General features: G+C 37.7%; 4 protein-coding genes and 1 long non-coding RNA gene across 10 annotated transcripts; 2 read left to right on the forward strand and 3 right to left on the reverse strand.

The window, feature by feature from the left end:
* Nucleotides 1-3,211: 3,211 nt before the first annotated feature.
* arnt2 (aryl-hydrocarbon receptor nuclear translocator 2) lies at nt 3,212-48,521 on the reverse strand. 2 transcript variants are annotated; one of them, XM_066701516.1, is made up of 20 exons: nt 48,261-48,521; nt 39,810-39,924; nt 36,234-36,281; nt 34,612-34,656; nt 33,141-33,354; nt 32,049-32,262; nt 25,807-25,909; nt 24,407-24,472; nt 24,024-24,109; nt 20,585-20,661; nt 20,000-20,134; nt 18,810-18,884; nt 15,961-16,112; nt 11,974-12,049; nt 11,358-11,478; nt 10,446-10,548; nt 9,899-10,037; nt 9,517-9,682; nt 5,110-5,246; nt 3,212-4,494 (listed from the first exon to the last, which is right to left on the reverse strand). In XM_066701516.1, the coding sequence occupies exons 1-20, from the start codon at nt 48,289-48,291 to the stop codon at nt 4,396-4,398; spliced, it is 2,202 nt and encodes a 733-aa protein (XP_066557613.1). In that variant the 5' UTR covers nt 48,292-48,521; the 3' UTR covers nt 3,212-4,395. The 2 variants fall into 2 exon arrangements, with proteins under 2 accessions (XP_066557613.1, XP_066557614.1); XM_066701517.1 differs by lacking the exon at nt 34,612-34,656 and having other exon boundaries at nt 10,446-10,545.
* Nucleotides 48,488-68,577, forward strand: LOC136748069 (uncharacterized). The gene is made up of 5 exons (XR_010816559.1): nt 48,488-48,558; nt 55,196-55,310; nt 55,511-55,752; nt 55,947-56,064; nt 68,561-68,577. It is a non-coding gene; the product is annotated as an uncharacterized LOC136748069 (long non-coding RNA).
* Nucleotides 68,578-76,764: 8,187 nt separating this feature from the next.
* Nucleotides 76,765-86,687, reverse strand: fah (fumarylacetoacetate hydrolase (fumarylacetoacetase)). Of its 2 annotated transcripts, XM_066701505.1 has the most exons (14): nt 86,498-86,684; nt 85,914-86,024; nt 85,348-85,469; nt 85,160-85,209; nt 84,495-84,585; nt 83,887-83,984; nt 83,708-83,760; nt 83,413-83,512; nt 81,270-81,400; nt 80,524-80,599; nt 79,544-79,590; nt 79,042-79,143; nt 78,031-78,148; nt 76,765-76,999 (listed from the first exon to the last, which is right to left on the reverse strand). In XM_066701505.1, exons 1-14 carry the CDS (start codon nt 86,663-86,665, stop codon nt 76,923-76,925), a joined length of 1,344 nt encoding a protein of 447 aa, XP_066557602.1. In that variant the 5' UTR covers nt 86,666-86,684; the 3' UTR covers nt 76,765-76,922. The 2 variants fall into 2 exon arrangements, with proteins under 2 accessions (XP_066557602.1, XP_066557603.1); XM_066701506.1 differs by lacking the exons at nt 80,524-80,599; nt 81,270-81,400 and having other exon boundaries at nt 86,498-86,687.
* Nucleotides 86,688-87,889: 1,202 nt separating this feature from the next.
* zfand6 (zinc finger, AN1-type domain 6) lies at nt 87,890-102,143 on the reverse strand. 4 transcript variants are annotated; one of them, XM_066701508.1, is made up of 7 exons: nt 102,047-102,143; nt 99,611-99,687; nt 92,469-92,626; nt 92,008-92,122; nt 90,963-91,066; nt 89,261-89,377; nt 87,890-88,861 (listed from the first exon to the last, which is right to left on the reverse strand). In XM_066701508.1, exons 3-7 carry the CDS (start codon nt 92,617-92,619, stop codon nt 88,713-88,715), a joined length of 636 nt encoding a protein of 211 aa, XP_066557605.1. In that variant the 5' UTR covers nt 92,620-92,626; nt 99,611-99,687; nt 102,047-102,143; the 3' UTR covers nt 87,890-88,712. The 4 variants fall into 4 exon arrangements, with proteins under 4 accessions (XP_066557605.1, XP_066557606.1, XP_066557604.1 ...); XM_066701509.1 differs by lacking the exon at nt 102,047-102,143 and adding an exon at nt 100,504-100,644; XM_066701507.1 differs by lacking the exon at nt 102,047-102,143 and adding an exon at nt 100,387-100,469.
* An 882-nt stretch (nt 102,144-103,025) lies between these two features.
* mthfs (5,10-methenyltetrahydrofolate synthetase (5-formyltetrahydrofolate cyclo-ligase)) lies at nt 103,026-111,758 on the forward strand. The gene is made up of 3 exons (XM_066701511.1): nt 103,026-103,461; nt 104,577-104,838; nt 111,515-111,758. Exons 1-3 carry the CDS (start codon nt 103,327-103,329, stop codon nt 111,736-111,738), a joined length of 621 nt encoding a protein of 206 aa, XP_066557608.1. The 5' UTR covers nt 103,026-103,326; the 3' UTR covers nt 111,739-111,758.
* The last annotated feature ends 32,421 nt before the right edge of the window (nt 111,759-144,179 follow it).

The raw sequence follows: 144,179 nt of genomic DNA on the forward strand, positions 1-144,179 counted from the left end.
ACAGAAAGCTGGGGAGCCAGGTTAACCTCACAGTGAGCAACTAAGTGTAAACTACCTCTTTACCTACAGCTTCCTGAAGGACCAAAACAAATTTAGATACATTTTCTTGCATAATTTGAAGTGTACTTTCATTTTAAAATGTACTGAGGGGGATGATTATATATACACCGTTCAACCTTAACATTATGACCACCTGCCTAATATTTTGTAGGTCCCACTTTTGCTGCCAAAACAGCCCTGACCCGTCGAGGCATGGACTCAACTAGACCTCTGAAGGTGTGCTGTGGTATCTGGAACCAAGACGTTAGCAGCAGATCCTTTAAGTCCTGTATGTTGTGAGGTGGGGCCTCCATGGATCGGACTTGTTTGTCCAGCACATCCCACAGATGCTCGATTGGATTGAGATCTGGGGAATTTGGAGGCCAAGTCAACACCTTGAACTCGTGATTCATCAGACCAGGCCACCTTCTTCCATTGCTCTGTGGTCCAGTTCTGATGCTCACGTGCCCATTGTAGGCACTTTCGGCAGTGGACAGGGGTCAGCATGGGCACCCTGACTGGTCTGCGGCTACGCAGCCCCATACGCAACAAACTGCGACGCTCTGTGTGTTCAGACACCTTTCTATCAGAACCAGCATTAACTTTTTCAGCAATTTGAGCTACAGCAGCTCGTCTGTTGGATCAGACCACACGGGCCAGCCTTCGCTCCCCACGTGCATCAATGAGCCTTGGCCGCCCATGACCCTGTCGCCGGTTCACCGCTTTTCCTTCCTTGGACCACTTTTGATAGGTACTGACTACTGCAGACCAGGAACACCCCACAAGAGCTGCAGTTTTGGAGATGCTCTGACCCAGTCGTCTAGCCATCACAATTTGGCCCTTGTCAAAGTCGCTCAGATCCTTACGCTTACGCCCATTTTTCCTGCTTCTAACACATCAACTTTGAGGACAAAATGTTTACTTGCTGCCTAATATATCCCACCCACTGACAGGTGCCATGATAATGAGATTATCAGTGTTATTCACTTCACCTGTCAGTGGTCATAATGTTCTGGCTGATCGGTGTATATATACACTCACCTAAAGGATTATTAGGAACACCTGTTCAATTTCTCATTAATGCAATTATCTAACCAACCAATCACATGACAGTTGCTTCAATGCATTTAGGGGTGTGGTCCTGGTCAAGACAATCTCCTGAACTCCAAACTGAATGTCTGAATGGGAAAGAAAGGTGATTTAAGCAATTTTGAGCGTGGCATGGTTGTTGGTGCCAGACGGGCCGGTCTGAGTATTTCACAATCTGCTCAGTTACTGGGATTTTCACGCACAACCATTTCTAGGGTTTACAAAGAATGGTGTGAAAAGGGAAAAACATCCAGTATGCGGCAGTCCTGTGGGCATCCCACCGGGTACCACTCATCTCCACTACAAATAGGAAAAAGAGGCTACAATTTGCACAAGCTCACCAAAATTGGACAGTTGAAGACTGGAAAAATGTTGCCTGGTCTGATGAGTCTCGATTTCTGTTGAGACATTCAGATGGTAGAGTCAGAATTTGGCATAAACACAATGAGAACATGGATCCATCATGCCTTGTTACCACTGTGCAGGCTGGTGGTGGTGGTGTAATGGTGTGGGGGATGTTTTCTTGGCACACTTTAGGCCCCTTAGTGCCAATTGGGCATCGTTTAAATGCCACGGCCTACCTGAGCATTGTTTCTGACCATGTCCATCCCTTTATGACCACCATGTACCCATCCTCTGATGGCTACTTCCAGCAGGATAATGCACCATGTCACAAAGGTTGAATCATTTCAAATTGGTTTCTTGAACATGACAATGAGTTCACTGTACTAAACTGGCCCCCACAGTTACCAGATCTCAACCCAATAGAGCATCTTTGGGATGTGGTGGAACGGGAGCTTCGTGCCCTGGATGTGCATCCCACAAATCTCCATCAACTGCAAGATGCTATCCTATCAATATGGGCCAACATTTCTAAAGAATGCTTTCAGCACCTTGTTGAATCAATGCCACGTAGAATTAAGGCAGTTCTGAAGGCGAAAGGGGGTCAAACACAGTATTAGTATGGTGTTCCTAATAATCCTTTAGGTGAGTGTATATATAAAAATGTATGAATGGATCTGAGAACAAGAATATATAATTGAGTGAAAATGTTAAAATGGCACTGGACATTGGACACATTACAAGAACAGACCAAAGAATGACAAAGGAAGCTATTAAATGGATTCCAAGAGATGAAAAGACCTAGAAGACGACAACGTAAAATATGGGAAGATGAAATAATAAACTTTGCAGGTGTGACCCGGAAAAGGGCGTAAGACCTTCGTCAAGTAGTGGATCGATGATGATAGAATATCTATCATTGCTTATATCATAACAGGTAATTTAATTATAGGACATTTATATATTAGAAGAATACAGAATATTTCATGCAACATATATAGCAATAGTAATTTAAATAAAACTTGAAGTGACAAATCCAAAAAGATAACAGCATTTTCTTGTTTTCTAAAATGTCCCAAGATTGTACTCACAGGACATTAACTACATATACCGCTCTGGTGGTGACACTTAATGATTAATATGAGGTGGTGTTCTTTTAAGGATGTACTGTTATTTTTTTTTTCATTATGACAGAGCACAAGGGTTAAGTACACCATGAAACATCCCAATAAGAAAACACTTTTTTTTTTTTTTTTTTTTGACAAAACCACCTCTGGGTCATTGGGAATAAAGCCTACGCCCACAATCTTTCATCGGACGTAAAATCCTCCTGACTGCGCTCGGCCCCCTGGGAACTCTGTGATTATGTTCTGTTCAGCACATTTCACATCCACCCTCTGCTTCCTCCTGGAAGAGCATTGTTGTTTATGGCTGTAAAACATGTTCACACAGTCATGAGTGACACGAGTACTTAAAACATTTAATTTTCTCCACAGATACGTGTGCTCCATCTCTCCTTTAATTGAAAGTATAAAGTACACGAACTGTTGAAGAAAATTATATTTGTTTCCCAAGGAAAAACACCTCATTAGTAAGGGCCATGCAGTGTTGAAGCCAATCTCAAATCAGAGAGTGTTGTTTCTGATGCATATCATTGAACCGTCACTACATTCCTTATTATACTCTGTCAACAAATAAACCGTGACAACAGTGTTGCAAATGGTCAATTAAAAGACACGTATAACACAATAAGAATTTATCGGCACAAGCACATTTGTTTATAAAGTTACACAAAAATAATGAATCACATTTACACATTTGTTTTAAAAGTCTAGCCGCAATGTACAATTAACAGACTAAGGACTAGTAGTTAAATATTTACTCACATTGCACACTCTTATGAATATTAATCCTTCACAATGTATAGCAGTGTATGAATAACAAAACAAACAAAAAACGTCACATTTTTTTCAAGTCACATTATTTACAAAAGATAACCAAAACCACGTACATGATTTAGTGATTAGCACTGAAGTATAAAATAATTGAGATTCATGACCCATTTCTCATTCTGAACAGTTGCATTATACAATCTTCCAATGTAAAATATCCCAACTAGAAATTACTATACATTTCCTTTAACAACATTTGAAAAGATCGTGTAACAAAAATGCAATTGTAGCAAGGATACAAGATACATTTTACAGTTAGCTTGTCCACAGCCTGAACTGCATGAAGCTAAATTATATTTCTTTAAAGGCCTGAGGCTGGTGCTGTTAGCAGTATGAAGTGCACTTTCAGCTTTGCATTATACTACTTTCAAAAGTTTAGTTTAATCAGATTCATTTTGTTTTTCTTAACACTGAATCCTTCAATTCTTGAGTTAGTTGACCTAGGTTATACACATTATAGCTGAAATACTTTTTTTCCCCCCCTCAGATGATTTTAATGTAAAGCATTAATGTACATCTGCATAATCAAACCTGCATGAAATAATACAGTTTGGCAAAGGTGTGAAATAAAAAGGGAGTGAGTGCCTGGGAATGCCGTTTTGAATCCCCCTCCAAGGTGATTCCTAAGCAACGCCTTGTTTTTCCTTTTACTGCACGTTAAATATATGAGGTACTGCACACTATAGCAACAGTGCATGATGCAGAGTTCTTCCTGGCTAATACATTGTCATTGGAGTATCCTTGGGAAGTACTTTGTGGTTCAGATATGAAATACAATGAGTATCGGTGGTGGACTAAGGTGAGAAGCTTCTCCTACTGAAATGCCCTAAAGTTCATGCTTGTACACAATGAATGCTTCTTCCCGTTCATCTCTGCATGCCGTAGACCTCTGCTGGACTTAAAGCTCAAGATGAAGAAAGAAATGGGAAATAAGCAAAGGAGATGTTTAAAAGTTTCTCTTCCCTTCCCTGTATTACTCAGAGAAAGGAGGAAACATGCCCAGGTCAGCGAAATCCTCAATATTGTAATTGGCTGTACCCTGCGTAGGATCCCCAGCCATCGGCAACATATCCTGAAACACAGAAAAGGACAGACCTGTTAGGTCACAGGAAAGGAGAAGAACAACTCTTTTAGGTCACAGGAAACCAAATGTTGAAAAATCTGAAACTCTTTTCTTCCTGTTGCAGTGTCATGTACATTTAAGGAATTAACAAACACAGTTGGAAAGTACCCCTGCCTCTCACGGACATGAGACCTTTCCATCTGGGACTCCGGATGAATTTAGCATGCCAGCGTTCTCTCTCTTGTTCCATTTCTTGACAAGGGTAAACTAGCACTACAGTATGCTTCTGGTAGCATTTCCAATGGAATTTAACCCTTTATACTGATTCCAACGTAAATTTCACCTCAGTTTCCTAGAAGTTTCCCGCACTCCCTCCCTCACAAAAAAGCAAATGTTCTTTATGTGGCAGCTTGAGTTTCCGGTTCCGATTTTCTTGTAAATCGTTGGTGGGACCCTTGATAGTGGTGCTTTTGGGAGTGAGATGGGAGTGAGTGATGGCAGTGTAATACTCTACCTGGGAATTGTAATCTGTGACCTCATCCTTTGGCACTGCATAGACACACTCTTTTCTTTGACCTCGTGTGGCCTGCCAGTTATTTACAGGCATGTAGGCAGCGTGCTCACCTGGAACACCTCGGTCTGGCTGGGCTGGGGGTGTGCGTGCTGCTCGCCGCCCTGCTGGTTGTGGTGCTGACTCTGCCACTGGGACCACACTTCTGAGGGCCTGCCCTGGAACTGCCCGCCACTCTGGCCCCCTTCAGCTGCAACATCAATATTGGGATACAGTACACATGAATACATGCTTGAGGAACACATGGTAACATTTTGTTTACAGTGTTTGTATGTGCCATGTAAGATAGTCAGTATAGCATTTAATTTTGAATGCTTATCCCAACTCTTCTAAACATTTTGTACTCAATGAAATATATAAACTTGGGAGGACGTCTGTTTCATGACAGTTTGTTTTAGTTTTTCCCCGAATTGCAGCACACTTCATCCGGAAGATGTGAAAATGGCGTTGTGACAGCCATGAGAAATTAAGGAGAACAATCTTCACTTCCTGGAAATTATCTGGTGGGGAAGTAGAGAGAAGGGAAATTTCACATAGGCTCATAAAGGTATTCCCTGGTTGAATACTGTGATGTAATATGCTCATTCACTGCCAAACTCCACTTCCAGGCCTTGTAATCTTTGATGAAGGACATTTCCTGAAAAAGGAGGCCTGCCAATTCATCAGAATATAAATGTTCAGGCTACCATTTGAACAGTTCTGTGAATTCACATCAAATTATTCATACTTTCAATTAAAAAATATATAGCTCTGCATTTTCAAGCTTGTAAGACACAAACCAAGATCTACATAGTCCTACAATTACTAAAACAGGTAGAATCAACCTGAAATTCTTTCTGTTCAAAGCAATCGGGCAATAGCACCGTCTGCAAATCACTGTTCTTTATGATTTAGTTTAAGTTTTCTATAACCAGTGCCTGAAATAATTTGACGACGCTTCCCATTCGCATGGCCAGAAAACCTGGAGGACGGTTATTTATTCTTTCTGCCCCACAAAACCATAACGTTCATGAAATGAGAGTGTACGTGTTCTTTTTCAGCCTTAGCTCCACTAAAAAAAGAACATCATGATCAGAAAACACACATTTGAATGATGAGGTCTTTGAATTGCTGACAAAATACACCTACACAATACATAACAAATAGGTACATAATAATCATAACAACAATAACACCACCAATCTCCACAATACTGAACAAATCCATCTTCTCCATAACTTATTGATGCAACCAAGTCCTGATTCTAACAGCAGAAATCACTGAACCCTTCAGCAGAGGTGAGAAAATGTGCATATACCACAATTCTATTGACAACAATATGTATGACTTGGGCAGAGGTGGTCTTTACAACAACTTCAAAGTACTCCATATGTTAATTAATATTTTACAACCAATTCATCTAAGTTTTAAACATATTCTTCTGACCAGATATGAAAACCATTGTATATATTCCACTGTTAATGGTGTAAGCTTTACTTTTTCCCCCAGTACTAATGTTGATTGGTGTGACCTTTAATACAGTCTGTGTGTACTGTTAACATGGTGTGAAGTTTTGGGTTTTATATAATTTCGTAGCAGGAGTCAATCACATCAGATGTATCGATATACACAAAGCCTACTCTTTTAATATCGACTGAAAGGTATTCCAAACATTAAGCTACAAACATAAGTAGAAATGCAGATAGTTTAATTTGAGTATGGAATAAAGTAAAAATATTTTCCACAGACATCCTCCACCTATTGATTTAAAAAACAAATAATATTTAACACCAAGCAATAATCTTGTGAGAGACACTAAGTGCAGACCATCTCTGCTGAAAATCCTTTTTATTTTTTACCACATTCAACAGAACAGTAAACTAATTAAAATCTTATATATTTGTTGGAAGCAGAATGAAATCTAAACCCATTTCAGATGAGGATTTTAAATCAGGGTGCAATTAAAATATTGTGGGTTTATTGTGAAGAATGAGTTAATAAACCTCTCCTGGATTAAATAATGCAATCCACGTTTTCACTCACTTGGACAATATATGGAGTCAAAAGGATGACTGCTGGCATAACCATACACGCTATATATTGGTATTCCAAACTCATATTTTATTTTTGATATCACACCAAGATCAGACCCATAATTCACAGAGTATATATCTTTTCACATCTGAACTGCATATGTCTTGAATCCTGCAAAAGCAGATTGAACACAAAAGCACATGGTTATCTGGAGCATTATCACTTTGTAAACCTCAAAGAGATCTGTTTATCCTGGCTTAAAATAGATCTGGTTCCCCCACTTGGGGGCTTGTGGGAAAAGGAGAATGATAAACAAGTTAACAGTGTATTTCTGATTGTCCCCATTTTCACAAGACTGCAGTGTAAATCAGACACTAATGTGATCATCCTATTTTTTTCCCTCCATTTGGTTTTACTTTGCTTAACCAACTATAAAGTTCACTACCCTTCTCCCTTTACCAAAACCTGGGCAATTTCAAACTCCCTACTTGAAAAAGAATAAAAGCAGATTCTACTTTTTAATGGTTTTATTGACAGGTGATCATTCAAGTTAATGGACAAGTTTCCCTTATGGCAGCGTTTTCTGGATTAATGCACCAAGGAAGCCGAAGTTCAAGACAAAGTGGAGTTAATTTCCTGGAACCCAAATGCGAAAATCCCTAGTACAATTTACTCCCTGTAACATCTTAGTTATGCAAATTCCAGCTGGCTGCAGTGTATCAAATTATAAAATAAAAATATAGGTCATACCATATATATATATATATATATATATATATAAATAAATGTATGTGTTTTTAATGGTTATCTGTGAAAGGGACTCTTCTTCAAGCTGTAACAATTTGTACAGACTATACTTTTTACTCTTCCCATAAATCTCAGAAATCCAGCAGCAGGAGGCAATAGGCAATAGTTTGGAATGCCTACAGCAAAACTAGAATTATGGCATCTGTCAAGAGCTTAACCATGCTACATGTTAAAAAAGATTAGTATAGATAATAGCATTTCTATATAGATGTTATGTGTGTGTGATGGTGAAATATACAAGATCTATTTAGCTGTACTGCTGACCTTCGAAGCAGGAGGTAAACTACAGGAGAGAGTCAGCACTGATGCACCACTTCAACTTTTCCTACCAAAGGCTACCAAAGAGAGCAATGCTAACTAAGGAAAAATGTATTACTATATAGACATTTAAAAATAAATCAAATCAATCCATAAAAATAAAAAAATAGATTTGCTTTACAATTTTTATTTAATTATTGTTAAGTGCTGAAAAAAATGATTACATCAAAGAAAAAAAAACAGTTTGGTTAGTGATGCAGCTTTTAAAAATAATAATCTGGTCATGGACAATACATGCTTTCATTTCTCCACCAGCTGGTATAATTCTTGTGGGTTTAGATACATCACTGTCCTAATAGGAATGGAATCTTTTCTGAAAATATATTATAACAACAAACACATTCAAATGAACACAGCAAAAATTACGTTTCGCAGAAGACTCAGTGGTGCTCATGACGGAGTCAAAATGCTCCTGCAACAAAGATGCCTTTTCATTTAGCAAAGCTGGGACTGGCAAGAAACAAAATCTATTCAAATATCCCCAGTACCATTTCAAAACCCATACTGAGACTTAATAACCCAATTTAACTCTTGTGCATTTCATCGTTTTCATTGGAATCACAGCGGTAGTATGCAAACTATACAACGATCTCTGAGGTCAGCAACCTCATGATGATACACGTGTGGAATTAAAATATCCATCACACAAAGACTAAATCTTCCCTGTATTTTCTGCAGTTCAGATCTCTTCAAAGGTTTGATTGTGTAAGTGGACTTTAAGGAAGTTCTGTGTAAAACATTCATAAATCAACTGGTTACCTTTGTAGTGTCTCAGTCAGCATTGTTCCAATGTGTTTCACTCCAACTCAAAATTTCATATCACCAATTAAATATTATGGAAGGTTTTTACCATTGGCAAAATTATGGCAAATGTAAAAATGATTATACAGAATTATTATTAAGGAACTATATCAATGTCAATAATGATACTCTTGTTTACATCCTATGGAAATCTTTTTAATATTATGCAGTTTGGTGCTCAGAAAAATTATGAAATCTTAAACAGAACAGAAACACCCTAAAGTATATAGTGTTGTGAAGAAAATAACATTTAACAGGTGGTGTGATTGATCATCAGTGTAAATACTGACAGTTTGAAATCGCAGGAAAATATCTGACAACTCCAAATCTGTCCCTGAAAGCAATCTAATTTAATCAAATCCCTACAGTTCATGTTTTGTAATGATGGATTTACGTTGGTGTTGTCTTAGACAAGTGTTTTCGAAATTCTTTGGGAGATCAAAACACACACTTAATTCAAGTGCAGGCTAATGCATGATGCATTCCCCGGGGCTTGGGCACGATCATGCAGCACGTCTTACCGAAGGCTGCGCTTCGATTGGCTAGGCCGGAGTAGGCGTTCCCGCTGGGGGAGGAGGTGGCAGGGCTGGAGAGGGGGCTGTAGGAGGAAGGGTCCGCTGGGTAGCTGTGACTTGACCCAATACCAAAAGGAGACGACTGGGCCTTTCCAGACTGTGCAGGGATTTGCTACAACAATGACAACAAAAGGATACTCCAGTAAAATATCAAATACAAAATAAAACAATACTGAGTGTTTAACACATCAGGTACACCAAACATTTTTCTCTGTACTTTATTGCAGATATACAGAAAAAGACCCAAAGAAATCTGTTCTTCTGAAAGTGTTGTGTTCAAAGTATAACAGAACAAAATACAGCCATAAAGCATTTAAAGAGTCTTTACCTGACCAGAGAAGGGAGGTCGACTGCCTGTCCAGGCCACCTGCCCTGGATTGAGCTGACGAGAAATCTGGGCCAAGTTCTGTCCTGCAGAGGAAGATGGCTGAATTTCATTCACACCAGGGACGTGGATCACCGAGGAGCTGAAACACAAACCAGCAACACTCATGACAAAAGAATAGAGAACTTGAAGGTTTGCACAGTGAATAAAGAAATCAAAGCCAACCATTAAACAATAAAAAAACCTCAGTGCACTGAAAAACAGACACAAAAGCAACCTTATTTATTTCTGTAAAATACAACTGTAAATTGTGAATGAATGGTAGTTTACAAATCAGCACCATTTGATTTCTTCATAAATCAATGCATTGTTACTGGTCTGCAACACAGTACTGTTCTGCCATTACTGTTTAGAAATACACATTTTAAATAACACTTTCTACAACAGCTAAACATTTATTTTGTTTAATGTAACAGTTCAGGTAAAAATGTAAATAGGCAATGTTGGTAAATCCGGGACAGAGTCATTGTCACACTGGAAACACCTGTACCTGAAGCTTTTCCCAGTGTGCCCTGGTTGGAAAGGACTGCCCTGAGAGTAGAGCTGCTGGCCTCCTGTTGCTGATGACGAAGCCATCATCTTTTTGTCAGCTGCTATAATATATACGTTTTAATTAACACCCAGCTGTACAAGGACTTAAAAAACAAGTTAATACTGGACTTTTTTCATTTTCAACTTGATTTTGCCAGCAGGGTTTCCTGCAGTGCTATTCAAAATCAGTGGATGCCTGGCCAACAAATGCATGAAGAGAAAACAAACAAAATCTTTTGTTCACTATGGCTAAACCCCCCCTGCTCGACATTCCACAAGGACAACCCCTTTCCACTGTACGATCCACAAGCGCCCGCCCCCCCCACTCGACAATTCCGTAACAGACAACCTTGCCCCTGCAAATGTGTGCAGGAAACCCTAGGCTGAATATCCATTAAAAAATAAATTTTAAAAAAAGGTCAAAAAATAAACAAACCAAAACTGTAATAGTATATAAGGGTGTTATACGTAAGTGTCACAACAGAAAGGTCTGTTGAGTGACAGAAAATCATACTATGCCAGTGGTCTCAAACTCAATCCTTGGAGGGCCTTGTGTATATGCTGGTTTTTGTTCCAACAGACTTAATTAGCTAATTGTTTAATTAGCTAGATGCATTTAATCTTTTGAATTTTTGAATCAAATGCACTTTTAGACCATCAACTGTAAAATACCTCACAATATATTTTTGAAATATGTCAAATTGAAAAATGAATTGGACAAATTAAGTAATTGAGGACTCTGTTGGATAGAAAACCAGCATATACACGACCCTCCAGGAATTGAGTTTGAGACCACTGCTCTATGCCTTTAGGTGTAAATTTCCAAGGAAATAAATACTACAAAAAAAGGTAAAAAAACTGCTGAACTTACTAGCAGATAACCCTGCATACATATCAGCAAAGCGTGGGTCTCTTTCCTGGGAGAACATGGTGTCCGTTTTGTCGATTGATTTGGTTTCATGGACGCCCCCGGCAACATTAGGAACAGGTACCTTTGGAAACCATGGAAACAGAAGAACTTAAGCAACTTTATGCAAATAATTTTGGATTCCTCTGAATCATAATAGGAAATACTGATATCGCACTTTGGGATTGCCAAGCCCTTCCCAATTGGAAGGGGACACACCCCATCCATTTTTGCCAGTAGCAACACCACACAGGTGGAGAACTGAGAAGATATTTAGCCAATTAAACGATTTTGATAGGCCCGATTGAAAAAGTGTGATTGGGAGAAAAGATAAAGATGGCAACTCCTACAGCACATTGCCTCCTTTCGCTGTACTGGGACATTAGTTTTGAGGAATTTCTGGTCCAGAGGGAAGCATGCCCCCTACTGGTCAACCAACACCACTTCCAACACTTAAGAGATCCTTCCATCCAGTCCAACCCTGCTTAGCTTCTGAGATCTAACAAGATCAGGCTTGAAGGAGTTGAGGGTGCTGGTCAAAGGGACTGATCTGACTGGATGATTTCGGATTATGTTTTACCTGGGACAAGTCATAGGAGGGGAGGCCATCCCTTTGGTGTACTTCCAGTTCAGCCTGTTGTTGTTGCTGGAGCTGCCTGCAGACACAGAGCAGACAACAGTTATAGGAGCTCAGCCAAGAGCAACCGAAAACACAATCTTCATGACGAATGGCAATAATGCTTTATTGACTTCCAACTCTATTTCTAGGCAACAGCTGTCCAGTCTAGACATCCATTCATTAATGCAATACATACTTGTACCCTTAACATACTTTTTCTTCTATTTTCTAGTGCTTGGGAACATTTTATCTTTGAACAACAGCAACAAGAATAAAAAAACAACCCCCCTATAATAAACACCACTAAGTATCAAAAATATCCATACATTTTAATTTCACAAAACTTCTAATAATTTCCTATTGACATAACCTTCAAAAAGGCATGTTGTGATTTCCTATAAACGTTCCAGTTTAGAATATCAAAGGATCTAATTTCCTGTTTATGATAAATAGGGTATGTTTTATCTACCAAACAAACAGAGTGGTGTGTTTGTGAGGTGTTAGGTATTGATTCAAATATCTGGATATTGCGGCCTAAGTATGTCTTAGGAGTCAGGAAAATTAACCCAGAGCTCCCACAATATGCCCTATGCTTCATTTACCATAAACAAGCCCACCAGGAGACAGCAATCTTTTGTAAACAGGCTCAGAAACTCATTGTGATCCATCCTCAACAGTTTTTCCAAAGGGGAAAAGCTGAAATGGTTGTTTACATCTTGAAACACTTAAAATCAATAAAAAAATAAATTAAAAAAACCTTAATGACAAACCTTTGCATGAAAGTTAAAGAATGCATTGGCAGCAGTAATTGTCTGACCCCTGTTTGGCACCTCCTTGCCACTTTGGATAAAAATAAGTTTGTCAAATGACTAATGTAAGTAAGTATATTCAATTTAAACTACCAAATCACAAAGGCCACTTCAAAGAAAACTGTCACATAAAATAAAAATTTGAACAGTGGCAATTACTCCAAAACCCCATTGTGTCAAATGCTCACTACAAAACCTTCCAAACATACACACAACGTGAATTTATTGCTATGCACTCTTACTCTGCCAAAGAGACATCAGGAGCAAGTGCAAACAAGGTCATCTGGATCAGAATATGAATGATATGAATAACAGAAATGTCGCTCGTGCTTTAAGGGGAAAGAAGCATTATCATTTGGACATTAAATAAAATTAAATAATGCACAAAAGGTTTCCACAGTAAGAATAATTTAATATCAACCTTTGACCTAAAAACTAATTTTAACAATGAGAGTAATGCAAGAAACCATTTTAGTTTATAAGTATATGTAAATGAGGAACAACTGGGGATTGCTTAGTAGCTGAAGAATTTGGAGCTTATTTGGTGTGAAAATTAAAGCCAGATGTGCCAAGCTGAGGCAGTGTGTTAGCAACTTGGATTCTGTGCTATGTAGGAATGTTTTTAAAGTCACTTCTTTAACTAGGCCAAAAGATTTGACTTTTAACACCTTGGTTTAAGTAATTTAAAACAAGCCAAGGTTAAAGACTAGTTGTCATGCACTGCTATTTTTAGTTTAAACAATCTCCAAAACAATTCATTTTAAGAAGTGTTCTGAATATTTGAGTGTTTTATAAAAAAATACAAATAAAAAGTCCAATTTAACAAATGCAAACAACAGCAAACAATGCTGTCATAAAACACTAACAATTCTCACAAATGGAACAAATGAGAAGCCACTTGAAAACATGAATTTGAAAATAAAACTGGTGTACTATAAAATGTGAATCTGTAAATGTTGTTGAAACCCACATCCATTAATAACTAAAGGAATGTTATTCAAGTCTTAAACTGGAGTCAAAGGAAGAGATGCGTGTACATTATTTCAAAGGTCTACAAATCCACCAAGTTAGGTATTTGCATAATATGCTCAAAAGCTCCTTTTTTTTTTTTTTTTAAGTTAATTGCATGAAAGTGAAAAAGGCAAAATCAGTTTGACATGCACAGCTGAGAACTAATTATCCTTCTCTATGTAAGCATTAAGCACGTGAACCATTTTCAGGAATCTCTACAGGCACTTCACAAAAATAAGGCAAGTTGTCTTAGGGTAATACAAGTAACAACACTAAAGCAATTTAACTTCCATTTTAGCATTCTGATGCCGCTAAATTATATGTATTTGTGGGGTTACTAAAAGATCACAGAAATTATTAAACCAAGGACTTGTTTAGTATTGGACATCATACGGCACACCATAATTGAAAATAAGCATCGGCTCCTGAAACTGATATCTTGGCTAAGAAATGGTTAAATCCTTCAAATACATTTTTTTAAATTTTACAGCAGAGCACATCTTGCATCTACTTGACCTGGTATGAGAATAGATGATGCACACTTCAGATCACAAAAAGTACTGTTAATTAATAAATGTGTCAAACATATTTGTCAATTGCATTTTTGCTTTTTCATTTTATTCTAGAGGGGTTTATTTTTTCTTTCAAGGTCACAGATGTCAAATTCTTTTTGCATGGTTGGGATATTATCACTCTGATTAATAATCCACATGCTGCCCCCTCCCACTCGATCCAGCTGTGATTTACATTCCTCAATTGCTGCAGACTTAACACCCAGCTACATCTCCACAGACGGAAATGTGATGGCAGAAACAAGTCAAAAGTTGTATTCCCATACAGCACCGCCATGCATTGAATTTGAATTTGATAAAGAGCGTTTATAGCACTGCTACAGGTATAGAGTTATAGATGCAGACCTATTGATAGATATGCATAGATATTTATTTTTAGGCTCATGTGGCATTGTTGCCATGCATACAACGTGAATGGCTCTGCTTAAAATAAGTGAAATGTCAGGAATGCAGAAATCCTTCAAGACATGCAATAAGGAAAAGCTTATCCAGTACTGCTTGTCCACTGATGTGTAATTTAACTATACACGCATTTTATGAAATCATGGAATGACAATGCGCTATTTCAATAGCTCTTCAGTCATTTTCATTCATTACCATATTCTACACAGATTTTAAATAAACAAGGAGAATAAAACAAGGAACAGCAGGTTCAGACTAAGTGGAAGAAATGGTACGGTGCACTGTGAAAATGAGGATCAGGGATTCATTAAAAATCAAGATTTCCAAATGGCAGGATATTTTCTTTGGGAGAGCACACATCAATCGGAAGGATCACTACTTCACTGAATGACCTTCTGTGTCACTTTTGTGCATTAGATTGGGCTTAGTTTCCGATGGAACCTCCTAAGGAAGTTTCCTCCCTCCTATATCACTGCCAGAAAAGATGACCAAGAACAACAAAACCACCACTGCCCCCTACTGACAGAAAAACAGCTCTGTCTGAGTTTCAGTGAAGGCATTTTCAGATGACAAAAACACCTGTGCTGATTTGTTAAGCAGGTCATTTTTCGCATAACCTGCATAGTTTTACCATTGCAGTCTTGGTACCTGGAGGACCTAAATTAACGGCATCAGACTTTAAAGAAGATAGACAGCAAACAAATACCAGGCAAGCACCTAAATAACAAAAAAATAATTAAACGTGTCGAAACATTAATTTAAAATTCCTTACACCACAAAATAACTAACTTTGGTTACATTCCAAAGCATTTCAGCTTTAAAATGCCAGGAGTATTACATTAGACTGGTATTAATTACAACAGTTGAAGAAATGTATGTCCGTGTCTGTGTAGATGTTGCTTCTACATTTATGCTAACTTCCCTTTCTCTTTTAGTATATTTAGAATCTGCAAAACCAGAGTATCAGTTTTAAATGTCAACATCTTTCCATCACAGTAGCAGGCTGCAGGCCACTGTGTTCAGATATGCACACTGAGAGCGTGACTTACTCTCCGCCCCCCCCCCCGGCCAATAACAAATGCTTTGACAGGAAGTTATGAGTTCCGAATTCAGGATATGGATTAAAAAAAAAAGGAAGAAAAAGGAAAACATACTTGACATTCGTGTTGGTGCAAATTATGTATTCAATTTCATCAGAATATGGATTCTGGAATGTGAAGCTGCTGGTCCTGATCAGCATCCACTCCCGATTCTTTGTGCGAAATCGATACATCACAGAGAGGACTTGACCTTTCAGTTTGACAACCTAGAGGGAATGGAAATCACAGATGGGAGGGGAGAATGAAGAACCTTTGCTCAGAAAATGAAATTTCACAACCTTTAATTCTTTAAAATAAATAGAGTAAAAGGACACATTCCCTACATATAAATAAACCTAATCCATAGTTATGCAATCATTAAATGTACAGGGTGACAAAGACAAAGCAGAGATGTCAGCCTGGGCAACACAAGGTCATTTAACGGGGCTCCCACTGTTAGTGCAGAACAGTGAAGCAGCAGCAACCTGGCACCCCTTCTCATCATTACTACTCTCTATGTGCACATTCTTTCCATAACATTCGCTCTGTGGTTAATCAAATGCAGTCATTCCTCTTTCTTCTTTTAATTTTAACTTGAAATGGCTGCTAAACAAACAAAATAAATACAATAAAATAATAAAACTTTCCTCTTCCACAAGTAGCAATAAATTCCAAGCCTATTTTTTTTTTTTTTTTTTTAAGATGCCTTTAATAACCTCAAATCTACTTTGATTGGTGTCAAACCTTTTTTTTTTTCCTTCTTCTTCAGATAAAAGCAAAGGTCCAATGTTATGTTTAATTCTGCAAATCTACAGATCTGCGTTAGGAAAAGCCATATCCCCTTGTCAACAGTGTTGACCACCACACCTAAAGGTCAACTCAAAACACAAATACAATATAGAGAGCAGTTTTCTGAGCTTCCTATTGAACAGATGTATGGAGGAGAAGAAAAAAAAAAAAAAAACTGTTCTCTGGAAGTCCAGATAGAGCTGGGGTTATTATTGTTGGCAAAAAAAATGGCGAATCAGTCTTATGTTTCTTTCTTGTCTATCAGCTAAAACTATTTTTCCTAGACGCCAGGTCCTTAAAAGATGGGCAATAGCAATGAAACAGATGACCAATTATTTCAATGCTTCTCCCTTCCTTCAAGCATCAACTTCAGACTGATAACGTCAACAGCTGGGCAGGATAAGAATGTTCTAACAGGAGTGAACAGGAGGTCATCTTCTGCTTTATGCAATAAGGAATCAGATAATTAGATATGAAACACAATCCCCCCCACCCACTCTATCATCTGACAGAGATATTGGTGCAATGAACTGAAAAAACTAAACAAAAACAAAAAGACGACACCAAGAAAAACAGAAAAATATTATAAAGCATATGAGCTCTTCAAAATTAAACTGGGCTCACAAAAAAACAACTGTCTTGTAATAAGAATGATTTTACAAAATAAAAAAAACTTTTTTTTTCCATCAATATTAACCAGCTTGGTTTTTCCAAACACACATATTTGTTTCTTCTTTCCATCGTCAGATAAATAATATGCCAACCAGCCAAATAGCTTATGTGAAACAAATTCTCATATAATGGGGTTTAAAGGTTTGGTAAATACTGCTTTCCAATAAAAGGTTTAGATTAGCAATAGAATGCATTGCTTTTGTGAATCTCATCTACCTTGACAGATGAGATTGTCTTTTTATAGGCTCTTTCATAAGAACAGATGTAGAAGCATGTTTTAAGACCTGGGAATCCATCCCAGGTAAGCTTTGTGAGGTCTCAAGATTTCGACATAGCATTAGTTTGTATGTAGCATTTTTGCTGAATCGCCATAGGCCCTTTAAGAGATTGTATGTAATCCAAACCCAGATGAACATTAGAAGTTGTCATGGCATCTATGCCAAAGAAATACTAGGTTAACAATGGGAACTTTTTTTGTTCATCTTTGGGAGAATGCTTTCTAGGTATTTGTGCCATGCTATTGTATACCAGTAAACCAATTTTTAAATACAAATTTTCAAATTGAACTGAAAATTGTCTACTGATATTTTGAACCCCCTAATTGAAAGAAAAATAAATAATGTAACAATGTTGCATGTGAACTAGTTGTTGCACTCATGACAGCTTGAAGCAGCATTTATTCTTGAAAGCAGACTATTTTTCACTTTGCTTGAAGCATTAGGTTTTTTTTTCACATGTTATGTTTTTAGCCCTGTGGAAAGCAATTCCAAGGCAATCAAATAAAACAGTGCAAGAAAATATCAATACATCTTATTTAATATAAAAAATAAATGGGTAGAGTTGGCTTTTTTAATCTTGCTCTGCGATTAAACCCTGGTGCAGACAGAAATAGAATCAATCACATCTTGACAATAGAAAATGGACAAATGTCCTTGAATTTTTTTTATAGAAAAAAAAAAAAGTTTTTTAATATTGAATCTAGCGTGAATAAATAAGAATGAAGAAATGGCCCGTTGGAGTAGTCCACACAGGGAAAAGGCCCTGGTAAACACACTACAATTTAAGAGATGGTAACAGAGCATGTAATTTCTGATTATATATATATATATATATATATATAAATAAATATATATTCATATATAATAGGTATGTTTAACAGGTATTTTAAATTCAGATGCTTCTTAAAAACTGTGGGTTTAACAGAAGATAAGTAATTTAAGGCATAGCAGAAATGAAAGAAATATCTGAGCCCCTCTAGCACCCTGGACTGAATATGTGAACCACTTTATTAAGATGTACTGAGAGACAGCTGCAAAATAAACACATCTGTACAGCAATAATTGGCTGATTGAGTTTAAAGCACTACTCTGAGCTTCTCCATTGCTGGTCCTTGGCAGCTCTGTGCACAGTGCCTGTATGTTTTGACATGACATCCTCTGCCTGCTCGGCAGCTTGACACGTACCTGCTGAAAACTCTCCCTCAAATGGCTTTGATCCTCTGGATGGCAAAACTCCAAAATGTCTTTTCCCAGCAGATCCTTATGAAAATCAGGGGAAGAAAAAATTATGACGTTGAAAAATAAATATGAAATTGCCTTGACGAAAGCTATGGTACGGTCTTACCCTTACATAAACTCAACATACAGCAAGAATGGGACAGGATTCAAGAGCATGTAAGATCCAAATAGAAAAATATGCTACATGCACCAGTCCTCTTAAAACTGCTCTTCCCCAAGAACTAGATGTATGTCTTCCAACACTGCAAGTGTTTCACAGAGTCGAGCTTTTACATAAGCTCACGTACAGGAAGTGTACAGTATATGCATTCTTAAGTATGTGGATTTTGATCCCAAAACCTTAGGAAATAAGAATATTACATTCTTACTTTTCCTATACTAGTAAATTGATCTTGCCATACTTTAACACACATATGTTGTAACCTGTCAAGTATACCTGTCCCAGAGTATGTAGGTCTCTAGCACTGTACCCCCTGTCATCATTCAAGGCACATTTGTCACAACAATAATACCAACATAATGCTGTCAAAGCATTCTTTTTGAGTTATAAGAAAAATAGGAAGGCAGCGTGTCTTGAGAGCTGCTAGGAACAAATTTGATCATTAAATAACAATACAAAAACAGTCTTCTAGGGAGAATGTTGTAATCTGTATATTTATAATTGATGGGAAAATAGCATACACATGAATTGTGTTATTTTACTAATTTACTTTCCACTGCGAAACCTGGCATGGAGCAGTGTGCATTTCCTTCATCAATATTTCAATGAACGTGTCAGGATTAGAGATTTATTATCCATATTCCACAAGGTGTGAAGTCATAAATTAAACGGAAGGCTGATTGCACATCTAACTGCTGCAACTCACAGCTTGCTTTTGGCAGAGAAAAAGTGGGGGGCAATGAAGCAATTGAAGAGGTTAAAAGAAAATAATAATAAATTATAATACATACATATACATACATACACACACACACAACCTCCAAATTAAAGAAAGTGAGTATTTCAGACAAACAGGTAGGCATTTCACCAGAAAACAACATACTTCAATTATATCATACAGTGCTCAGGCAGAAGAAAACAAAGTTGACATTATTGTAGCCCCTCAAGAATTGTGGTGTTACGGAAATAGACTAACCTGGGGTTGGTACCCAATCACATTGATGCAGCGCGGATCCACAAAAGTGATGATTCCATCTGAGCTGTGACGAGACAGGAACTCAGTGGGAACTGACAGCCCGTTCATGTCCATTGACACTGGTGAGCTGGTGACCTGGAGCACGATACAGGCACATTACAGAGTTCAATCACAAAGTGTGCCATTGCCCTTGGAAGTTTGAAAGTATATTCAAATAGACATAATATTGTGGCAATAAGTTTATTATACTCTAGCTATGCTACAAATATATACAGTTAGGTTTTATAAGATGGAAATGAAGTGTAGACTTTCATCTTTAACGTGAGGGTAGTTACATCCAAATTGGGTGAACGGTGTAGGGATTACACCCATTTTTATATGTGGTTCCCCCAATCTTAGGGGCTCAAAATTATTCGGACAAACTAACAATCATGAACTAAACTGATTTTCAATAATTGGTTGCAAATCATATTTTTTTTCACACAATATAAAAGTGCCCTAAACTTTCTTTGTGGGGAGCTGTGGACAGATGTTCAGATGCGTTAATCCAGTCATGAGATACACCATAAACAAAGCCCCCTATACCTGCAGCCTTCCAATTGCAACCAGGCAGTATTTACTGGTTTGTCCTGCTTCTGTGTCTTCATCAGGAATAGTCATCCCTGAAAATCAGACATGGAAATTCATTTTTTAATTCCTTTCCCCTATCAGCTACAAGTATAGTAAAGTGAGTTGATGCATTAAAGAGGTATTTTACTACACAGAACCTCAATGTGAAATACAAAACCATAAATAATTAAAGATGTCAGAATAACATGCCCTCAATTTATATAGAGTTTGAGAGGTTTCATATTTGAAATTTTGCTTCACATCATTTGAATTGGCAGTCACTCAGTTCAGACAATGGTTTTATCATCTGCCACGTTAACTCAAACTAACAAGTAGATTAAAATTACTTCACTTTATCGCAAAGACTTGCTCCAATTACATTAGCATTTTTATAGGTTTTCACTGTAGATGAAACAGTCAATTGTTGAGCAAAAGGAGCAGAATACATTTAAGGAAGTGGATATTTAACAAAAGGTGAGAAAAGCAATGCAAACTTTTGTTTGCCACATAGCAATAAATAATAATAAAATAAACTGTTCTCATCGGCTTCTTAACTTCAGAAAAGATTTCAGTATCCTACTCTCATTTTTAAAGACTTAAAAGTACAAAAGATGGTTGTCTCCATGTCGCATAATGACTATTCTAATTTGCTGAATGACTCTTCCTGGCACAGTGAATTTCCTATTTATAAATACAATGGAAATGTGATTTACTTCATTTAACTTCAGTCACTAATTTAACTTCACCATTTATTTAAACCATGGGTTGAAAGTAAATGCAGAGCCTTAGGTACCATTACACAAAAGGTTTTAAAATTATTATCAGAGACCTATATAAACTACCGCCAGGGAAATACTGTCCTAGTCTGCACAAACCATTTTAATTATGAAGTCTCTCTTTAAGAAAAGAAAAAAAAAAAAAAAAATTATATATCTCCGAGCAAGCCATTGTGCTCTGATGCCTGCAGAATGGAGCAAGCGGAAAAACACATGTGACATCATCATCTGTCAAAGAATGAATGGATAGAAGAAGGATGCTGCAAACCTGGTTCTGGATGAATAATGCTTGCATAAAGAATGATCTCTCCCTCTAACCTCTGAACACATAAGAACATAAGAACGTAAACAAACGAGAGGAGGACATTTGACCCATCGTGCTCGTTTGGTGTGCATTAATAACTTAGTGATCCAAGGATACTATCCAGTCCGTTTTTAAATGTTCCCAAATGTTCAGCTTCAACCACATCACTGGGGAGTTTGTTCCAGATGGTGACAACTCTCTGTGTGAAGAAGTGTCTCCCGTTTTCCGTCTTGAATGCCTTGAAGCCCAATTTCCATTTGTGTCCCCAGGTCTGTGTGTCCCTGCTGATCTGGAAAAGCTCCTCCGGTTTGATGTGGTCGATGCCTTTCATGACTTTGAAGACTTGAATCAAGTCCGCAGGTAGTCTCCTCTGATCCAGGGTGAAAAGGTTCAGTTCCCTCAGTCTCTCAGTAGGACTTTCCCTTCAGACCTGGAATAAGTCTGGTTGCTCTCCTCTGAACTGCCTCTAGAGCAGCGATATCTTTCTTGAAGTGTGGAGCCCAGAACTGTCCACAGTATCCAGATGAGCTCTAACTAGTGCATTGTACAGTCTGAACATTACTGCCCTTGTTCTCAATTCTACACTTTTGACAATATACCCTAACATCCTGTTTGCCTTTTTTATTGCTTCCCCACACTGTTTGGATGGAGAAAGTGAGGAGTCCACATAGACTCCTAGGTCTTTCTCATGTGTTACTTCATCTAGTTCTATTCCTCCCATTATGTAATTAAAGTGGACATTTTTATTATCTGCATGTAATACCTTGCACTTGTCCACATTGAATTTCATCTGCCAGGTGTCAGCCCACAACTGAATGTTATCCAAGTCCCTTTGAATAGCCTGTGCTGCCGAGAGTGTATCTGCTGAGCCACCTATTTTAGTATCATGTGCAAATTTGACAGTTGATTCAGTAACTATTCAGTGTTTCAGTTCTGTAAATCACAAATTGAATATTGAATACTATTCTGATCTATGCATAAAGACTCATTTCAATATTTTCTGTCTAAAAGAAAAAGTCATGTCCGAGTCTAGCCTCTCTTTTTGCAACAACAATGCAAGGTTACTGTAGCGTAAAATATTTAATTAACCAGCATCTTCCCACTTACTATGCAATATCACCCCTCACAGTTATGTTACAAAAGATCATTTTTAAATTAATTACTTTTTTGTGATTCAGTGTCTCTGCATGCAAAATATCTTGTATTTTACAATATTATGCCGTTATTTCAAACAGCACAGTTTGGATACATTTAGCAATAGATATGCACGGCAATGCTTTTAAAATGTATAAGCACTTAATAGTTGAACCAAAACAAAAAAGAAACTGGCTAATGCCCTTTTCCCCCAACCAAACGATTCATACTCAATTAGGTCTCAACCTTAGGATATCAATTCTAAAATTGATATCTATATCTAGGACTATAATATTAATAGAAACTGACTGTTTTCCAAAATTATCAGTTAGATTTTCCATTGTTATAGTTTTCCAGAATTAAAAAGTTTATTTCTTCCTTATTGACTCATCTTAATATATATGGTTCAATACTATCAAAATAAAATACCATAAGCTTTAATTCATACCTTAAATACACTATCAGTGCTGAAACCAAAGGCAAAAGTAACTACACTGCTCCTTTTAAGCATGGAGGATATAAATGAGGGTCATCTTTTCCCATTAACATTAATGGGAATTAAAAAAGGGATTAATACTGGACATGCCATTAAGATTATATTAAAAACAATCTGAAGAAAATAAAATGCTTCCACACATAGGAAAAACTAAGTAGAAATCGAGAGGGTCTCAATTTCAGTTCTCCTGGAAACAAAGGATAAGGAGAGGATGTGTCACCAGTTAAGATTTTGTGCGAAATCCAATTTGTTACCTAATTGAAACAAATCCAATACACCCACTCGTATTGCAATGCCCTTTGCTTGAATTCCAGTGTGATGCGTTGAAAAAAAAATATTGCACAAGATTTAAAACACCAGAATGTGCTTACTGAGGATACCGGATTGAGAGTGTATACATGTACCATGCTGGTACGTCAATTCAGTTTCATAATGGTACTGTGAAATAAACAGTTTGTGCACCCTGTAGTTCCTAAACAAGCAAACTAAATTCTAACAGCTCTTAAAAACATGATGCCATCTAAGAAATCATTCTATGCAAATGAAAAAGTTTAGACATTATACATACAATGAATTTTAAAGCTTCTAACTGTACCAGGCATAGAAGGTCACATCTTGCTTTGTAGCAAGCTGATGCCACGAAAATACTGGCCTACAGCAGAGATTACAATCTAGACTAGAAAGAACTGAACGTGATGTAAATACCTGCAGGTGGCCAGGCTTTGATGTACCCTGTACAATGGACTACTGAATACTGTGCTTCGCCTTCTTTAGATGGTCCCAAACCATTCCTACAAAGAGCAAATGGAAAACAAATCCCTTTGAGCACCTGCTCCCATTTTAAACAAGCAAATAAGCTTTTTTAGGTAATCAAAAAGAAGTTAATGACAATATATTCATATGCAAGATATTCTAAGAAAAGTGTAATATTTAAATGTCATTAAAATCTAATGAGTAACAGACAAATCTCAAATTGTATAAGAAACGATGGGAGAAAAACAGATCAATATGGAGCTAAAACATCATTGTAAAACTCCTTGTTGTTTTGACAGCTGCAAACTTAAGCACAGGCTTACTACACTGCTTACCTATATCTCTTCCTCATGTTGGACAACCGATTTAATGAGATGTGGTCTAAAGGAGCACTGCCACACCTAAAGAGAAGGGTGGGGGGACACAGAAAAACAGATGCATTTTAGATCTCAGGGGACAATACTGGGCTTTCAGGATGAGAGCCATTAGAATTGTCCAAATGTCTTAAGTTCAAAGCTTGTTCTGGATCTGCTATCATCCCTACAGTGTTAGGGCTACTCCAATTGCTATTTTTCATTTGGCTATCTTTCAGATCGCCAGGATATTTTGCAGCTGCTGATTGACTGCCTGAAAGCATGAGGCCGTCCCTATGTATAATAAGAGAACAGACAAAAATATAACATCACCTGACATTTATTTATTACTCAAAGTTATTTAACTATTTATCAGATGCCTTTATCACTACAAAAGGTGTAGTGAGAAGGCTTCAATGGTGTACAGGTGTAAGAATGACAGTGTACTAGGGTGAATGGTAGAAACAGGATGGGCAAGAGAGTTGAGAGTTGCTATTGGCCATGACCGGACAGGAGTCTGGATTTAAAATGGAGGAGCAAGTGAATATAGGACGTATTCTGTAGAAGTTGTTCATTAAGAAACAGCAAAAATGAGAATCATTTTCACTTTCTGTTTTGATTTGGAGCTCCTTCGAACAGAAAGCTTCAAAAAGAGTACATGTGCTTGGCTGGATTATAAATGAGAATTTCCATGGCTGAAACATCAAAGACAAAAAAGAAAAAAAAAAAAAGCAGAATGCAGTTTGATTATTACGGATTTCTTTAAAAGGTAATTTTCATCGTGACGAATCAGGAAACCATATTGTATTTTATGCAATAGTTTATGTAATGTCAAGCACTCTAAACAATTCCCAAATGTTCAGCTTCAACCACATTGCTGGGGAGTTTGTTCCAGATGGTGACAACTCAACAATTCTAAACAAATCCTTATGGTCACTAGTGCTTTAACACTGATTCAGTACCAGTGTCTTCACCAGCACATGAGCATGAGGACAAATACAAGACTTGAATGAATTCAAGTTCATTCAATACACGAAGACAAGTGACTGTTTCTCAACCAGATAAACATGAATAGATTTCTGAGTTACATTTAAGATTTAATTTTGAATTTGAATTTAAGTTGAACTAATCTCCTTTCAGAGTAATTAACTTTTGTGAACTTTATTTGTAAACAAACGGGGAAAAAAAAAAAAAAACATTTTAGCAGAAGCAGATCTGCTCAGTGTTTTGAATCTTTCCAACTGTTCCTCTAAAATAAAGCTAGCAATCTCTCCATGCCCAAATTCAGGAAAATACCTGTTCAGATTACAATTCATATTAAGCTTCAGTTAAAGACTGGGCCTTAATTCAAGTACCGAAATACAGTACACTGGTTTAGTTACCTCATTCTACAAATAAAGGACCGCCTGGATCCCATGCACATTCTCATAGACGACTGCTGGCCTTCTTTCTTGACTGTACCAGTCTTCAGGTCCAAAATGCGGCCTGTGGGACAAGAGAGAAATCCATGACTGCCTACAGTTTGTTCCGATTACCCTTCAGTGGAAAAAAACATGAAATAATTTAGTTTTGGATGTAATGATAATTAAATTAAAGTGGAAGTTCACAGTTTGAAAAGATGACATTTGATAAATTATGCTGCAAAACTAAAACAAGTAAAATAAGGTCATATTAAGATTTTTGTTCAGTTGCAATTTAAGGCAAATACATTTGAGAAATATATATACGTCGCAGTCCCTTCGTAAGCAGGGTGTGGCTATGAAACAAATACTTTTCAAAAAGAGAAAAGTTTGGCTTATGGAAAAAAAATAACAGCTACCTTGTAATCACATAAGTAAATGGTATTTAGTTTTGAATTTCAGCAAGAATTCCATTTAATTCTTAACATATTTATTAAACAAAGTTCTAAACATAGACAAAGTTGGTAAACATTGTTGGTAAAAATGCTACCATATGCTGTAATGTTACTGAATATGCTTTGTTTTTTGTCCTGGGAAAATTCCAGAGACTGTATAACTTTGAATCTACTATTTTTAAACTCACAACAAAAACATTCCATTTTACCTAATCAACAACTTGTTTGTCATGAAAATGTATTAACAAAAGATCACACAGCCTCAACTCGGAAAGAACAAACACATTTTCACATTTCTGAAAGATTTGCACTTCAGTAAAGCCTCAGAATTCCTAAAGGAAATCACATTTGACGTTTCCCAAGCAAGCATCGTGCACCAGAAAGGATGTGCTTTCAAATGCTGGGAACAGGTTCTCCATGACAATTTAAAGTTTCTGTTCTCCAAGGTATCTCTAGCACTGTGTCACAATTAACAGCACAAATGACCTGCCTGTCAAGAATCTATAAAGCCAATGACCTGCAGATCCACCACCTGTGCTTTGTAAAATTGCAAATGATTACAGGTGCAAAGACAAGATAAACCAGAGCAATGAAAATCTCTGTGTCCTGATAAAACCATTAAGCAAGACATCAATTACAGTGATATGTCTGCACAATCGCTCACATGCCATATTAAGGTATTAGAATCACACACAGTCGGCAGAAATGTGCTTGTTAATGGACTGATGTGACGGCTAAATGTCCTCAGCTGCCAACTTCAGGAAATGAGTGTGTAGGATTTACATCACAGAATTGCCACATTTTGTGAACTGTACAACAATGAGTGTCAGCATTTTAGAAAAATATATAGACAACCTTCCTAACTATAGGTTTAATCACTTGGTCATTCCCACTGCACAAAAGCAACATTAGTCTGCACTTAGTAAAACAATTATTTGAATACGTAGATCTTACTTTGATAAAATACAATATACAATTTGGTCTGTTTGGTCTGTTGTTAGTTTGCACAATAATACAGGAATAAGGTTTCAAAAGAACAAAATACATTGAATGTGCATTGATCACAGGGATTGAATGAAGCCTTTCCCCAGTGCTTAATTATCTCAAAACCTGCTCAGGAGTTGTTCTAAAACTAAACCATCTAATGAAGGCATCATGATATTACAATTGTTATGACCATTCATCTTGTTGATCGATTTCACAATGAAGAACTGTACATGACAGCTGTTTACATGACCGCAGTCCAAAATAAACCCCATAAACAAATGATCACGCAAATAAAACTTCAAAAACAATTTTTTACTGGCTGGACAAATTTCCACAGCTATTCAAAATCCTTCAAAGAGCATGTCCATCTCTCTTTTTAATTGTATTTGTTCTAAAATAAAGGTCCTAACACTGAAAAACTTAATTAAAAAACTTGTAATTAAAGTTAAAAGCTAGTTGGATTATACCAATAGGTTAGCAACACCATGTAGCCACATATTCCTTTCAGGTTAGGGAATACACCAGAGCACAGGATAACTAAATATAAAAATATATAAAAATAATCATTTAAAAAAACATGTGGAAAACAAAGGTAGGAAATACAGTGCAACAGGTATAACCAGGGCAGGAAAAGTGACCTGAATCCTATGCCAGATAGCCAGTGGTATGGAGGAAAAATTGAACAAACAAAAAGGACATGCTGAATTTTTAAATTTAAATTTGAATCATAAAACATCCATATCTTACTGAAGGGATATTTTATTCCAAAATCCACCTCTAAAAAATTGCTGGATTAATGCCACTAGTAGATATTCCACACATATAGTGGACAACATTAATTGAAAAAAATACCGAATCAAAAAATGATATTTCCTTGGAAGATTACGGCATTCCATTTTGAACAGTCAGACAAATTGGTACACTACAAAAACAAAAAATGTTGCACAAACATGGGTATTATGACTATCCCCTAAAAGAGAAGATGTGAAATACAAAGTGAGGGGTGACTGAAGCTTCCCCTTCCTTCCCAGTGTTGCTTACATGACTTAATAAAATAGTTGAAGTATACGCTAAACTGAGGTTAATTTGATTTGTACTCATACCATACAAATTAGGTTTCTAAAATGTTCATAATTGCATACAGTTGCAGCCTTTCTCAATATCTCTCTGAAAAGGGTAAAATCCAGTAAATAGATATTTTCCACTTGCTTGTTTAATGTCAGATGAGTAACGTGTTGTTAGAACAAGCTGGAGTTCTACCTCATTGTTTTAATGGCCACTGATGAGTCCCCGAGTATAATTCCAGTATTCTTCCTCTCCTGCACTGAAAGCTTAGACTGCACTGCATGACAGGTTTGCTTTGGAAGGAATACTACATGGTTCCTACGAAGGCACAGTGGGATAGAGGTGGGAAATAAAAACATGAAATCCTGCCACTTTCTTCTACTGACAGACCAATCAGGAAAATCCTAGTGAGATTATTTTTCAATCAGGAAGGGAAACACTAACAAATGGATTTTTGGAAAAACAAAAAGAAAATGAATAGGGTTCTGAAGACAGGAGATCAAGACAATGAGAGCATCAGATGTAGCTCCAAGTAAAATTGAGGCTTACAGAGGGTAGATTACACCAAAGTAAAAGTACATTGTATTTGGCAAACAAGATATCGGGTCTCTGTCTTTCACATGCATTTCACAAAACCTGAAAAAACAACTGCGTAAGAGAGACATCTGCATATTCAGGGGGTCAGAAAAGGTAAATGTTAAAGTTTCATTCTTATTTATTTTCTTAATTGCACAGGGTAAATGTAAAGGGATCAGAAAATATAAACAAGATGCAAGATATAATCTGTAGAAAGATTGAACCAATTCAATATCTGGCCTATGTCTTAACCTCAGATAAACTTAAAAAATAGGCTGACATGAATAGTCTACAAAGCAATTTGGTGTTAGTTTCTCTCAATATTATACGTACTGATGAAAGAATGTTTTTTAAGTTTGGAAAAAAATAATAATAATAATAATTTAATCAGTTAAAAATATTGGACATTGAAAAATTACCCACAGAGAAATAATTATTTTTTTAAACCCTTCAAGGGGATGATTCACCTCAGTGAAAACAGTCCTACAACAAAGCAGGATGACTAAAGTTAGTTAGCACACACGAAAAACCACATCTTTATTATAAACATAATTACGATTACATTAAATTAACTTGGACAGCATCTGAATTCTGAGTCCAAAATGACATGGTAGTGGTCAACTCTATTTTTGGAGAACAACAGGCAACAGGTCATGCGTTTAGATTCTGAAATGTAGAAAGTAAAAAAAAAAAAAAGTCTATCAAGGTTTTGTTATCAGAATTATCTAATTTACATAAAACATTCAATATTTCTGAAGCATGACAAAGATCAGATCTTGTATCTCTGATGCAGATACACTTGCTGTGAAATTTACAATTAAGGTGGTCTCTGCAAACAGCAAATACAACACAAACACAAATAAATGTAACTATGTTCCCCATACAAACTGCTTCACTTAGGCCTAATATCAAAAACCTATTAATCTCGATTTAATTTATTTATTCACTGACGTTCGTGGATATTAAAACTGAGAACATAGGACATTTTTAACTGCACAAATGAAAAGCTATTCAACATAAGTAAGATGAGAAATTGTACCAATATATTCACTTTGAGATTTACTTTTACATCCTACCGTCTGCAAAGATCTTATTTTTATGTTTACTTCATGTTAATCTTAAAAGCCTGACCACTTGGATCATGTTTTTTCTTATGTTAGGACCACAACAGTTGTAGAAACTGTAGTAGGAGACAAAGCTTAAAACCTAAAAGATCTGATAAACATTCAAGTCTACCAACAGAAACGGATCAGTCATGGACACCACTTGAAGCAGGAATTCTGCGACGTTATTGACATAAGAAAATCAGACGGGGTATAATAAACATGTTCTCAGACGACAACTTAATCTATCTTTATTATTAAAAAAGTCAGAGGATTCATCCAAAGCTTATCATATATGCCATGCATGCATCAATATTTTATCTGGAACTTCCTCAACCGATGAGGTCATTCCATTTTCTTTTCATTGCTACTTTCCGAATTTCAAACAGTAATTCATCGCAGCCGTGTTCATTTTCACGTGTCGCATAAAAATGAAGACACTTAAAGAAAATATATTCTGGTGTTACTTTAAACAGATGACCAAATACGTAATGTCACGCACATTTCTATAAGCATGAACAAAATTAATGAGCTAGTTTTGTTGAGTTTTTGACAGTTGACATTTTTGAGTGCGTATCCTAGTTGTAGTATGTGAAATTAAATCACTGAAGAACCAAGTCTGTCCATTTCAGCAAACACTAACTTATTAAAATGTACTGAACTGCACCTGATCGTGAGACGTTGTTTCTAAATTTAAACCAAGGACACATGAGAATAAAATGAAGGAATATATAAAAGTATATACAGTCATTAGTAGTTGGGTGGAATGCCGGATAAATGAACAGGCACTGTGTAGAACGGTTATCAAAGCATTATGATAGGAAAGGAGATTTTGTGTTATAAGTGTGAAAATAGACAAAAATAAATACCCCATGAGAACTTCAGTATTGTCACAGCACCTTTTAGCATCTCCTCATATCTGTCCGGGCACAATACACCATTAAATCCTAAAATCTATCCCTGCCTGGCACCTACAGACTGCTATACTGCTCAACCCCGCAGCTTTTCCAAAACTAATAAGACTTTTATATTGTGGAGAGTTTCTTTCTACAAATAGATGCTAGGAGAGCTATTGCAAAAGCCAAGGTCTGGCTCTTTCAATCTGTTATTGAACACTTCCAGTTACCCACAGTAACCAAAACCAAGTGCATCAGTGCATGTAGTCCAAACCTTGACAGTAAAGCTTTACACCACCAGGGCAGGATGCATATTAGCAATTCTTGTCAGGTTTGAATTATTTTCACAACAGCCAGAACCCCAACCCTAGCCAACACAAACATTTCAAGCTACAGCCTAAAAAAAATAACTTAAGTTTAATTGGAAATCTGATCCTCACCCTGGCCCAAACTAAAGTCTGACAAGATCGAACTTGGGTCATGTTCATTTTACATATCAAGTATCTGTTTGGAAATAACACAAATCAAATAACCAGATAAATCTAAATCACTACTCAATAGATGCTTAAATTACTCCTCCTAATGATTCTTTCCCAGAGTCGCTCCCAGCAGGATCCTGGACATTAACCTCTCATTCCTGAAGACTACAAGACAAACAGGCTGTATTTTTATTTTTGCTGTGTTTACATTGCCATCTGGTGGTAGCAGAATTAATCTCACCCCACATTGTAAAACATTGATACATTACGTTTTCCAGTTATAAAACAACCGGGGAGAATGTGACTCTATAGCAGAAACTAAAGTTTTTCCACCTTTTCATATCAGTAGTCATATCAGGGTTATTAATCAAAACCACTGATCGGGAGCAAGGATCTACAAACAACATAAAAAGGGCAATGTATTAAGTGAGATGCAGCTGACCGGTGTCACTGACCAACTGTTCAAAGACATCTGTATTCAGAGCAGATCAGAAGTGGAAACCCAAATGTGAATCAGTAAGCAGGAAAAACTCGCAGATGTAGTTTACGAAGTCATATCAAACTCAATGTGCATTTATCTTCACCTCCTTTTTATTAAATCAATATATAATAATTTTCCTTAATGCACAAAACAAACACACAACAGATAGAATATATTCTTACCAGTCATGGAGTTTTCCGAGGTGCTGAGCTGCTCCCTCAGTTTGTCTACGTCGTCTGGGTGCACCTGCTCGAAGAGGGTGCTCCCGAACCACTCCGACTGGGGGTGATTAAGCACCGGAGTGACCGAGTCCGACACGTAAATCACTCTGCCCGTCTCTGCGGCAACCACGAACAGAAAGCCATCTGCCGCCTCTAAGATCAGGTGCTTCAGTTCCTTTGAAAGTCAAAAGCAGCACCGAAAAGGTTAAAGATCAGTGTTTAAAACAACTGGGAGTACATTCCTCTTCACCACCTGAAAGCAAATGTCTTATATTTGTGAACAGTTTTAAACAATCCAAATCAAAGTGTAACAAACATCATGGATAAAAAGGTATGGAAACACAGGTCAGAGGAGGTGGATATAATTAGAATGAGTAAGTAAGGCCATCTAATTACTTTATTTATTTGATTGTATTTTTTTATTTTTTTAATAGTAACATGCAGCAGGAACTCCTAGAAACTAGGTAGCAGGGAAAGATACATAATTTTGTGACCACAAACTTCAATACAACTCCACAGTTTCCAAAGTTTGGCCACAGTGCTTCCTGCGGTAGAACATGTGGCACAGAAGGTTGTTGCTACAATTATTGTAATTGGTATGTACGAGACGGCATGTATCTATCCAGCTTCACTACTGGGACAAAGATCTAAGAAGGGATCAGAGAGACGATAATGCAGGCCATGACTTCTGATGGGGCCAACTGGAGTCCAATATGTCCAACTGTTTTACATTTTAATTTAACCCAAACACACACACCTTAAGCAAAGATGACTCCTTATTTCTTCTTAATAAGTCACCCACATATCCTAAGAATAAGGAAACTGCAAGTGGCACCCTTTTAAATTGAACAAACAGATTTATCACGGAATATCACGGAACAACAAGCTGTGGCAGGAACAAGGGAGGGAAGGACAATAAAGTGATCTCATGGTGTGTGATTGCACTGAAAACTTTATTCACTTATTCTTCCCCCACATGCTGCGTGTAAGGCATGAACAACCTGCCAGGCCACTTCCTCAGATTAAAGAAAAGAAAAAAAAGAAAATGCCAACCTGCTCTGTTAGGAAAGAAGGTTTGTAAGCGCCATCGGTGGATGTGTTTCCTGTCCCCCTCATGGATTTCATGTGGGAAACGGCCATCCGCAGAATCGTGAGCTTATCTGGTTTGCGTGCCAAGGCGCTGCAGGTTGGCACCATGTCAGACAGCTCCGTGATGTACTGTGTCATCTTGTTCCGACGGCGTCTTTCAATCTCGCTGTGATTTTCCCTGGAAATCAAGAGGAAAATGTAAAAATTAGCATACAGACAGGAACATTAAATCATGGCTGACATGACACTAATTGTGTGTCCCAGACAACTACCTCCACCATGAGAAAAACAGAAGCAACAAGAAAACTACTGCACACATTTTTAAAAGTTGTATTTTATGGTATATACTTATATGGTATATAGTATACTTCACTGAATACATTAGCATAGCATGCAACAGACAGTATGTCCAGACATGCTCCAATAGACTTGAAAACATAACAAATACAATATTTTAAACGACTACAAAACAATGTTACCAATATTAAAGTCATCTCAGCCTAAGATAGGCAGCAAACTACTTTAATTATATCCATTGATTTCATTTATTTTTGTAGAAGAATATTTGCACATCAATACAGCACGGGTGAAGGTTTAATATTCTAGTTCTTATTGCTCGTATCCGTTGGATAGTGAGCACTACCGTAGCATAACAGTCACCGGCCTACTCAATAAATCACTCTGGTTGAAGGATTTAGAAATAGATATTTGAAATATCCTGAACATCACACCTGGACAGAAGATAAGAAAGACAATAACTGTTAATATTCTTTAACATATTAGAATTCATGGTGGGGAAAACAGCAGCAATACAGTAAATACTGTGATCTTTGACTCTTTTGATGAACGAAATCAATAAAACCTTCCAAAACATAATCAAGGGGAGAATTACAACGTCGGTTAGTTTCTGTTCTTAATTTGAATTTGCAGCAACCACGAGGTGCCATCAGGTGAACAGAACTCTGTGCAACTCTATACAAACAGCATGAAGTCATGAACCAGTTTGAAAATTCTGGCATTACCAGCATGTACACTGTCAGCATATAGAAGATAAACAGATCCCTTTTTAATTCACACTTGAAAACAGCAGTGTAAATGTTTTCGTTTGTTTTTTATAGAACATTTTGAAGCCACCTCTGTGTGCTGTTAAGGAGGCCCATTAAACTCAGCTTAATTTACTTCAATTTTTGCTGTTGTTGTTTTTGTTGTTGCTGTTGATAAGAACATTTTGTGATTAAAAAAAGCCTGAAGAGGACACTAGTTATGACACTGTGGACAGGGTGATATATGTGATTCATGATAATAATAATAAAAGTAGTAGTAGTGGTGGTGGTGGTGGTGGTGGTAGTAGTAGTAGTAGTTCCCTTTTATTGTTTTAGTACGGTTCAATGTTGAACGGATACAATCCTTTAGAACCTGTGCAGATCAGTCCTACCTTGCAAATCTTTCCTTATCACCAGGAATTTGATCATCATCATACCTAGGAACAAAGAACAATTGTAACTACTGTGTCCTAAGGGACAAACAATAAATTAAAGCACTGTTTAAAAGAATAATCCGCAGCAATTCACTTAAAACACTTGGTACTCAATATAATCAATTAAGGTATTTCTATTCATATGTAAAAGCATACAGATCATGCATTTGTTTTTATAATTCATGTTCATTTATTTTTCTTCTATTTTTACTTCAATGGGCTGCTTAGATTATAAAAAGCATGCACTTAGTCACAAACACATTATAAAGCATCTACACTGAATGCACAGACAGTAGACGTCTCCAAATTATGCCTATTCTAAACATATTCTTCCTGCATTTGTAAACTTCCATTTTTCCCCACTAACTGGACATGACACCATGCATTTAAGGCTGACCTTCCATTCATCCTAAAACCAAGCATGAGACTACTGAGAGTGGATGATCAACACAAAAATAGCAAACATAATTTAAAGTGGCTGTATCCTCTTTCAGGGCAAGATAAAGGGCCTGAGGGCCAAAACAAGGAAAGCGTTTCCGTCCTCTTCCCCTGTGCTACACACATCATGAGTTGAAAACTCAGCTCTGGCCGTCAGGCAGGAGTCCAAATTTAACCCAGGTGTCGCCTTTTGAAGCCCTAAAACAAGCAGCTGAGCAACAGGGGAACTTTCACCGCAGACTGTTAACTGTGGCCCTCTGAGGGGAGGAAAACAATACAAAGTTACCACAGGTGCTACACCGTTCAGAGCAATGCTGCCGTCGAGCTGGCACTTGGGGTTTAAAAAAAAAAACGACTTTTCCCAGACTGTAGACCCACTGCAAATTAATGCATAAACTGGACCAAAGTTACATTCGGGGGGGGGGGTTTGGGTTTGTTTCTCTAATTAATTTTGGGAAGAAAAAATTGTGATGTTTTGCACTTTTCCCCACTAAATGGAAAATGTACAATTGGGAAAGGGCAGATTTCTTGCTCTAGCCCCACTCTATCCAGCAGAGGTCAGTGTGCCTTCCCTCAATATAGTAACTATATTGGATTGTTAATCTAAATATTACACATGATTTACATATTTTCTTTATTATTATTTTAATACAAAGTTGTTTTAAGCCAAAACAAACAAAAGACAAAACAAAAACAAAACAAACAAGGGGATACAGATCCTTTAAAGACAAGAATGAATTAGAGAGGAAAGAACATAAAAAAGATATGGAGAAATGTTTGAAATGACATGTACTGTAAATGACCCTTCATGGGTAAACAACAGACAAAACATAAGAATTTACAATGTGAAACTGCAAAATGCAATAAAAAAATTATCTAAAATAAAAATATATATAATGTTGAAATGGAACCTGTAGGATGTTTCTCATTCTTCAATAAGTATAACCGCGGTCTGAATTACAACCAATTTTACAGTTGATGTCTATGGACCAAAAGCAAGCAATGGGATACCAATGCACTATTTAATATCCCATTGTTATTCTGGACTGTATTCAAAAGCCACTTGACATGTTTACACCTTTACATGTTTCCTACAGGATTCAATTACAGAGAACTGCTACAACAGATTAAAACTAACTCACCTTGAAAATTTGCTTGGGCCTTCTCCATCCTCATCATCAAAGTCCATGCTATAAAGAAACAATCATTAGCAAACGGTTCAAAATCACCAAAGATTTCCCCTGGTTCTGCATTCATGTAGGAAAAGTCAAAAGCCAGGGAATTATTTCAAGCACTTTAATAAGATCTACATTAAGACATTCAAAACTTGAAAACATAAAACATGACAATGATGTGTTTATTACACGTTTGTTGCGTTATTAAAATAAATACATTTTAAATCTTATTGTGTCAAATAAATTATATATTAGATTATAATACACCTGATTATTTCATTAAATCAACAATTCACAGAGTAATCATTATTTCCCAGCAAAATAAAAATCAATCAAGTTGAAGCTCGGTTCAAGAATAAATCAGTAGATGTCCTAGTCTTTTAAATCATAATACTGACGGATACCTCAGAGCTCAGAAATTTGGAACAATCTCCAACCCAGCCTGCACTTTTATAACATCTCAATTGGATTGTCTCTAATGCCGGAGTCAATAATATGCTAGACCGTTATTTTCAAACCTAATGAATAGACTGATCAAACCTGACAACGCCACTTAAAGGGGCATTGATAGAATTTCTGAATCGTCTTGAAACATGCTCTCTTGCTAAGCAATCACATGGAACCTTTAACCCACAAAGGAAAACCTCCTGGTTCTGCCGTTTTAGAAGCCGCTACTATTCTTTCTTTCCCATAAGTGATTTTATAGACCTATATGTGTTTAGTTTTACGTAGGGCGTTTTCACAAAAACAGATTCTGGAATAAATCGGAATCATGGCAGGTTGATCCGTTGAGCAGCATCCAGGAATCCCGTCATCTTCTTCTATTGCTTTTGAGGGAAACATTACAGTCCACGGCTTGTTGATTTACACATCCTGCTGGATCAGAGATCGAGACATGGATATGGCTGGTTTTATAATATGTGGGGGTATGCCCTAAAGATTACTTGCATTCATGTTTTTTTTTTTAACAGGTCCTTATATGCTGAAAATAAGGATCACTATAGCAATCCCAAAGAGCACACATCTAAGCCGATTGCTGGGAAGTGTAGAGGAGAGGCAAATGAAAATCAGATAAGCCCATAAACGAGCTCTTGGGCAGGCTGTGCATCCCTGACATGTGCATTTACTCTCACTTAGCTTTCATGCTTCTTTGCAGAAAACCAGCATTTTGCAGCACCACATAAATTAAGTGGGAAATATCAATTGCAGCAGAAACAGCAGAGCGTCACAGACAACAGAGAGACAGCAGGGTACAAATCAAGTATTAAATTAATGTGAAAATGCAGACCAATAAACTCTGATATTGGAAAAATAAAAATAGCCAAGCTCATGCCACAGTTTACATCATAAATGTCCAATTACTTGGGGCAGGCACACCAGATCGACAATATCTCACTCTCAACAGCTCCAACAATGCTAATTCTGTGTTGAACTGAACTACTCATTGAAATCAGGTTTTATCTTAGATTACATACCATGGTATTAAGATTAAATATATACTTTTTTTTCATGCTACAGCATTGTGCAGACAAATGTGTTGCAGTTGATTTTGTTTATTACATATACACAGATTTAGCTCTGACCTAAAAAATATATAAGAAAAATGTATAACATTTAATACAAATTTGAAATGTGAATGGAATGGATATATGGGCTGCAGTTAAAAGATTAATACATAGTGGCATCACAGCAATGATAATCTGATCCTCAATCTACTTAGTATTCATGAAGACTAATCCCAAAGCCAACCACACATTGAAAAATAAAATGCCAGCAAATTTAATTGGGTTATACATTTAGATCTAAGAAATCATAACTTTGAAGATCACTCCTCAGTCAGCAAAATAACCATCTTTTTTAATGATAAATTAAAAGTAGTGCACATGTAAATATGTGTGTGTTTGTGTGTGTGTACACGTGCGTGTGTCGGGGGGGATATTTTATGTTAGGTGGGAAAAAATGACAGAGAAATTCGGATCTCATTCCTTACATTTTAAATTGAACTAAATTTCTCAATGATGCAAATAAAAGAAACTATTTTTCATTTATTTTAAATCACTTGCTCTGCCAGCCAAATCAAGAGTAAAGAATTAAAGCAGGCTCAAACTACTTTTACAATTCTGTAAAGGAATTTAATCATTCAATCTACCCTACTGCAGATCAACAAAGTTGTGTTTTAGAATAATTACTCAATAATTCTACTTTTACTTTGAAATAGTTGACAGGGTTCAATTTGCATAGGAGGACTATAATGATGGTAAATATTCAGAACATCTGTTTGAGGTATTTAGCTAAGCACTTCTAATTGTACATGAAAATGGAAGTTCAATTACATTGTAATACTATAATCATTGCCATTATGTCCCTTATAAACTCCTATACTAGGACAAAAAAGAGACCTTATGTGAAGGAAAATTGTGTGGAAAAACAAAACAACTGACACTTACTCACACACACATTCTAACTGGCTACTTTATGAAAACAGTCAGTGTTAACAAAGACATACTTAGCAATCACAAGCATCTAACTACACATACTTTTAGCTCATCACACAAAGATGGCCATCTTATCAGGGAGGGGATGCGAGAAGCACACAAGCACACAGGTTGTGTCTATGGCAACACACATCTGCCCAAGTGCTGTGGGAGACCCGAGACATTTCTGTGGGAGAGAGCGGAGGGAGGTGGACTCATGCAACTCCCGTTCTCAGAGGCCAGATCAAATCTTCCTTCGGCTCTGTTCTTTTTAAATGACCATCTTTTTACATCACAATTTTCAGCCACCACTTTTTTCATTTGCTCCTGACACCACCAGCCAGGTAATGTTCACCGAGGTATTTCAGAAAGATTATTGTAAAAAGGTGAGAAATGACTGAACTACTGTATTCAGCATGGTCTTCCTCCATAGGGCAGTGTAGTGGGGCAGACAAAGAACATTCACTTCAAGGATTTTGTGCCTTATTTACCTTTTTCTCTATCAACTCTTAAGAGATAGAAAGCCTTTATTTTATTCTCCTATGACACAAACTAAAAATGCAATGGACAGAGTCTGAAAATTACTAAGTGTCCTTGTCAGTCTTAACCACAATTTTTTTTACACACACAGAATCGTAGGACTTGGTATCTCCTACTACTACAACAACAACAACAACGACGACAACAACAACAAAAATATATGTGGAGAAAACAATAAGTCGTTTTAACGCAAGGAAGTTAAATGTCAGTAGATGATTGTAACTCTCCATCATCTACCATTTTACACCTTCCTCTTGAGAGATATGATTAGATTAGAGACCTATATATATATATATATATATATATATATATATAAAAAAAACAAAAAACAAAAAAATCACTAGAGAATCAATGGCCTACAAATGCTTTGCCAATTTCCCAGGTCTCGCTGAATATGTACCTTATTAGTGCACGCAAGTTTACATGAATTATACATAAGATCAAATACGTTTATATACTGTAACTTGAAAGATGCCAACAAAACCATTTTCCCAAGAAGAACAATCGGAGATCTCGGTGGATTACTCACCCTCCTGATCTTCTCTTCCCTCCCCGGGCTGGCATGGACCCTGCCATCCTGACCTGTCCAGCCCCAACCGGGGCGCCTGGTAGGGCCACGGGCCCAGGAATGTCAGTGCCCATCTCTGCAACAAGAACAAAGCAAAATTACTATCATGCCAGCCAGGTAATATGGATTATGTAATCAATAGGATTATAAATAAACAAACAAATACATTTGTGCTTCCAGTATTTGTTTTATGCCACTTCCATTGCAATGCAACAAAACAAAATAAAAAAAATAATAATCTTGTAGTTGAATTAAAACAATAATGTATATTCTATACATATTTTAAAACAAAGTAACTCTGAAAAGCTTGTCTCCAGAAGTATCATTATTATTTAGTTAGTGACTACCATTACTACTTAATAACCTTGCATAGTACTTATACATTAATATAAAAAATTATATACCAGGCATAAACATAAAAACAAAACAAAAACTCTAAAGCCCGGTGCAGTTGCTTCACATGCAGAGATAAATAAGTAAAAAGACTGCATTTAATTCTGTAATTTCTTCAGTGCTATGAAAACATCTTCAGTATCCTATTCAAAATGCATTCATCAAACCGCTCAAGCTGGCACTCTGGGCATTTATTTTCTGAATCCTTTAGGTGAGTGTGTGTAATATATATATATATACACTCACCTAAAGGATTATTAGGAACACCATACTAATACTGTGTTTGACCCCCTTTCGCCTTCAGAACTGCCTTAATTCTACGTGGCATTGATTCAACAAGGTGCTGAAAGCATTCTTTAGAAATGTTGGCCCATATTGATAGGATAGCATCTTGCAGTTGATGGAGATTCGTGGGATGCACATCCAGGGCACGAAGCTCCCGTTCCACCACATCCCAAAGATGCTCTATTGGGTTGAGATCTGGTGACTGTGGGGGCCAGTTTAGTACAGTGAACTCATTGTCATGTTCAAGAAACCAATTTGAAATGATTCGACCTTTGTGACATGGTGCATTATCCTGCTGGAAGTAGCCATCAGAGGATGGGTACATGGTGGTCATAAAGGGATGGACATGGTCAGAAACAATGCTCAGGTAGGCCGTGGCATTTAAACGATGCCCAATTGGCACTAAGGGGCCTAAAGTGTGCCAAGAAAACATCCCCCACACCATTACACCACCACCACCAGCCTGCACAGTGGTAACAAGGCATGATGGATCCATGTTCTCATTCTGTTTACGCCAAATTCTGACTCTACCATCTGAATGTCTCAACAGAAATCGAGACTCATCAGACCAGGCAACATTTTTCCAGTCTTCAACTGTCCAATTTTGGTGAGCTTGTGCAAATTGTAGCCTCTTTTTCCTATGTGTAGTGGAGATGAGTGGTACCCGGTGGGGTCTTCTGCTGTTGTAGCCCATCCGCCTCAAGGTTGTACGTGTTGTGGCTTCACAAATGCTTTGCTGCATACCTCGGTTGTAACGAGTGGTTATTTCAGTCAAAGTTGCTCTTCTATCAGCTTGAATCAGTCGGCCCATTCTCCTCTGACCTCTAGCATCAACAAGGCATTTTCGCCCACAGGACTGCCGCATACTGGATGTTTTTCCCTTTTCACACCATTCTTTGTAAACCCTAGAAATGGTTGTGCGTGAAAATCCCAGTAACTGAGCAGATTGTGAAATACCCAGACCGGCCCGTCTGGCACCAACAACCATGCCACGCTCAAAATTGCTTAAATCACCTTTCTTTCCCATTCAGACATTCAGTTTGGAGTTCAGGAGATTGTCTTGACCAGGACCACACCCCTAAATGCATTGAAGCAACTGCCATGTGATTGGTTGGTTAGATAATTGCATTAATGAGAAATTGAACAGGTGTTCCTAATAATCCTTTAGGTGAGTGTGTGTGTATATATATATATATATATATATATATATATATATATATATATATATATATATATATATATATTATATATATAATTACACACTGTGCAAAAGTTTTAGGCAGGTGTGAAAAAATGCTGTAAAGTAAGAATGCTTTCAAAAGTATACTATTATTATTATATTTATCAATTAACTAAATGCAAAGTGAGTGAACAGAAGAAAAATCTAAATCAAATCCATATTTGGTGATACCACCCTTTGCCTTCAAAACAGCATCAATTATTCTAGATACACTTGGACACAGTTTGGGATTTTGTAGGCATATAGTCAGGTGTATGATTAAACAATTATACCAAACAGGTGCTAATGATCATCAATTCAATATGTAGGTTGAAACACAATCATTAACTGAAACAGAAACAGACAGGAAGAATAAAACTGGGTGAGGAACAGCCAGACTCAGCTAACAAGGTGAGGTTGCTGAAGACAGTTTACTGTCAAAAGTCATACACCATGGCAAGACTGAACACAGCAACAAGACACAAGGTAGTTATACTCCATCAGCAAGGTCTCTCCCAGGTAGAAATTTCAAGGCAGACAGGGGTTTCCAGATGTGCTGTCCAAGCTCTTTTGAAGAGGCACAAAGAAACGGGCAACGTTGAGGACCGTAGACGCAGTGGTCGTCCAAGGAAACTTACTGCAGCAGATGAAAGACACATCATGCTTCCCTTCGCAATCGGAAGATTTCCAGCAGTGCCATCAGCTCAGAACTGGCAGAAAACAGTGGGACCCTGGTACACCCATCTACTGTCCGGAGAAGTCTGGTCAGAAGTGGCCTTCATGGAAGACTTGTGGCCAAGAAGCCAAGCAACTCAACTATGCACGAAAACACAGGAACTGGGGTGTAGAAAATTGGCAGCAGGTGCTCTGGACCAATGAGTCAAAAGTTGAAATGTTTGGCTATAGCAGAAGGCAGTTTGTTCGCTGAAGGGCTGGAGAGCGGTACATGAATGAGTGTCTGCAGGCAACAGTGAAGCATGGTGGAGGTTCCTTGCAAGTTTGGGGCTGCATTTCTGCAAATGGAGTTGGGGATTTGGTCAGAATGAATGGTCTCCTCAATGCTGAGAAGTACAGGCAGATACTTATCCATCATGCAATACCATCAGGGAGGCATCTGATTGGCCCCGAATTTATCCTGCAGCCTGACAACGACCCCAAACATACAGCGAAAGTCATTAAGAAAGTATCTTCAGTGTAAAGAAGAACAAGGAGTCCTGGAAGTGATGGTATGGCCCCCACAGAGCCCTGATCGAGACAGAAATCGAGTCTGTCTGGGATTACATGAAGAGAGAAGCAACTGAGGCTGCCTAAATCCACAGAAGAACTGTGGTTAGTTCTCCAAGATGTTTGGGCCGACCTACCTGCCGAGTTCCTTCAAAAACTGTGTGCAAGTGTACCTAGAAGAATTGATGCTGTTTTGAAGGCAAAGGGTGGTCACACCAAGTATTGATTTGATGTAGATTTTTCTTCTGTTCACTGACTTTGCATTTAGTTAATTGATAAATATAATCTATTAACATGACTATTTTTGAAAGCACTTCCTTTACAGCATTTTTCACACCTGCCTAAAACTTTTGCACAGTGTGTAATTTATATATATATATATATATATATATATATATATATATATATATATATACACACACATACATACATACATACATACATACAACTGAATTGTGTTGAGTAATAATTTACTGTTACTAAATGAAAGGATACTGTGCGTGTGTATGTATGTATATAGTGTGTGTATATTATATAATATGTAAACAAAGCCTAATTCAATATTTAACATTCTTCTGTACAAACATTCCTGTGGGTTCATTTCACAGAAATGCAACACTGAATTGTTTGTATCTTTTAATGATACTGATTCCTAGGAATTAAAAAAATTACTTCATCATTGTCTTTTTTACAGTAGTCTACAGATATATTCAGGTAGGCTCTTAATACAGTCTAACTATACAGAAAATGTTGGTGTACACATTATATGTTTAGATACAATACATGAGAGAGATTTGATTATATGGCATGATACAATATCAATAGTCACACAGTTCTATACTTTTATCAAACAACAGTGAGTGTACATCTGCAATTGTCTAAATCAACTTCTAATTACACTTCATCAAGGATCTGAAAATGGACATAAAACTTGAAAAAGCCTCAAATCCCTCACATTTACCGAGAGCTATTAGAGATGACATGCCAAGTTATTGCACACATTCCTTGGTCTAAATGACTAGTGGGCGGCTGAACAGCAGTATACGTACCCTCACAAACAACACACATGCTGCGTATACCCTTTACCAGATCCATCACCCATTCCAGGAAGCAAGCCCAGGATCTCGATATGGAAATAAACCCACCAACAGGGGTTGCTGAGTATCTCTATTTGTATTCCACTCAGAATGTGTCACCACTGATCTGTTTACCTTAACTGTGCGCCATGAATCAGAGCCTCCTACCTGCCTTGCATAATAATCATTTTATTTGCAGGACAATTACTGGTGGATAGCGAGCAAAGCCTTTTTACATAGAAGAGAAATATCTCTGATTAATGAGTAATGTAACCTCTGCTCTGCTTTCATTATTTGACTAATAGCTTCAAAGCAGATTGTGGACACATATTTGAATCAGAGGAGAGGTGGTGGTGGGGGCTGCTCTATTTCACTGCAGTTCAGTTAGTGCCAGCATAATTTGTTCCAATATTCCCAAATCAACACTTTCACTGGCATAACTTCACTGTGTACAGGAGTAATCTGCAACTGTACCCTCTGCCCTTACAGTATATTCAAACAAGGAGAGTGGAGAATCAGATGCTCAAATTCCTTCTATTCATTAGGGCGCTCAGAAGGCCACACATTCCAGCTCATGTCTGTTGATATTATGTTGTGGTCTGATTGAAGGTGAAATCCAGTTGTTTAATCTCAGTCTCAATAAAGCGATTTCAAAGTCTTTACTATGGCGAAGCAAAAAGTGACCACAACACAATGCCTTGGGGATTTGTTCAATTGTCACAAAATACAAAGTCTTGTGATTATGTGAAGCCATCTAAAATGTATTACTGAACCATGACATAAAGGCTTAATTAAACAAAATCTTAATTTAAGCACAGTAGTCGGTTGGGAATACATTACCCTTGACAATCATGACACTAAAATACGAATGTTAGATATAAAAACATTACATTAGATATATGTTCAAAATCAGTAAATATATCAAATGGTTGACAGCAACAGAAAAACGTAAAGCAATGCTAGTGATTTGAAATTTCTTGTATGTCAGGGCTATCTTATTGTTTTATATACTGAAGAAAACAAAAGTGTGTTTCATTAGGAGCTAAAGCATCTGCTAGGAACATGTTTCAATATCATGACTATTCAAAAATAAAACTGTTTGGTCCTGCAGTAGGAGTTCTTAATGACAGCCAAACCATATAAAACTGTATGAGATGCAATTGTGTGGAATCAATCAGTACATGGAACAACCTTTAACAATATTCAAACTTTAAAATGAATACTGATAATTTTAACTCACATTTTCAATGATGCACTTAATTACACATACATATTATATATTTTATACACACACACACTATATACATACACTCACCTAAAGGATTATTAGGAACACCTGTTCAATTTCTCATTAATGCAATTATCTAACCAACCAATCACATGGCAGTTGCTTCAATGCATTTAGGGGTGTGGTCCTGGTCAAGACAATCTCCTGAACTCCAAACTGAATGTCTGAATGGGAAAGAAAGGTGATTTAAGCAATTTTGAGCGTGGCATGGTTGTTGGTGCCAGACGGGCCGCTCTGAGTATTTCACAATCTGCTCAGTTACTGGGATTTTCACGCACAACCATTTCTAGGGTTTACAAAGAATGGTGTGAAAAGGGAAAAACATGCAGTATGCGGCAGTCCTGTGGGCGAAAATGCCTTGTTGATGCTAGAGGTCAGAGGAGAATGGGCCGACTGATTCAAGCTGATAGAAGAGCAACTTTGACTGAAATAACCACTCGTTACAACCGAGGTATGCAGCAAAGCATTTTTGAAGCCACAACACGTACAACCTTGAGGCGGATGGGCTACAACAGCAGAAGACCCCACCGGGTACCACTCATCTCCACTACACATAGGAAAAAGAGGCTACAATTTGCACAAGCTCACCAAAATTGGACAGTTGAAGACTGGAAAAATGTTGCCTGGTCTGATGAGTCTCGATTTCTGTTGAGACATTCAGATGATAGAGTCAGAATTTGGCGTAAACAGAATGAGAACATGGATCCATCATGCCTTGTTACCACTGTGCAGGCTGGTGGTGGTGGTGTAATGGTGTGGGGGATGTTTTCTTGGCACACTTTAGGCCCCTTAGTGCCAATTGGGCATCGTTTAAATGCCACGGCCTACCTGAGCATTGTTTCTGACCATGTCCATCCCTTTATGACCACCATGTACCCATCCTCTGATGGCTACTTCCAGCAGGATAATGCACCATGTCACAAAGGTCGAATCATTTCAAATTGGTTTCTTGAACATGACAATGAGTTCACTGTACTAAACTGGCCCCCACAGTCACCAGATCTCAACCCAATAGAGCATCTTTGGGATGTGGTGGAACGGGAGCTTCGTGCCCTGGATGTGCATCCCACAAATCTCCATCAACTGCAAGATGCTATCCTATCAATATGGGCCAACATTTCTAAAGAATGCTTTCAGCACCTTGTTGAATCAATGCCACGTAGAATTAAGGCAGTTCTGAAGGCGAAAGGGGTCAAACACAGTATTAGTATGGTGTTCCTAATAATCCTTTAGGTGAGTGTATATATATATAGGCCTAGTTTATAATAATTGTCCACATAGCTCAATAGCTGATTGTGACTTATTAATCCCATACATGTTTAATGTGTTTAAGAGCACATCTAAGGTTTATCCTACTTAGTATGCAAAGTCAAAAAGGCCTTAAGAGAGAGCAAAATTTTACCAAGGTGTCCTTCAGCACTAAGCTCCTGACAGTACTAGAAGCTTCTGCACAATTTGACTTGAATTCCTAACCACTTCATACATCTCTGTATGCAAGAGCGGTGCTTTAGTGCTAGCCCAGACATCTCTAACAAGGAACGTCTTATATGTCATCTACATTCAAAACATGAAACAAGTTCTAAAATTAAATAGTGTGCTTTAAAAGTTCGTCATAGCACTGCTCCAGATGTTAATATGAAATCTGTATGAATTGCAGCCACTCTCAAGATATATGTATATTTAAGATTTATGGTAAGGCCCTTGTTTACGTTTTATAAGCATAAGAAGGAAAGTGTAAATACATGAATAGCAAAATACATTTGAAATAGTCTTCTTTTTCAAGCATTCTTTGTTAAGCAATGTTAAGTCTATATAATTTATGATTAATGTTTTAAGGATGAACATCTTAAATATGTGAGTTTGAGACCAAAATCATTTAAACTGGTAATAAGAGAGAAAACAATATTTAGCATAACAGCATTTTTGTTTTACCATGAAGACAATTGTGTTTGAACATTCAATATCCCTTTAAATTGCACTTTTAGCATTAAAGAGTGCAACTTAAGAAAGCCATTTAAAAATGTAATACTCCTTGATCAACCATGCTCACAAACTTAGTTCTGGTACTTACTGCCTCAATATTAAAATAAAAAGTTTAAATCTTATATAGGAAAAATAAAAATAGTCCATGGACACCATGTTAGCAGTTTCTTCACAATCACAAGCTATATAATATTCAACAGCATGCTACTGGGCATACTGCCTATAGACAGTAACACCACACAGTGTATTTGTGTGTGTGTGTGTGTGTATTATATACACATATACACACACACACAAACAAGTACACACATTCATAAGAAAAAAATGACAACATATATGTGGCCTCAGCAAAGGTTTAAAACCGTTATGTCCCCTTTCTCTGAATGCTAAAGTGAGCTCCTGGCTTTATAATATTTGGGGGATTTCCTTGAGAATCAACAGGCAGTAGAAGCAACAAGCAATAAAATGCACAGCAATATTCAAAACACATAACGTTACACCCGGAATTGCAATAACGAATACATCCACAGAGTTAAGTATTACCTTTACGCATAAATTGCTCTGTATATTAAGACAGGAATCTGGGAAATCAAAGCACGTCCCACTCAGTAATGTATTCAGAAAACCGCTCACATTTGCATAAACAAAACCTCGCAAAATGCCGCACAGATTTGCGAATAAAGCCCGTCCGCAAAGTTTGGCGACGTATTTCTGCCGAAGAGAGCTATGGAAATACATGGATACAATCCTAGTTATTTGGCAAAACGGTAAGTGTGAGTGTTGGCTCCCGGGGGGAAGGGGGGGATGCTGCGAGTGACTGACGTGAGAATAAACGCGGACTTTCTTTTGTTTGCATTCAAATACAATTACAAGAGGACTGTCCGGTGCTGTCGGCTACAAAGGACTGCAAAGCCACAAATACACCCCAGTGCAGAGGTACTTACCAGATGGATTCACGGCAGCGGGTGTTGCCATGTTTGCCTCGCTGGGAAAAATACAAATGAAGAAAAGAAAATGACGCACAATACAGGCTGCCCTGGGAAATACACGCTGAGCTCGGGGTTTGCACGCAAGCACAATGCGGCCGCTTTAGCACTTCATGTGCAAATCGTGGCGGGCGAGGAAAAGCTTACTACACAAGCCAGACAATTACAAGGAGCAGTTCAACTTCAGCGTCCACAGCCAGTGTTTGTAACAGAAATCTCTCTCTTTCGGGGTAAAAAAATGCAAGATGTCTGAAAGGTAACACCGCGAGACTTCCCCTGCATTAATTAATAGACAAAGTTTAGCATAGATACAAATACCTACAAGTTCAACGGGAGAGCTAGCAGCAGTGCACAGTATTGTATTTTTATTTTTGTATTTTAATACATGTATTTCAGGACAATCTCATGATAAAGAAGTGGACGCGATAGTAGCAGAGATCAAATAAGCAACTGCATTGTGTATTTAGGCTGATTTTTAGATTTGATTTCATATCTAAGTCAATAAAGCAGTCGGACCATATTGGTATTTTTAACTAATTATTCAGATGGAAAACAATATATTAGGGGTTGGTGGTGCAATAACATAATGTATTTGAAGCACACACCATATTTGGTTATATGATAAATAAATGAAAATACTAATACTGTGGTCTGTAAAAGTGGTTATCTGATTTTAAGGCATAATATGAATGTACTAGATAAGAGAAACTTGTGGGACAGGTCTGAATACGAATTATGTGGAGCATCAATAATACATTACAGTCTTAACAGTTTTGAAGAAACATTAAAAGCAACAGATTTTTTTTTTTAATGCATCCATATCATTGTATATTAGCAATTTCCAGACAAATGCTTTTTACATAATTCATATTTATTTTGTTCAGATAAGCTCCGTTGAACTTGTTTGCCTTTTCTTCCTCGTTCAGTGTGTTTTGGTGGATGCTACTACAATTGTAGCATCTTAAGTTGTCAGTGTCTGGATGGAGCATTAGATATGTTTGACACTATGATGTATGCTAGGACCTTCCTTCCCTAAATTACAAGGTTCCTTTTATTTATTTATAGGTTAAGCAATACAAATGTATAAATGTCACACATACATAAAATGCTACAATTGCTATGTAGGGTAGGCTAGACCAATATTTTGTAAATGTTTAAAACAATGAGCATGTTTCTATTGGTGTACAGTAGCCTACTATGAAAAGAGCTTAGGTTTAAATTAGGGGTAATGGTAGCTTGTTATAATACTTTTATTGTTTGAATGCATGAATGAGAAAGTTGGCTTTTCATGCAACTTTGAAAATAAAACGCATGGAAATAGAAAATCTCTGCATAACACCTTAAGTGTAATATGTATAATGTAGTAGGAATATCAAGGACACCAGTCAAGTCTCAATGTCAGGGATTCATTTCACTTTTTAAAAAGTCCACTGGGAATGCTTTCTTAATTTTTACATGACAATTACAATTATTCACTTATTAGAATTCAATTTAGGCTTCTCAAGTTAACAGTAATTTAGTTTTGATTCTTCCAATTTGTAACTATATTAGTCCATTAAGACTGGATTCATGCAGTTAAAATAAAGCATGTAACTGAATTCAAGATTAGGAAATGCATCTAAACCATATTCACATCCTCTGTTCTCTAGAGGAATGTTTATATGCTATATAAGTAGTTGTTTATGTAACCTTTATGTGTAACCTAACTATACAAGGCGTTTTGTTTTTTTCCGGTGCTGACTTTGAGATCTTACAGTCGATCGTGAATAAGCATGGAAGAAGGTCCATAACCAAAAGGAAAAATTAAAAAGTAGTTACATTTGTTTATCTCAGATGTAACCATAGCATACAGATAGCCTTTGCTTTGTTTTATTTTTTATTATTTTTCTCAAAGCATTTTCTAAATTGCAGTTATATAGAAATACATTTAGGTTAATTTGATTTCATAACTACAGGACCTGACAGCCAAATTAATAGACTTAATCAACTTGTGTATAGGCCCACATTCTCTCTCTCTCTCTCTCTCTCTCTCTCTCCCCCCTCCCCTTCTCTCTTTCTTAATTCTTAAGGCATTATTTTTGAAAAAGCACTAGGGGACTTTAAAAAGCTGTCTTAATTACTTAGACTTTCACATAACTCTGTCAATCTACAGTATTTCCAGCAGATGGTGCAGATAAACGGAGAAGTCAAAATGCAGTCGTATTAAAGTTTTACTGTCCCATAAAATATTATTCTACTTACTCTACTGGGTTGGGTACTGTAAATTTAAACACAATCACAGTAGAATAGTTTAAAAACACAGAGTTCAAACTCCAAGAGGCAGCACAGGGCATTCTTAGTACAACAAAGAGCTTGCCAGGTGTTAGAAAAGCACATGTGCCTTCTGGGAAGAAAAAAACAACACTCCTCATCTTATTAGTCCTACATGCAAGGCCACTTCTGTTTGTTTTATTTGAAAGCATTGACATTTCAGTTACAGCCGTGATTTTAACAGCACCATTGTGTTTCCTCACAGAATTAGTTTTAATTTCCATGGGGTTCTGTTGGTTAATAAGCTTACTATTATTGGTATTCAGTGATTTGATTTATAACAATGAAAATTGAGCAAGGTGAACCAAATGCATTTAATCTTCTAGGCTGTGGGATTGTGTGTAATAATGCATCTTATTAACAGTTTTACTGAGCTTGCTTGAATGACTTATGGCAGTGATTCGCAACTACTTTTACATTATACACCCCATTAGTTCAGAACATACTCCATATTTCCAATCCACAGACCAGCTGTAGCCAACTGGAACTGAATGTTTGTTTTTTCACATCAGACCCAGATTAAAACTCACAAGGAGAAAGCTTTGCATGTACTTTGTATCACAAATTCTGTTTTATGTTTACATTTCAATGTCCACTGTACATATTGACTTTTTATCATTCACATTTGATCTGACTTTTAAGAAAACTATTTTTTTTTTCAAGCTGGAGTTGATCTGATAATATACTGTATAATTGTTTATGCAAGAAAAAAGAAAATGAAACACATTAACCGTTTTAGTGGCTAGTCACCGACGAATAAATTGCCTATGGAATTCCATCTGCTTCTCATCAGCAAAATAACAACTCAATTAACAGGGTCTGAATGAACCTTATGCCCTGAAAAGCTCTTTCAAGCCACCGTGTCTTGCTCAGCAAAACAACACATGTATTTACAGTGTCAAACACAATAGTGATACAGATTTGATGATTCTAGATTCTAGAATAGATTAATGATATCTGCAGCTTTTTGGCAAGATTCCAAGTTCAAGGTGTATTGGGGGTAGAAATCGATGTGAATTTTCCCATTACCACTGCAAAATATATTCATGTTTTCCTCTCAGAGTTAAATTATTAACATTCACAATATTCAGTACATCATATTTTCCAGTAAATTATTGATCATATAAATCTAAGGCAGGTAATCATATATATGGATTAGGATATACACTCACCTAAAGGATTATTAGGAACACCTGTTCAATTTCTCATTAATGCAATTATCTAACCAACCAAATCACATGGCAGTTGCTTCAATGCATTTATGGGTGTGGTCCTGGTCAAGACAATCTCCTGAACTCCAAACTGAATGTCTGAATGGGAAAGAAAGGTGATTTAAGCAATTTTGAGCGTGGCATGGTTGTTGGTGTCAGACGGGCCGGTCTGAGTATTTCACAATCTGCTCAGTTACTGGGATTTTCACACACAACCATTTCTAGGGTTTACAAAGAATGGTGTGAAAAGGGAAAAACATCCAGTATGCGGCAGTCCTGTGGGCGAAAATGCCTTGTTGATGCTAGAGGTCAGAGGAGAATGGGCCGACTGATTCAAGCTGATAGAAGAGCAACTTTGACTGAAATAACCACTCGTTACAACTGAGGTATGCAGCAAAGCATTTGTGAAGCCACAACACGTACAACCTTGAGGCGGATGGGCTACAACAGCAGAAGACCCCACCGGGTACCACTCATCTCCACTACACATAGGAAAAAGAGGCTACAATTTGCACAAGCTCACCAAAATTGGACAGTTGAAGACTGGAAAAATGTTGCCTGGTCTGATGAGTCTCGATTTCTGTTGAGACATTCAGATGGTAGAGTCAGAATTTGGCGTAAACAGAATGAGAACATGGATCCATCATGCCTTGTTACCACTGTGCAGGCTGGTGGTGGTGGTGTAATGGTGTGGGGGATGTTTTCTTGGCACACTTTAGGCCCCTTAGTGCCAATTGGGCATCGTTTAAATGCCACGGCCTACCTGAGCATTGTTTCTGACCATGTCCATCCCTTTATGACCACCATGTACCCATCCTCTGATGGCTACTTCCAGCAGGATAATGCACCATGTCACAAAGGTTGAATCATTTCAAATTGGTTTCTTGAACATGACAATGAGTTCACTGTACTAAACTGGCCCCCACAGTCACCAGATCTCAACCCAATAGAGCATCTTTGGGATGTGGTGGAACGGGAGCTTCGTGCCCTGGATGTGACTCCCACAAATCTCCATCAACTGCAAGATGCTATCCTATCAATATGGGCCAACATTTCTAAAGAATGCTTTCAGCAGCTTGTTGAATCAATGCCACGTAGAATTAAGGCAGTTCTGAAGGCGAAAGGGGGTCAAACACAGTATTAGTATGGTGTTCCTAATAATCCTTTAGGTGAGTGTATATCCTAGTCACTGCCCATATTAGTGCTTTCTGAACATAATTACCTGCAGATGAGCATTGAAGCTGGTATTACACAATATCAAAGTGTTACTCTTATTTGTCTCTCAAATTGTAATACAATTATTTTTCCATTTATGTCAGTCAAGAGTAGAGTCGGCTCACTATTCACTGCCTTTTCCACAAGAAGGGAGATTTGTACTATATAACTTATGGTCCAATACAATTACGGAAAATAAAGACTTCTAGAAAAAAGGCATCACCTACACACACTAGTTTATTACCAATCAAAATTCTTGAAGCTATAAATTGTTACATTCAGAATGCACTTTAAATAATTGTATGCACCTCATTCAAACTGCAGACATAACAACTTTGCAGCTATTTGCATCGGGACCATTTCACAAGACTTTATTTGCTGTGGCCAAAACATAAGTGGTATATTTTATATAGGTCTTAACTCAATCAATTTTCTATATGTTTGGGCAACAACTTAGTTTTATAATGAGCATGAGTCAGTCCTTGCAATAACTCAGCAGTCTGTCTTTGCTATGCTTTGTCTTTTCTTCAAACTATGCCTGGTGGTGAACATTCACAATCCCACAAAGAAAATGTCTCGTACACAATCATCACCATTGTGATTAAAATTAGAGTAGGAGATCTATGCAATGCCACGAGTCAAAGAGCTTGTCATCAACATGTAATTTCTTTAATTTATTAAGGTAATTTATTGCCCAAAATAATGCAAGAACATTTATTTATGCCACTTTTTTTTTTTTATAAAATATGTCCTTCCTTGAAAGTTATGGTTTGATTAATGCTTTACAGAAATTCTCACCTTTATCTCCATTTAAGTATCTTAATATACTCATTTGAGAATTAGTATAAATATTGTTTTTGTTCAGTTTTATACTTTCAGTATTCATTTTAATTTCATGGGTATGATGCCAAAAATGTATCATGTACACTGACCAAATACGAAAAAGTAAAACACAAGATGTCTGAATTGAGTAATAATGCATTTGATTAGTAGAGACAATATGGGGACATTAGAGGCAGAACACTTGGACATGAAGGGCTCTCCAGCAGAGGGAAGATTGATCCAGCGTGAGTCGAAGTGGAGAGCCAATCAATTGTTACTATGACAAGAACAAATGAAACCCCGATGGGATATATACAATGAGGAATTCAAGTTCCATAGCAATCTCTGCTGTTAAGGATCAGTATAAAGCGCAGTAACCATGATGCTTAATAGACCTGAGCACAGTTCCCATAATTTCTGCCTTTATTGTTCCTTTTATTTGTTTTTTTACAGCTCTGAGTTTGAGTTCTAGAAAAACAAAGAGAGATGGGTGATTAACTATAACCCTAACCCTAAAACTAGCCTTCACCCTTAACCTAACACTATGTCTAACCTGAGTTTTGGGGTTAGAGTCACAACTTAGGTACAGGCTGGAGTTAGTGTGAGGATTGTCGTATGACTAATTTGTAGCACTGTGGATTTTGTGGATTTCTTGCTTCTGTTTCAGGTGACATGAAAGTTTATGACACTTGCAAGAAAGTCATATTCAGTCACCTTTCAAGGTTTCTTTCTATTGGAATGCACCACGTTGAATTGTGAAACTCTTTCACGGTAGTGGTCACTAAAGCACAAATCATTTTGACTAGCAAAAAAACCAGCAAGGATTGTGGTTAATTATCCTTTAGATAGAATTTGACATCGATAATGGGGTGGTGCTCTATTGAAGAAATTCTTTTGTCAAACCAAACCATTCACTCCTTATCATTTTAATTATCTGGAAAGTATTCAGAGTCTTGTTAATGGATTGAGACCATTTGTATCAGAAAGAACATCCCCTTTGTTAAAGTTAAGGTTTAAAGACCTTCATTTATTTCCTTAGCTGTCTGATGTGTGTCATGGTCAGACCGTTTAGATTTGCTTTTCATAATAATCATCATTTTACAATAAGTGAGCACAATAACTAATTGTTGGTTTGTTTGCTAATGTTATGATTATGTTTTAAATTAAACATCATCTTAAATCTTTTAGATAACTTGATTGCATGCCGTATTTTGTTTTATATATGAACCATATGTGGTGTGTGGTGCTGGTGCACTCTTATTATTTTCTTTACATTACACAATATCATCATTCACCTGTGTACTGTGTACATGAGATACTTTATTTTTTCTTAAGGGGGACCATGCATGTTGCAGTCTTTGAGACACGGTCCTGCAGCTGCTGCTCAGGTCCTGTGGAAATGCAGATGCTGCAGAACGTGCATGGCATGTCAGGATCCTGCACTGAAAAGGTGAATCCCAAGACAAACTTATGCTCCCTGCCCTGTTGTATCAGTCCAGCAGCCACTGCAAGGCTGAGACAGGCTTCCCCCCCTCCCCTTCCACCATCTACTGTATTTTGTCTTGGACAGTAAGTCACAGACCAGAGAGAAGCCCTTTAATGATGTCTCACTGAACTTGGAAATTCTGCCCCCTATTTTATTGCATTAAGGGAAGCGTGGCAGATAGCTGACACCGTAGGAGATCATGCATAGGTTGAGCAGGCAGGCGGGCGGATAGCACTGCAGCTGCACACAGGCGAGCGGAGAGAGTGAGAGCACGCAGCACACGCCAGGAGCTGCAAACCACCAGGAAGGGAGCTGAGCTCTGCTGAATGCAACCCTCCTCCTGACACCTTGATATGGGGCTTAGAGGAGATCCCACTTTCCCTGGCTGCTCCACGAAGGCAATGCAGTAAGTGGCTTTGTGGTACTGCAGCACTAGGCTCTGCTCCTTGTCTGAAGCTTACCTTGGGAACAGTATTAGTTTCTACAGAGCAGAATGGGGAGACAGGAAGGCACGGTGTTGTTCTGTCTTTCTCCCACCTAGCAACAGAACTAAATTACTTTTTTTTTTCCCTGTCTTTTTTCTTTTCTTGTTTTTGAAAGTGTGGAAAAAGAGGGATGCAAGTCAGACTGGCTGTAACCAGGTACCTCTTCCTTCGGTTTTGTGTTGCAGGGAATCAGGGATACCTGCTGCTCTCGTATGGAATTAATATAACAATAGGTTGGTTATATTTTGCATTTTCTATGCCTTTGTAGGATTAAAGCCTTTTAAATGTTTGTTGTCAGTCCTATGATGTGCACTGTTTCTTTTAAAAGCCTTTTGCTTTAGCTTATTAGGATTTGTAAATATATATGTACAAATATTATGATGTGACTGTCTTGTGATGGAAACTCAAAAAGGGCAAATAAGAATATACCTGAAAGATTAAAAAAAAAAAAAAAGACTTGTGTTGCATTAGCATTTTCAGCTCACACAGCTTGCTTGTGTTGGAGTTTGATTTCTTCTGATGTGTTGCTGCAGTCCTTCAGAAGTTTAGAACTAGTAAAGCAGCTGTTTAAGTACCATTTATTGATACAGAATCCTTATGTGGACCATTTCTATGTTGATTCTTTTAATTCAGGGTCTCAATCTGGTTTAAACAAAGTGCATCAACATTTTACTCTGCTCCTTTGCACCAAGCTTTTTTTCGAAACCGCAATTGTGCAGAGCCACTGTTAGCACAGGGTAGCACCTCTGTCTTCTCTCTACTACATTATTGCATTTTCACCAGTACGGCTGAAATATTCTCTGTATGCCAGCCCTCAGTTTACAAAAGCATACATTTTATTCAGGGACCAGTTACACCAGCAATTGTTTAGATTCAGTAGACAGTTTTGTTCTTTAAAGTCTTTGAGAGTAGATTAAAGATGTTAAAGTGGAGTTTAATACAAAGTTGGAAGAGTAAACACCTTGTAAAATAGTTCATGCTTTTGAAGGCAGGTGAATAAAGTAAATTAAGGAGAGATTTAATCTGAATGCATTGGCTAAGGAAGGCAGAATGGTTTTACTAGTTGCACAGTTTCTCATTTCTCTTTCTGGGAATCAGGCTGTCCCAGAGCATACGACTAAATTTAGTAATAGCATTTATCCTGTACTGCCTGTGTATTTCTAACAGAGCGAGAAGTGATTCTGTTACTGATACCCTAAACTTAGCTTGTACTGCGAAATGGTGCAAGCCTTGAGGGCAACAATATTGACAACCATTCCTAAATCAACCCTCTGCCCCATATGGAAGACAGCTACAATAAATCTTACTTAGCTCACTTCAACTCATTTTCAGCCAAGTTTAATTCACCATTAATTTAGTAAGCATGTAATTCTGCATTTTTCTCGCATCATGTTGGTTTTTGGTTTGCTTTGGAAATTAAAGTTTTTCTTGGCCAGGACTCTCAAGTGGAAAATGAACCTATGAAATGAGACGAGGTTAAAGAGTGTTTTCTCTGTAACACTCACTGTCTCTTTGACGTGATTTATATGCAGTAATTCATTATTTTTTCAATAAAGTAGTTACTGTTTGAAAAGTACAAGACCACGATTCATTAAATGATCCTTTTAAAGACAGCTGTAGCTCATCCCATGCCAAGAATGTATTGACGCTAATTTCTCAAAAAGCTTGCTCTTATTTCGTCCTTTGTGGTGGTTTCATAAAAGGAATGAGACTTTGGCATCTCGTCATGATTTCGCTCCTGCTGTAACAACAAATAAGTACAGTAGTTAATTGCCATTTTTCTTCTTCATGTGAATACTTGATCAACGGCAGTTCAGAAAGAATAAAAAAATCTCCCTTCTGCGTTCAAACTGATGTTTGACTAGATGAAAAATTGCAACTAAAAAATGCTATGTGTGACAGCACAAGCATTGTTTAACTTGAAAACTGGTTACTTTGCAAATGTACAACAACAAAAAATAGGCTGCTGCACAAATACCCCCAGAAGGTAGTAGTAAATTCAAATATGACTTCACTTCACTATTATTAGCTGCTAAGGTTGCGACTCTTCTTGTTGGAAAAACTTACAACAGCAGGAACAGTTAATTTGACATTGTGATATCGTGAGAAGCTTGGCTCAGGTCACACAAGAAATTAATTTAGTGGTCAACTTAGCCTCCACTGGGCATTCATCCATACATGGCTAAGCGAAGCATGGCAGTCCTGATTTAGGCAAGGTAACCATGTCAGGATTGAGTTTGAAGGGAAGCAGAGCATTTCCTGGCAGTACAACAATCAAGTGGGGACATTAAAGAGCAAATATTTTGCAATAATTCTTCTTCTTCTTCTACTTCCTATTATTATTATTATTATTACTATTATCCACATATTCACCAGTGGCATATCTATTTTTTTTTATGTGCAGCAAATCTGTAAATTGGAAGTTTATTTAAATAATATCTTTAAGGGCACAGTTAACCTTGACACACCTTATATAACAGGTTATACGAGGCCTAAGGGGAACTTTAAATATTGCTGACAAAGGCATGTATTCATGCCCTTCCTTTCACGGCAAGAGCACCTCCGGTGAATAGTCTTTCTGTTCCCTCCTGCAATATTGGAGAGTTTGGCCTCTGCAATTACCCCCTTTAAATCAAGGTCCCCTTTGGTGCTGTGTCAAGGCTGTTATTGCTTTAGCTTTGTAACCCCAGATGATTTCTTGGATACATTGAGCTGCTCAAATCTAGACCCAGAATGTCCCAGATTCTAGTAGTCCACATCACAGAGCCTGCTAGACTTGAAACTGTTGCAAACTCACACTGCAGTTCTTTACTGCTGCCACAGTGTGAGTCATATTGACTAATCTGGGCACTGATCTCAGCAAACCCTCCTCATTTTTCACATTAGATAACGCCTCAATGCATGCAACGATAAGTTTATTTATTGTTTTTTTGTTTTGTTTACTTCTTCACGGCAGTTATTCATTCAAAGACTTATCAGAAATGGTCTCCGTCCTTTCATTCGATAAATCTATCACTCAGGCAAGTACATTTTTCTGGCAGGAGCTGATTTCATGCTTCACAGTTTTCTCAAAATCACTGCAGAGGCTACAAATGACAGCGCACTAGTGAGGCTCTGCACCATGGATTTCAAAGGTGTGCAAAAAAACACCCAACAGCAGCTGTCTAGAGATGAGAAATGATTGTGTTTGTGGCACTCATTAAATCAATAAAAAATGAAATTAGCAGTTCAATGACATGAGGTAGGTTACAGCTTTCTTGAATTAGGGACACTTAATGGCTGGTTTAAAAGAAAGATTTTCCCTGAAAGAAATTATAAAACATATTCCATTTCAGCTCCTCTTGTTTGGTATCTTTTAATATCTTTAATCTTTAGACTGCAGATTTGACCAGGAACTCACGGTGCAAACAATAACTGCATTCTGGTACTGAAGACTTGTCAGTCAGTACAAACTATAATACACTTGGCAATTAGAATCTAGCAACAACCTCAGACTTTTTTCTGCTACACTGGAATAAAATCAATTTATATTTGTCTGTGATTTTAAACATTATTTATGGATTATAAAGAGTACACTCTCACACAGAATACTCATTAGAAATGCATATTGCCAATACTGTGGTACTAAGCATATTTAAGACGTAAACGTTCATGCAAAACTAGTTGCGTTTACTGGATTTCTTCTAACAATATCTGAAACCATAAATGCTATTAGCAGCCTTTCTTTCACAAGAGCCTATATATGAATATATATTGTAAACTGTAAACTTTTAACTGCCATTCCATAAAACTCAAATAAACCCAATCAGCAGTTTTCCCTGAAGCAGTATTGAACTAATTCTGATATGACTGAAAACAAGTACAGTTTAATGTTTTCAAATCAAGGTGGTGAATACTTTCCACTACAGCTGGACATCTGGATCTGGACAGCTGGATCGCAAAAGCCTTCCATTTCACAAGTGGACACATTTACATGGTTTACATCTGCATTTAGGAAATCATTAACGACTAATTACCTCATTAATTATCATGTACATGGTAACAAACTACCCTGGAGTTTATTTCCAGGCTAGAAAGCTTGTGTGAAGAAGATAGTTAATCGAACACCAGACAAATCCAGGCAAAGCAGGCAAGTTCAGTGAAAACATCTGAAAGAGCGGCATACTTTTGTGCCGAAGTGGGAAAAGCTGAAACTCAGAGGTATAATTAGGAGTTGTCTTGGCAGGGCAGCGGTTGGATTTATGGTCTCTGAGCTTGTTTTCGCACCCAAAAAAAGAAAAAAGAAAAAATCATGCTGGGTCAGCAGCTCACTTTAATTTGTTTTCTGCTCCAGCAGGGCCGTGTTTTTTTAATTGATGTTAGTGCTCTCTGGAGTGTTAACAGGCTCCAGACACAAGCCAGTTCCCTTCTGCACTGTAACAACGTCTCTCTGGGTATTTGCTCTACTGTCTCAGTTTACCTTGCAGCATCCAAACATAAAAGAGAGAATGAGAGACACAGTTTGGTTTCTGCAGAAAATATTGGTCTGTTTGTCACCCGGAGAGCCACTTCTTATGCTGCAGGAAATCTCTCTTTAGCTGGCTACTTTGTATTTTAACTGTACATCCATACTTCAATCAAAAAAGTTAAGATAACAACTCTGTTTGGTTTGACTGTTCTTGCCAGCAGTAAGGTTATCATTGAAAGAAACTGCCACTCAAATATAATATACCCCGGTCCAATAAAATGGAAGTTAAATGTCATAGCTTACAGTAGGTTTCCATTTGTGTAGCAATATATAATTTATGCCTACTGAAACCAGAATGTAATATAGAGTACTTTGTCTGGGGTATTTGTGTGTGTTAGGCTAATATAGGTTATTATTTCTTCATTTATTTTTCAAACTCTTAAACTCTCAAAATCTGGACTGTTTATGATGACAGAAGACTGGCATTCAGAAATAATACTCTAATGAATAGTTCAGGCACATGAATGACAAATGCCCCATTTACCAAATAGACTTACCATAAACATGTATATATATTTATTATATAACTTGTGATGCACTTTTTTGCTAGATGTTTTTGTTCAAATCTTGTTCTAACCAATAGATTGGGATGCTTTTCTCAAAGTACAGTTCATACTATACTTGATAGCCTTAAAAACCTATTGTAACTGCAGCCTTGTTCCACGCAGACTAACTCAACACTGAGAGTCGATCTCCTGCCAGATAATTGGCTTTTCCTAAGTGCCCTTTATATTGGGACACTTAATCACCGTGGTCAATAATTGAGCAGGGAATACCTGCTGTGTCACATATTATTGCTTAAATGGTTACATTCGGGAAACCATTCATCTCTCCTGACAAGCTGGTGCCCAGCCGGAGAGGGTGGGTTAGAGAGTCTCGGCCACACTACGGTTGGCTTTACAGTAGAATACACAGAGTTCTAGCACCACTCTCTGTTGCAAAGGGCCTTGCCAAGAATCCTGCGTTAAGCCCCATAATTCATTTGCATTTACTTACAGATGAGCTACCATATGTCCTGGCAGGCGGTTTTAGTGGAATCAGTTCAATATAAAGAGTATCCATCATTTTAATTAGATCGCCATGTAAGGATAATTATCATAAATCACTGCATTCCATCCTTAATACTATTCTTCCATTTGTTTGTTTGTTTTCTATTTAAGGTTAATCAAAGGTTATCAAATTAAGAGAATAAATCAGTAAATGATTATGAATGAGAATTTTCTAAGAACCCATTGATTCTAGTCTGAAGAAATACTTTTTTTATTTTTTTGGATAAGCAACGTTTAATGGACTAGTTTTAAATCATCCTTAAAATAAGTACATCATAAATTAGCCACAGTCTCCCATATGCCAGTTTCTGTTAATGTATCTTTAAATTGCTTTGGATTTATCATTGAGTAGTATACAGAAAGGCCATTAAGCTCTAGCTAAATAATAAAAACAGTATGTGGAGATCAGATTACGTTAATGAAACAAAGTTTGTCATAGCCCCAGAGTGTCTGATGCAATTCATTTGACCTTTTCATGTTAACTTTTTAGTGATCTAAAAGGTTTCAAGGAAATAGTTTGTAGTAAAGTAATTTAATAGTAACTTTCAACCCAAAGACAACTTTTATGTTTTTATATAAGCTTTACATTTTTATGTTTCCCCTTATATACCCAAGTCAATTCATTTATTTAAAAAGTATGACATTCTAACACATTGAAATAATTATATATATATTAGTTGAAGTGTTCAATTAATTCAATTAAGTCTTGATTTCATTCCCACATGAGAACAATTCACAGGCCATTCAACCATGGTTTCTGCCACCATTGGAGATATACATTACTTTTAGTTTAAGACCAGGAAAATCTGTCCTTTAATCTGTCCTTTATATATTGGTTTCATTATAATTAGTGCTTTGATTATTTGGTCTGGCATTATCTAGGCAGATACAGTATTTAATACTTCATACACAGACTTAAATGTTACTTTTGCTCAATATCAAGTTGATTCAAAGATAAAAGCTATCCTTTTTCAGTCTTTGGTTGACAGAGTCAGCTCTAATTTTCCATTAAATTGCTAATGGCGTTACCAAGGTTACCATTGCTGGAGTGCTTGAAAGTGCAATAATTACTGCTCAGTACAGGGCCAACAGCACAACAAAGATAGGACTGGATTGGGGATGAAAATTGCTTATTAGTGTGATCTATGTAAGGTAATCCCAAAATGCTGACACAGTACAGTACAGATTTCCTTAAACTATGAAGCAAAGCATGAGAGGGGCCTTTTCACACTTGTTTGCATTAGGGTAGGTGCATTATTTAACTTGCTTTTTTGACAGAATCAATCTTTATCTGTTTTGGAGTTACTGACAGTGCTTCTAAGGTACTGAGCTTGTGGAATGGTTCGCTATAGCTAATTTGTACAGTGCTTTCACACTTTATAGCATACTAAAATAATCTATTAACAAGAACAATATATATATTGTGACAATGTTGGGGGTAGGTCTGGAGTAGCACTGGAAATAAGCGTTTTATTTTGCAGTGCGCCAAACCAAAAAAGACATACAAAAACATAAACCTTAGCTCCTCTCGAGCCTAAGTAAAGTAGAGAGTGGGTCCCTCTCTACACATACAACTAATAATAAGACAAACAGCTACCATACAAAGTCTGTGATGTGTAATGCATAGTCGTATTCATAATTAAAGTCACGTTATTCAAATGCAATCCCTCTCTGTTACTCGCAGACAATACACTCTAACTGGTCTCCCAAACTCACCTCCTGCCTTCCCAACAACAGAAAGTCCTCCACTTGCCTATTTTATAGCCGCAGGGAGCCAGTCAGGTAGGAACAGCGATGGCAAAAATTGCTTATTCCTTATAAACTCATGAATATTAGATTTTTCTTGAAATTTCATGAATTAGCTTTCTCCAATAAAGTGACGTTTATTCGAGACATCTTCTTTGCATGGACACTGTAAAGAAACTTGCCAGATTTGCAGCCATGTCATTGTTAGTGAGGCCAGTTTACAAAAATGAACAATTGAAAGAAGCTGACACACCTTTCAACGCATCAAAGGATCTGAAAGCCATTTTAATCCACCCCAGCCAGCAAACCACACACACTCAACTGTTATCACCAACGTAGTGGAAAATGACAACGGCAGTTTACTGTGCCAGTGGAGAGCAGAGTGGCAACATTTGTAAAAAAAACTAAAAACAAGGAGAACTGGGGCTGCAAGCAGAGGGTGTCAGGTGAAAATCAATCAGTATATGATATGTTAAGTAATGGAGCATGCAGCATACTGCTTACCAAAACAATGGGAGTAAATATTCAATGAGTCAAATGAGAAAAAGTATTGTAAATCATAGTAATATGTGCTGTAATATTCATCATGATGACCATATATTAGGATTTACATTACACAGTTGGTATTAGATGATTTCCAGGGCTGTTGCCATCATCAGTTTGAGCCAGTTAACAAAATGAATGAATGTTCAGATGACCTTCCTTCATCTGAAGACATTTATGAAGCAATTCTGCACTGGGAAACCCCTAAAGGCATATGTGTTTGATATTTTCCTTATCAGCATGGAACTGACAAATGCAACCATAGGTTTCTTCTTTTCATAATGGTTCAGCTAAAAAGAAAAAGAAAACTGCATTTAATAACTTCAATTATTATGATGATTTTAAACACGATCAGCTGGAACTGGAATATTTCCATCTGGCAGTGGGACATTGCCTCCTGACATATTGTGAGCAAATAACAAACCTTTTATTCACTCTATCACTCATTTCTATTTCCACCTCCGAGTGCCCTGTCATCCCTGTCACAGGCATTGAAAGGAATATGCAAATACTTTTCAAAGATTTTCCTGATTAATCGTAGGGAAATACAAAACAGAGGAATTCATGTAAAAATGATAGCATCCTGACGGTACATTACCAGGGCTGAAAAATTAAATCACGGCTAAGAGAAAGGTCAGGCCTTCCCCTGTGGGAAGAATGAGCTGGAATGAGAGCCCCGGGTGAATTGTTTAAATTCAAAACAATTTCCCCTGCCACGGCAAAAGGGATATCTTGAAAGAAACGAATGACTATTCATTCACATTTCGATCTGAGGTGTTGACATGGAAGGCAGCAAAGATTAATGCTATCCCAGCCTTACATAATGTTTTGTTAGTCCAAGGATGAAAACATATTTGCAGCAAATAACATTTTTTATTTTAACCAAAATTATATAAAATAAGTGCTAAAGGGATTCCTAAACAGAAAGATGTTCTAGCGAAGGTTTTCAAGGATGAAAAGAAATACAGACTGTGAAGCTATTGCCTGTCCCCCTTCCTGTAGTATTATGCTTCTATTATGCAAATAATAGAGAAAGTAGATTAAAAGCCATTTATAATGTATGGAGATGTACCAGCTTGCTGGCTGTATTTACAGGTCACCTGAGCCAGTAATTATTAGAGAGAGAGCAGCCGTGGCATTGCAGAGATGGTATCCATCTGGCACTTGGCACCACTATACATCATTTAATGTAATTTGGAGATGTTCAAGATTGCTTTATGGGATTCTTGACTGATGAGGCCTAGTAAGGTGAATGGAAGTGCATTTTTATTTCCTTGTGAAGGTTTTTTTTTTGTTTAACAAAAAAACCTCCTAGAAGAGGTGGTATATCTGTATAAAAAATCAAGGAAGGAGGCTTCATTGTCTATAGGAATTCAATATCACAGTATTTTCAGCCCTTGGAGTTTACTCACAGATGTCACTGTGCAGATTGTGTAAGAATCTGAATTGAAAGGGATTAGCCCTTGGCTTTGGTAAAGTGGTTAATCTTATTTGAGTTCATAAAATGCAAGTCCTGTGGGTGATGTAATCATGTGACAGAGTTCATTGCCTTGACTTAAAATTAGATTTTTCCTTCCTTTCTCTCGTCCTATAATAGTGTAATTCGATTAAGATGAAGGTTAACTGAAGCAATCTGTCAGCCAGCAGCACAGTTAGAACATAAAGCAGATGACACTAACAGTGGGCACTGTGAAACTAGAATAAATGAAAAGCTGACATTTCATTATTTCAATGGTACCAGAAAGCAACAGAAAAGGCATTAACACACCCTTGACTGTACAGAAATTGCTTTAACGTAAAACATTTAAAGTTTCGCTGAGGGAACTTGATGATTGAAAAAAGCATTTAATAATCACAGAAAGTTTTGTATTAATATGGTCCACAATCTCTTATTTGTATTGCTCTGGCCTCTACAGCAGTGCTTTTCTATATACACTCACCTAAAGGATTATTAGGAACACCTGTTCAATTTCTCATTAATGCAATTATCTAACCAACCAATCACATGGCAGTTGCTTCAATGCATTTAGGGGTGTGGTCCTGGTCAAGACAATCTCCTGAACTCCAAACTGAATGTTGAATGGGAAAGAAAGGTGATTTAAGCAATTTTGAGCGTGGCATGGTTTGTTGGTGCCAGACGGGCCGGTCTGAGTATTTCACAATCTGCTCAGTTACTGGGATTTTCAAGCACAACCATTTCTAGGGTTTACAAAGAATGGTGTGAAAAGGGAAAAACATCCAGTATGCGGCAGTCCTGTGGGCGAAAATGCCTTGTTGATGCTAGAGGTCAGAGGAGAATGGGCCGACTGATTCAAGCTGATAGAAGAGCAACTTTGACTGAAATAACCACTCGTTACAACCGAGGTATGCAGCAAAGCATTTGTGAAGCCACTACACGTACAACCTTGAGGCGGATGGGCTACAACAGCAGAAGACCCCACCGGGTACCACTCATCTCCACTACAAATAGGAAAAAGAGGCTACAATTTGCACAAGCTCACCAAAATTGGACAGTTGAAGACTGGAAAAATGTTGCCTGGTCTGATGAGTCTCGATTTCTGTTGAGACATTCAGATGGTAGAGTCAGAATTTGGCGTAAACAGAATGAGAACATGGATCCATCATGCCTTGTTACCACTGTGCAGGCTGGTGGTGGTGGTGTAATGGTGTGGGGGATGTTTTCTTGGCACACTTTAGGCCCCTTAGTGCCAATTGGGCATCGTTTAAATGCCACGGCCTACCTGAGCATTGTTTCTGACCATGTCCATCCCTTTATGACCACCATGTACCCATCGTCTGATGGCTACTTCCAGCAGGATAATGCACCATGTCACAAAGGTTGAATCATTTCAAATTGGTTTCTTGAACATGACAATGAGTTCACTGTACTAAACTGGCCCCCACAGTCACCAGATCTCAACCCAATAGAGCATCTATGGGTTGTGGTGGATCGGGAGCTTCGTGCCCTGGATGTGCATCCCACAAATCTCCATCAACTGCAAGATGCTATCCTATCAATATGGGCCAACATTTCTAAAGAATGCTTTCAGCACCTTGTTGAATCAATGCCACGTAGAATTAAGGCAGTTCTGAAGGCGAAAGGGGGTCAAACACAGTATTAGTATGGTGTTCCTAATAATCCTTTAGGTGAGTGTATAAATGGATATACAGACAATGGTTCAAGTCAGATCATGTGTCCAATTGCAGAAAAAAGGCTTTGTTTTGTAATACTTATGCAATAAAAGATCCTTTACTTGTTTTTTTTTCAGTTTTGGAAGTGGGATGGTTTGATTCAATTGTTTTTTAATGGTTCACATGGCCAAAGATCATCTCCAAGGTTGTAATTAGAGTTTTAAGGATTTGCTATTAATCTAGAATTTACAAGGAACAGTTTCCATTCCATGCACTCACAGTAAAGGTGATTGATGCATTTAAAGTTTCAGGAGGGAGTAATATTGGCTGACCTTAGCCTGCTATAAATATAAGAAGGAAATTAATTGATTATCTGCAAAGTCAGTATGACTTGCATAAAAATGGAAGAGATGAATTTGTTGAGAAAAGAGATAAGGAATTATGGAAGAACAGTCTTAAATTAATAAAACGTAATACTGCTTAAGCAGGGATTTTAACTGGGAGGTTAAAAGCAAGCCTACATCAGTATACTGTCATCAATACACAGTCCTCTATAACCATTGATCCGTTCTTTTAATAATGGTTTTGCTGAACCTAAATGACCTTCATGTGTTCCTTTTGTTATTTTTTCTAATCGCCTGGAATCGATGAAGGGAGCAGTATAGATTCATGCTCATGGTCGTAGGGCATCCTGTCGTTTCAACAAAGCAAGTGCAGCACTTGCTCCACCATTCTCACCCACATCAGACTTGAAACAGGTCATCCACACTAACACACTCTGGCTTAGCTGTAACACTACCACGGTGAATATGTATTGTGTCGCGTGAAAGCCGCTGACTACACAAAGTATGTATTATTAGTGTTCGTGTACAAAACGCGAAAACCATTGTGCACCATGACAGTGCTGCATCAGAGAAACGATGCTCCTACAGTGAAGCCCATGCATTTGTTACTTTCATATTCTCAATTTCCCCAGTTCTTTCCCAGGGACCACGATCATGAAACATCATTTCAGGCTGCCAAGAGTGTTTCTTTTTCATTGGCACGTTATAACCGATTGTTAACTATGACCTTTAATCTGTATCAGATGTGTCAGATGTAACAGTCAGAGGGAAATGTTTTCTATCCGACTGCCTATCCTCCTTTGGGAGACCGCACAACTGGATTTATTAGCACATTGTATCACCCTGGAGACCTCCTGGAAAGCAACAAGCACATGCAGCATTTTCTATGAATGGCCTTAGAACACCATCAATATTAGGTGCTGCAAAAGATTCAGTGCTGAGCGAGACTCGGATGAAATAGGTGGCCCATCGGTGCAGTTTACATGTCGATCGATCAGGATTTCGGATAATATTTAATAGATTTTGAGTCACACGATCTGTCAGCGAAGTGCAAACAGGCTACCCAGATTTCAAAAATAGACGACACAAAACGGAGCATGTTGCTTGAAAATATACGTACTGACTGGCCGATTCCCCTCAGATTAGATTCTGTCCGACCAAATTAAGGTAATCTCCACAGAATATTCTGCAAAGGCGAGAAAAGCGAGGGGGCAGATCAGGATGGATAACTGCGGTGCACATAAACATCCAAAGCAATTGTTTTCAGTTCTTTCCGGTCCACAAACAGATTTCCGTTAAGCCTGCTTGTTGAACAGAGAAATGAGAGTGGCTCAAGCTTTTTTATTTAGCGTCTTTTAATGAACACTGTATTTGCACATCTGACATCTGCATTGCATTTCCCTCTCAGATAAACATTCAGGATGGTAGCAGAGGCTGATGAGATCAATGACGACAGACAAAAGCGATGGAGGACACCACGCCAGAGCCTGCCTTTGTCGACGTGGACAAAGGATTAACTTTAGCATGCATCGTTTTCCTCTGTCTCTTCCTGATTGCCATGATCATCCGCTGTGCCAAAGTCATCATGGACCCCTACAGTGCCATCCCCACGTCCACCTGGGAGGAGCAGCACCTCGATGATTAGCAGTCAGACCTCACGGCACAGAGAGACTGCCGTGAAACGTCATCAGTGCCATTTGTTTTTTTGCTGAAACAAGAAACTTAAGAAACAAGCCAAAACCTTGACAGGGTGCTTGTGATCAGAATAATCTAAGGCTGTTTTCAGAACTGAATGAAATCAATAATAAAACACGGGGTGGGGTGTCAAAGCCATGGCTTTTCAGGTCACTATGAAAACCACAAGACATCCCATTGAAAACTCCCTCCAGGAGAGACGCACAGACACACAAAGCTGAGACTGCCTGTCCTTCTTTCGGAGACTGCTGCTGTGACATTCAGATCTCAACCATGATCTCCTTGCGAGGTGGCAATCACACTGCTGATGCATCTCTGAAATGGTGTATCGTTGCAGTTGAGACCAACAGTGTTGTTTCTCATCCTGGTTTTAAAGTGAAAAGATTAATTAGATACATGATGCATTAAATTTCTCAGAGAAATAATAATAATCTGATGGTATACTTGATTAGTAGGACATTTTCTCCTGGCTTCAGTTTTGAACATCCATAGAAAGAGCCATTTGTAATTATCAATTTCAATTTTATACATTTTTCTATTTATCATTAACAATGGGCAAATTTTGTGGAGGTTGGCAGGGGAGAGAAACAAGTAGAGAAGCAATTTAGGTGAAATGTCCATTGAAATGTCACTGATGTATCTGGATATACAGACATACACATGGAAATTCTAATTTTAAAGGCTGTTTAAAACAGCTGTGAAAATGAGCGGATGTCCCCGTTTAATTTACTGCTGAGTAGCAGGCACCTCACTACAGTAGCTGCTATGCGGGCTGCTGTAATGAATCACTTTACAAGGCACAGGTTGATTGTTCGACTTTTATTTTGTTGTAAATTCACTGAATTTACTACAGTTGTTACTCAGGCTTGTTCTCTCATCATTTTGTCATTTTATTTCAATAACCCCCCGTGGTGTTTCCCCCGAAATGTCAGAGATATGAACTAGCTGCTTATCGACATTCTGAAATGCATGTAATCAAGTGCCTCAGCTACAACCACAAAGATTGTCTTGAATAATTTTCCAGCCTTTATAATGAATAGTGCACTGTTAGAAAACATAGAAATTGCTAAAAAAGTATGTCTCTGGTTGATGTAAAACAATATCAGGCTAAAATTTAGCTAATTTATTGTTACACTCTTAATAAAAAAATATTAATTGGACAATCCTTTCTGTTTTTTTAACCAGCTACCTTCTAGTCTTTTTTTGGCATTTTGGGTTTGCTTGCAAATGCCCTTTAGTCCAGGACCCTCTGTATGCTAAATGAATGTCCTGGTTCACTGAACATGAACTATTAATATTTGTCTTTAACTTATTACATTTGATGTCTTAAAGATATAAGAATCCAAAAGAAAGCTTTCAATTCATAGAAGAATTCTGACAAAATATATAATCTTTTTCCTAAAGGATTTTAATTCGATCATGCTCTATTCAAGTATCATACTCGTGTAACAGCACTTCCACTGGTAATTTTAGGTTTATTAATTAGGTCACTTGAAAACTTCCATTACATTTTGTAAGGGATACACTATCTTTAGTGAGGTTTTAATTTCCTTAGGGTCCCTGGTACTGAACATTTACAGAAAATCCCTTGAAACAAAAATCAGATTTATAAAAATTATAATAATATGAAGTCTGGAATAGACTTCGATCAATCTATAACTGCTTCAGAGCATTATCTATTTTACTGAGGCATTGCAGACAGCCTGGAATTAAAACTTAACATGATCAATAACTCTGACCAAATGCCTTGACATAGACCCATAAACAAGGACTTTCATTACTGTCTGAGTCGCTAGCATATACATCTTTCAGACTCCAATATGTTTTCAATGATTCCAAGTACCAGGTATCTCTCCACTTTGTTTATCAAGCTTCATCTCCTCAGCAGGAATTGCACACATATGTCGAGGTAAAACAGTAACATTTCTATTAAACCACCTCTCCTCCCACAGCACCTCGCTGCTCACAGACATTACACAGACGAGACTGAGCATTCAGGAGCTTTCCCTCATGAGGAAGCCATCACTGGTGCTCACTGGTTGAATTCATTTTGTGGAAATAAATGGAAAGCACTTAAAAAAAAAAGTTGCCCTGTTGCTTCAGTAAATATAACCTACATCCAGCCATTGTAGCATTAATTATTCTCCAATTAGCATATAAATCAGTAACACCCTATTAACCCGGTGTTAAATACTACCCCCTGGTGGAGACAGAGGTCTTTCACATGGTTGACCTCATAAAATTGCTGTGGTGTCCTCTTTTCTGAATCAAAACTGAACCACATCAAAGAGAATAATGGCAAAGAATGTTATTTTAACTTGAACACTATGGACAAATCTTTAACATGTGAGGAACTGACTAAACTGAAACTAAAACATCTTTACTCCTAGAGTAACACAGATTGCGACTTTCCCGTAAAAGTCACACTGCTGATTTTCCTTCCTCAACCACTAAACCTTTAGTAAATGTGCTTCCTTCTGGATGCCAGTAACTTTTGTCACCCTACACAACAAAGCTGGCTGATCAAGTTTGATCTGAGCTTTTACAGTAAGTTGTTGTTGCATCAGGAAGAATACATGGAAACAAATGGAATTTACTAGTCTTAGTCCAAGCGGAAAAGTGTAGTAAAGCAGTTTATGCTTGTTTGTCTCATTCTTTTTGATTGACATTTTTTTTTTAGGTTGTAAATCACATTGAAAAAAATCATTAAAATTACACGGCAAAGTTAAACTTTTTTTTTTTTTTTTAAAGATGTTTGGGATGACTTCTCTTTGTATTTAAAGCCCTTGCCAGGAGAAGATGATTTCTATGGTTAAGAGTGCACTACGCTGAATCAGCTATGTTAGGATTTAGCTCCTTGGGAAATGTGGCTGCTTTCCATGAGCTGTGACTGTCACTGCCTATATTTTCTGTGCGGGGAGAAAGAAAAATTGATTTCTACTTCATTGCTGTTGCAGAGGTTCATAAGTATTCTTCTATAGCAGTCCAACTGCCAATATGAAGGGGGGAAAATATATAATAACCCTGTAGTTCATACACAGATGGAACTTGGGCACAAAGACTCTGTATTCATCAAAAATAAAACTTTCACATAGCTGTTAAAATTCTGCTTTAAGCAGCAAGGCACAGATTTTGAAGGGATAAGGATTAGGAGGCAATGGACATTATAAAGTCTTTATAAAGTCTATAAATTAGTTTCCATTAAAGGCTTCGAGTATTTGGCTGGAATGGAGGACAGTAATGCAGATTCCAAACTAGTATAACATCAGGCATGAACAGGTGTCCCATGGAGTTTTGGAGAAGTCACACATAAGACATGTTTTTAAAATACCTAAATAAGAATAGACTTATTTTATAAGTTCCTGACAGAATAACACGAAGATTGGTGTGACATAAAATACTTTGTTAAGGTTACCTTCCAAACCTTATGTCACTTGAAAACCTCCATTGAACCTCCTTAGAATCTCCCGTAATTAACATTTACAGCAAATCCCTTCAAACAAAATCAGATTTAAAAAACAAAAAACAATATTAAGACTGGAATAGATTTTTAACAATCTATTACTGCTTCAGGCCATTATTTATATTGCTCACCTATATTTATCACTGTTCACATACTGATCACACACCTTCTTAGCACTGCTAGTGTTCTACTTGAGAGATGCATAATGAATTCAGTGTATTTAGGAAATATAATAGAACCCTTCATGGTTTTTGTTTGGATGCTGAAATACTGGTGTTTAGCCTGTGTAATGAGATTTTAATGCTAATGGGAGAAAACAACAAAACTGTCTGTTCATTGTATAATTTATTTATTTTGTCCTGCTTATTAATGGGGATCAATTATTGTTAATTAGCTTGCATTTTTAAACTGCTAACGAATCAACATTTTTGCACTACTGAGCATAGCCTTGTATTGCAATGGATTAGTTTCAGATGCTAATGATTCAGAGGATATGATTTATTAGTTTTGTTCCAACATGTTCCAACAAACGGCATATAATGCTTCGGTATTTACAACTGCAGAAACAAGAACATTATTTGTCTCTATTAGTTCTCTTGCAAGAGCTTTATATTATTATAAAAACAAAACTTAGCGCTTCTGATAATATTTGCACTGGTACAGAAATTGTGTGGTCCTGGTCCTGGCTGTAGGTTGTGTAATATGTTTATTAGTGTTAAGGAATGAAGAGGAATAGTTGAAAACTACACAATGAATGAGTGGTGTAAAAGATAGCAGGTTACTGTAATTTCAAATGTAAAAAATAGGGGTTGTTCTGCCAATGTGTCTGCGATTGTGCGTGACGTCACTGAAGCTCACCCTTGTACACGTGTGCAGATTCCAGACACCCCAGCTCCGGAAAGCTGCCCAGAAAGGTTGGATACATAGAGCCTGTTTGACATGGCTGTGGAGCAGGAAACAGTAGCGTGTGTTGAGCAACAAGACGCAAAACAGCCAAACTCTGGTAATTTCAAAATAAAAGTCCTGTCTTTCTTGCCTTTGGGGTTAAAAAAATGTACAAACACCTACTGAATTGAATATGGCCTTGGATGTGCCAGTTTCTCATCATTGTGTTTGCTATTCTCAACCGTAAGATATAATCAAAGATTTTTTTTTTTGTATTGCCTCACTTTCTTAAACTACCTAGCACTGGCGGGAGAAAAATCTAATTTAACAATAAAAAGCTGAAACTGAAATAATTGTTTTCTTCAATAGGTAGGCCTACACCACAATTTGCCAAACGTTTGTGTTTTAATAGAATAATAAAAATCTGATTTTCCACAGACCATACCATGCATTGGAGACCTGCAGTACCAGCTCCATAAATGCTGTAATGTGGCTGGTGCATTAATAAGGCCCGAAACTGGTAGAGGCCTCTATAAGGCACTGTATAAAAGAGTTTATTATAATAATTACTGGGTTATGGTTTCTAATGTTTTTCCTCAGGTCCTCATGGGAAAGTATCTGGGTGGAAGAGTGGCTGAATGCTTGATAAAATGGACAAAGAATTGCAGAAGAAGCGGGAAAGGATATAATGTTTTTAACAGAGGCAGAAGAGAAGAGAGGAGTGGAAAAAGAGATGATCTGAAGACAATTCCATGAATGGGATTTGTTAAAAGAACAATAAAAGAAGAGAACATGGAAAAGGAAAGAGATTATCAGCTAGTGTTTTGTATTTATTTGTGATCTCTTTAGAGGTGTAGAATAGATTAGCCTTTTTTCAGGATCATCCTTGTGATACATATCCAATGATATATCATGCAAAAAGTACTGTCACATACAGACAAACTGTCTTCAGATATATTCTTACTAATATCCAACTAAATCTTCACTCAGGAATCACAAGGCAGATAACTAAATTAGAATATGCAAGGAATGGTATAATAATACTAATAATAACAACAATATGATTTTTCAAATTTATTTCCTATTTCTGCTAAAAGGTCACTTATGCTGACTATACTGACAATTCAAACCCTAGAAATATAGAAAGATACTTTGTATATATACTTTACTGAAAGGAGGGGGCAGTTTTAATAGTATCTTTAAGAGATTGAAACATTGTGTACTCTCCTTTGGAGATGGAAATCACTTTATGCTTAGGTTTATCTACACTGTTCTTGGAGCAAGCTTGACTCAGCAACATCTGATTTCATGATGCCTTAGACACAGTCACCTTCAAAGCATCTTAAAGGGCAATGGTGTGAGGTGGGCTCCACCTGACACAAAATGGAAAACCAACTGTGAGGCATTTTTGGAAAGAGGAAGGACAACAGCAGGGTATGTGCAGGCAGACAGAAAGAACATTCTAAGATCAACTGATTTCAACAAGTACATAGCATATATAGATACATAGTAGTCTTATTTAAATAATCATTAATCCAAAAACATTAGTCTTGGTTTTATAATCACCCCCCAGAAATTACCAGTTACCTGAAATCTCTTTAAACAAGCTGTTTGAGGACACATTCTACCGTCAAAGTACATAGACTTCTTGTGTTGTATTTCAATGCATGTAAACCTTTTTTAGCAGCACTATCTCTGACAATGTTTACCTCCAGATAAGATGAAAAAGGAATCCACATTAACACTACTACATTTCAACAAACAGAAGCATACAAACACAATATGATGTTGCTTCTTTGCGGATAAGAAAATATGCCACTGTGCTAAGATGGGCTTTTGGTGTTCCACTCCCCCGTTTCTCAGCTGTAGGTCACTACTACATGGTAAGCAGGCTCTGGCAAAAAATCTAATTTTAATGATTTCATAACAAGAATACATTTCAGAAATGTGTTATAAATGCATTAGTTCTTAGCGTGATCTCCTAATTTATCAATTTCTGCTGGACTTATTTTAGTCAATACAGATTTTTGATTGGTTCTTTTTTGTAGTTCTAAACAATTATTGAACTCCAAATTACAATAAAAAAAGATTATAATGGGGAAAAAACGTGGGGTAGTAATGTGTAAGTTATCTAAATATGACATATTTAAATGCTTTTGTTGATCACTGTAGTCTTTTTAAAAAACAATGCGGATTCCAACCAATAACATTTGCTGGATTTGTTTTTGAATTATCCAATTCAATCCAATAGTTAGTGCAATTAGGAAATGGAGGTGAAGAATTCAAGTTGTTATATATAAAATAAAGATATTAAAGGATACTAAATACAAAGTGCATACTGCATGTATAAAAAAGGTAATCTGAATATGTGGCAAAGAACCTTTATCATAGAGGGGAACAAATATTTTTAAATTATCTGGCGATCCTTAAAAAGTCAAATTTATTTGATGCAGAAAGCTTTCCTCCACTTTATGTGCTGATCACAATCACTTTCAGAAGCCGTACAAAATCAGGGGTTAGATTAACATCAATGAAAAGTGAAATTGCATTGTCTGTGTATGCATGCTACAATTAAATTACAACAAAATGCATTAATAAAGCTGGTAAGTTATAATAGTTGCTATTCTACTGCAAATACACAGTAGCAAGTAGCTTTAGTGATATATATTCTTAAAGTGGAAAAAACGTAGGATGTAGTAATAGGTGCTTGAACAATCAATTGAAAACAATGTTCGTAAGATGATGTCATATTGTTACCCATAACCTGAGGTTATATAATACAAAGGTGGCTGTGGACATTTTATAAGCCTCCATTTGGTAAAGAAATAAGATTTCACAGATGTATTTTCGAGTCAACAGTACTACACCCTCCTCGAGAGGGAAAAGAACAGTAAAGCAGTATTTGAATTTCACTGAATATCATTTTGTATGGTTTGACCCTCAAGGGACTGAAAGAAAAACTCCCAATACAATCTATTCTTAATGATGACAAATGCTGCTTTGGTGAATGGCCCAGGAACTAAGTATTCATGATGTCCTGGAGAAGACATTACTTTGTCTGGGTCGCCATTTTTCAAACCAACTACTTATCAATGTAAGGGATCCATCTATGGGTTTGAAAGAAAATGTGCCCTTTGAGCTTATTCTGATGTTACCTTGCTGTACATCTTGTTAATATACCAGAAGATGGGAGAGACTCTGTCAGGAGAGTATTAAAAACCTAGGAAATAAAACCCACCCAGTCTTTTGATTCTGAACACACAACAGTTACACACATTTATAGTACATTTTATGCAAATAAAAACAAACCTAGATCCCTCAGACTCCAGCTCTTTCAAATAATACCATCAGGATTTAAACATGATATTTCTGCAGGTATTTCTGCCTAATACAAAAGTGGAAAGATGATCTAGGACCATATATATATATATGATATGAAAGGAAGTGACAATTATTAACAATGTAGATTGCATACAACATAAAGTAGTGAACTGTTGTGTATTATAATGATATGTATAATGAAACTATTGACATTATTACATTTTACAAACAATACAGTACTATTTAACGGTGTTTAAAACATTTTTTTAATATTTTTTTGCAGCTATCCTAAACCCAGAGAGTGATTACAAAAATACAATACTTTTGTTTTCCCATTTAAACTTCTTTTCAAATTTGATGAAGGCACAGAGATGGCAATACTTCTCTCCGTATGGGCAATGTACGTTCACATCGGCAGAGCTGGCAGGACCTTTCCCTTACAGACACCAAATCCCACCCTGTAACCACTGCCCTGGCAATAACCTGGAACAGAGGAGAAGGCAGTGTTTTAGTAATGTAACATTTCTATTGTTAACAGTGCAATACTTTTTTCAGCTTTTGGGTTTAAAAGGGGACTACAGCATTTACTAGACGTCAGTGTGGACGGACCGGCTGCTTGGTGCAGGTCTTTGGGACGGATGTCTGCCTGACATCACCAGCAGCTGCTACAGAAAACGCCTCTGGATATTCTGTAGATTGCTATTCTGGGCCTCAGCAAATACCAGTGCATCCATTGCATCATGGCTTGGAGAGAGGGGTTTCTCCAGCTACTGCAAGTGACATCACAGATGGCAAGCCTGCAGACTCAGCCCTGCAGCAAACATTAGCTCTATGTGAAATGACACATTGAAAATGTGTATGGGGAACGCAGGTTTTAAAACCTTGTCAGGATGTGAGCAATGACATTCTAAAACAGTTACAGCAACACATAGGGATGTATAACTATATTTTTCAGAACGGTGCTACCTGCTGGTTAAATAACATCAGCTGTCATTTTCATTTTCCCTTCTCCGGGGCCCATTTCTACAACCCCTGACAGCTCAATACTGGCAAAGTGGCGCATCTGTACACAATCAGCTCTGCAGAAGTCACCAAATGCACGTCTCTGACAGCTTGCACCAGACTGAAATATTTGTCCAAAGATTGTTTTTGATTATAACAGATGGGGAAGGGAGTGATTGTCATTTTTTTTTTACCTGTAAACATTCTGCCACTTGTTTGTGTAAATGCTGCAGTATGCTAGATCATAAAAAGCACGTCAGACAACTATCGCAGATCAACCACAGAAATGTTATAATAATCAAAAGAAAAAAGCATTTTCAGTATTAAATATGGATCAATGTTGGCAATAGAATGTTTTACTTCATGTTCATTTTTGCTGTTGAATTACATAATTGTACAACATGTGTAAAATTTTATACTCTCATTTTTCTTCTGTGCAGGAGTCAAGATGGATACTGTGATTGTCATAACATGTTGTGCCACTGGTAAAACAACTGCTTTATACAACATACCTGTGAGGTAGACTTCATCCCCATCTTCCAGAAACTTGCGAGTCTCTCCATTTCCCAGATCAATTGTTTTTGTTCCCCTCCATGATAATTCTAACATTGAACCAAAACTTTCAGGGTCCTGGGAGAAGAACAGCTATGCATCACTGAAACATTCAGAACAATCGTTTTTCCAGTGATATTTGGGGTATAGTGTTGAGAGGGAGCAAGAAGGTGGACCAGTACATCAACCAGAAACCTTTGGGGGTAGCAGTTTGCCTGCTGTCACTTTAAACCCCGCCTATTTGAAGTTATTTAGCTAATGCCTTTATCTATGGTAATTTACACTGCTGGTCAAATGTTTTAGAACACCCCTATTTTTCACGTTTTTATTTAAATGTAAGCAGTTCAATTCCAGTGAATAACCTGAAATGGTACAAAGGTAAGCGGTAAACTGCCAGAGGTTAAATTATTTTTTCAGTTTTTGGTAACCTAAACATGTACATTTCAGAGTTATATTCTGTGTTACCACACCCTCTTAAGCAATATTGTTGTCTTTCAACGTTGTCTTTTGTGTACCAGAGGGGTTTGTCAGCTTAAGGGGTTACATTTTGTTAAACAAATGCTTTGATTTCAGAGTACACTGAGACATTAAATTGCATACATTTCAATAAAAACTGGACAAATGGAGGTGTTCTAAAACGTTTGACCGGTAGTGTACATGGTTTACCAATAACTATCATACAATGTTATACAATATTAGAAAGGTAATAGCATCACTATAAAAACATAATCTACACATTTAGTCAATAAAACTTGCATAGAAGACATTATTAGAATGGTCTACAGTTATGAGTTCCCTCCGGTTAGACTTGGATGTAATGGTGAAGTGAAGTTCAAAATTGGGGAGAACTCAAATTTAAAAAGAAAGGAAACTAATTTGGAAGAGGTAATGGAAAAGTAAATGGTTCTGGAGCTAGAAAGAAAATACCAATCAAGTAGAATAGGTTATTCAATTAGTCCATAGGTACTCACGGGTCCACTGATTGTCCCTGAAGCCAAGAGATCACCGGGCCGGAGATTACAGCCATTGACAGAGTGATGTGCCAGTTGCTGTTTCATTGTCCAATACATGTACTAAAGAAAGAAAACTAAGAATTACCGACAGAAAGGTCTCATCGGTCAATGCCAATTTAAAATGAAGACCTTAATCTCTGGAATCATCTTTTATAGAGTGTTTTGCTTCTCTGACCTTGTCCTTGAATGCACTCCAGACCCTACAGATAAGCACTAGCTCTAAGTGGCCTTGGACAAATCAGATTATCAGAACGTACGAATCACTTTCATATGCAAGAGTCCTCCTCAACGTATATTTTGTATTCCACTGAGAGCAGATATGAATCCAAATGATACTTTGATCGAGTTTTATGGTTTTCAATGAATTTCTAAATGCACATATATCAGTATATCAGGTTCCCTATCTGTAGCATTCATTTGTTCTCCGTCAAAGATTTGTTCCACCCAATCGGTGTCTCACCTTAAAATTTGACTTGCTTATTGTTGCAGCTTCTTCCATTGCTTTTCCTGGTGGGTACATGGTGAGTTAACATTAAATTTCTTAGTGATGTTTCTTGTAATTTCATTAGTTCATTATTTTAAGATTAAATATTTAGCAGGTCAAAAAAGTTTACAGAAAGAATTAAAACACGAGTACAAAATATTGCAATACTGGTAACCCAGAATTCAACAAACAACAGGTCTTGCTTCTCACACCCAGCTGGAAAAATAATAGTTTATTTCTTATAAAGCTCTTTCACCTGAGGTCATTTTCATTTTCCAGGAATAGGTTTTGGTAGTAATATAGGAACAAGCAGTATAGTCTGAAATTGTAAGCTATGACCAATTTAAGGAACTTAAAATTATGTTCAAAATCTAGCGGATCTGAAACCCAGAAGTGTGATAAACTGACTCAGGGGTGGCTTTAATGACAAATGTCGACACAAACTCTAGCTACAACGGTCCCCTGGATCCATTAATAAAGGCAGAACCTTTTCATTTTCCTATTGTTCTCTACATTTACTTGTCTGATTGTTATATTATAACTGTGATTGTTTCATGTTTTGCACTGTGAGGCTTTGCAATGTTGAATGATTGGGCGGTTTATGAATGGGACCTGCCCTGCAATGACAAAGTGCATTTCTCTGAATTGACAGTAAGAAAAACATTTCCCCAGAAAAGTACAGCATTACTCTCCAGAATATTAATATCAACAGAACCAAAAGAGAGACTTCAAAGACACCTATATTAGGTGAGGGCAGGAAGATTAATTATTTTTCAAAAGCCTTAAACTGTCATAGTTTTCCTCAGCTAGGGGCTTTGAAAAACACAAAAACTGTGAAATCAGTCGTAGTCAGTGCCCCTTTAATTGTAATTTTTATGCTTGGCAGGTTTCGTCTTTGTATTTATCTTTAAGAGCCACAGTCTAGTAGTTAATTAACAATTCTCAAATTCCACTACCTTTCACGGAGACGAAGAGATTGATGTCAAAGGTGTAAGGATCCTCATGGCACAGATAGGGTAGTGGCTTTGGATCCTAAAACAGCGAATATAACAGCATGAAGGGCAAGCAGGAGGTAATGAGTCTGGCACCCACCCAAGGGAGCCTACACAAGCCAGCAGTGCTCTGGACTCTAAAGATAACACGTCCCTCATGACTGATAACACACTTGAGTGAAACATTGTGCCCATTTCACAATTCATTTCTAAAATCCGGACAAAGAGGATTTTTTCTGGAAGATATTTTTGTGGAGCGAGCTTTAAGGCGATGCTGCGCAGGAGGAGTCAGGCACCACTAATGACTCACACATGAAATTAATACACTTATTTTATGGCAATCGTTTATTAATTTCTGCATGACAGAACACAAACAATGACTGCCAAAGCTTACCCTGCACCACGCTCTGACACACGAGCACAAGCTGCGATTTGGGATTCCGCATTAAGATTAAGTCTGTACCACCAACATTGCTTATGGAAATTACTTAATGCTACACTTTTCACTCAAAAATTAAGTTGCTTCAGCCTTCAAAATAAAATCAGTTACATCTCAAAACCTCAGTGAAACAGAGATGTCCATTAAAAAGCATATTATACACTGTGGTCATCCTAAGATATATGTTTGATTCTTTAAATAACTGATGGAAATATACTGCACACCTGCTGTTTAAGGCATCTGCTGATGTTTTACATAGTTCGTACTGTACCTGAACTGCATTTGGCAGAACAAAAGGCATCAGTGCCTCCATTGGGACAACCCAGGGGGAAATGGTCGTCCCAAAGTTCTTTCCCAGGAATGGACCCAGAGGAACGTATTCCCATGCCTGAATATCACGGGCTGAAATAGGTGCAAAGGGGTGAACGAGCTATTGAAGTTAGTAAATACATTTCTCCACAAACATCACAGTGGCTACTTACAACATAAACCATGTCCCTATGATTCTGTAAAAGGAAGAAACAAAAAAAGCAGCTGAATGAACAGATGCTGAACATTAAGATTTGTTTTAGGACTCAAAGTAAAATTTTTCCTCACGAAGCATGTTACAGAAATAGGAGAGAGATGACTCATTACCTTAAGCATTTAAATTAATTTGCGTAAAAACTATATATATTCTTTTTAATTAGAAAAAAAAAAATCCCAGGAGGCATCTAGTCTGCATACAATGTGCTCAGTCTGTATTTGACAGTTGGTTGTCGCTGCATGAACGGACTGATTTACTATTTACTATGCATTTCATACATGAGAATCAAAGAAACAATTCCACAATTCCCTATCTGAAGAATGAAAAAAACAATTTAAAAACGACTATCTGAAAGGCTGTACCTGCAGGAGCAAGTGCTCTCTCTCTGTTCCTTTATTTACATTTACTTAAGCTGCAGGCTTGTAATTTCAGACAAGTTAAATTAACTGCTTATTACATTCAAGTTAATTGTTGTCAAGAGCTCTTTTCATCACGCAAAAAGGATGTAAGGAAAGAAAACTTTATGATGAGGCAGCAATCAAATTTTTGTGAAACGAGGATACAGCGCATGTGGAGTGAAAAAAATATATACAAATAGCAATGCTAGGAAATTAACATACTGATGGGGCTTTAGCCCTGCCAGACAAAGTGCTGCGGCTACTGAGCCTCCACTGCACTGAAGAAAACAGTGAGAGGACAGCAATGCGCATAAGGAATATGCTGTGCTGATAAATATCTGAAATTAAACAGTATTTCATATATATATATATATATATATATACATACACGAGAGGGCTTCTCAAGAAATAGATGAACCTGTCTTTGGGGCTTGTGAAGCACAACCTGCTTTAATGCCAGAGAATAATAAAATAAATTAAAATTAAAAATTAAAGAGGGTGATCCATCTGCTATTCCATCTACTTCATACTTCAATATCATTGGCTGGCTAAAGATATATATTGGTTACAAGAGCACAGCTAACATGTAATCAATGCTTTCAGTTGCAGAATCACTGATTAGTGGCATATACCATAAGGATTAAAAGGCTTCATGACTCAAGATACACACTCATTTGGGAAATTGAGAGCATGTAAACACAACCACTACTTCTGTGCAAAACAGTACTTTGTATTACACCAGTTTTCTGATTGCCTGTTCCACACACATTCTAAAGGTTCGAGAAAAGTAAAAAGCAATATCACTCGGCATCTTTGAAAGTAAGTCATTGTAGATATTAGCTATGAGATGATAATGCAATTGACAGTAGTATGAATTAAGAAACGCTACTTGGCTAACTCTGTCAATTAATTTGAGAGTGGTCTAGGTCGAGGGGAAAGACTGGGCTCAGGAGAAACTTGTTTTAGTTCTATTGATGTAAAAGGTCGCCAGTTGCTCTATATTTTACAATGCTGTGCTGGAGCAGGTTGTATTGCCAGTGGTACTTTGCCAGTTTGAGTGTTAATTGTTGCCAACTGACATCCTTTCCAAAATGCTGGCATGTGTCCACTAAAGACTAAGCTGTTAGCTCCTCTTGAGTTTGGCTCAGGACATTGATGTGGTGATCTCCAAACACTGGGACTTAGAAAGTATTTCAAATATATACTTCAAAAGCAGAGAAGGGCAGGAAAATGTACCTTTTTGTATTACTAGAACCATTCTAAAATTAACCACTTTGGGTTAAGTTGACTAAGAGAGATTACATTTAAGACTTAAATTTAAGCATGAACACTCACGAACCCCATCACCTGTCCAATGTGTCCAGCTGTAAACATGACTCTTGTTACAGTGACACAGTTAATTACTACTAATTGCTACAGTTAATTACAGTGGCAATACTTCCACAAGCATTAATGACATTTTTTCATTTTGAAAAGAAAGATGTCCATACCGCTCCAGTCATTCATCAGAACCATTCCAAAGATGTGTTCATGGGCCTTGTCAATGGGGATTGGCTCTCCAAGTTTGTTTCCTGGACCTACCAAAAATGCCTAGGAGAAAGAAATAAAGGGTAAGTCACGAAATTACTGCATTCATTTCCCCATGTTTTTCATGTAACGGCGAAGACAACATCAAGTTTACAGCAGTAATTAACAGTCTGGTAATTAACCAAACTGGTACACAATAATAAAAGACTGATTAATCAATCAATCATTAAAACTTTCTGTCTATGGATACAAACTTACCATTTCTAATTCAATGTCAAGCTGTTTGCATTGACTGAATACAGGAGGCTGTGCTGTTTAACGGGGGAAAGCAAAGAGAGAGAAAAAAATATATATACATTTATTTATTGTGTATAAAGGGACATGCTTTATAAAACAAGTAATTGCATTAGATTTTCTTTTGCGATGCATCTGCTTACTTGGGTCTGGTCTCATCTGTCCCTGGGGCCTCCTGAGAGGAGTGCCTGACACCACCACAGAGGAGGCTCTGCCATGGTAACCCACCGGCAACCTCAGCCTGCAGCCAATCACAACACACGTCAGGTCATCTGTTTTCAATCAGCAAAAGCCCTCAATTTTTTCACCAGGCCTCTATATAGCCATGCAGTTACTACTCTTATCCAAAGCCCAGGCTGTCCACTGCAGACACCTCCTTCTTTAACCAGTGTATGCTGGTGTAATGCACCATTAAACTGGACCTCAATAGTCTATAAATGCTGTGTTCAACCAGCTTACATATTGCTTCAGTGTTGGATATTATCCAAGCCTGGAGGATTATCTTCAATCCCAGATATTTTTGCTTGGACTCACTGTATACTATCTTAGTAGGGCCTGGTGGGCAGCCATGACAATGATTAATTTTGCTTCTTTAAAATAATGATTAGAAGAATGCCTCTCCAGTGGTTGATTCAAGACCAGAATGAACATAATGATTTGCATGCTAATGTCATTGATCATTTAACACATGGACCAATCAATTATTAAAAAAGCCCCAAATGTTTGATTTAATAACACCAGGAACAGTTACCAGTTGGGCATCAGGGCATTTTCTTTCCCTCTGAACATGATTCCAACATTGGTGGCATGATCCCGAGAGGAATAGAAGTCTGTGTAGTCACCTGACATGTAACACAAGAAAGAAGGAACTCAGAGGTGCGGTTTTGAAAAGTCTCTTTAACTATCCAGGTGGAAGACAAGTGACTGTTCACAAATATCACAATCTACACACAGCCAAAGTGCAGAGACCTTAATCCATCAACGTGTTTGGACTTGAATGTCATAAGGTATTTTTTTCTTAAACAGAACATAAATGTATATAAGAATATATATGCGCACAGGAAGTCAAACTGTTCATACTGAATTAAAGTAGGATTGTCAGGTTAGGATCTGGTGCCCCCCAGTGTTACACTTTAATATTCAGAACTATGAGATGGGAAATACAGACTTACAATCTATGGCTAGAATACAGATTTGCACAGACAACACAACTGAAGAGGACAGAGATCGGTCACATGGTTTCCAAAGCAACCTGCGAGTCTGATGCTGAGATCAAGTCCTCAGGGTGGCCTGGAGTCCCAGGGAATGGAGCTCCCATCTGAGAGTATTTATTTGATGTACAGAGCAGCATTCAGACACTGCAGCTGTCAGCCTGTCATGGGGAGGGCAAAGGGGGGAGTAATTTGACATACTCACCAATTTCAGCTGGGAGATGCATCTCTGCTAGGCTTTGATGCACAAATGCTCTGGAGGATAGAAACATAAATCAAAAGATCTACTTTGAAAGCTTGGTAAGCATATAAATTACACTGAAGATGTTTAACAAAAATACATTATATAAGGTATGCATATAAATCATGCTCTGTCATGATGGGAAGCCATACCTGCTTCTCAAGCTCACATCGTCTCGAAGAGTGGCCTCGTTAGCAGAGAGCAGTTTTTGAAGTACTCGTCTGGCCTCCTGCCAGGCTGCGGGTCCCAGCGCCATGAATGCATTGAGCGTTGACTAAGATACACACAGCACACGTATGTTTGTTAACATGAGAGCAACAGGCATGAACCACACTGGCCATCTATGAGGCAGCTCTGCAAACTTAGAATAGCTCAAATTTAGAAACTTCCAGATGTCCAAATAGTCAGAGAGGTTTTGAATTTAAATATGCAAAGATTTATTTACAATGTCTGTTCCCCTTCACTCTTTGTAGGACAAAATATTAGACAAGGCCCAAGCTACTTTAATATCCAGTCCAGAAAAATACCATTCAACAAGACAGATAATCTGGTTGTTCAGTGGTTAATGAAAATCAGGGCAACAACTAGGTGTTGATCCAGGACTTTCCTGTGGAAGTTTCTGAACTTATTTTGTGTTCCCTCCTGAGGTGTAGGTCACCCTTAAGTCTCTGTACTTTAGTTTAGATTAGGGATTCTGCTAAATAAGTGGCTGAAATACCTGGCTAAAAACATCTTGATGTGTTGACAGTGCTGGCCCTGTGAAAAGAGACTTGATGACGCTTAGGTCCAGTATCTGATCTCCTATTGCAACACCAATCCGGTGTCGTGGCTGAAAGAAAAGGCATTTAAGAAAAGTGCAATATTAGTTTTGTGGTTGGATTTTGTGAAACAGGTATTCTCAAATGGGGGGTTTCTAGCCTAAAATAGTTCTCAAATTAATAGACGTGCAGAGTCGGGCAGTAGTTGAATATTAGCTTAAGTATTCCAAAGTTCATTTGTACTGATGACAAATAAACGTCTCCAAACCAAAACAAAAAAAGTTTCGCGAAGGTAAATTTAGTAACAGAAACATTATTTCTATTTATGAACAGTGCACAAAAACGGGAAATTAACATATCTTGCACTAAAAAGTAAAAAAGCACTAGCACTCGTGGTCCAAAAGTTTACACCGTGTGCTTGTGCGAAAACAGGACTATGAATCTAAAAGAGTACGGTGATCAGTAGGCTTGCAAAACAAGGAATCGATTCTGGTTCACATGAAAACATTATGCATTTCCCTACGTCTTAAACAGATCAACTTACATTATCCGGAGTCGAAAACACGCCATAGGGAAGATTGTGAATAGAGAAATCGCATGTTTCGTCCACTTTTATGAAAGACATTTTATAATTGCAGTGCTGCTGCGGGATGATCCTCAGTGTTAGCAGCACAAATAGTAAACTCTTACAGATGTGTGTGACTGCAGCCATACGCCAGTCAGCGCCTGATCCCGCCGATGATCAGCCAATCAGGCGCTAGAAACCTTATCCAGATGTGACTGCAGCCAGACGGCCACCGTCGCCTCCGCCCCCTCAATGAACAGCCAATCAGAAGGGCGCACTGCCTTACCCTCCCTCATCCGTGGCAAATAATTTGAAACAGATTTCAAATGACTCAGCAAGAATAAAATGGTTTGCAAACAACTCATATATTTGTATATATATTAGATATTCTCTAACCATAGTAATAATTGTAAAGGTTAATTCAAAGAATTGTCCTAACAGATATCAAATGAAATCCACACATTTGAAAATTGTAACACGTTATGTACAATACCGCTTTTCATTGTTTTAGAGATTGCGAACAAAAAGTTATTTGCATTCCTCTGCGCACACGAACATCAGTTCAGCCCTGTTACAACACAATTACAAATCAATTCAAGTTTCATAGTGCATTGTGGAAAGTTATTCTCAAAATCAACCACTAAGTTTTGCCTCCTCTTTACCACACTGCATAAAACTGAAGAAATACATGCTTGCGAGAAGTGCTGGGTTTCCTGGAATAAATTCTACCAATACATACAAACATGGATTAATAATCTGGTCACTTTACATTAGGTTTGGCCTGGTTATAATTTTATTTCCAATTCCATCTAAGGTTACCAACTCTCAATAGATGTTGTCTAGGAGGATTGTTCACCAAATGACTACAAGGACTGACCCACTAGCAATGTAAAACTTCCAGGGGGGGGGCTATGAAATCCATTGTAGATTAGAATCAAGGTAAAAGCTAGTGTTAGTCAGTGTTTGTGGTTAGTCCATGGGTTGAAGTACAAGAAAAATGAGAATGCACCCTTGTTATAGTGATGGATTTTGCTAATGGTGGGATGGTATCATGGTTACAATAAGGGATTCAGAAACCCAATTGATAAAGACAAGCAATGGCCAGAACCCCCAACCATAGACAACAAGAATATCAAATATCCCTAATATTATTGTAACTATGCTTAAAGGGAGCTTTAATCCCAACTCCAACCCAAGATTCTGCAAATAAATAAAATACTAAGGATTTGGAAATCAATTTGAAGAGTTGTTCGATTAAGTTTAAAATGGAGATCACACTATGCACTATGGTGTCCATATCACCCCCCCCCCCCCATACATGAACGACAAAACATTGGAGACATGGAATTTCAATATTCTCTAACAAAAGTATAAAATTTGTCATTTTTAACTTTATTAAATCAAAGTTAAGACAGTGAATAAACTAACATAAATACAGCACAATACTTTCAGATCATACTTCATTTGTGCACTCTCGGATAAATGAACTATATTTTTCCCCAATGACACTCACAGCCAGCAATGAAGTGCATACAGGCTTCTCTTTTTTTCTTTTCTTTTTTTACCCCCCCACTCAAAAGAAAACATACACACACACACTTTTAAACCTCAACATCATACACTCTCCTAAATAACTCGAGACATAAATAAGTTCTGGGGGCAAACAAGCAAATATGCCAATATATGTTGAAACTTTCTGTTTTTGTTAATGTAGAACAAAAGCAGCCATAATTATTAGAATACATTCAGTTATTGATACCTATTAGTGCCCTCAAAAAGCACATTAGAAAGAGAAATCGTGCTGCAGAGGAAAAGCTATATACATAGGAAAAACAAAAGACTTCAAAAGGTTACAACATGCATTTTTATAGATACCAGAAAAGCACAGCCCTCTGGTATGATCACCTAGCTGTTATGAAAGTCCTGTATGATCCTAAAATTAAAACGGCATAAAACAGTAACACTCCTGAAGTCTGCTTAGATATCACCAATCACGTCCAACAGGAAATAAAATCATAACCTCGAAAGAAATACTTCAAAAGGAATTTTCAAAAAAGTTTCCAGATGGCATGCATGATTTAATCTAAGAATGATAAATTGTTCAGAAATCCCATTAACGACTTAAAATTAAATCCAAAAAAAATAAAAAGGGGGAAGTCAATGTAAATCGCTGGTGTTTACAAAATCCGCCTGGTCAAATCTTCTGAATCTTTTCTCCAACAACTACGGGGTTCTCTTTTCTAATTTTTTCCGCTGCATCAGCCTTGTAATCAAAGGTACAATTATGAATGTCAGAGTATCGATGGACGCCACAAAACAGGTTTCCACATCTGCAGTCAAAACCTGTCAAAACAAAAAGAGGGGAGGGGGAGAAATGAGCAAGACAGACTTGGAAATCATCAACATCAAGGAAAATAAACTTTTCAAAGCCCCCCCAAGACCAAATCATGATTAATCAGACAACTGGAGTTGTAACAGTCAAATATCCCACCCCCCATTTTCATGTTTGTAGTTTTAGACAAAACTATAAGATACGTTACTTACACATGAGTGGATAAGCAGGTCATCAGGATTACAATTGCAAGCCAAGCAAATACAGCCAATTTAACAACCACAGTAATGGCCTTGACAAGTTAAAAATCAGCCAGACTGCAGAATAAGGATGTCATCTAACTCCTAGCTAACATCCAAGCTCTAGTCAGTTGAAAATCTGAGCAAGTGTGCCATGTCAAAGTTCCTCACCTGTGAGCCCCACTTTCTTCCGGCACAAAAAGCAGCGGTTTTTCTTTTGCTTGGGCTTTTCAGGCGATTTGTCCTGCCCTTCTGAAGAGGCTTGGTCAGAGTCATCAGATGCTGAAGCTAAATGGAGATAGAGAGAAAGCAATGTTTAGGGATATCACAGTTACTCACAGCAAACAAAATCCCAGAATTATATTGGTTTCATGAAAACACCATAAAACAGCAGAGGTAAATGTATGCACGCATTCAATCTCAATATTTCCCTGTATGAGAGTAGTTTTCCCATTCAGTTTGAACCACTCATCCCCTTCCACTACTTGCATTACCAGACTAAGAGATTGAAAGAAGGAGCTGGTGCAAACTAGGAAGGAAATCCAATTCAGGAAAACGTATCTTGGATTTACCATGAACCAGGACATTCTCTCCTGAAAAGATCAGCTTTATCAAAACAGAGAAGTTATGAAAGCTTAAAGTACTGACCGTTTTTCACCTTATTTTTCCTCAGTGGTCTTATTTTCCTCCTAAACAAAGTAAAAGTTTTTACAGCCATTGTATTACTTCCAAAAGCTTTGTCCTGATCTCTGCAATGGTATAGCTCTAAAAGGTCTGCAAAAGGTGGAGAATCCTACAGGCATCGTCCTGAAACCTTGCAAGGGTGGTTAATTAAACTCTTAAATACTGCTGCACTTTGGCTATCTAATCAGTTTCAACTAACTTTCTCTTGGTGGTCCTTGATTTGCCTTCCATGCAAATGTGAATAGGTAAGCTGCCTTGCTTTCCTAACAGAACCCGTCACTGCATCAGAGTGCAGCTGATTGATCTTCCTTTTCAAAGCAAATTACCAAACATTTAGTGCTGCTCATGGATGCTCCTACACCTAGTTCAAGAATACATTCATAATTAACATTATCGCTTAAAGAAAAAATACCAGTTGTTTTCTCAATCTCAGAACTATGCTGTTAGGGACAGTTGTCGAACACACTGAGGTGCAATCTTAAACCTGCCACAAACATCTGTCAAAGGGAAAACGGACACAAAAAAAAAAAAAAAAAACGTGTGGTTTAAATGCTCCGACCTGATTCCTAGTGGAAAGGTACTTTATACTCCTTGCAATAAGGGTCAACAGCCACAAGAGGGTAGTACATACATACTGTACTTAGGAAATGTTACATGGAATCTGAAGGAAACTGGTGTAGCCAATGAAAATTTGAAGTGTGTGTGTCCACGCACGGGGGAGGGGGGGCTGGGGGGCTGGGGATCTGAACAAAACAGAAGTTGCCATTTAACAACTAAATACAATGTCTGCTCATTTCAAATTTCAAGCATTTATTTGACACCAAGTTACTCATTTTTTGGTGGCACTTTTTTATGGGTTATTTAAATAGTGAAATGTTGTATATGCAGGGGAAAAGGGTCAGCTAACTTTTCCCCTCTCCCACTATAAAAAGTCAAGAAACATCAGCTAGTTCACAGCAATTCAATAATGGGACACTTGTGCAGTGGCCAGTTTCCATGGTGCCAAGGAAGTTGCCACAACCAGTGCTGGTCATTGTCAGCCAGCCTCGAGATGTGGAGTGTTTCAGACCAGTAACCGTTTCACACCCAGCACACTTATCAGTGAAACTGGATACTGCTGGATTAGGAGGGTTGGACAACCAATTGAAGAACAAAAAACAAAGAAGGATTTATTTTTAAAATACTATACCCTGTAATTCTTCTGTTTTCAGCCCTATTTTGTCCCCCGATGAATCTTCCTCTTCAGAATGTGTTAGTGATGCTTGTGATAAGAGAGTCTGGCTGGATACAACACTAAAAGCAATTCAAAGGGTTTTGTAAAAAAATATATATATGGAACATTTTTTATGGAAGTCAAGGTTATCTAGAAAATACATAATATTTTTTGAGTGGAGTTTGAGTCAGTCTTTGTCTTTCTCTAATTTTAATTAGGATAACTTTTCTCCTGAGGGGAAGAGAAGCACATACACAGACAACAATGGGTGTCTATAGAGGACCTATTTTAACAAATCTGCTCTTTCAGCAGGAATGTCTTAAAGCATTACTTATACAAATGAGTAACTGTGGTAGAAATGGAAAGATGTTAAATTGATCCAAGTCATTTGTTCAATTAAGTAATTTGTAACAAATCAGGAGGCCCTCCAGCCTTGCTAGGCCTATATTTCAGCATCACTATGCCCTTATATTAGTCTTCTAGAAGGTCAAAAACAGATGGCATTAGTGGTGGTGGAGGTGCATAAAAACAAGACTACTTGTTATGTCTTTTTAAAAAAATCTCCCGAGCGTATTCTAACCCCTAGAGAAAATACTAGATGTGCAAATCAGGACATTTGCAGCCAAATGGTTAGTACCAAAAGAAAATAGCTTGCGAAGATTACTCACTGAAGTGAAGTGCTTCATATACAACCCAGTCTGAACAAGTCGCCTGAGGTTAAATAGGATCTTCTTCCAATTTTTAAATGAATGTCAGATTCAAGCTTGTTAGGTTTCAAAAGGGAGATATTGTGCTAGAATCCCGTGGCCTCTAAAGGTACAGAGATTTAAACATTCCCTGAAAGAGAGGTGGTCATTTGCAAAACAAAAAAATGAGCAATGAGTTTGAGATCAAGAAGCTAAGGACAGGGATCCTCTCAGTGCTTTTGTGAAACTACTAGTGTGATTGAAAAGGATTGTTGTGTCATCCACTAGAATGATAAATTGGATATTCAAAGCTAATATTCAAATTAATTCTGTACCTGCTTTGTTCCAGTGCTGTGGCCGTTGGCGAGACTGCTGGTGGGACATCTATGGTAGTGCCTTCTGAGCACTGTGTGGGTAATGAATCTCCTATACTGCTCATGCCAGAGGGTGCTATGGAAACAGTGGTTGACCCTTGATTAGTACCCCATAATTTCCCTTCTAAATGAATGATTACAAATAAATCAAGCATTATTGCTGAACACACTGCACAAGGATTGAGCTGCTCTTGGGAACTCTGAGGCCTACAAATGAAGAATTACCTCTTACAATGAATAGTTGAAAATGCTCCACATTTAGGTATATACCATGTCTACAAAGCGGTGATTTATATCCAGGAGACAATAGATTTACCAGTTTAAAAGCAGTCAGTTTTGTCATTTCATAGCCCTTTCTTCAACTAAGCAGCGTGAAGTCAGCTGGGAAACTTGGTTGCGTGCACCACTTTCCCCTTGCTTACCTTGAGGACTGACTCGTCCATTACTGTTCTGTCTCTGCATTAAGTCTTTATAACAAACAGAACACATTCCATTTGTACGCGGGTTCCCATAAAATCCACAGCCAGTGGCACAGAGCATAGGCACCTGGGTTTGGTTAGTCTCTTGGGCCATATCCCACCTGGAGAAAACCAAAAACACAAAAAGGTAAGAGGCAATACAAATGATCTACATTGAGAATCTAACATCATAGAGAAGGGGGGATGGGGAGAAACTGAAAAGCTGCTTTTAAAGGCAGGATGAAAATAACCCATTGTGAGTCACTCCCCAGGTTTCAACTTGCTGTTGGGTGGTACGGTTTAGATGGGGGGGGGTTCCAGATGGTTTGACCTAAAGATGTTAGGCATATGAAACACAAAGCAGATGAACACTACTAATAAACTAACAATTCTGTAACCTTGCCATTTAACACTTATTAATCTCAGTTCAACAGTGGCTCAGCAAGGAGAAAGGATTGTGTACCATGTCATTTTCACAAAAGTGTCTCTGAAGACACTGTCTGCCCACACAGCTTCTAACCAACTGGCTGTGCACACGTTTTGTCACAGGAGCAAAAATAGCGCAACAACAAAGCGCCTCTAGTGCATTGCAATGGCACACACCGGCCATGTGGAAAACCCTTGTGTCACATCTGCGGATTCTGGGTTAGGCTCCTTGCAATATATTTAGATTTGTAAGTCTAAATTTAGAGAAGTTTCATCAAAGTGCAGTACAGCTGCTGCTGCGTGCAGACAAATACCCATTTGTCATTACTTTAAAACTCTGATAAGCCTATAGGCTTGTGACACTAACCAAAGGAAGAGAGAGGATAAAAAAATAAATAAAAAAAATCTCTGGTTTGTTTTTTTTGACAGTCCAAAATGAGGCCTCAGTAATGAAGACAGGGGGTCTGTATTAGTAAGTGGGGCCTGGGACTCAAAGAAGTGGGCTTGAATTGTTACTTAAGAAAAAAAACACATTACATTCTTCAGGAGCCCCCAGGTCCCTGCTTGTTTATTTTCACTGGGTGTATTCAGGCATTCATTTTAACATTTAAAAGGTCCCTACATGTTGAACTTGAAATAACACTTTGTATTGGTAGAATAGAACACACACACACACACACACATTTGGTGCCATTATTAAACAGCTGAACATTTCCATCAACGACGCCCAACAACTTGAAGAAACCCTTTAAGTTAACACTATGAATACAGCCTTGTATGAAGCTCATGTCCATCTGTTCTTGTGATGATCTCCATCATAATTAGGTTGAATGAGTGTGTGTAAGGAAAGTTCTTCATATGGAGTATACTCGCATTTAGCATTATCTAGAAATGCGTAGATTGGCCTTTATTTTGTGCGTTTAGCCTATGAAAGGCAAATCATCCTTACAAAAGGTGGTTTACAGCACTGATGGGTGTATGGTGACCCGTGGAGCAGTCAGTGCTAAACTAAAGAGATAATGTAGTACTTTCAGAAACATGAGTAATATTAGTAGATAAACCTGTATTGGATCTTTATAGTAGTAGGAAAACAGATTCTGCATAAACTAACCATTCACATTTTTTAGCTATGCCCATTTTAGAACAACAGTTCTCGAAAGTCATTCCAGTCTCCTTGTGTCAACCCACAGTGCTGTTGCACGCTTGTTATGCCAAAAGAAAGTGCAAAAGCGCCAGTCAGCTAACCATACTCGCAAATGTGTGTTACATAGTGGAGTTGAGCCATATAAAAAACAGATTTGAACCATAAGAAGCAGTAAGTCAGGAAGAGACCAGTATAGTACTTCTAAAATAATAAAATCAGTTTAATTGAAAACCAATGTTTATTTTTGGTGTATAAAATAAGTGTATCTTGGTTTTAGAAATCTGAGAAGCACAGTCCAGGTGGTCACCTCAGCTTCTTGGATATCATTATTGATGGATGGATGCTGCTGGTTACGACAGACCTGACCCTCTCACCCCCCTAGAAGACACAAATGCTCCCCTTAATAAACTGCACAAGGTAGAAACATGTTTAGCAGTATTCCCCAGATAACATTTTTAATGTTTCAATGTTACAGAGTATAGCTTAAAATGTGAACTGGTTTAGTTTTTTGTTCTGATAGCACTGGTGGGTGGTGCAGAGCACTTGAGGATTGCTATTTTTAGGCACTTTTCCTGTGCTATTATTTTAATGTGTAGTGTGCTTTACTCAGCACAGCACCATGTTTTTTTTTTAATATCGTATAAGTAGAACAAAAGTTGAATGCAACCTAGTTGATTAAATGTCTGAATGGATGTATGCTGTAAAAATGATTCCAAAATAATGAAATTTGAGGTCTCTTTGTGAAGTTCATCTGGATCATTCTAGTGTACAGGACTTAAAATTTGTAATGCCAGTGAAAATTAAACCTTAATGTTTTGAAATGCATACTGTATGGGGAGAAATAGAGACTACAGAGGGATACTTTTGGCCCATGGGACATACAATGAGAAATTACTATAAAATCTATACTAGGACAGGGTCATGAAATTATCATTAATCCTCACACACTGCACATATAATCTTCACAAGTCCAACATCCCCTTAAAAACTGGAAATACTGTATTTGACTGTCTCCAATTTATCTTGCAGAACATGGCGAGTACGTTTAAGTAGTCAAGAAGTGTTTCTTCATTTTCTCAATAAAAAGCTCTACTAGTGGCTTTGCAAAAACAGACCTTACTTGGGATTTGAATGAAAGATGAAATGTATAAACACAGCCTGAGGAGATTTTAATTTCACATGAGGAATGGTAAGGATCTGAGACAATGTACTGAGAGGAATCATAATAGCAAAGGTGACAAGGAAATCTTGAGGGACCAAACGGTTCCTCAGCTTAGATCTGAAAAAGGATGTGGCAGGGACCTCAGGAACTGTTAGAGAGTACAGCTGAAGCAATGTCCCTCAAGCACATTTCTCCTAGGTGAAGGAGTTACAAGTAAACACAGGATCTCAGTTGCCAGATAGGAACATATGGGGTCAGCAGCGAGATATAATGACACGATTTAAAGCAGTGCTGGCTGCCAGCCAAGGCTGATTTAGGAACCCGACAACCAGTGAGAGGCACACTGCTGTATCTGTGACACTTTCTCAGACCAAGCCGAAGCCAAGAATTCTGGACATTCTGCAACATACAGTAAAGACACACACAAAAAAGAAAACCAGACTCAAGATCACCTTCCCCTGGCCTCAAAACAATATGTATTTCAATGCATGAGAAATGTTTTTGAAAGAAGTTATGTGCCGTTTGACCTACTTACTCAGACAATAGAAATCGGGTTACGAAGTGGTGAAAGCACCAATGATATTGAGGTTTTGGATGGGCTTAATGCATTTTCTACACATACTAGCCAAAAGCCTATTACAGTTATCAATTCACTGCACTGAAATAAAATAAAAGCAGGGAAGCTTTGTCTGGCTTTTATAGCAGGGATTTTGTTTTACCTCTGTTCTGATGCAGTTAGGGACATTGGATTCCAGCAGACACACACACGACCTTAACTATCCCTCATGTCAATATAGCACTTACGAAAACAATTACCTATCCAATGCGCTCAGAAAAGGACAATCTTAAGAAAGGCTGTTATTCCAGACAGTTGATAACCCAGTTCCTCTCTCTACTGGATTGCAACAGAACAAATTCATTTTCAAAACTGGAACAAACCCCTTTCTACATTATTTTAACCCATTATGTAAATGACAATGCAATCCAACTTTTTTTTTTTTTAACAGATGTAAAGCAAACTACACCCATGCAGTAGAACCCCTCCCCCACCCCACCACCACCACCACCACCACCACCACCATTTTATACCACAGTCTGGATTCAGCATGACAACAACTCCTGTAACTGTTAGCATTTGTCCTGCTGTACACTGCAGCACTCACATGGCATGCCCTGTGACAGGCTCTCACAGCCACACACAATCACATCTTACTGGGACTGTAAACTCTAAAGCTCTTAGTCCAGGATCACCACTTTCCACGGTAGGACTATGCCATTTGGGATCTCCAATCTGTGTGTACTCTCTAACAAATCTGCACAGCACTAAATTACATCTAAGATTAATTACAGAATGATTATCATAGCCTTTACTAATATGCAAGCCAAACCGATTACTCTACCACTTAAAATTGATTAACAATGACCCACATACACATTCAGTTGCAAATCTCTCGTTTCAGATCCCTGTCTGGCATTGTAAGTACATGCCCCCCCCACCCCGACACTCAACATGGAAAATACTGTAGGGAAACACTAGCTTTACTACGATATCCCTAGCATTCCTCTTCCTGAAAAACTAGTTATTTGTATACGTACAAATACAATCCAAAGTCTTCTATAATTTCATAATCTGCAATTATAGAGAATCTGAGCTAGACAAATAAAAAAAAGTCCTGAATTTCCAGTTAAGATGTACAGCAAATAGAGAAAGCACAGTCCTTACTGGACACTTGTCATGTAGTAGGCCTATATGAATGAGTGTTTATTGTGGTAGATCAGCTTTATGAAAAAAATTATGTTAAGGAAAAGGATCTGACATGATTGACAAAGTCAATTATAAAAGTTTGAGTTTTCAAGCTTTTAAACCATTCATGAAGTAGATCCTGAAGCAGTGTATGTGGTGACAGGCATCTCCATGGTTCTCTCAATGAAGCATATGCAGCTTACTTATGTATACAACTAAATAAATCCTTGTTCAACAGTGTCAGGCTATCAATTAACAAAATCAAATAACTCGAAAGTGCAACCATTTTGAATAGTGTACCATCAGATTATGAATTCCACAGACTAAATCTATGCTACGGTTTCATGACATTTCCCCAATTTAAAAGAGCATGACTCCTTAACCATAACATACAGAGGTACAGATTTACCATCCATTTAAGTATAGTATTGTAATAGCCTAAGCAACAATGTGGCTTTTTTGACAAATGACTCATTTGTCCAAGCAAACAACTTAAAACAGTGCATTTAGACATCAGTTGAATGGTTCTTTAGGAGTTTATTTACACTGTCAATACATGGCACATTGTTAACAGCACATTTTGTAAACAATTAGTTTTTCATGAAGTAGCTTAGCAACAAATCAGTTTAGGAATCATAGCAATAGCTAAAATTCACCTTAGTCCATTATAAACTATTTAAAGCTTTAAAAAATATAAAGGGGTTTACACAAGGCCAACACAAACAAAAGTAAAATCCCCATTTTACTTCAAAGCGATTATAGTTTACTTAAACATATTTTCCATTTCAAATACAATACTGTATTTGGTACTGTATAACATCAAGGTTATAAAAGCTTCACAGTTTCAATGACAGAAACAGTTTGACTTCAAACTGAACAGGTCTGTGAAAACTGTGGGTCAGAGTTGACCAGCTTCTTTATTTTCAGCAAGACAATTGAAATGTGAAGAGTTGATCTAAATGTGACAGGTAACCTAGATGTGTAACCTTTAAGCCAGTAATCACAACTTATTGAGCTTGTCAAAACCATCAAGTTAAAGAAAACACAATCTGGGGAGACACTCCAATTCAACTTCTTTAACGCATCAACAACTACAACACAACCCAAAGCATCCTGCTTTTTACTTGACCTGCAAAAGCACACACACAAAAAAATATTGCAGTGTGATTGCTTTAACTTTACTCAGGGGCTTTTTACAGAAACCGAAAGGTAACACTATGTACCTTACATTTCTCTATTTAATACTGCATTTGGTGGTTGCTTAGCCCACTTTTATACCAAATATAAATGTTTTTCAAAGCATGTAATTTTCCAGCGGTTGCCCTGGCAGCTGCTTCTCATATTGTAATTCTAAAATGGGATCAGCTAAAGAATGGTCACACTCATGTCTTATCCAATCAAAACCTTGTACAATCAAGAAAGCTTTATAAGGCCGTAAAATATGCAGGTTATTGAGGCTGCCATTGATCTAACATTCTAACAAGTAGAAGTAAAATAGGTTTTCAAACATTTTTCTACAAGAACATTGTGTTTGGGGTCTTGTTTGGCAAAATGTTTCTAGTTTCAAGCTGAAATCCCTTGGATCAACATTTAAAATACTGTTCCATTTCCAAAATGGCATAAACTTAATTACAACTATGTTAAATATTTGTACATTTTTTCATCTCATTCCAGAAATACAGATTAAAATCAATTTCAGCACACATAATTTAATTTGTAATGCTATAGAGAAAGGTAAACCGGAAACTCCTAAATCATTTGTCAGAGGACATATAGGATGATCTTCAATCAGAGAGATGAATCATACTGTATTAAAGCTGAAAGCCAGGTCCAAAACCTGCTATGATTCTTTGAAGAATCAATCATTTTGGGTGAGAACCTATAAATAAAGTTCCAGAATTAAAGAATGAAATGAGCAGAATTTATTTAAAACATGTTTGTTTCTTTGTGGCTTTAGTAAACCCACAAGGGTCTGTCACACTGAGGGTAAAATAAGATCCAAGACAGAAGAAATCTGTAGTCCCTTAGTGAATACGGTTAACTTATTTTGTCTGTTTTGTTAAGAATCATAAAATGGGCAGACCACTAAAGACAGGGAAAATCAACACACACTCCAGATATCTGGTAGATACCCAGTGTAACACTTATCCCCAACCCCATGACAAATCCTGTACTAGTTCAGCATCAATGGATATAGATAAATCATACAGTAATACAGGCCTAATACAGAAAAGTTTAACTTTAAATAGCTACTTCTGGACAATGTGAAAAATACCGTTTGTTTTACTGTAGAATATATATGTACATTAAGGTCTTTGAAAAATCTTAAAAATAAATGTTTTTCTGAATGCAAAATCACTTACTACAGACAACTGATTCGCGTTGCCCTAAATATAACTGAAAAAGTGTAGGTCATTATTTACAAATGTAGTATCCTGTAGTAATTACTTCCACAAACACCAGAATTCAAAAATGGGAGGAGTACACAAACATTTACAAAGAAGAATTGAGTGTGGCTCAAAATGAAAAATCTCAAAGAACACAACGGGGGAACAATACAGTCACACAAATGAAAATGCTATTAAGAGGAGAGAGATGTTGCTTTACAACCGTAAGAGCTGAGCACTAACCTGCTTGACTTCAGACCGCCAATGCCCTTTCAACTGTTGGCCCCACCTGTTCTGTAGCTATAGTTCGTCTCTCTCGTCTGTAAAGTCACAGATGTTTTGTCAGGATTAAAAATACAGCTCCAATAATACAAATCAGTTCAACCATTTTTCCTGCACCTGATTATAACTTGATTACATGCTCCTTAAATGCATAACCGTTACATCGGGCTTCTTTGGGTGATATGGCTACACACCGTTTTTAACAAGACAACGTTAATTAGATACAAATAATATAATTTTGCTTTTCAAGTTTGTGCAAACGCGGTATTTCCTTTAGCAACCCCGGGTGGCAAACTGGACACAAATTAAAATCAACGCGTCACAACCCCCCTCCCTGTATGAACAATTAGTGTAATCTAGAACAGACTGGTTGTCACAGAACTAACTGTAGCCACACAGTAACAGACCAATCCAAAAGTGTTGAAATGGCAACATCGAGTTAATAACACTGAACTCTTCTCTGCTATAAGCAACCCCCTCGACCTTTGGTTTAGGCACTAGTAGTAAAACAGGATAAACAAAATGATTAACTCAAAGCTAGACTGAACTGAAGCTAAATCCCTAAACATCCTTTTATTTCCTGTCTTAACAGTGTCCTTTTGTTCTAGCTGCCTGCATCATTTAACACAATACCATTACTATAAAACAAAGCAGATACTAAGTTTTAAAACAACTGATCATTTATTAGCCCTTTTCGATTATAAAAATGAAAAATATAACTTAAAGAGCAAAACTACCGTCAAATTCGTCCGCAAATCCCCCCCTTCTACTCTTCTCCTCGATTCTCCAAATTGTACTCGACTACACTAGCCAAAAAAAAAGAAAATCTAACCTCACGGTGATTGGACACCCACCCTTAATTGTGATTGGCTGAATAACCCGACGACACGCCCACGTCGCCTCTATGTTGAAATGCAATGGGCTTCAGACGCAAGTACACGCCCCCTGGATGGTGATTCGCTGAATATGCTGGACGCCCCGCCCACGCCGCCTCTCTATGAAGCAACGCAACGTCAATCATTGTTATGAACTTTTCATCCAACAAGTTCGGTTGGGCTAAAACAAAAAAATCCTTTAAATGGCCTACGGTGACAAATCTTAAAGGTACAGTGCGGTGTTTTTTTTGTACGATTTCCCAACACGTTTTACGGCGTCCGGTAGTAAAACTGACGGTGGAAACTAAACAACTCACTGCAGACTCTGAAATGAAGGGTTGAGAAACGTTATACATCCATAAACAATCACTTTGCATAAAATATCCTTACACATTTCAACGCCGCTAGTTCAGTATTGGGATATCATGAATACCCTCTTATATTAATGCTGATGAATCAACCCATAGCATCTCTTTTTACAAACACATGTTAATGCTAGAGCATAGTCATCTTGTTTGAGACTAACAGCACAGCAATTTAGCAAATTTCCCCAATTGATAAAATCTGACATTTTCACCCAGCAGAAGTCAAATATAACTTCTTGCACGTCACACTCCCTATATATTTATTCCTAGCCCCATGCTGGGATACTGTTGTGCTCTAACAATTAAAATACAACTATGTGCTGTTAATTTACCATTTTAACATTAAATTGTGTTTTTACCCCCCAAAGTGGAGTTGTCAAGTCATCAGTATGTGTGATGTTAATATTATTAAACATGGCAGAAAGTAAATCAGCTAGGGCCACAATCAGAGTGGCCACATCGTCAGTGCAGAAAAGCATGAAGAAATCATTAGCGAAGAATGGATCATTAACTAGTTTTCGTTTAGGAGTTAAACGCACCGTGAAGACAACAAATAATTACATTTTATTAACCCGTTTTAGCGATTGCTCTTCGTCCTTGCGTGTGTGTGTGTTGGTATGAATTACTTATACACGGGTTAACAAAGAGCCAAGCAAATACCCGTCTCTACACATATATGCCTACCACACTCAGCCAAGCAAAACACGAATAAGTGAGTTGATTTAAACTCTGTATCAGAAACTTGTTGCAAATGAAACATTCATACGGAGAACTGTAAACCTGGAAGCAATTCAAGACGCACTTCAGAAGTGCACAACATGATCGCCTACTTAAATATTATTCAAAAAGACTGCAACAGTGGGAGCCTGGCTTTGTACCAGAGAAAAGCAAAACCTCGAACCGCAGTGTGAAGTTTTTGCTGTAGTCTAGTAAAACATGCCTTCCTTCCCCTATGCCTTACAAGACACTTAATGTAGCTGAAACGAAGTCCACAAAACAAAGGTGGAGAAGTCAGCAGTAACTGCACAACAGACGAGTCCTTCCAGCTCTGAAGACTAAGCTGCCACCAAAACAAGTTCTCGAATGAAACACTTCCACCGTTTCATCAACGCTTCAGCTTCAAATTATACCTAAACCTGCGCGGGAAATTAACTTACCGACTACTTTTAAAAGTCCTCCAAGCAAACAACCCAGAAGGTTATCTGCCTGCCTTCTGCCCCCACCCTGATTAAAACAGCCTGTTTGTTACAAATGTCCCCCCACCTTAACCTTGTTACGACGTCATTACGGCCTGGCACTGGCGTCTGATTGGTCTGTGACGCGTGACGTCACTCACACAGTTTTTCATTGCAAATGAATTAAAACAAACTGATTTCAATTATATCACACGTTTTAAAATCTGCAAGATAAATTAAATTACGGTGAGACAGCCTTTAGGTCCTTTTTTCTGTGACGAATGAAGGCCATTTCAGAGAGATACTGGATTCATTTCGTTATTAATGAAGTGCGCTCATTTTATGTTTGTATCGTTAATAAGTACAAAGTTTATATTATATCATGATGACAAAGCAATGTACGTGCTTTAATCACATCATTGCCATATCCCGATTTGAATATGGTCTGAAGAAGCTCTTTACTAATGCAAAGCTCCGTGTGAACCAGGAAATACAAACAACACTGTGACATAGAATATCATCCATAAATACAATTTTAACAAATAATATTGCAGGGAACTTGATATTCCTTGAATGTGGGTGTTTAATAACACAGTACAAATATTTAAGTACTCACTTTTCAAAACACTGTAATTATTTATTGTTTAGATGTTTATAGTAAAATAGTGCAGCACTGACTTGTCATTACACACTACAGTGAGTGGCCCTACGAAGTACCAATAAAACATCAGCCTGTTATTATCCAGGACCCCAGACCTAATCAACACTAAAATATAAAGTTATACACAATTCACAACTGGAAATGCTAACCTTAATAGAGTACAAAGTCAACCCTAACCCTAGCCCAACCAAAACCTTGATCATATGGACCCTAAACATGATTAGTTTGCAAAAAACAGCCTATAACCAGTCAACATGCAAGCCAGAAACAACCGCCAGTGTAACAGTGGCCACTGCTGCTTCAAAATGTATTTCAAGGACAACCTGCATGCGAAAAGCAGTTATTTCCACGATGAATTAAACAAACAACGTTAAGCTCTTTTTATTTTAGTGTTTTTATTTGTGCAATGTTTAACACAAGCCTGCTGTTGCGCAAGTATTGTCAATAAGTAAAGTACAGATGTCCTAGTCCAATGCAAGAACTAGGATACTGTTGATGTAGCGCAGATTCCCACAGTTCTGCGCGGCTCCACCAATGGGATTCCTGGAATTGTTCAGCTCTGCGCAGAACTGCGGACATCTGCGCTAGAACAACGCGGCTCATGTCAGAGAGAGGATCCAGAAGCATGGCCGCGTTACGGGCAGCCAAACAGACGCTGCGAGGCGACATCAAGAAGAAAATCGCAGCCATAGGGGATCAGGAGAAACTCCGCCAGTCGAGAATAGTTACACAAAAGGTAAGCATGCACGGAAACATGGTGTCGGTTTTGCAACATATCGCGGCAAAGTTGTAAGCCATTGTCTCCAGCATGTAGCTATGCGAAAGCCGACATATGTCCGTTTGATTTCTTCATGTAGATGCAGAAAATGACTTTAATATGACAGAGGAAGATGCATCGTTCACATGCATGGACGGGTAGATGCAATAAAGCAGCGTATTTAAAAAATAAAAATAGATTGAGCAGCAGTTTGTATTGGTGCTCTGTGAAGGCGGATAAACCAACCCCTTCAAGGGGGCGTGTGCAAACTACTGTAACTTATAGAAAAAGCACAGATAAATACCTTCTAATAATATGTACATATATATATATTTGGTGTCAGCCTTTGGTTTAGCTTTATAAAAGTTCTTTCTTGGAGCTATAGATATAATCTAGCATGAAATCAAATAATAGATGTTTAACAAAATAATTAAATACCATATATCTCGTTATGGAAAATTGGTGTCTCACCATTTCACCAATTAAAGCAGAGACGTCTAAAAATATCCGTGTTAAATGTAAAGTAATATTGTAAAGATACATCGTGCCCTCTAGTGGAATTCATGCGTCACTAACAGGGATTCATTGGAAATGCAAATAAACGGTCTGGCAGTGCTGGGTTATACAGATCTGTTAGCACTGGTCTTGAACTACCTTATCTAAAACTGGGTCAGTGAAACCAGCCGTACAAGTCCTAAATCATGGGTTAGGATAATAGAGGATTAGATGTAAGAGTAATGCCAATACTAAGGGATGTCTTAGAAATTGATGTTTGGTGCTAAGATTGCATGTCAGGTATGATTGGAATTATGATTAGTGTAATGCTAAGAGTTGAGTAAAATACATGTTTTGGGTTCTGGTAATGTTACAGTTGAGTGTAGGAGTAAGATTGTGAGCTGAGGTTAAAGTTAGGCTAACAGGGTCATCTAAGGATGTGATTAGGATTAGAGTGGGCTGGGCTAATGTTTAGGTATCATGGTTTTGACATGAGTAGGGTATGGTTTGAAAACTAACATTTTACCTTAAAGATTAGTTTGAACAAGATTTTCAAACAATAAGAGATAATAGATAAGATCTCCCCCCCCCCCCCCCAGCTCATACAGCATCCTAAATACCAGAGCTGCGAGAGGATCGCAGTTTTCCTGAGCATGCACGACGAGGTCCAGACTGAGGAGATCATAGAAGACATCTTCAGGAAGGGCAAGGAGTGTTTCATTCCCAAATACCAGTCCAAAAGCAGCCACATGGACATGTTGAAGCTGACCGCTGCCAAAGACATCCAGTCCCTGCCGATCACATCCTGGAACATCCGCCAGCCAGGAGATGATGAGCAAGTCGAAGAGGCCTTGTCTGCAGGTGTGAGATTTCAGCTCTCCTCCATTGCATCCACTGCACGTGATATTCCTATAGTCTATATGGAAACCTTGAATACAATTGAAGAACACTTGATCTTAAAACTACTAGATAATGTACATTTTGAAAACCATGAAATGTATCTTTAAAATGCCATTTAATATAATCCCTACTCTGTTAAAAAAAAGGAATCCCTTCTGTGATGACCCATTTCTCTAATACACCTATAAATGCCAGATACAGAATAGAGTGTTTGGGGAAGAGGGCAGAGGTTATGACAAAACATTTCTGAATGTGCTAAACACACATTTTATTGTTATTATTTAATTAAACTGGTTGATTTTAGGACTAATAGAGCTATACTGGTCATATCCTTAAAATACATTACACCCCAAAGGTTTGTGTACATGATTGTGTGTTATGATGAGTTGCTACTTTAGTAATTAAGATGTAATGGAAAGTGAAAACTGCATGTGTTATGTCCATACCTGATTATATAGAGAGCCCCTAAACACCCCAGGCTAATGAGGACTGGTTTTATTGTCACTGGTGTATTAAAGCAGGTTTTTATTGATGCCCCATAAAAGTATGACAATTTTCTATGCAATTGTTCTCTGCTCCCTTGGCATTTAGGATTATGGATAATCATTAAAATCAGGAAGTTTCCATTGTAACAGTTGGCTGTTCTGGAATACCCTTTCTACAATATAAGTATACCTTTGATATCCATAAAGTCCAGAACTAAATGGAGAAAATGAACAATAGTTAATTATTTAAAACAATTCCATTAATAATTCCATTCTATTATTATGTTGACTTAAACAAGTTTTGGTCCAAAGACGATCGTCTCACTGTCTACCATTAGATGGTGCTGTAGCACTGTACTAATGTAACATTAGTAATGCTTTCTAACCTATCTTTATACAACCACAATTGTAAATATTGGTGAATTGATAGGGTCAAAGTGCAGGCAGTATTGATGCTTGTTTTTCCTAAACAATAAATAACCCAAACTATATTAGCTTCATTTTTGCTTAGATGATACAATTGATATCTAGGGGGTTTCATTATCATTTAAACATTTTTTCAGTTTGTCAATTCCTTTTGGGAAGTAATTAGTGTTGGAAGAGTGTAAATACAACCGCTGTAAATACAACAAGTGAAAAGTTTAGTAAATAGAGCGTACTTTGATCTTTCAACTGGCAGTATCTGCTAGTTGCCAAAAGTACATTCTTTTTGTCAGAGTCCTGGCTACTGTTTCTGGATACCGTTATTGAGGAATACAGCTATCTGTGTGAACTCTGGAAAAATGTGTTGGCACTAGTATTTACATGAGGGGAAGAAAAGGCAAAAATAGTTTGGCAAGGTAACACACCTCCCAGATCCATGTATACTGTGAAAACTTGATCAAAGTGAAAAGTGCTATCTTCTAACATTGAAGGGATTAAGCAGAATAACTCTCTTGAATGCTTATGTCCACATCTGGGCACGGCTAATCCTAATCCTGTGTTTGCTTTTTAATTTTGAGATTTTGGGCTCCCTCAATTTATGAAGGTCTGGACAGGACTAACAACCTTCCCCATCCCTCTGTTCTGTCCTTTACAGTGAGGGAAAAAAGTATTTGATCCCCTGCTGATTTTGTACGTTTGCCCACTGACAAAGAAATGATCAGTCTATAATTTTAATGGTAGGTGTATTTTAACAGTGAGAGACAGAATAACAACAAAAAAATCCAGAAAAACGCATTTCAAAAAAGTTATAAATTGATTTGCATGTTAATGAGGGAAATAAGTATTTGATCCCCTATCAATCAGCAAGATTTCTGGCTCCCAGGTGTCTTTTATACAGGTAACGACTGATGACAGTGACTGATCATTTCTTTGTCAGTGGGCAAACGTACAAAATCAGCAGGGGATCAAATACTTTTTTCCCTCACTGTACCTGTAGCTCAAAAGTGACCCGCGTATTACAGTGATATTTCATGCCTCCACTCTGCTTAAATATTTCTGAAGATGCCCTGGATGGACTGACTAACTCGGCCCTTTTCTCCTGTACTTTTAGGTGAGCTGCTGAACAAAATTTATTCAGGAGGATATATTTAACTCCTCAGAACAGACTATACTGTGTATGGACTCAGGGCCTCACTAGGGGAGTTCTTCAATATCTTTCAGTTATCTGCAACATCTAAGCTGATTATACAATAAGGCGGCAAGGTGGTAACTCCAGGCAGTGACATGAACAAAGAATTGAATACTTTGCTCTGCAGGGCAGAATAAAATACAGCTGCCTCAGTTCCCCCAGAGTGATTGTGTGTCTGTTGATGTTGCTTAAGAAATATGTTTTAGCAGGACGAACAAGAAAAGCACAGCACAGCAATATGCTATTCTTGCCCAAAGGATTTCAGTTTTTATCTCTTAACCATTGATCTCTTCATCTCTAAGCATATCCTTTTCCCCCCTTTTTCAAAGCCACATATAGGAGATGAGAGAGATGCTCTAGCTAGCACGGGTTTCAAAAGCAGAGCTACAAATGCACACACATGCAGTATATGTTTGGCTCAGCGGATAAATATGGGCCACAGAGGAAGCGGTCATAAAAAATAGCCTCTGCATTTCCTCGTTCACGCTTCAGGATTTTCCCTCATGTCCCGCTCTCACCCCCTCGTTGAATATTCTCCACAACCGGCCTCACTTCACAAAGGACAGAAGGGCGGACATGGCAGAGAATGTGATGTGCAATCGAAGCAGCTGAGACTAGTCTGTAGAGACAGGGGGGGTGGTGGTGGTGAGGCTTTGATTGGAAATAGTCTGATTTGCCACAGATGGTGCTCTTGTGGCCTCGACACGCTGCTCTTGCAGTTTACCTGAACTCACATCCTCCGTTCCACTGAGCATTTGATGCTGAATGATTAGAATAGATGGAGGGAACAGTATTGTTTTATACCCCAGGTTAGACAGGAGCCTTGAAGTGCATTGTGTTGTTTTATTTTCCCCTCTGCTAACAGCCCTTCCTACAAAACACGCCTGTTTTCAGCTTCACTTGATCTTGCCACCTCTGATCGTGCAAGAGAAGATGGCTCTCTTAATTGAGGTGGCGTTGTGTTTTTGTTTTGTTTTGGTAAATAAAAATGGTTGTCTTTAGGAGAAATAGAGATATGTCAACCGGGTGCTAAAATGGAAAAGGTCAACAGTGATTTGTGGTTTGCAGAGAAATATTTTACACTGGTACAAGGCAGTAACATGGATGAATGGGCTGCTAAATGCTGAGTTGTTTGTTGTTTGCCAATGAGTGTTGCTGATGAAGGCATATAACACAAAACATCATGTAGTGTTGCAGTAATAAAACCTGATCCAGGCTCATTGTTTAAGGTCAACAGTAAGCATCTGAATTTGCACCACAGAATTATCCATTAACCACAAGCTGCCTGTTTAGGCACGGTGTGTTTAGTTATTTAATAAATATTGTATTATAGCCTAGTGTCCTCTTTACATTTCTAAAGCCTAAATAGCATTTGTGTACACATACATGCATATAAAGTGTTACGTGATGCATTTATTTTATGTTAGCTAAACTCCAGTTCTGTTTTGTCCTGAAAATGGAAATACAAAGTAGTTTTCATCTTCAGCACAGAAGAAACAGATTGACATTCATGTAATAAAACGACACACACAGAGAATTCACCATAATAAGTGTGCATGTACGGGTTATAACCAAGGCTTTATACCAGACTAGATCCAAAGGGTTCTATGTAAGAAGGTGTTTGAGATTGTAGACAAGGTGACTTCTCTGTGATTCTTAGTGATTGTGTAAATTAATTGAAAATTGTATATATATATATATATATATATATATATATATATATATATATATATATATATATATATATAAAAGTATTTTCATTTTGAATCAAGACCTTAAAGCTAACACCAAGGCCAACATAAATGGCCAATGCTCACCTGCTGAGAGTTAGGAGGTTCTGTACAATTACAGCTACAATTACCTGGAGAAACTGGGCTCACGCTGTGCTGCACAATGGTGGTGTCAAGGCAATTTTATAACCATCCCCAGAGAGTGGGCAATATTTTATTATGCTTTAAAATGATACTGTAATTCTGGAATGGATAATGTATTATAGACATATTTGCAGTTACATACTAACAGGTACAATTATATTTTGGTATTATACTGACAACACAAAGAGTGCCTGTTGTAGAACAGATTGTCAGCAGCAAGTTCGAGCAGCTGAATCATAAGCAGATACTTTGAAATGTGTTTTGTCCTGAGGACAGAATGCAGAGCAGGCCGAAAGGTTATTATTATTTTTCTGAAAGTTAATTAAAACGTTTGATTTCATGCCACACTGCTCCAATTAAATGTCTACAAAGGCTGTTTAAGTTTGTTTTCCTTTTCTGCTGTTCATGAAATAATTCAGGGTTCATTTAAGGATAAGCCAAGTAGGTATGAAAAATCTTCCTAATTATAGCAGTTTCGCTGTAGGAAATGCTTGAGAACGGGGCTTGGAAAGTTCTTGTTTAAACCAGTCCGCAAGTCATATATCTTGTCTCACACAGAAGACACAGATACATAGATTTTTAAAGAGTCTACAACCAACTGGACTCAGTAATGAAGTCCAATGCCATCCAGTTGAAAATTGACAACATGGATTGAGCTTCATTATTTGCTTTAATAACATCTGAAGTTTTCTGTCTGTCTGGTTGGTTTATTTATTTCTTGTCTGGAGTAAGAAGGCTTGACTAATTGAAAACTTCAAACAAAGACTCATACAAGTACATTCTCAGAAGCATCCCCTCCCCTCTGTATGCTATGAAGATACTATAAAGATGGATTTGAAAACTTTTAATGTGTCTGGTTCTTCTGCTGAAGGATTCAATTGCTGAGAAGCAGCGGTATGATTTCACAGTGAGGAGTGCATCTAGGTATTTAGTGGTTGGTTCAGCTGAGTGTCGCTTCACAGAGCCTTGGCATCCATGGCTGTGATTAAGAATGCCTTATGGACTCAAGCTGTTGCTTTTGGTTTTGAGCTTACATTAAGAAGAGATGCAGGTTATGGAAAGTGCCATTAATAAGAACTGACTGACTCCTGCAGCATGTCTTTGTGCCTAATGAAGATTTTAGTAACAAATACTCCTGAGTAATCTGCAAGTACATACAGTATTACAGGTATAAGTGCCTGTGCATTAAGCAGCGAAGTTTAAGCTAGAGTGCTAAATCAAAACCTAATTTGCTTGAGAAATGTTACCTTAGTTTCCTAAATAATTCAGTAGTTTCAAATGCATGTTTATGAGGCCACTTAGCCTTTTAAATATTAAACGCCTCTTACAATGAGAGGAGATTGAGAGGCGCACTCATGATGAGCCAGGATAGGTGAGTTGTCCAATTTTCTATAATTTTTCTTTGGGAAATGAGCAAACGAAGTATTCAGACTCAAACCTGCTTCCCATTCTCTGCATCATAATGTATAATAGCCATTTATTTCAACTGAAATTTCTGTTAATCGCATGAATGATTACTTGTTTTTTAAAACGACCACCATATTACTATTGTAAGCTGCAATTCAGTTGCCCTAGCAGTCCAAGTTATCTTTATGAAAGTGGAAAATATATAAATTATCCATGTTTAGTTATGTAATTATTTCTAAGAAAATATCACTGGATTTATTTTCTAAAAATGTATATCTGAGGGAATGAGTCAAACCAAACATTTCTTCTTCTTTTTGGTTTAATAAAGCAAAGAGCAGACAAAATAATAATAATTAGAAAGTGTTCTAAAAATGAATAGCCCTACACAACTAGCAATAGAACTGAAAATGTCTAATCCTTTTTTATTTTTCTTGGAACAGGCACATTGTCTGTAATCTTAAACTTGCTATACAAATACTTTTTTTAGGGAGTCTTATTATTGCCAATCATTTCCAGTCTTCTGGGTTTGTCACATATTTAATTTCACCTGTCAAGACTTTAATCGAGATTGAATATACAGACCAGACCATATATAAATGAAAACATTATTTGGTCATTCAAACTTGAAATTGGATTTTAGAATTTTTTACAAATGAACAATTTTCAAATAAACTCAAAAGGAGCTTACTGGCCAGATGCATAGGTTAAATTATGATATTAAATCTGAAGTTTGTCTTGATTTTGAGCATAATCAACAGCATAAGCATTATATGCTTTTTAAAATGAAGAACTTCCTGGAAAATTATGTGCAGTAACCTTTTAACGTTTTATTCGTGATACAATTGTTTCCCTAACATTTTTCGCATTGTTAAAAGCTTTGGAAACATTGTATTTATGTAGGGATGTATTTATTTATGTAGTTTTGAAACTGCATTTGAAAAACAATGTCACATTGGTAGAACACTGAAAGACTATTTAGCAGCTCAATTCCCATCAGACCTTGCTCTTGTGTTTTTGAGATTGGTGCAATTGATCCCTCACAGATTCTGTAATAAAAATAGATGCCATGTTTGGAGAGAGAGAGCCCATGCAGCAATATTGTTCATGTCAGAGTTTAGTTTGAGTGCCCGTTTAATTCCTGAAATAAGAAGAAAATTATAAAAACATTTTCTTTTTAGTCTGACTGGAACAGGTCTTATTGAGACGGGGCATGCTTTGTTTACCTTAAAATATGAATATTTATCTTTCCTTTTGCGCAGGAGGACTGGATTTGATTCTCATGCCTGGGCTGGGTTTTGACCGAAATGGCAACCGGCTGGGTCGTGGGAAAGGTTATTATGACACCTACCTGGAGCGCTGCATGAAGCATCCCAAAGGCAAGCCCTACACCATTGGATTAGCTTTCAAAGAGCAGATCTGCGAGGCCATCCCAGTAGGTGACAACGATATAAAAATTGATGAAATCCTGCATGCGGACCAATAAACTTCAGAATCAAAAACCAAGTACTGTTCTCCTAATTGTTCCTGGAAATCTTACAAATAAAGTGCCTTTTGTGTTATTTAGCACCACCACCCCACCCACAGAACGGTCACTGGTTATATAAGAGATAAATTAAACTGTGCACTTAATCTTGGTCTCAGAAAGATGACTGAGGGGGAAAGTAGCTTTAACAGAAAAGCTGGGAATCCATTCCAGAGTTGAGGAAAGGCCACTCCGAGAGTGCTAAATTTCAGGTCCTATAAAGACTTTTACATTTAGGTAATTCTCCTTGACAGTTTTTACACATAGCAGATTGCCTCATATACAAATATATACAAACTTGGAATGACTTCCCAGCCAGGAGTTGAATCTGTGATTAACCCACAGACAGGCAGTAATTTGGTCACGCTCCTCAGTCTGTGAAACACAAGAAACACCCGCAGCTCAAAGGCTGGACGTCATCTAGCTGTGAATCTTTTATAACATTCGCTCACTTCATCACTGTAATTTTTTAATTGTATTTTTTGCCATCATGGTTTCATTTCTCTCTCCCTGATCCAACATCTCTACTTTTCTGGCAGTGGAGGCTGAGTCACTGAACCATAAACAGGTTTGCAGAGACTATTGTTTAAGGTAGACCGTTTCTTTTGAGTATGAGCCATGTATAATTGACTTGCTTGTTTTCATTTCACTTAATTATTCAAGTACAATTAAAGTTGTCCATTATAGTACAGTCAGTGAGTAAAATCTTTAATGGTCTTTGAGTGATTTCTAAAAGTGAGAGACAAAAAGACTCTGATATACAATTTGAAAACAATTGGCTTTGTTTAATTTGCCTCAATTGTTCTCCCTAGATTTAATTTGTTAAAAAAACAAATGACATTAAAAAAATGCACAAGTCTATTCTTTGCATATTATCTATTCATCTTCAGTAATTAGAAAAATGTATTCCAAGTCCAAACAAAGAAAATAAATATACAGAACTGTGCAAAAGTTTTAGGCAGGTATGAAAAAATGCTGTAAAGTAAGAATACTTTCAAAAATAGACATGTTAATAGATTATATTTATCAATTAACTAAATGCAAAGTGAGTGAACAATAAAAATCTACTTCAAATCAATATTTGTTGTGACCACCCTTTGCCTTCAAAACATTGTACTGCTGCAGAATAAATTTGGGGCCAATCAGATGCCTCCCTGATGGTATTGCATGATGGATAAGTATCTGCCTGTACTTCTCAGCTGTGAGGAGACCATTAATTCTGACCAAATCCCCAACTCCATTTGCAGAAATGCAGCCCCAAACTTGCAAAGAACCTCCACCATGCTTCACTGTTGCCTGCAGACACTCATTCGTGTACCGCTCTCCAGCCCTTCGGCGAACAAACTGCCTTCTGCTACAGCCATATATTTCAAATTTTGACTCATCAGTCCAGAGCACCTGCTGCCATTTTTCTGCACCCCAATTCCTGTGTTTTCATGCATAGTTGAGTCGCTTGACCTTGTTGCCACATTGGATGTATGGCTTTTTGGCCACAAGTCTTCCATGAAGGCCACTTCTGACCAGACTTCTCCGGACAGTAGATGGGTGTACCAGGGTCCCACTGTTTTCTGCCAATTCTGAGCTGATGGCACTGCTGGACATCTTCCGATTGCGAAGGGAAGTAAGCATGATGTGTCTTTCATCTGCTGCAGTAAGTTTCCTTGGCCGACCACTGCGTCTGCGGTCCTCAACGTTGCCCGTTTCTTTGTGCCTCTTCAAAAGAGCTTGGATAGCACATCTGGAAACCCCTGTCTGCCTTGAAATGTCTGTCTGGGAGAGACCTTGCTGATGCGGTATAACTACCTTGTGTCTTGTTGCTGTGCTCAGTCTTGCCATGGTGTATGACTTTTGACAATCAAATGTCTTCAGCAGCCTCACCTTGTTAGCTGAGTTTGGCTGTTCCTCACCCAGTTTTATTCCTCCTACACAGCTATTTCTGTTTCAGTTAGTGATTGTGTTTCAAAATTAGCACCTGTTTGGTATAATTGTTTAATGATACACCTGACTATATGCCTACAAAATCCCTGACTTTGTGCAAGTGTACCTAGAAGAATTGATGCTGTTTTGAAGGCAAAGGGTAGTCACACCAAATATGGATTTGATTTAGATTTTTCTTCTGTTCACTCACTTTGCATTAAGTTAATTGATAAATATAATCTATTAACATGTTTATTTTTGAAAGCATTCTTACTTTATAGCATTTTTTCACACCTGCCTAAAACTTTTGCACAGTGCTGTATATATATTTATTTTTGTTTTAATACATTTTAATGAGTGATAATGAGTGTGTGTTTTTAATATGACAGCTCAGAAAGATAAAACCAATCTGTGATTATGATGTTTTTTTGTTTTTTTAACTATATCATTTGAAGATAAAGGCTAGTTTGGATTATGACATGAATGTAAGGTTAAATTAATACACTCATTTCAAAACACCTTTCATACTATATATAAGAGTGGAGACCAGCCATTATATTTTCCCCACTATGTTTGCATGGACAGGTTTTTACATAAAGCTAAGGAATAACATCACACACTGAGCTCTGTGGTGTAAGCATGCTCTATTATGCTAGTTACTTATTTTGTTTTAAATACTCCCATGTCTTAACCAATAGGTGATAGCATGTGATGAGTTTTGTATACACATTTGATTTGCTTATGTAAGGATTATATGTTCTTCAGGAAAATGCATTTCAAATCAAAATCTGCAGTTGTGTGTATCCAGTGAAGGAACTGAAGCTGATTGTGCAAAATGATTAAATTGCTCAATTTGTCTCTTCTTCCTAAGATGGATACCTAATGTCTACACATGCCGCCTTAATTGCACAGTTATTGCGTCCTTTAGAGCCCAATATTTTCTAAGCCCTAGCCCCAACAGAGAGATAGAGTGAGGGGAAGGTAATTTAAATTCTTCACATCAGCACAGTCAAAACCAAAGCAGGATAAAACTCTTCTTGAATTCAGGGAACTTGAACACATATCTTTAGCTGCAAACAATGGCAAATCTACAGGGATTGAGGGTGATGTGGGGTGGGCAATTGTCCCCCCTGGGTTGGAAAATTAATACAATTCTGAAAAGTATCTAAAATAAATCTATGTATCATCAATATATCGTTTCTTCTCAGGAGAACTGTGACACTTTCATTTTCAACTTTACATTGATTTTGTTGTATTACAATTGTTAAAGACTCATTGTTTCTCATCCCCTGATTTTTCTGGCAGCTTTATCTGATTAGTTTATTTTATTTAGTGCTGTTGTACAATTGATTTTCAGAAACACATCTAGGTTGATCTCCAATGTATAGACACAAAATGTGCCCCATGCCAACTCCATTGCATGCATCAGCCTCTTTGCTTATTCTTTTTTTTTAATTATTATGAAGACGTATATATTTTCTGCAGTATAATGCAAATGAAGGATATCAATAATTGTACATTAGACTCACATGCTGAGGGCACAGCACAACTTTTCAGAGAATATACCGCTCTGCTTGCTTTTGGAAATAGCAAAAAACTAATTATATAAAGCGAGGAAAAATTAAATGCTTCATAACAATTTTAAGCACCGGTCTCCTTTTTTCCCCTAGCTGCATCTCCAAGAGAGTTAAGCTTCCTGTTTAATCAAACACAGTTGGGTCCTGGAAATGATTAATAAAAAAGCCTGGCTGGAATCCAGCTATCAGCAAGAGAGCTCATTATGAGGAATTAATATACCAGTGCAAGGGACGATAGTAGATAAGTTCACAATGTGGGTACTCTGGGGACACTAACGCTGACAGTTTAGGAATGGACATTAGGTATCATCTATACATGCCATGGCAATTGAAACAATCACAGAGCTCTCCATTAGATGATCATGGCTGCCATGTTTCTTTTTAATGGCACATTCACTAATGACCTCACTGATCATAAAAAATACATGTAAAAATGATGTAGCAGCTATATTTTGGACCTTCACGCAAATTCGCAAAAGCCAAGAAATACACTTGAATGCATTGTATTGAGAGAATAGAATAATTGGTAGCAATGTAAATGTATATTTTTAAGTGTTCTGGAGATGTCGAACATGGCTCGAGCCACTGAATAACCTTAAGGGGATGGAAAAGTGATGGCGTGTTCAACCCCTTCCTCACTGTTGTTTGGGCATTCAGTGTGTAAGGAGTCTGCTACCTGTGTTGCTGAATTACAGCCCAGACACACTGTCCCCCAAACTCCAGCCTGGCATCACAGCACTCTCCACATATTGATGAAGCAGCTCAAATGGAACAGGGGGAATCAAAATTGTTTTTGGAATATTCTGCTTCTCCGTTTGTTTACCATATTGATTTTCCCCTTGTGTTTTAGAACAGCAAAGTGTACATTAAAATTGTATGAGCAAACAGAAGGAAACAGCTGATATGCAGTAAAATACTAAAAAGGCATTATGTGCAATTTTCACAAACAGGAATATTAACAGTAAAGTGTCTGTTCCCAATATATCCAATATATAAGTCAAGAAGGCTTTAATGATTCGATCAACCAGTTAATTCATTAATTAGGTCATTCATTATTTCATTGTTAAGGCAGAACTGATTCTTAACAGCAAATATGTTGAATGTCACTGTAAAGCATCCATATGCACTCAGAGCTATTAAATATTAGACATTTTACATGGTTTTTAATTGTTATTTTTGGGAATGCAATACATTTGAATGAATTCAGCACTCATCATTTCTTAATTTTGATCAGGTAATTAATGAAATCCTGGAGAAAAAAAAAAAAACTTTACAAACTGAAATAATTAAAGTGACTTGGTGGTAGTTTGCAGATAAACTGGAGGCTAATTAAGAATTATAATGCATGCGTGAACTAGATTTTTACAAGCACAGTTTACAGAGAATGGCCTACTAAATTCTTTTTTATGTTCTTTTTTGGGTAATTCCCTGAGCAACTGAATAATGATCTATAGCTGTAAGCACTCTCCAAACAGTGCACAATGAGCCAGAAGAGTTGCAACCAAATATGAAAGTGTCACAATACAAGAGAAATGAATAATAGTGCTAATAACTCGGGTTCAAAGTGGCACGGTGCTTGTAAAAGATGACTGATGGGGGTGGAAATATACTGCACTTCAATCTGCATGGAAATACCATGTCAATGGGAGGTTTTTAAGGATAGATGAGTTTCATACGTCAGAAAATATCATAAAAAACAAACATATTGATCAGAGGACAAATACCCACACTGAGCCCTCTGACTGATGTAAGGAATGCTGAAAATGGCAGAACAGAAAAATACAAATGACACTTTATTTCTACAAATGCAAAGAAAATAATCTCTAGCAAATGGAAAACTCTGTAACTGGGACCTTAAGCTGTTCATTAAACATTCAATGAAGCGTAAACAAATGTTACAAATGAGAGTATTTGTGTGCAGATTTCAGGTAAAACGACTCTGTAATAGTATACATCACAGCTTGTCCATAGGTGCTGTAATAATCCTAGCTAACCAAATAAGGTTGTGGCAACATGGTAAAAGTTACCAAAGAAGTCAATATTTTAAAATTAGATTTAAATAACTGCAATAAACAGTACAAATACAATACAGATACACAAGATGCAATATACACAATTAAAGTTAAAATACATTAAAAAGATTAAACAATATATAATCTATATATGCGTGCAAAAGAAGAGAGTTGTGCTTGATATTTACTAACTTTCCGGAGATGGATCTACGAAATGTGCAGACAATGTTGCTGTAAAGCAATCAGAGAACGCTGACAAAATCCTGTGGTCATGGTAATACATTTACACAACATTTATTTGCTTGTGTGTTATTTGTCAAAAACACAATACAACTACACAGAATTAAATGTGTGAACTGGAAATATCACAGACTGTCCGTTTCACATAGTAAGGGCCCAGTAACAGTGTAATCTCCATTACATTCCGTTACAATTAGCAGCGGTGGTACGCAAAGGGAGTTGCTTCAGACTGTTCTGTAGGTAAGTGGAAATGGTTGCCCGCAAACCTGCTGGGTACCTACATGGCTTCGAAGGGTTACTTACGTGTCTGAAATATTCATTGTGTGTCGGGTATCACAGAGGTTACAAATGGATTCTGCATACTAACATCAGCTCTGGGGTGCATGATACATACTCTCACTGCTGCAGTGGCAGAGGAGCTTACATAGCACTTAGTGTGTGGCCTTTCACAGGAAAAATTGCATACTCATGTGTGTTTCCAGTTGAAGAATCCCCAGTAGAAAAGGTGTCTAGAGATTTCTACAGATAAAAAGAAAATCATAATAATAAAAAAAGGAATGCATGAGGGAGCTGCAGATTGTATATTATGTATCAGGGTTGGAACAGCATTACTGAGATTAACAACCTGGTCTGAAGAGAGGAAGAAAAAAATAACAGCGCTTGTCAGGCTAATGAGAACGCTTTTCTTGAAATGCAAATCCCACACTGCGGCAAGCTTCCAAGAGGTTTATTTAAAAGAGAAAAAGACCTTTGGGTTTCATTTTCAGAAGTACAAAGGCAGAAACAGAAATGCATGCAAGAGGTCAGAGCTGTGGAAATGCAGCGATTCGTTTACCACCTGTGTGCCATTATTGCTTACCAAGATGACATTAAGGGACCTAGACTGTGCTTACTTCATTCCCATATGATTTGTTAGCATTCTTCAATCTGTGCCTGAGTGCCTTTGTTCGAAGAATTCAGTCGCCAGCAGAAATAGCAGGATTTCAATCTCTTTGACCTTTGTGATTTTCCCACCTTTAAAAACAGAAACAGAATCTCCCCACCGCAGATCCTTCCAGCTGTGAGTTATTAAAGATTGGCTGGCAATTACCTTGGTAGTCTGATTTGTTACCATGTAAGCTAGAACTGGTTTCCACTTGGGTTTCATTAACATTTGCTAACTTTTCCCACTCTTCACTTATACATGTATTTATGTATAATGTATCGCTCATAAAGATGTTTCCTATATACAAAATCAATAGAATGTAAGTTTACAGTTTTAAGGTACCACAATAATGGAATCCATGTTATAAATGATAGCTTCTTCTCATTTAACTGGCACTACACAATGTCAAATCAGCAGCACAATCTCTGACATCATTGGTTCTCTCATATTGGAGAGGGGACCTGACCCACTAATAGACATCAGCCTGTTGATTACATAATCAGTTGATTAACACCAACAGCAACCTGAAATACATTTAATTTAATCTGTTTGCATAATTATAATTTGGGTTCAGTGCTAACAAGGAATTTGCTTGTATATGTTGTTTCTGAACAGCTAGTGCATTGTATTCAGCTGTCATACTTATTTAGATGTTAATAAATATTTCACCCAAACAAAGCATAAGAAATTAATCTGAAATATAGTAAATATAAGGGGCAGTTCATAATGGTATATCTAATTGAAAATTAAAATTCAGCAGCCTGAATCAATTCTTAAGCAGGCATTCACCTATATGGTCAACCTCAATATTGTCACACAGGAATGAATATTGTGCTGGTTAAAATTATTCATACGTCTTCAGGAGCACCTCGCAGAAAAGGTCACTGGAAAGAAAAAAACACCTTTGGGACTGAGAAGCCCAGTAGAAGCTGAAGAAATGGCACAATAGAACTCAATGCACTGATTAAACTGATAGGAAGACACTACCGATAGTGGGCCTCACACCTTACAAATTGCCTGTCAGGGTGGTAAATCTCTAGTGCCCTGCCTCCACAAGTTTATGAAATCACAAATGAGTGATAGCTACGCTAGTTATCTGTCTTTCAGCATTGTATTGAAAAGAAAATGCAACAAATCACCACAAGCTGTCTTTTGGGTGCTGACTATCCTCTCTAAACAAGAGCCATGTTTTACAATCACGTCTCATCAACCTAGGTTTGTTTTGGGGATGGCACTCTCAGTATGATGAAATGCACTTAATCTATAGTTTATATACAACATTCAAACCTGCTGCACCACTGAAACAGAGAACCACAATTATGCACATTCTGATCATTCAATATATCTATATTGCCACTAAACTGACACTGTTTTTAAACTTAATTGTAAGGGAAAAGTCTCTGTTGTCTCTCCTGACAAGCATGAATGCATACTCAACAGATTCTTTCATATCAAAGGTGTATATCAGAAAATTACATATTCATATTTGTTGAACCAATGATGCACCTTTTCTTTAAGGAAAAAAAAAACAAAACATTTTTGGTTTGTTAAAATCAGTTTTAAATACAGTCATGCTCAATTGACTGTGTCTTTTCTTTCTGACAAGCTCCACATTGAGCTATATGAATTTCTAACACAAATGAAAAAAAAACAATCTCATTCAGAATGCTTTCATTAAAAAAATAATTCTGTGGCTCTCACAAATGTAAATTCCGAGTTCAAACTGTTAGAAAGAGTCCAAAGAGACAAAGGTGTCATATGATTCCTTTAGAGGTGTTAATGATGAGGGTCACGCTGTTCCCTCTGTTGTATTTGCAAGGATTTTCAATGTGAGAGGCACTGCGTAATCGTGTGATGTGCTTCCGTTAAATAATAAACACTTGCAGATTGGTGATGCTCATGCAGAGCTGATGTTTGGTTGTGTATGATATGATTTTTCTTCACCACAATTCAATTTCTCCTTATGATTACCATGCATCAGACCCCTGAGTCTGTGACTAATCTCGTTTGCTTGAACTTAATCACTCCCGCTGTATTCTCTTGTCACATATATGCATATGTAATGGCCTGTTGGGTTGCACTGGCCAGCAAGGAAATATTTCATTAGAATTAACTTGTTAATAATTCAAACACCTTGTAAGTTAGTTAAAATAAATAGAATTCACCTGCTTTGTCAGTAGAAATATCATAATTTGTTTTTATCCATTATCAAAACTATATGTAGAAAATTGAGAAAAAACAACAGATTGTATAATGAAGTACATACTGTTCGGTCAACTGATGAATGAAAGTGGCCACTCACTGCGCTCATCGTTCATTGACTACAACCTTGCTCCAGCTGTGCGATGAATATGATTTGAATACGACCTTCAGTCAATAAATATCAGCTCAAGCATATGTTACGAGTCAGCATTATTACAGAAAAGGCTGAATTTCGCTTTCCACAACATCAATTACCCTAACTCCTATTGCTTTTACTTGTTCAGAGTATAATATGACTGCAAAATGCACTTGAGGACTTCTCTGCTTCATCAAATATGGCAGCCAGTCTCTACCACCTATATAATGCAAAGACTACAACCAAGGAGAGGAAGTATCGTATTTTCATATTCTTCAGAAAATAACATGAACTTTTATTTAATTTGATAATTTCCCCCTTGAAATTAAATATAAATCGAGAATTTTGGACATCACCATTTTCATCTAATGCTTCCTGTAGAAATGTAATCTAATTATTTATTTGCCATATGGTGATGCAAAACGTAAGCAGGACAAACATGCAACTGGGTTGTAATTTACTGATAACACTAATGCCTGCCAAGTTGTTCCACAAGGAGGTAAGAACCATATTACAGTGTATCATTATCAGGAAGGAGGGGGGATACATCGGCACAGCATATATGAGTTTCTCCAGCACCATTTGGAATACCAATGACCTCCTACATTTGTGAAAAAGGAATACATTTTATGTGTAAATCATGAATGGAAAAGATATCTCAATCCTACAGTAGATACATCAATTATTGCTTCAAGACTATCTATTTTTTCCACTTAAAGAAAAAAGGAAATTATGTAATGAAGAAAATACAATTAAATATAATGAAAATAAACAAACACACAAACAAATACATATTGAAGTGGTATTTGTCCGACATCCCAGGAAGTTTAAGAAGTGTGTTATTGGAACTGTTTTTCCAGAAGCCAACTTTACATTATGCGTGTGACCCATTTTCAGTGGAGATGAAAATTTCCTCTGTACTGTCTTTCATGAACTTAAAGACTGCTGTCAGGTAGGGTACTTCTTTGACAACTTTCTATCAGCTACATAAATTAGCTTTTACTAAATTTGCTCCATCTGGCATGGAAAATGCCCAATAACTTGATGGTAGTTCCACTGGTCTGAAGTAAGAAACCTCTCTTTACTGTGTTCTTTGCCTAGACATAATCCTAATTAGCCTTATTTGAACCCCAGTACCCTAAACCTACATTTTGAAATATGGTTTCCATGTGACAACACCACTGCTAAAAGCATGTTATTATCTATACTATATGAATCCAACTCCTTGTTTATTTAAATTGTATTTGTAAAGTGTAAAACAAAGCACATAGAATAAAATCTCTAAAATTAGGGACTTTCAGTTGTATGTCTGGTTACAAGGATATCGTAAATAAATCTTGACATGCGTTAAAAACATATCAGGATCAAAACAAGGGTTTACTGACAGGTTCTATAGCTTTGTGTTCAATTTATAAGCTGTGTTTGATCATTTTGCTGAGGGAATGAAGCAATCCTGTCTGACAGCTGGACTTGAACATTGTTTTAGCTGATGCAACGAACGTACAATATTCTTGTTTACTGATATGGCCAGTACCCTTACTCACAAAGACTGCATCTTAGAAACTGGAGGAACTACAAGAAAAAATAAGTGATTAAAAATAATAAAAATGTGTATTAATATGAGATATTTGTATTTTGCTTGTTTCATAGCCTTTCATTGACTATGGCTTATTTGCCAACATTCAACAGATTGAAATGTTTTAAAATGAAATGTAGTATTATTCACTGTCCCAATTTGCATTACTATATCTTGCCATTTTCTCCATAGTGTCTGAAGGTGGTTAGAAAATGTTACACCTCATTCAATATTAAGACAAATTACCAAGATACACAGAGTCATTCATACATTATTAATGTTCTTTCACAGGAAACAGTACACAATGGAATATGAATATCACAAAAACTGTGAAGGGCTCTTTAAATCCCTTAGACTAAATCAGGCATCCAGGTTAATCTCATTGAACCAGGTAACTGAAACCCTATAACAGATATGGACAAAGTTCAGAATACATAGGTTTGGAAATGCCATAATTATGCATCTATAGTTTAGTGCTACTGGGACGCGAGTCCCCTGTTCAAGCTTCAGGCTCTCGACTTCATTATCTTTCAGTCAATGTGAAAATCATTACGTGTCAGAAGTGTCCAGGGGCTAGTCTCCAACTGCAAACACTGAGAGCTGCCCTTTATTCTGTGAAGGAATTTGGAATTCATTTGCATTGCTTTTAGGGTTCGGTTTGTTGACATAATTGGTATTTATGTGTAAAATAATTTCCTGGACTGTATGCTGTAAATATTCCTTGCATTAAATGATCATTAAATGATTACTTATACAATGGACATTGGTACTGAAATAATAATATAACAATTGAAACCATTCCTCTGACTCCCAACTTACAAATCACACACAGTCAACTCAGGTGGAAATCTTATATAAACATTGAAAACCCATCTGAAATTTGTGCCTTTGAAACATGCAGTGACACAAAGTGACACCACACGTTCTCAATTCATTACCGGTGAGTCGCATTTACTGCATGCATATTTTATCGTCTACTTAAGTATATTAATTTTACATAAGGGAAAATATATAACTTTCCATAAAGAAGAAAAAAAAAGAAATAGAAAAACGGTAAAACATTATGAGATGACCTATACTAGATTAACCTAATAATAAATTGACAAGAGGCTTCAAATCTGAGGAACACTCATCTATTATTTATATCTATGACCAGTGAGAGCAAGACAAGATGAAACACTTTAGTTCTCAGCTGCTTTCAAATTCTCTTTTTAGGCGATTTAATGCACATGAGAGTCAATACCTTTTTACTTTACCTCCATCACTCCACAGCACTAAGATATTTGATGTATTTTTATGTCTCCACTCAGTTGAGTTGCTGTTTTCTTGGAGAGAACACATCACTCTGTCATCTTGGTTTTCCCCCGAGTTGTTGGCAGCATTGCTTATTTGTCTAATGAAAATGAACACATATCGGAAAAACACACATTGATAAGTCACAGTAAACTCCATTCCTTTGTCAATATGTGGATGTGTTACCCTACAACATGTAACTAGAATCACTTACTTTGATTTTAAAACAGACATGATGACAGTACAATTGCACAACATGCTAAACTAAGAAGGTTCTATATTTCTTGTCTCTACCCTCAGATATATACACTACCATTCAAAAGTTTGGGGTCACTTAGAAATGTCCTTGTTTTTGAAAGAAAAGCATTTAAATAACATCAAATTGATCAGTAATACAGTGCAGACATTGTTAATGAAACTCGTCAGTCTATTCTTGTTCTGAGAAATGAAGGCTATTCCATGCGAGAAATTGCCAAGAAACTGAAGACCTTGTAAAAAGCTGTGTACTACTCCCTTCACAGAACAGGGCAAACTGGCTCTAACCAGAATAGAAAGAGGAGTGGGAGGCCCCAGTGCACAACTGAGCAAGAGGACAAATACATTAGATTGTCTAGTCTGAGAAACAGACGCCTCACAGGTCCTCAACTGGCAGCTTCATTCAATAGTTCCCACAAAACACCAGTCTCGACGTCAACAGTGAAGAGGCAACTCCAGGATGCTGGCCTTCTAGGCAGAGTTGCAAAGAAAAAAACTGGCCAATAAAAATAAAAGATTAAGATGGGCAAAAGAACAGACACTGGACAGAGGAGGATTAGAAAAAAGTGTTATGGACAGATGAATCTAAGTTTGAGGTGTTTGGATCACAAAGAAGAACATCTGTGAGATACAGACCAAATGAAAAGATTCTGGAGGAGTGCTTGACGCCATCTGTCAAGCACGGTGGAGGCAATGTGATGGTCTGGGGTCTGGGGTTGCTTTGGTGGCAGTAAAGTGGGAGATTTGTACAGTGTAAAAGGGATCCTGAAGAAGGAAGGCTATCACTCCATTTTGCAACGCCATGCCATACCCTGTGGACGGTGCTTGATTGGAGCCAGTTTCCTCCTACAACAGGACAATGACCCAAAGCTCAGCTCCGAACTATGCAAGAACTATTTGGGGAAGAAGCACTCAGCTGGTATTATGTCTATCATGGAGTGGCCAGCACAGTCACTGGATCTCAACCCTATTGAGTTGTTGTGGGAGCAGCTTGCCCGTATGGTACGTAAGAAGTGCCCATCTAGCCAATCCAACTTGTGGGAGGTGCTTCAGGAAGCATGGGGTGAAATCTCTTCAGATTACCTCAACAAATTGACAACTATAATGTCAAATGTATGCAAGGCTGTAATTGCTGCAAATTGAGGATTCTTTGATGAAAAGCAAAGTTTGAAGGATGCAATTATTATTTCAATTACAAATCATTATTTCTAACCTTGTCAATGACTATATTTCCTATTCATTTTGCTCTATTTCCTATTCAAACTCATTTCATGTATGTTAAGTCATGTAAGTGACCCCAAACTTTTGAGCAGTAGTGTATCTCCATAAAAATGGGGGTAGAGCATTTATTTCAGTTCTTACACGACTGAAAATGTATGCTAAAACTTGAAATCAGTTATTTATATTTTACAAATTATGTTGTTTATGTATGCAACACAAACACTGCTTCCAGTTGGTTGAATGCATCCTATCTCTTTAAGATCACCAAGTTCATTTTACAATGCAGTATTGATTTTTTGGCTAAGGTTAAGACAGATCCTTACTGCATGCATTAGTCAATACTATTTAAGTAGATTGAAGATTAATCAGCTGGGTTGGGGTTGCTAAGGTAGCAAGGTCACGCATATTTCAGCCAGAAAATAGATTTCTCACATGTATTCCTCTTGGAAATAAAAGTGACAGCTCTCGCTTTAATTGCTCTTTCTTTAGATTTTGAGACTGAATGGAAAAAAATACATTTAGAACAGAATTTGATTTAAAGAACAGACATTAAAATCATAAACAAACAAACAAACAATTAAAAAACAGAGTCACAAGTCAGTGTCAGAGATAAATGGTTAGCTGATAGTGAACCATCTGTTTGAAAATCATTGAGAAAAAAGAAGAACAGCAAAGAGACTCTCAACTGCCAAGATGTCTCAGTAGCATTAAGGGCTGAGCTGTAAGTAGCAACTGCGATCATTTTCCAGCAATTTATATTCATTTGGAGTATATTACATTTGGATACACAGACAAGCAGACAGTGGGTGTGTTACAAATGGACACACACACAAAAACACACAGATTTTGCTTTTGAGTTTGCTTTGGAATGCTAAGTACTGACAAATAAAGATACATGGGAAATACAATTCCTGCATGACTGAAAAAGCCTAACTTGAACATACTTTGTGTCTTCACTTGTCCTCTGCTATTGATCAGTCTGTACACCATTCATTGGTTATATTATCATGTTAAAAGAGTCCATTAAAGCCCAATGACTGAACGTCCGGGGGCGGGGTCTATACTGAGCTCAGCTATACTCAATCATTTTCACAACACAGCAGGAGTCCTCCCCAACTCAGCACAGAAAAGAAACTTTGCTTTCACACACTGGTATCACAACTGAGGGGTGAAATAGGCTGAAGTCTTCTAATTATCAAACTAAACATTAAGCTGATTAATCTGGCAAAGCAAAGGACTATTTCAACTGAAGGCAACATTACGTTCTAGACAACTCGACATCGGAAATGGGGAGACTTTCTTATACACACAAATAAAAATAAAATATGTCTGTAATGATAACGATCATTAGCAATCATGCTGAATTGATGTTGTAGATAGTCACTTATGATACAATAGCTTCCACAACAATTTAATCATGTAATAAACAACCCTGAAATTTCCAATCTAATGGTCACTTATGCCAGTGTGCTATATGCTAATTAAATAATTCACTTTCACTTTTTCCATTAATATTTATAAGCAGAATAATGCCTGCAAATAATTACAAACAAAATATCACTGACAACTTACTTAGCGAGTATAAATATGTAACTGGTACACACAAATAGTCTTTAGAAATCTAATACAGAAAAGTCTAATAATGGAAAAAGTGGGTGTCTGTAATTGAGTTTGCTGTGGCTAATAATTAACTACACGTCTTCAAGTACGAAATATTCCAAAAGGGAATTGAATAGCACATTTTCACTTCACAGTTCGATACCAAATTATCTTGGGGGGTTAGTACTTATTTAAAATGAATGTTTATTTAGCTGTTATCTGTAATTTTAATGCTTCATAATAAGGAAAGTCAGCACACATGTTGCACTAAAGCACAGAAACATACATGCAGTTTCATATGCTTTGAAGGTGTACCTTAATGCATTACATATTACAGTACATTACAGTCTCCTGACTTAAAAAAACTAATATTAAGAATCAAAAGTCTAAACATGTCCATTGTATGTCAAAACAATACACTGTCCATTCATTTGTCAAATACCGTATTACTGTTATATCAAACAGAGCTATGTCTGGTAATGTGTTACTACAGAGCATCTTGTTGCAGAAGACACAAACAAAACAGCTGTCTGGTGTGGTTAGTGAAGAAGCATTTAGATTCATGAAGAAGGTGGCAGCGCATCCTGTGATTGGTCTCAGCAGGAGGGCAGCCCCTGCGCTGACACCGGAATCGCTCCAGCGGCAGTCTGGAGCGGATCGGGTTGGTTCATGCCTCCCTTTCTCAGAGGCTGCCTTACTCTTGGAAGTAAGCTCCTCATCAGTGGGAGCAATACAGATGGCTGGCTCAGTTTGCACACTCGCTTCTCCAGGGCGAGAGGGCCTGCTGGGAGGGATTGATTGCTCTGCTCTGCAAGTGGAATCAGCGGATGATACTGCTGCAGCACCAGTCATGCCAGCATCTCACACAGCTTCAAATCAATGAACTACACAATCTCACCATATATTGTGGAGCCTGTACCTTGTATAATTGCAACATTAGTTAATTACAATTAGTTAATAAATGTTATATACTCAACAAAATAAATAAACATGAATATAATTATGTATAATATTATATTGTTTGTTTGTTGTTGACTTTCCTTGAACCTATGATCCTATAAGGTAAGAGACTTACACTACAAATAGGCCTTCCAATAGCCATTGCTGTAGTAAGAGCATTCTATTATGTCTGCATCTCCAGCTATTATTTTTCAAAGCTGCTTTGTAAAGTGTGTCCCAGTGAGACACACATTTATAACAGATTTTTTTTTGTACAGAACACATCTTCAGTTCATACACATTCTCCAGCATTATGTAGTTTCTCTTTAAGGGTTTCAGTTTCATTTTTGCAATGTAATCTGAATACCTCAATGCTGCTCTCTTCCAGTTATACACCGATCAGCTATAACATTATGACCACCTGCCTAATATTGTGTAGGTTCCCCTTTTGCTGCCAAAACAGCCCTGACCCATAGAGGCATGGACTCCACTAGACCTCTGAAGGTGTGCTGTGGTATCTGGCACCAAGACGTTAGCAGCAGATCCTTTAAGTCCTGTAAGTTGCAAGGTTGGGCCTCCATGAATCAGACTTGTTTGTCCAGCACATCCCACAGATGCTTGATTGGATTGAGATCTGGGGAATTTGGAGGCCAAGTCAACACCATGAACTCGTGATTCATCAGACCAGGCCACCTTCTTCCATTGCTCCGTGGTCCAGTTCTGATGCTCACGTGCCCATTGTAGGTGCTTTCAGCAGTGGACAGGGGTCAGCATGGGCACCCTGACTGGTTTGCGGCTACGCAGCCCCATACGCAACAAACTGTGATGCACTGTGTGTTCTGACACCTTTCTATCAGAACCAGCATTAACTTTTTCAGCAATTTGAGCTACAGTAGCTCGTCTGTTGGATCGGACCACACGGGCCAGCCTTCGCTCCCCATGTGCATCAATGAGCCTTGGCCGCCCATGACCCTGTCGCCGGTTCAACGCTTTTCCTTCCTTGGACCACTTTTGATAGGTACTGACCACTGCAGACCGGGAACTCCCCACAAGAGCTGCAGTTTTGGAGATGCTCTGACCCAGTCGTCTAGCCATCACAATTTGGCCCTTGTCAAAGTCGCTCAGATCCTTACGCTTACGCCCATTTTTCCTGCTTCTAACACATCAACTTTGAGGACAAAATGTTATCTTGCTGCCTAATATATCCCACCCACTGACATGACATGACGTGCCATGATAACAAGATTATCAATGTTATTCACTTCACCTGTCAGTGGTCATAATGTTATGGCTGATTGGTGTATCTGTGGACCACCTGAAAGGAGCTTGCAGACCAGCATGTGAGGACATCTGATCCATAACATGCACTGCACTTCATCACACATGGGCAAATTACTCAAAACAATACAGGAAATGGTAAATTAATAATTATTCAGTTGCCGAATTGCTTGGGGTCCCTTACTAGAAACGCGGGATGCGCCTGTGCAAAACAGCACAAGATGGATATGTTTACGGACCCGCCATTTATAAATAAATAAATAAACGGTGTCTTGCACCCCATGGGTTTACCAGCCCTGGATAAGGACACCTGAGGGAGTTACAAGTTTAAACACTGCCACCTAGTAGCAGGAGGCTGCAGTGCTGGTGTTGTATTATTTCCCACATGCATTTAACAAAAAAGTAACTAGATCAATTTTTTAATTTTATTTTTGTATTAATTTATTTTAATTGATTATTAATATAAATAACAAAATACCACTACACAGTATCTCATGCTAGTAATGAAACATCAAACATTGTTTATACTGTAAATATTATTGGAAAAAACATGAATGCTTCCATCCTAATAAAAAGAGCCTACTTATTCTGTACAGTACCTTATAAATAGTTCTTCCTCATACCCAGAAAGAGTATGCCTCTTTCATATTACAGTGTCAGGAAGACATCATTTCGAGGACCCTGGTGGCTTTATTAGAACATAAGATTTGTCCATATCTTATATAAATATTCCCTAATCCACTGAAAATAAAATTAAAATTTTATTTAGGTCATATTGAATAATTCATAATGTGTGTCATTTAAATATCTCAAATGCTATTTATTCTATTTCATGTTGGCCCACTATTGATAGCAAAACATGACTAGTTTAGAGGAAATATTTTCCTTTTTACATTGAAGCATGATACAAAAAATTACCCAGCATCCCTAATAGGGAATGTCACATTTATAGTTAAGACAGTGGAAACATGCTTTTGCTGTGTGCAGTAGTTATACAACAGTAATCACAGCAAGTCTAGGGCCTGATTGTTTGTTCTCAGTATGCAGGTATTCTGGGTGAAGGGATCTGATTTTAACAAGATAAATGTTAATCAGTGTACCTCAGCAGGATGTAGACCTTTCTGTTCAATCACTGCTGATGGCCAGTCCAAAAGAGACTCAGTATTGAATTAAACTGGAACACTGATTGCGACTTTTACACTCACAATACAGAATTATGCTATTAATTTATTTTTGTTATTTTAATTATGACCAGAGAGAGCATGGACTATTTTGAGATATATTTTAGGTTTATTTATGTATTTATTCCATAAGATTATTCTCTACACTGTAATGTCTACAGATTGTCAAGTGTTTTCAGACAATAGACAGATCTTGTTCTTTATGTCTTTGTATCTGCATCTACTTCTGCAGGTGCTACGACTCTCTGTTGCAACCAGCAGAGATCCCCATGAACTTACTCTGCATATCAATCAACCTGATTTTCCATATTATGTTCATAGACATGAAAGTAGAAGTGGAATTTGTATATGTATATAAAACAGTATTAAACGAGTTTAATGTAGTATATATATTAGTAGTAGGAGTGGAATGTTTACTGCACATTTGCCACTTATAATATACACTCACCTAAAGGATTATTAGGAACACCTGTTCAATTTCTCATTAATGCAATTATCTAACCAACCAATCACATGGCAGTTGCTTCAATGCATTTAGGGGTGTGGTCCTGGTCAAGACAATCTCCTGAACTCCAAACTGAATGTCTGAATAGGAAAGAAAGGTGATTTAAGCAATTTTGAGCGTGGCATGGTTGTTGGTGCCAGACGGGCCGGTCTGAGAATTTCACAATCTGCTCAGTTACTGGGATTTTCACGCACAACCATTTCTAGGGTTTACAAAGAATGGTGTGAAAAGGGAAAAACATCCAGTATGCGGCAGTCCTGTGGGCGAAAATGCCTTGTTGATGCTAGAGGTCAGAGGAGAATGGGCCGACTGATTCAAGCTGATAGAAGAGCAACTTTGACTGAAATAACCACTCGTTACAACCGAGGTATGCAGCAAAGCATTTGTGAAGCCACAACACGTACAACCTTGAGGCGGATGGGCTACAACAGCAGAAGACCCCACCGGGTACCACTCATCTCCACTACAAATAGGAAAAAGAGGCTACAATTTGCACAAGCTCACCAAAATTGGACAGTTGAAGACTGGAAAAATGTTGCCTGGTCTGATGAGTCTCGATTTCTGTTGAGACATTCAGATGGTAGAGTCAGAATTTGGCGTAAACAGAATGAGAACATGGATCCATCATGCCTTGTTACCACTGTGCAGGCTGGTGGTGGTGGTGTAATGGTGCGGGGGATGTTTTCTTGGCACACTTTAGGCCCCTTAGTGCCAATTGGGCATCGTTTAAATGCCACGGCCTACCTGAGCATTGTTTCTGACCATGTCCATCCCTTTATGACCACCATGTACCCATCCTCTGATGGCTACTTTCAGCAGGATAATGCACCATGTCACAAAGGTCGAATCATTTCAAATTGGTTTCTTGAACATGACAATGAGTTCACTGTACTAAACTGGCCCCCACAGTCACCAGATCTCAACCCAATAGAGCATCTTTGGGATGTGGTGGATCGGGAGCTTCGTGCCCTGGATGTGCATCCCACAAATCTCCATCAACTGCAAGATGCTATCCTATCAATATGGGCCAACATTTCTAAAGAATGCTTTCAGCACCTTGTTGAATCAATGCCACGTAGAATTAAGGCAGTTCTGAAGGCGAAAGGGGGTCAAACACAGTATTAGTATGGTGTTCCTAATAATCCTTTAGGTGAGTGTATATATATACATTGAGGGAAATAAGTATTTTACCCCTTCGACTTACTTGTACTTGGTGGCAAAACCCTTGTTGGCAATCACAGAGGTCAGACGTTTCTTGTAGTTGGCCACCAGGTTTGCACACATCTCAGGAGGGATTTTGTCCCACTCCTCTTTGCAGATCCTCTCCAAGTCATTAAGATTTCGAGGCTGACGTTTGGCAACTCGAACCTTCAGCTCCCTCCACAGATTTTCTATGGGATTAAGGTCTGGAGACTGGCTGGGCCACTCCAGGACCTTAATGTGCTTCTTCTTGAGCCACTCCTTTGTTGCCTTGGCTGTGTGTTTTTGGTCATTGTCATGCTGGAATACCCATTCACGACCCATTTTCAATGCCCATTTTCAATACTACTTCAGTAATTCATGAATTGATAGATACCGAAACATTTTTTGGCTGAACTTTCTAATCATACATTTAAATCATGATTATATAATAATTTTATATTATCTATCTATGTATTATAATTTCCTTACATAATTTAACAATTTCTACAACTGTCTAACTAGCATTACATTACATTTATATACACCTGCCGCTGCCATATTTTCCCAACTGACTTGTCTCTGCCTTTAACGCAAAGAGTTCTGGGACTTCAGCGCTAAAACACTTTCGCATAAGTGCACTCTTTTGTACACTTCACCGAAGGGAGCATTGAAGGGCACAAACAGCTCGATTAGGCTCCTTCACTCTTTCCCTAAGGGATCGGGACACCCCTTAAGATGGCCACTGTAGTACTTCCACCCCACAAGGAAGGGAACAAGGGAGCAAGTGTGTGATTTAGGACGTAGCCACTCTCTCTCTCTTTCCCCTCTCTGGCTGGCTGGCTCTGCTCAGTGTCTGTAATCTGACACCCCTTATCAACTGATGTATTCCAGCTGCCTGAGACAGGGTTTTTGGATTGGATAGTAAAAAAGCAGATCTCCATGGCTCATGACACACACAGTAACATTCTCTCCATTGGTCAATTCCAGCCCCATGTGCTGTGGGCATCGACCACATCATGAAAGGCATGGACCACATCAAACCAGAGGAGCTTTTCCAGATCAGCAGGGACACACGCACCCGGGGACACAAATGGAAATTGGGCTTCAAGGCATTCAAGTGTCACGGTCTCACCTGGTATTTCTTCAGCTCACCACCAGAGGTCTCTCTCTCCCGAGTATTTATCCCTGTGCTTCTCTCTCTCTGTTCCCGGATCAATCAGTCACATTACATTCCTTTCATTCATGTGCACTTGTTCTGTCTTTCCCCTCTCCCCATTGGTCTTTTACCCTTTACCCAGTCGTCCCATTCTCCTTAACACAGTATATAAACCCCTTTGTTTCATAGTCTAATCGCGAAGTCTTGCATTCTCTCCTGAATCATTTCTGAGTGCTATTCCGTGTTTCGACTTCTGTTTTCCTGTCCTTGACCACCTCTTTTGGATCTCCCAGTTTAACCTGTTTGCCTGATCGATCGACCCTGAACTGTTCCTGGTTTCCCTTCTGGATTTCCCCTCTTGGATTGTTTGACTATCTGCTTTGCTACTAAAGAGCCTGCACTTGGATCTATCCACCTTGCCTTCGAGAACGTTACAGAAGACTTTTCCTCTATAATGGATCCAGCGGCTCTACCAGACGTAGCTGCAGCTTTGTCAGCTCAAGGAACCTTGCTGGGTCAACACGATCAAATGCTGAGACAAATAGAAGCCACCCTGGATCAAGTCCTCAAGAGGCTACCTAATTGATCTTCCGATCTCTCTGCAGAGGTAACCCCAGAAGCAGCTCCAGTTCCATCCGCTCCCGCAGTTTCAGATGGATCAATTCATTTGGCAACACCGGACAAATATGATGGCTCTCCCGACCGCTGTGAAGGTTTTATTCTACAGTGCTCTCTCTACTTTTCTCACCAATCATTTCCCTCTGATGAAGCTAAAATAGCATTCATTATAACACTTCTCACTGGAAGAGCACTTCAGTGGGCCTCTGCAGTCTGGGCTCACCAAGGGGAGGTAACCTGGTCTCTCTCAACATTTCTTTCACATTTCAAGGATGTTTTCCATCACCCAACAGCTGTGTAAGATGCTGGGGAACAACTTCTCTCTCTTCGTCAGGGAAATTCATCAGCCGCAGATTATGCTCTGAAGTTCCGGACCCTGGCAGAGATAAGCGGATGGGGTGAGCGCTCTCTTATCACTGTCTTCCGTCTTGGTTTGAATGATGATCCACAATCTGAATTAGCCTGTAAGGGTGAAGCACTCACCTTGGAACCCCTGATCCAGCTTGCCATCCGTTTAGATAACCTTATAAAAAAAAAAGGGAAACGTTCCATATCCTCCACATCTAAGTCATTTACCAGACCTCTTCTCCAGTCCAGCCATGTACCTGAATCTGAACCAATGCAATTAGGAAGAACTCGACTTTCTGCAGAAGAAAAACAAAGAAGATTTCAACGTCTCTGTCTTTATTGTGGACAGTCGGGACATTATCGTGATTCCTGTCCTAATCGTACTGGATCCTCCTCGGCTTCCCTAGAGAAATCCGTGAGTACTGACCTTTGTCCCTTGGATACTCCTGCACAATGTATGTTCCATGCCAGTTTTCTGTTTGGTTCTAAACAAGTATTTCTGTCTGCACTCATAGATTTGGGGTCCGCGGGGAACTTCATAAATAGAAGAACTGTAGAACGATTGAAAATTCCACTGGTGCCAATCTTACCACCCCTTAATATCAAAGCTATCAATAATCAACCCATTGGTTCCAGAATGGTTACCCAGAAGACCAAGTCTATCACCATGTCTATTGGATCACAACACACTGAGCAGTTACCTTTTCTAGTGATCGATTCACTTGGAGTTGACATTATACTTGGATTCCCATGGCTTAATCATCACAATCCAGTCATTTCCTGGTCTGAGGGGGACATTATCTCTTGGGGTTGCTTCTCTCATTGTTTGTCTTCACCTTGCAGAGCTACTCACATTGAAAGTCCTCCTCCTCTGTACGCCGCCTGAGATTCCACCTGAGTATCAAGACCTGGCCACTGTTTTCAGCAAAGCCCGAGCCTCCTCCCTACCTCCACATCGCCCATGAGACTGCGCCATTGATCTCCTTCCAGGCACTTCTCCTCCCAGGGGACGCATTTATCCTCTTTCCCTTCCAGAGTCGCAGGCCATGGAAGACTACATTCAAGAAGCCTTGGCTCAGGGCATCATCCGTCCTTCTACATCACCTGCCGTGGCTAGTTTCTTCTTTGAAGAAAGGATGGTGGTCTACGACCTTGTATTGATTACAGGGGGCTCAATGCCATAACTGATAAATATCGTTATCCTTTGCCCTTAGTTCCGGCGGCCCTGGAACAAGTCAGAGGAGCCCGTTATTTCACGAAGCTGGATTTGCGCAGTGCTTATAATTTAATCTGGATAATAAAAGATTTGGTCAATGAGGTGCTGCGGCCTTATCTCCACCGTTTTATATTGATGATATCTTGGTCTATTCCTCTTCTCTCTCTGAACATATCTCGCAGGTGCGACTGGTGCTGCAATGTTTGCTGATAAATGGACTTTATGTTAAAGCGGAGAAATGTGAATTTCATTGTCAACGTATGGCTTTCCTGGGGTACATCATTGATGCGAATGGAGTTCATATGGATCCAGAAAAGGTGAGAGCAGTTACAGAATGGCCTCAACCTCGAATTGTTAAAGAGTTGCAACGTTTCTTGGGTTTTGCTAATTTCTACCGTTGTTTCATCCGTAACTTTAGTTCAGTTGCCTCTCCGTTAACCTCTTTATTAAAAGGATCTGCTCGAAGTCTATCATGGTCAGAAGAAACTCAAGGCATTGTTTACTACTGCCCCAGTCCTCAAACACCCTGATCCTAACCTTCCTTTTATCATAGAAGTGGATGCCTCAGAAACCGGAGTAGGAGCAGTACTTTCACAACAACACGGACAACCATCCAAGCTTCATCCTTGTGCTTTCTTTTCTAAGAAATTATCACCAGCGGAGAGGAACTACGACATCAAGATGAAAAACAGGAGACACTTCTTCACACAGAGAATTGTCACAATCTGGAACAAACTCCCCAGCGATGTGGTTGAAGCCAACAATTTGGGAACATTTAAAATCAGACTGGATAGTATCCTTGGATCTCTTAGTTATTAATGACACCAAACGAGCACGATGGGTCAAATGGCCTCCTCTCATTTGTAAACTTTCTTATGTTTCTTATGCATTGCGCATTGCATTTCTAAAACCAGGAAATACGTGATGAAACACATGTTTCTCAGCTACTCAACCATAAAAAAACACATATCTTTATCTCAAATCGTTTCTCCGATAATTAAGAAACATAAGAAACATAAGAAAGTTTGCAAACGTTCTGTTTGCCTTTTTTATTGCTTCCCCACATTGTTTGGATGGAGAAAGTGAGGAGTCCATGTAGACTCCTAGGTCTTTCTCATGCGTTACTTCATCTATTCCTCCCACAGTGTAATTAAAGTGGACATTTTTGTTACCTGCATGTAATACCTTGCACTTGTCCACATTGAATTTCATCTGCCAGATGAATATTATCTAAGTCCCTTTGAATAACCTATGCTGCGGAGATTGTATCTGCTGAGCCACCTATTTTAGTATCATCTGCAAATTTGACAAGTTCGCTAACTATCCCAGAGTCCAGATCATTAATATAGATTAAAAACTGCAAAGGCCCTAGTACTGATCCCTGTGGAACTCCACTAACAACCTCACTCCAGTTAGAAGCAACTCCTCTAATCGACACCGTCTGTTTCCTATACATCAGCCAGTTCATAATCCATCTACTTACATTACCCTGAATGCCTACAGCTTCCAATTTGAGGATCAGTCTTTGGTGTGGAACCTTATCAAAAGCTTTTTGAAAATCTAAGTATATCATATCATATGCTTCCACATGATCCACAGCTGTAGTTGCATGTTAAAAAAATTCTAATACATTTGTAAGATATGAACTGCCTCGTCTAAACCCATGTTGACTATCTCCAAGAATATGTTTTTTATTAAGATGCTCCTCTATTTTCTGTCTAATGATTTTTTCCAACATTTTACAGGTGATGCAGGTGAGACTGATTGGTCTGTAATTTCTTGGCTCAGTTTTGTCCCCTTTCTTGTGGATTGGTTTGACATTTGCGGTCTTCCAGTCAGTTGGCACATCCCCTGTTCTAAGTGTCATTTGGAATATTTGAGTTAGCAGCCTATAAATAATTTCACTAATTTCTTTAAGTACTGTTGGAAATATCCCATCTGGCCCAGGTGATTTGTTTGTTTTTAATTCTGCTAGTCCCTTTAGTACCTCCTCCTCATTTATCCTGATCTCTTTTGGACTGGACTGGTTGTTAACCTGTGGCATGTTATCTGTTTTTTTCTTTTGTAAAAACCTCTGTGAAATATTCATTTAGAACATCTTTTTTGTTTTCCAAGATACTTCAATTTTTGCCCTTTATCTGTTTCACTTTCTTATTGACCTCTTGCTGTTGTAGTATTGAAAAAAGGTCTTTGCATTAGTTTTAGCTCCAAGAGCTATGTTTCTTTGTATTTGCCTCTTTGCTTTCCTGATCCCTTTCTTAACATCTCTTTGTAGTTCAACATATTTTTTGTATTTAGTTTAATCTCTATCCCTTTTGTATGTGCTATACAAATTTTTTTTTCCTCTTGATACTTTTTTGCATACCTCTATTAAACCATTTTGGCCAGTGTTTTTTGGTCCTCTTTGGTCATCCATTTTCAACTGAATCCATTCTACCTCTTCTAAGTGCCGCCTCATACCTTCAATGTTTGTTTTTCTTGTCTTGTTTTTACTTTGTAATTGATGCCCCAATTTTGTGTGGATCCGCTTAAATCGTCCTCAGAGATTAAAGTAGTATACTGATTAGTAGTAGTAGGAGTGGTATACGTATTCATATATAAAACAGTATGAAATGAGTTTAATGCAGTTTAATTATTATTAGTAGTAAAAGTGGAATAGGTATTTGTATATAAAACTGTATTAAACAAGTTTAATGTAGTACATATACTAGTAGAAGTGCAATAAGTATTAATATATAATACAGTATTAAAAGGGGAACCATATGGTTAAATGCTTAAAAGCATGATAAAATCATAGAAAATATGCTTTATTATAGGGAAGAACTGAGTAAAATAGGGCATTTTTGAAGTTTCATAGCACAAAGTTGTGACAAAACTGAATAATATGGAACAATAACAATGAAAATGATCCGTATTAAAGCCCCATATACATGTAATTAATGAAGTATAATTATTATTATTATAAGTGGTATAAGTATTAGAATAATACAGTATTTTATGCGGAAATCAAATATATGATATGAGGACTTCAATGGGAAATCCCAGTGCAACGCAAAATGCACAGAGTATAGGAGCGATAGGGAGCCGGGATCAAACTCTGGGAACCGTGACTGCTGATTGGCTACTGACTGGGCTGTAATTTGCATAACCAACGCTGATTGACTACTGTAAGTTGGCCTGTCTGTGTGTGAGAATCCGTTACACCATTGAAGGCAATGGGATTTTTTGGGTTTTGAATCGATCATAACTCAGTAAATATCGATCCTAGCTGTACAAAAAGTACAAGCAACATGAACGGTATCAGGATGAGTAAGTGTGTGAAGTTTGGTATGTGTAGGTTAAGAACCGTAGGAGGAGTAGCAGTCCGGACGATCGGCAGAAGAATAATAATAAAAAGAATAAAGATTTTGTAAGAGAACAATACTCTGCATGTTTTCAAATGCAGACTAAAAATAATAATAACAATGTACACATAAGAAAATAACAAACACTGATCATGAATCAAATCCAGATCGCCAGGTTTGCAGTGTTTTTCCCTAACCACTATGCGAGCTGATATGCGAGTGGAGAATATATAATGATGGGGGTGAATTGACGTGGGGGCGAATTGTCACCAGTGTCCAATTATTGCGGAGACGAATTGTCGCTGGTTGAATTGTCAGGGACGAATTGTCATGGACCCCACCTTGACAATACACAGTGTGAATATAGATCCTTTATTAATGTTACATTAATTTGGACGCCTATAGGACATAATTACAGAGCCCTCTGCCAGATTTCAATGATTTCTGATGCTGCAGTTGTTTACTTCAAGGTCCTGTGTTAGATTAGCGTATCACAAACTGTTACTGGATGCATGTTGCAACAGCTGACTCTTTTGCATGGATTCAAGGCTGTATTCATATTTAATTAACCATCATTTTATGTAGAAATTTTGTCCCTTTCCATGGACAGCAAAGAAAGAGAAAACAATATCTAATGGAATGTTATTTTGAGGTCCCTGATTAATCAGGTTCTGGCCTCCTATAAAACCATCTTTTGTGTTTCTCAATGATTAAATATTTAAAAAAATATATTTTCCTCCTTACCACAACCACTGTTTTTTCCTTTATCCTGAAACATCACTGCTGATTTAATGAATGCCTTTATTTCAGTGGTGGATGGGGAAAAGTGAGGGGTATGAGGAATAAAATGTATTCTATTTTTTTTCTCTTTCTCTTGTCAGTCTTTCAATAACCAATTATTTTCACTAGAGCTGATTTGGGAGGGGAATCAGAATTATATTTCACAAGGGTTTGTTGACATTTGACTGAACAAATAGGACACGGTGAATACAGAGTGACAAGGTGGCCAGACAGGTGCGTTGTTTACATAAATGTTGTTGTTTAAGTCTCAAGTCAATGTTTATAACAAAACAAAAATACATTTTCTTTCATATCACCAGATCTCTGCAATCCTAATGAGGTGAGTTGATCAAGACCTTCAAAAGCACTAATTTCTATCATTCTTTTTCAGTGAAGATTTATACCCACTTTCTTTCAAAATTCCCAGCTTTTAAGCAAGTTATGACTTCTTTTCAGACTATCACTGTAGATGACACTCAGAAATTGAAAAGGGAAATTACTGGCTTTCATAAAGTCATATACAACACTGCCCCTGAGATTTTATAACCAAGGGCAGGATTATAAAAGAAATATGTTTGAAGTAGTTTTAACTTATTGAACATCACTTGCAATATGACACATTACAAATGACATAACCTCTGAATAAATACGTACTGTTAAGCCACCTGCTTCATCATATCTACCCGATTGGAGGTGTAACAGTATTTGGCTGCTGTAAGTACCTGAGCTGTGTGGTTCAAATTCTGAGTGGGGATCTCCGTCCGCATTTAATTTTTCAAAATTGCCATGGCACTGTGACCCCACCCCTAAATACGCCACTGCTGGACAAGGTGTTTTGATTTAAACACCTATTACAATTTGTATTATCATCACTTGAAACTGAACAGTGATGTGTACATCAGTACAAAGTACATAACTGTAATATCACTCGATGCCATCTACTGTAAGAGGCAATAAGTACAACTATGCTCGGTGTCTCATGGTACAATACTTACCCAGCTAACACACAACGTTGTGGCAACATTTTGTATTAGCAGGGTCCTGACAGTAGATCCTGAGGTGCTGCACGCCTGCGCACTCGTCATATTCTCTCCAAAGAATGTGTGCTCTGTGGCCACACTGGCAAAAGAGTGTAATGCAGGAACCAGTGCTCAATGTTTACATGTTAAATATATGATTGTGTTACACAGCTATATTTATATTTGTACCATTGTCTAAATTGCATATCCATACAAAAATACTCTTTACAGTACACCTTGTAATATGCCTGGGTTGGGGTGGTGGCGATCCGACAGCACGCGCCTGCTTTGCCCCAGGCCTTGTGGCTCATTTTACCCCACCACCACCATTTTGAAAACACTGCTTCACACAACAGCTACTTCTATGATATGCTTCAGCTCTCAGATAATAGCTTATGGGAGCACCAACTAAACTGTAATTTATCTGAAAATTCTCCTACTTCTGTTTTCCTGAAATCATCATAATACTGGATCCCAATGAAATTCACTTGGAAAGCCAAAAATCAAATTTTTGGACATAAATCACTTTCCACATTCTCAATGAGCTCTATATTGTACCATAGATTGAATGACATGGTTTCATCTTCCTGAAAATGCTGTCACATGATTTATATTGTTTATGGTTCCTGAGGTACATCCTGTGGCTCATCTTACCCAGCGCCTCATCTTACCTGTTCTCCCCTATGCTACCCTAATCAGGGGCAGTTCTGAGAGGGGTCAGTGCCCCCATGCCAGCAAGCTTGGACCCCCTGTGGCCCCCCCTAACTAGCACTGCAGACAAAACACCGCCCCCCCCACCCACACAATTGCCGCGGAAAAAGCCCCTAATATTACAGCTGGTACCAGCCAGGCACCCCCAGCTGAAATGGTCTAGAACCGCCACTGAACCTAATATAAACAGATACTGGCTGGCATTACATTTGCCCTACTGTTGGATATACCCCATCTGGAATAAGCTGTTTGTCAACTGGTGAGTGCATTTTCTCATTTTCAAATTGAAAGGAACACAGCCCACCTTTCTGTTACGTGTAAAACTTTATAAAGGAATATGCCGAATGTATCATGCATGGAGACACCACCCTTAGAATATAAGCTGAATATACATCATGATGTAGTGAGTACGAGTGAGGTTTAATATTTACTCGATATGGTACTACTCCCACAAAAGATGTGTTTGAAACCATTTTCAATACATCAGTTTTCAGAACAATGAACAAATTCAAGAAGAGAATAAATGAATAAGTGAATTATATAAATAATACGTGAACAAATACGTAAAAAACAGAACCGAAACAAACACATTGCTGAACAAAACAATATAAAATTACATTCAATATCAACATATTTTCTCTCTGTGCATGAACAATAGGCAACATTTTGTTTTTATGGATGTTGGGCGCAACATGTAATTTGTTACCTGCACTGTACACCTGTATTGTGGTTAGTGTAGCAATAATACACATAATTAGTGATCAATCTTGCTGTGTCTCCTGGCAACATGTATTTCTAAAATGGCAAGCACCCCTACTGTAGGTTGTAGTTGTCTAAAACTAGAGGACCTGCGAGAGCATTTTCAGGTTATTTTCTCACAGATAGTTTCTTGATTTAATACAGCGAAAATGGGACCACTCCCACTGTATTGTTGGGCGGGATTAAATACATCTTTAACCAGCCACTAATAGCAAAGTACATAACTACATTGTGCAAGAAAGGAGCTGCGAGAAGGTCGTTTTGCGGTGCAAATCGGGTCAGATTTAATACCGCGATAGTTTAGCAGCGCGATTTCAATTCACAGACATGCGCTAATGCTTCTGCCAGCGACTCGCAGCGCCAACATTTTTGATTTAATCCTGCCCCAAGTCTCAAAACAAAAGGAGGACGGTTCCTGTTTATACTGTACTGCTAGATAACCAAGAGAGATAGATACATAGATACTCATCAAAGAAAACTCTCATTAAATTTTCAGAGCCAGGTCCACATTTGTTAATAAATGTTTTAATATCCTAGAATAACTTGAAGTGAAGTGTGATGTAGCCTCTTAAATGAAAGAAAACAGCAATAGCCTTTGCTCCTTTCTTACCAGAGAGCTACCTGCCCCAATTTATCTAGAACTGCACTTACACATTTGATTACAATGCATGCACATTTTCCCCGGTGCATCTGAAACTTAACTTTAGATTTTTTAATCATCCACAGTTTCCCCTTTTATAATATGTTTAACACAGCACCATTACAAGAAGCTGAATAAAAAACATCAGCGAGAGCTTTGTTAGCAAGCAAGTAATTCAACACAGTGCACAGAGGCTCAAGAGGTAATCAATACAGCATGAAACCCAAAAATGAAGCTTGGAGACAGGAATGAAGATGTTACCATGGAAATAACTGAATGATACAGAAACAACAAGCACTTTATGAAGTGGTTGTGATTTTTGAGTGTAGGCTAAAACAATATCCTGTAATTTAACTTCTGTACCTCCAGCACAGGAGGGGGCTCTGCCTACCCCATGTGCCATTCAACAATAAATAAATCAGTGAATCAGGCAGTTTGCTCTACATTCCTTGTAGTTAAAACAGGTATCTCCATGTATCACCCAGGTTTAAGACTATTTCCCCTGCTTGTATGTTAATAAAATTACTATCTATTTCAGCCATCATGCTATCCATCTTATACATTTACCCCCAGTTTCACAGACCCCCTTTGAAAGTTATTCACAGATTAACATGGTCTAATTTAGTTCATAAAAATATCATGAGAGGTAAAAGCCATATCTCTTGAATAGTTACATAAAAATTCAGTGCTGTTTTTGTGAATATAGATGACCTCCTCACATTAATGTGACCTCACCAAGGTCCATAATGCAAGTAATTGTATTCAAAGAACTATAGACTTAAATAGAATTTAAAAAGTATATTTGCACTCACTTTTCTATCCTAAAAAGCTTTTCTGATTCCCGTAATATATTGTTAATTGTGTTTCTATGTATCCATGTTGTTTGATTATAAATCATTTTAGCCCAGTGTGCTCAACCCCAGTTAATCACACATTTTAATATCCCTCTGTACAAGGAATAAATGATCTGAGTTAATCTAACACAGAAGGTATGCACATCCCTAATTATTCACAAAACACTTAAGTGAATAAAGCACTGTATACACAAGTATACACGCTGTTACTTGAATCCAAATCCATCAGAGAAGTACATATTTTAATTGCAATTACATACAAACATTTCTACTGCAGGGACTCCCTTTGCTGTCAATTGCTTAAATATGCTTTTTATTGTGGCACATGCTTACTAAATTAAAGCAAATCACCTGTAAATAAATAATAAAAAAGAGAAATATAAAAACAGTCTCTTCAGTTTTGCTTCTAGTCATTTAAAATGATTTAAAATCAATATAAAATAGGTTACAGATAAATCCAGACATGGTTTGACTAATCTTGAGACTAAGTATTAGAATGGTTTTGTGTAAAAACAGGCTGTAGCTCTCATCTCAAAACACTGTTAAAAGTTAAATATATATATAAAATAGCCAACTGCAGGTAAAAAGTGTTTTTAAAAGAAAAAGAAAAAGAGATCAATGAAGAAGTGCTTTGATAGCCTTCAGAGAGCTATAAAATAAAACTTTCATATAAAGGCTGACATAAAAAGCTGGGACAAAATAGTGGCAGATTTCAAAAGCCTGTATAGCCTCTGTGACTTTGATGGGTCTGTTCAGATGTGTCTCCTATGTAGTCATCTGAAACTCTTACAATTGATCTGAGGAATTCATGCTGATCCTAATGGTTGAGTGGCTGGTCCTTCTTGCAGTGGGGAGGTGGAATTTAAAGTCCAAGAAATTGATTTACAAGAAGATTACCAACTTTACAAAAATGTATTTA

This window comes from Amia ocellicauda, chromosome 4 (genome assembly GCF_036373705.1).
Source record: "Amia ocellicauda isolate fAmiCal2 chromosome 4, fAmiCal2.hap1, whole genome shotgun sequence".
Taxonomy (NCBI): Eukaryota; Metazoa; Chordata; class Actinopteri; order Amiiformes; family Amiidae; genus Amia; species Amia ocellicauda.

What these genes read in the sequence shown, in the direction of transcription:
- arnt2 (XM_066701516.1), bottom strand. Translation starts at nt 48,291, where the DNA reads ATGGCAACACCCGCTGCCGTGAATCCATCTG. An exon ending in GGGAAGAGAAGATCAGGAGG is followed by an intron (nt 36,282 to 39,809) that starts GTGAGTAATCCA and finishes GTTTCTTTATAG; the next exon opens with CATGGACTTTGATGATGAGG. An exon ending in GACCTCCCTTCTCTGGTCAG is followed by an intron (nt 9,683 to 9,898) that starts GTAAAGACTCTT and finishes TCATTGTTGTAG; the next exon opens with CAAATCCCTGCACAGTCTGG.
- fah (XM_066701505.1), bottom strand. Translation starts at nt 86,665, where the DNA reads ATGGCTGCAGTCACACACATCTGTAAGAGTTTACTATTTGTGCTGCTA. An exon ending in ATCAAGATGTTTTTAGCCAG is followed by an intron (nt 85,470 to 85,913) that starts GTATTTCAGCCA and finishes TGTGTATCTTAG; the next exon opens with TCAACGCTCAATGCATTCAT. An exon ending in GATGTGAGCTTGAGAAGCAG is followed by an intron (nt 85,210 to 85,347) that starts GTATGGCTTCCC and finishes TCTATCCTCCAG; the next exon opens with AGCATTTGTGCATCAAAGCC.
- zfand6 (XM_066701510.1), bottom strand. Translation starts at nt 92,619, where the DNA reads ATGGCCCAAGAGACTAACCAAACCCAGGTGCCTATGCTCTGTGCCACT. An exon ending in GAAAACAGAAGAATTACAGG is followed by an intron (nt 89,378 to 90,962) that starts GTATAGTATTTT and finishes ATCTCCATTTAG; the next exon opens with CTTCAGCATCTGATGACTCT. An exon ending in GAAGAAAGTGGGGCTCACAG is followed by an intron (nt 88,862 to 89,260) that starts GTGAGGAACTTT and finishes TTGTTTTGACAG; the next exon opens with GTTTTGACTGCAGATGTGGA.
- mthfs (XM_066701511.1), top strand. Translation starts at nt 103,327, where the DNA reads ATGTCAGAGAGAGGATCCAGAAGCATGGCCGCGTTACGGGCAGCCAAA. An exon ending in CGAGAATAGTTACACAAAAG is followed by an intron (nt 103,462 to 104,576) that starts GTAAGCATGCAC and finishes CCCCCCCCCCAG; the next exon opens with CTCATACAGCATCCTAAATA. An exon ending in CGAAGAGGCCTTGTCTGCAG is followed by an intron (nt 104,839 to 111,514) that starts GTGTGAGATTTC and finishes CCTTTTGCGCAG; the next exon opens with GAGGACTGGATTTGATTCTC.